This window comes from Manis pentadactyla, chromosome 7, assembly GCF_030020395.1.
Source record: "Manis pentadactyla isolate mManPen7 chromosome 7, mManPen7.hap1, whole genome shotgun sequence".
In the NCBI taxonomy this organism is placed as follows: Eukaryota; Metazoa; Chordata; class Mammalia; order Pholidota; family Manidae; genus Manis; species Manis pentadactyla.
In genome coordinates, this window is record NC_080025.1 from 10,017,254 (window position 1) to 10,161,432 (window position 144,179).

General features: G+C 44.2%; 1 protein-coding gene, 2 long non-coding RNA genes and 1 pseudogene across 8 annotated transcripts; 3 read left to right on the forward strand and 1 right to left on the reverse strand.

The window, feature by feature from the left end:
• Positions 1 to 3,701: 3,701 nt before the first annotated feature.
• IRF2 (interferon regulatory factor 2) lies at positions 3,702 to 78,002 on the reverse strand. Of its 4 annotated transcripts, none has more exons than XM_057505086.1 (10): positions 77,826 to 78,002; positions 49,192 to 49,267; positions 40,096 to 40,188; positions 31,824 to 31,923; positions 30,654 to 30,830; positions 30,297 to 30,343; positions 23,053 to 23,170; positions 13,050 to 13,214; positions 6,330 to 6,376; positions 3,702 to 5,043 (listed from the first exon to the last, which is right to left on the reverse strand). In XM_057505086.1, exons 3-10 carry the CDS (start codon positions 40,180 to 40,182, stop codon positions 4,735 to 4,737), a joined length of 1,050 nt encoding a protein of 349 aa, XP_057361069.1. In that variant the 5' UTR covers positions 40,183 to 40,188; positions 49,192 to 49,267; positions 77,826 to 78,002; the 3' UTR covers positions 3,702 to 4,734. The 4 variants fall into 4 exon arrangements, with proteins under 4 accessions (XP_057361069.1, XP_057361070.1, XP_036750016.1 ...); XM_057505087.1 differs by lacking the exon at positions 49,192 to 49,267 and adding an exon at positions 77,555 to 77,701; XM_036894121.2 differs by lacking the exon at positions 49,192 to 49,267 and having other exon boundaries at positions 77,826 to 78,001.
• Positions 41,478 to 51,486, forward strand: LOC118916847 (uncharacterized). The gene is made up of 3 exons (XR_005026562.2): positions 41,478 to 43,206; positions 49,181 to 49,252; positions 49,928 to 51,486. It is a non-coding gene; the product is annotated as an uncharacterized LOC118916847 (long non-coding RNA).
• A 166-nt stretch (positions 78,003 to 78,168) lies between the features above and the next one.
• LOC118916940 (uncharacterized) lies at positions 78,169 to 87,971 on the forward strand. Of its 3 annotated transcripts, XR_008998689.1 has the most exons (5): positions 78,169 to 78,296; positions 84,682 to 84,796; positions 86,061 to 86,103; positions 86,346 to 86,553; positions 87,276 to 87,971. It is a non-coding gene; the product is annotated as an uncharacterized LOC118916940 (long non-coding RNA). The 3 variants fall into 3 exon arrangements; XR_005026595.2 differs by lacking the exon at positions 86,061 to 86,103; XR_008998688.1 differs by lacking the exons at positions 78,169 to 78,296; positions 86,061 to 86,103 and adding an exon at positions 82,490 to 83,477.
• Positions 87,972 to 122,583: 34,612 nt separating this feature from the next.
• On the forward strand, positions 122,584 to 124,033 carry LOC118916817 (protein N-terminal asparagine amidohydrolase-like; annotated as a pseudogene).
• The last annotated feature ends 20,146 nt before the right edge of the window (positions 124,034 to 144,179 follow it).

The window sequence follows — 144,179 nt, forward strand, 5'->3', positions numbered from 1 at the left end:
TACGACCCAAGCTTCCAGCAGACGGAATGTCTTGGATTCTCTTTCCCTGAGGATTCATGTGGATGGATGCTTAGGTGTTTAGATTTTAAAAACATGCCTCTCAATCCAAACTGAAACTCAGAGATGCTATCATGCTGGAATTGTTTTGCACCTGCAAAAACAGTTGTGTTACTAAAGTCAACGCTTGAAGCACAGGCTGTAGTACGTAATGGTGGTGTTTCTCCAACCATGTGCCTAAGGGGTTAACAAGCGGTAGTTGCACAATTCCAGCACCATGCATTCCACAAAACCAGCCATTTCTGTTTGAACATGTTTATAAAGCAGATGCAGAGAAACTGACCAAGCCCCCAGAGGGCAGCTCACGTAGAGGAACAGAGGCACACATGCTGCTTTTCTTCTTAAGAAATTGGTCAAAGGGCTCCAGAAAAATCTTTCCAGATTGTGTGAGCTCTGAAACGTTCTACACTTTGATCTTTCCACAACATGACTCAGGTTCTTGGACAGACTTAACATTTTTACTAAAACTGGCTATTAGGCCTGGCCACTTCCTTCCTTCCAAGCACTATTTTCAGTAGCAGAGACACGGGGCCCCTGCACCTGTTGTTACGGTGGCCGCAGAAGGAAACCTCTACAAACCCTCGTTTGTCCACACCGCAGGGCCAGCGGTGCTCAAGCTGGGGCAGGGGATGGATGGTATCAGGGTCCAGAGGGGCCTTTGGGGCCCAGGTAGAGAGAGCATCTCACCCAGCATCGTCCTGGGACAACCGTGGTTGTCCCTCCAGGTCTGCGGCTGGCCACAGTCTAAGGGGTGCAGCCAATAGTGCCAGCCCCATTCTTTTAACGCAGGCTTGGGGGGTCCCAGGAGGAGGAGATCTGGGGGTGATTGCTTAATACGGAGTCAACCTTGTTTGGCATGTTGGGATGCAAATGTCACTGAGCCAGCCCTGGGACGCTTACAATCCTAGGTACTGCGATTCCCTGGGGAGGGGTCTGCCGCAGCGTGGGAACAGGTGGCGAGCAGGCTCGCAGGCCCCTCGGCCGGTCACGGTTAGGTGCCACTGGCTCTGACCATCCTGGCCCTGGGGGTGCCACAGGATGGACTTTCAGGATGAGCTAGCTGACCACCACCAGGTAAGAACCAGCTTCTGCCTCCATTCTCTTTCCACACCCAAACTGCTTCTGAGACATTAGATACCTGAAACCACATGCCAGGGACCTGTCTTGGCTACCTGCTTGCAAACCTCTTCCTAGCAGGCCTTTTGTCTTTCTTCAGTAGAAATTTGGCAGAGTAGTGGGTTCTTATTTTCTCCTTTTATCTGGGTCTGTGTGTCCATAGCTAGAATAACAGGGTGCTTTGCAAACCTAATGAATTTAATGTTCAAAGAATGGTTTCAAGCAAACAGAATGTCTAATGTTCTGTCTCTCTGGTTTAGGGCAGGAGGCCATTTGGAGCTTAACAGTCTTTTTCATTCACATGCAAAATACTTCCAAAAGCACAAGTTAGAAAATTCTGGACCCAGAAACCAAATCACTCATCTTCCTCGTTCCTAAAATTTTTATCTTGGTGGTGGTTAACTTGAGCAGTTGAGTGTATTTTGGATTTGGGGTGAAAAAAAAGGATGCTATTTTGGGGTTTTGATGTCCATTGCGTTTGTGTATATTTTTTTCCCAGGTATATTTCTTCTTTATAAATACATTTAAACAGACTAAACACCTCCTTTGGCAGTTACTTCATCAGAACATGGAAAAAATGCTATGGCTGAGCATGGCTTTATTTAGAGACTTGTAAATGGTGTTCTGGAAGCCCTTCACGGTTGAAGGATGTGCTGGGTTCTCTCAACCTTCTGACTGGGAGGAAGTGCCTGTCACTGCATCCACAGCTCACAGCTGCACGGTGCTCCTGCTTATCAAGGAGAGACCCAGGCGCCGGCTGCAGAGAATGGAGACTATTGTTCTGAAGGTCATTACACCGAACTTGCTACTTACACACACACACACACACACAACCAAGCCCACCATAAAAGCATATCAGTTCACGCAGATGCCAGCCAAGGAGAGCATATGCCCCCAGTTCTTCCTCTGACTGAGGAAAGCAAGGTCTGAGGTGGGAGTCCATAGATGCCCCATCTCAGCTGCATTTCTTCCTGTCGAACCCAGCTTGTGTTCCTACACTACTGGTCAGTAACCCTTAGAAGCAGTACAACTTTTTCCAGAAATAGTTTCAACCTGATTCTGGTGTTCATGGCCTTACTGGGTGATTACCTTGAAGGCGTCCATTGTACATTTCCAAATCTAAACTTCTTTCACCTGGTGAAGTCTGGCTACAACCACAGAGGTGGAGGGAGCAAGTGGGGGCAGTTTGGGACCTGGGGAACTGCTGAAAGAGGCAGGGGGCTGGGTGCCAGCCTGTGTTGGGAAGAGCGAAGGGGATGAGTCAGGAACTGCCCTTAACTCTTTGATCACCAGGCCAGGCGACTCAGGACTTGGGCTTAAACTTTTGTGATTGCTTTTTAAATTTATTTTAAAATGGGGTGACTAAACAAAAGGATTTAGATTTAGGTCATGAAGAACTGGGATGCATTTATTTAGGGCCTGGGAGAAGAGTCAGTCTTAAAGAAGAGCATAATGCGAAGGATGCTGGAGCATCCCTTCCTCTCCAGGGCAACCCCTCCCACTAGGAAGTCAGGCCTTCCCGGGAAACTGAGATAATCACAGGGCCACGCGTGCTCCTCACTGGAGCAGTGAACCATCAACAGGCGGTTAGCTGTGACACACGGACCAGTAAAATGCTGTAGTTAATTTTTGTTCAGGGCTGCATAATTTTATGACCACTAATTATATCTGCAGCCACACATGGAGAGGCATAAAAATAGCCCTTTGTCCTTTCATTGAAGGAACCTTTTCAAATATTAACTTAGCAATCTCACAACCCCCCAGAGGCAGCAGGTCAGCAGCTTGTCCCAGCATCCTGACTTGATAGACATCATGGAAGCCTGAGAGGGGAATGTAGTGCTTCCCCAAGGTTGGGGGTACTCCATGACATTCCCATGGGGGATGGCATCTGGGGCCTGGAATTCTCATTTCTCCCTCAAAAAGACAAGTCCTGAGTTCTGAGGGCAGAGCCTATCTCTGCCTAATGCCCCAGGTCCCAGGAAGCAGACAGACATAGACTTGGAACCAACAAATCATTCCCATTATTGACAATGTCTTACCCATGGGCCTGCTCGGTGGCATAAATACAAAATTTTAGTCGTACGTGTAAGTCTATACAGGAGAAGAGGAAAAGCACAGAGGTGGGTTGGGTTTCCTCACAGTGGAGGAGGAGAGTGGGTAAAAAGACCCCCTCCACAGTCATGCCTGACTTTGGGCTTAACTAGTGACCTTGACTCTTACCTGTGTGACCTTGAGAAAAGGCGTTTTTATTTTGAGTCTCCATTTCCTCCACGTGAAATGGAGATAAATCCCTTCCCGGTTCACAACCTTGACGACTGCAGAAGGCTTGCGGGTTAACACATTGAGCACAGCACCTGGCTCAGGGTAAGCATGCAGTAGAGGAGGCCATCGGATGACCAAAGCTGGACCCCGGTGGGGTTTCTTGTGGTCAAAAAAGGGAAAAAGTTCTGGACCCCAAGAAGAAACAGTCCTTTGTCAGTCTTGCCCCGTGACTGTGCTCTAAAGCAAACACAAAGCCAGGCGTGATGCTCATTACAAATTTAACTATATATCATATTCATTTATTATCAATCCACAGGATAATTAGATTGCTACATGAGCTCATAAAAGCTTTTTCACCTTTACAAAATTAAAAAAAAAAATGTGCCACAAGGATGTAGTAACAACTGCTGATAAACAAGGAAAGGAATCTTAAAATTATAAATTTGCTGTAGAAAAGATAAAAAACAATTATATTTTCTTTAGAATTTTACCTTGAATAAAATATTCCCCTGTATAAAAAATAAAAAAGCTTGCTCTGGTTAGAATTAGAGTATTTTCGTCTTCAGATCTGGGAATTTGCATAATATCTCCATGACAGTTTTCCTTTGTACCGCGTGGCATTCAAGCATAGCAGATTAGAAAGATTTTCTTTTCTTTTCTTTTCTTTTTTTTTTTTTAAAAGCAGTCTTAAAATGAGACATTTGTGGAGAAGTTCATTTTCTCCACCTCTTCCTCAGGGATGTGGGGCAGAGCCTTTTAGGGAGGAAAAGGAGGGAAGGAGCTGGGTGGGACGGAGGAGGGGTAAAGGGCAGGGTGGGGAGTGGCGAGTGTGCTGTGGAATAGAGCGAGATCACAAGAAGGTCTATCTGTAAGTGCTTTAAGATAAGGTGCAGAAGCAGACCGCAACATCGCTAGTGCTGCCCTATGTACATATTCACAAGAATAAAAAATTCCAGCTAGTTCACATTTTCTCCTCCGGTCTGAGGCATCCACTCCGCCATGCTGGCCTTGACCACAGGCGTCTCCCTGCCCGCGTGGGTGTTGGTCCTGTGTTGTCCTTGAACTTGAGGGAGCGGCCCTGGGAGACCCAGCAGGCTCTAGAGACACGCGTCTACCAAGGGGCTGGAGTCCTGAGTTAAAAAAGAAGCTCCAGTACTGGAGATGGACACAGCAATCAATGCTCTATTGTCTCGGCTTTTCCCTTAGATTTGTCTAAATGGGTGTCAGAGAGAAAAATAAAATATAAACAGACAACCAAACAAGGCCAAGGAATCCCAACTGCTAGGGGACGTCGAAGGCTTAGCAGCTCTTGACGCGGGCCTGGGTGATATCTGACGTTTTCTTGATGACGCTGGCTCGGGTCTCCCGGTCTGGCCGACTGCTGCTGGGCACGGGGGTCATGGCGGGAGTCAGGGGCAGGTCTGGGAAGGTGGGCCAGGAGCTGTTGTAAGGCATCGGGCAGCTCTCCTCTTTGATGGTGACCTGGAGATCGGGCTTGTTGGAAGTGACGAAGGTCGCCATGCTGGGCAGCAGGTACGTGCTTCGTGACCCCATGTTGCTGAGGTACTGTTTGCCTTCGATGTTCCTCTTCCGCCAGTGCGGTCGGCCCTTTCAAAGAAAATAATCAAGATACATATTTACTTTGTCTTCTCTTGAATGGCTTTTTTTTTTTTAATGCACCGCTGTTCTCACATGCTGGTGTTTTAACTAAATTTATCCTTCAGAGTTGTGGAAGGAAGAGAAGCTTAGCAACTCCACATATCTGTCAACTGAAATCCGTACCCAGCTATTCGTATCCCAAGCCCCACACAATGGTTTCTTTTCCCTTTTTCTCAATCCCCATGGGCTGCCTCCCAGAAAAATAGCCAAGACTGTTCTATGAAGGCAGGAGAAGGAGGCAGCAAGTGGTTTCTGGCTCCTCTCTGCTCTGGCTGCCCTGCCCCATCATTTGGTGGGTTTTAGGCCACGACGGCTGATCTGTCATGGCAATTTGGTTGCTCGCTGATGGCCCAACCTGATCTCTGAGTCCACCAGCATTTTCAGAGGGAGGGAAGCGAGGAATTCAGTAACGGACAGTGGTTGCCCTTTGATTGCATTCAAATGGGCGCAGCTTAGAGCTCCCGTGTGCCACGCAAAGAGCAGGCTCAAGGGTGGCTTCCTTCAGAGGAGCAGCTGGCATTCTGACCCTGAAGAAACAGGCTCGGAATGTGCACGACCATTGACACTTACTGCCTCTTCATAACTCCTGGACTGTACTGGAAAAGTATTCAGCACGCCAGGAAATCACTAATTCAGGCAGCCATTGGTCAGTCGGTCATTCTCCCTCCGTCCTTCCCTCCCTCCAACACAAAGCAGGCGCGTAGCAGATGCTTCCCATCCCCTTACCGCTATTTCCTGCCATTGTGGGAGCCCAGCCTGGACAAGGGGGAGAAGCAGGGCGACTCAGAATCAAAGCTGAGCCCCCGGCTGGCCCCCGGGCACAGATCACAGAGGCAGGGCACTCCAGGGATGTGGGGGGGGGCCCTTTGCGTAGCCCTGGCCGGGGCTGACTTCTGGACACTTGGACCTGCTATTTCTGCTTGTGCTCAGGATGTTTACAGTGGGGAGAATATCACCATTTCCTGGCCGCAAGTCAAGTTCCCTTTCCTGCTGTCACAGCCTCTTTCTAACGATAACAGGTAACAACTTACCCCCTTTCCTCCCATTCAGTTCCCAGAGCATAATTCTGTCATCCAAAATCCACAAGCACGGTCAGTTTTATTTTAAGTGTATTTTACCACCACACGGAAAACAATCCAATGTAAAACTCATTGACCAGAAGGGAAGAGGCTCGGGCGGCGGCACAGAAACCAGGCTTGGCAGGCGCACCGCCCCCCCCCAGGCGCCGTGCTTACCTCGGGGCTCTCTTCATCACTGGGCACGCTATCGGTCGTTTCGCTTTCTGTTCAGAGAGAAAACACAGGGCTGTCATTCCTGCCACTCCAGTGGTTTCGAGGCTCAGGCAGGGTTTACAAAAACAGACCGGCGCTTCTTTTTCCAAAAGAGAAGCAGGTGACTAAATTCATGCTCTCCGTCCCCTTTGTACGGTCAAAGCCTCGAGCTTGGGAGATGCGAGAGGGAGTTTTATTTCTCTAATTCTGGTCCCTCGGAGGAAAGTTTTAGGGTTGTGGGGAAGCTCACCTTCCAAAAGCTGGCTATGTCTACTCACAGCCACTGCGTCCCAGGATGAGTGAGGTGGGGGTCCCCAAGTCCCCCCTCCGCCTGTGCGCCCCATGGCCTCTGCTCACTCCTGCCTCCACGCCAAGCCCTGCGCCCAGGGACGCTCCACCCCAGTGCCCACCCTGGTCCTCTCTTCCAATCCATGTCAACCAGTCCAGCTAAGGCCTAACTCGTAGTCTTGCTGGGTCACCCCTGCTCTACTCAGATCCCTCCTGACACCTCATATCCCTTTATGACCCTCATCTCTCCCAGAAAAATGACTTAACCTTCCTGTGGGGTGTGGGTGGGACCTGTGACGAGCTTTGAACCAAGAGGATGCAGTGAAGGCACTGTGATGTGTGATTACCTTACGTGAGACTGAAGCCTGTCCTGTGAGAAGATTCCCTTGCTGGCTTTGAAGAAGTAAGGGCTACTTCTTGCCAACAGCCAGCAAGAAACTGAGACCCTCAGTTTAACAACCTGCAAGAAACTGCTTTCTGCCCCAAACCGTGTGAGCTTGGAAGTAACTCCTCCCCATTCAATCCTCAGAGGAGACAGCAGCCGTGTCCCAGACCTTGACTGCAGGTCTCTGCAGGGAATACCCTGAACAGAGGACGCAGCTAAGCCATTCCTGTACTCCTGACCCTCAGAAATTGTAGGAAAATACATGGATGTTGTTTTAAGCCACCAACTTTGTGGTTATATTGTTGTACAGCAATAGATACATCCAGTGTGCCAGCTGGGAGACATGGAGGAGGTTATTTGACTTCACTGAGCTGCAGTTCCCTCATCTGTAAAATGGGAGTATTAACACCTTCCAAGAGGATTATGTGGTGAGTGAGCAAGTGTGTAGCACAGGCCTGGCCACACAGAGGCCCCGAGGAAAGGTTACGTGTCCCTGTCCTGAGCTCATCAGGCTCTTCAACATTGGATTTGCATGACATGCTAGGTTAACGGTGTCAGAGTCAACAGCTCGCAATTACACATCACCTGCACATATAATACGAGGTTTTGTTTAAGTCAAAAAAAAATTTTTAAGAAAAACTTGTAATAATTTAATTTAATTAAAAATTTTCTTAAAACATTGATGGTGTGTGGTTTTCCAATGCTCACAACATTGAGAAATGGAAGCACAGAGGTAGAACTTCTGAAATACACAGAGCCTTAAAGATCCCTGAGCCTGGGTCATTTATTCTACAGACCGCAGAGAAAAACCACAATCACTTGTAGAGGGCCATGCACCCCCTTCCACCCTGCACCCACTAAGGGACTGGCCTCCAGCGTCACATCTTGCTGGTGGCACAGTTGCGACCAGGTGGCTCCAGCCCAGTCTTTTCGACTCTCCAGAGTACGAGGCACAGACCTGGCTCTCCATGAACAAAACGCTGGAGAAAAAATGGGCAAACAGAGCCACAGGTTCGTCCCGTAGAAAGCTGACAGCACCGGGCCCGCCTTGGAGTCTTTTTGCACATTTCCTGGCCACTGTTCTCCAGTGACTTCACCAGGGCATGAGTGATCTCCAAGGGCCAACCGTGAGCAAGCAGAGGAGAGGTCTGGCCTCTCAGACTGAGCTCACGCCCAGAGCACCCTTGGCAGGAGCAACAGTCACCCAGATGCCCTGTTTTGGCCTCGGCTTAGACTGACCCCAGCTATCAGGACAGACCAGCAATGCCAGGCACAGGACTGTTCCCACATGAAACAAAGAAGCAGCAACAGAAAGGGAAAATTCCCCTCTGCACATAACCCTCACACTAGCTCAGGATCCTGAGGAAGCAGGAATCGGCATTACCACTCCCAAGAAAAATGAGGAACAGAGATGTTGAGAAACCTGCCAAAGTTGTGGACTGAGTCAGCATCGAGGAAAGAAAATAAAACAGCACATCCGATTCCAGGGCCTTGTGCACAGATCGCAGCAATGCCGCTTCCCGAAGCACGCCTGCTGCTCCAGCCTCTGATGAAATTTCAAGATCCCCTTCCCATTTCTGTGCTTGGCTGTGTCTGGGCTCCAAAGCCAGGCTTCTCTTCCTTTCATGTATGTCCAGGCCCCCTCCACTCTTAATTACCCTCCATAAATACCACCATCTTCTGTTCCCTTTGCCTGCAAACAAAAACCAGCATGCCAACAAGCAGGCTTTGGGGGCTGGAGACAGGTGAGAAGGAGCGGCTGAGGTCCGAGATTCTGGGGTTCCACCGCAGCCCGGGTCGCAGTTCCAGGAGAGCTGGCAGACCCTGGGTAAACTTCCTGGGCCAGACCTTGCATAGACCAGGAACACAAGCAGAATGTTAACTGCCTGTAAGTATCTGGCTCTCGACTTCAGGGAAAGAGCTGGAGACTAGAAAAGACACACATGCTCTGAACTTATGTTTTCAGCAGACACAAATGTCAGTGGAGAGCACTGTCTGTTTCTAAATTAAGATCAACTGCTTCTGAAGTAGTTCTCAAGACTTTCCATACTGGCAAACCGAGATTTCTAATTTTTATTGTTTACATGAATGGCTTTGAGTGCCTTCAGCCCAGGAGCCAGGAGATGCCTGAAACTGCAGTCTGAGGACGCAGGACCCCTCTCTCTCGACTCACCGTGGTTCTCACAGCTAGCTACCCCAGAGTGACTGGCCCCACGGGCTTTGCTGGGTGGACCCATGTGCCTGTGTGCTTGGTTTCTGGTCACCAAGGCCGCTGCCAAGATCACGTCTTACATCTACCGTGGCTGCTGCCTGAAGATCAGTGTCACTGCCGAAATAATCAACATGTGCTGTTATTTCATGTTCCTCTTTGATTAGTTCAGATTTGGTGTTTTATTTGCTTTGAATACAATTGGATTAAAAAAGATTGGAGTTGCTTCACTGGGAAGTGTTTCCAGAGTAGTAACAGGTAGATGAGAAGCTCGTTTCGACTTTCTGCTCTCAGTTTCCCTGAAAGCACCCTGAGGAGGGCAAAAGGCCACGTTTGGATCCAATGGTCTCCAAGATCCTTCCAGAGCTGCGGTTCCACGATGGCCCTAGTCTTAGGTGCACACCCCATTCCCGTCCGCTTTTCACTGTCAGGCCATCTCGGGAACAGTATGGGGGAGGGAGACAGTGTTTTACGTTAAATCTTTTTTGCACTCTGATACCCTGGTACATTTTTCTGGAAGGCTCTGGTTCCAGTTTTATTAATAAAACTGACGAGGATTTCGTTCCTTCCCTGCTTTCATGAGAAACCTTGACTAAGCGACGCCAGAGTTGTCTTCATCGTAAAGCACCCTGTTCTTGGCTCCGCCCACAAAATGGAAGCCCGCTGTGGTCGCCAGTCAGAGATCCAGTCTTTACTGCTGGTTGCTGGTCAGTAAACAATCTCCGTTCTCTCCATTTTAACCAATTAATCCTGTGTTTAGAAGAAATTAATGCTTTCTTCTCCAGCTATTCTCCATCCTCTCATCCAGCCTTCCCCAAAATACCGCTGTGGCTTTCGCTTACTAAACTACATTTTAATAAAATCCTGATGCCATTCATCAGGCAAGAGGCCACTTTATGGAAGCCTTTTAATAATAAAATGACTCTCCTCTACAGCTCCCCAAGATTGGCCTCTGGGGTATCCCTTCCCTGGATGAACGTTCTACGAATCCCATGAAAATTTTACATTGTCTTAAAACATCCATGGCAAGTACTTGCACTCAAAGAAGCCATCTCTTTTCTTGCTTACCACAGTATTTAGGCCACAGAGACTACAGACTCAAAAACCTGCATGTGGTTTTGTAATACTCCGGGGATTATATTTCAATGATCTGGAAGGGGGAAAACATAACAAACAGCAGCCTTCAAATACCAGTTTCCTAAACAAGTGAATGACAGTGGTTAGAGGAGGTTGGAATTCAGTTGAATGGCCCAAAAAAAGAACCCTGTTATGAAAAATGGGCAAACAGCCCATCCCTATTGGGGAACATAAAGTAACAAAGGTAAACGCAATCAAAAGGCTGCCTTTGCTAGCTGAACGCTGTAAAATTCCTGACTAACAGAGGAAACTAGCAGCGGTCAGTGACAGGCTAACGTCCGACGTGCTCTAGAAAAACAGCAGTGACGAAACATTTTGCCTCCATCCAATGAGCCGCCCTCCAAAATGTTCTGGAGAATTCAGACAATAAAACGGTGGAAAGGACTGAAGGCCGGGCTGAGAAGCCAGGCTCCCGCGCACCCCTGCTGCCGTCTAGCCTGGCACTGAAATCTTTCTTTTCAAGTCTATGCAAATGTCCTGGAAGTGGTTATGAAATTTTCCTTTCTGCCTATGTGGCAGATCAGCTGTTCTAGGGATTCTTCTGCTAAAGCAAAATGCCACTGCTGGCAGAAAAGCAAGAGAGGGCTCTCCAGAATCCTCAGCAAGAGCTCAGAAAGTCTTACTCAACAGATAAACTGAAGTCTATTCTAAATCACCAACCTCCGGTGTAAAAAACCATGTAGGGCGCAAGAATGCCTACAGCGGCATGACGCAGGACGAAGCCACACTGGGAGCCGCTGCTGTGTAAATGTAGGGAAAGTAGCTTAGGCTTTAAAGCCTCAGTTACCACAGATGCAAAACGAAGGCCCCCGTTCTGCATCCTGTCTCTGAATTTGGCTGCTCTAGGGACCTCATATGGGTGGAATCACCCATATGCCTCCTTCGGTGGGTCCCTGAGATCATGGTGTGTGGATGTGTTCTCAATGGCAGAGCCCCGGGCTGCTGTCCAGGGCAGCACAGCAGAGGAAGCCATTAGGAATGGGCCTTTGGCACAGCAACACGTGGGGTTCTGTCTGTGCTACTAGTCATTCATTGCGGGACACACTGCTTTACCCACATCGGTCTTAGATTCCCAGGAGGCGATAAGGATGTTGCTCGGGCTGATGGGTTTAATCTCCTGATAATTAAATATGTTGCTTGATTTCAAGCACACAGCACAGTTCCCAGGGTGCATACCACATGTGACAAATAGCAGGTATGATTACTGGGCAGTGGCACACGGAGGAGTTGGAAATATGTCTGTTGACTCAGTCTCTGGGGACAAGTTCATCCTGATGACAGACTATAAGCTCCTGAGGCTGTATCTCACATTCCTTCCCTACTCCTAGCACAGAAGAAAATTAGGAACTGGAGGACATTATGCTAAGTAAAAGAAGCCAGCCACAAAAGGACAAATACTTTCTGATTCCACCCATATGAGGTCCCTGGAGCAGCCAGACTCAGAGACAAGATGCGAAACGGTGGCCTTCAGGGGTGGGACTGGTTGGTGGGGGTGGGAAGGGGCTACCGTTTAATGGGACGGAGTTTCAGTTTGCGATGAGAAAATGCTCTGGTGAGGGTTGCACAACAGTGTGAATGCGCTTAATGCTGCTGAGATGTACATTTAAGAACAGCAAAAGTGGTAAATTTTGTTATGTGTGTTCGTCAAGAAAAAAACAAAGTCAGGGTTCAGTATATACGAAGTGAGTTTAGTGACTAATAATTCACAAACAACCTGTCGCGTGAATCCACTGACTTCTAAGGCTGACTCTGGGCCCGTCCCCGGAGGGACACCCTCACTGGAGGACACCGTTCCGCAGTACAGAACGATCCTGGGAAGAATTCCTGAATCGCTTATTACAGCTGAGACCGCCTCTGCTTTGTATTTTTAATGTTTGCAAGCAGTCACACTGACTCAGAATTTATTTTCCCTAACTACAATTGAGCCCCTCTCCTCAGAAAGTAAATGGAGATCATCAAGAAGAGAGTATAAACTGATGTCATGGTGGTAGAAAAAAGGAGCCATCGCTTTTTTCTCTAAGGATGGAAGAACCAACTGAGTCTGGTTCTAATCCTGTGACTGTCTGGGCCAGTTCCTGCCATTACGTAGCTACCCCCCTAGGGTATTTAGGTATGGGCTCAGTTGCTTGGTCTGATTAGAAGCAGGACTAAATTTAAAAAGGGGAAAATATGTGGAAGTGACAATAAACTTGGTGGGATGGAATGGGGCTTGACAACTGAAGGTTTAGTTTAAGTCCTGACCCAAGTGCCTACTGGCCGTGTGACCTTGAGCAAGTCCCTTCACTTCCAGGAATGAAGGAATGGGAAGAGGTGATCCCCAAGGTCCTATCCAGCTTGGTCAAACCTAAAATTCCGTGAAAAACACCCTTCTAAATTTCTGAGAATTTGTGCAAATAAAAGAGACTCAGATGAACTACTTCCCCAAAGAAATCTTACTTGATAGTCATGCATAAAAATGGCGCGGGTGACCAGGTGAAGAAATGCTGTAGCCACGTCTGCTGAGAACGAAAGGGTCCAAGCAGATGTTGGCTGAGCAAATTAAAGCAAGAACCTTCCCAGGACAGAGGAGAGGTCCTTAGCTGCGTGGTGAAGCAGATGACCTCAGACTAACTGGCTGCCCCCGGGCTCCCTGCTCAGTTCCAAGGTTCCGGCCCCAGCGCCTCACCTGCATAGGAAGACACGGGGGAAATCTGCAGAGGGTAGAGCTCGCTCATGCTGACCGGCTGCTCGTCACTCTCAGTGGTCACCTCCACAACCTGGCAGATGTCTGGCGGATTAGTGACAATCTCTTGATCCTCGATGTTGCTGTCCAGATGCGACTGTCCTACAACTTCAAAGGAAAGGGAGCCGTCACGCACCTGACTTCGCGATTCCAGCACGTGCTCTCAAGAAAGAAAACCTTCCCCCAGAGAGCTGAAGAAGCCGGAGTCGGATTCTTAGTCACCACAGGTCATCTGCCATGAAACTGAAGCAGAAGCCTTAGCTTTGGGTTCACGGCTCCAGAGAAGCGGCTTGCTGGGAAGCCCGGCGCCCCGGGGCTGTTTCCAGCATGCCTGCCAGTGGTGCTCTGAAGTGGCCATGCTCCAAACCTAAGCCGGTCACAGCCAGGGCCGCAGGACCAGAGAGACGGCGCTTGGAACCGGACCCACTTCTCCTCTCTGCTCTTTCTCTGAAGGAAGCTACTGTGCCATTTCCTGGGGGCCTGGGGCCCACAGAGACATTCCCAGATCTTATCAAGGAGGAAGGACCACCGAAATCCACCTCACATGAGCAGTACCAGCTCCCCAGAACATAAGATGAATTCTGACCACTGTGGTGCTGAATCCTGCGGGTTTTTTTTTTTAATTTTTACTTTGAGATCATTGTAGATTCATATACAGTTTTCAGAAACAGTACAGAGAGATCCTGTGGGCCCTTTACCCAGTCCCCCAGTGGTAACACCTTACAAAACTATAGTACAGCGTCAGACCTTGACACTCATAACAATCTATACTATTTTGTTCGGATTCTTCGGTTTTACTTGTGCTCTTGAGGGTGTGTATTTAATCTATGCAACTTTGTCACATGTGTAATTTTATGTACACCACAGTCAAAACTGTATAGGTCCTCAGTACAAGAGTCTCGCATGTCACTTTTATAATCATATCCACCTTCCCCTTGTCTCTAAACCCTGACATCTGCTAATTTGTTCCTCATTTCTATAATTTTTGTCATTTCATGGATACTTCATAAATGGACTCACAAATTGGCTTTTCTCACTCAGCCTACTTCTCTGGAAGCTCATCCAAGCTGTGTGTATGAATAACTGGTTCCTTTTCATGGCTGAGTAGTATTTCATGGTATGGCTGTACCACTGTCTGTTTAACTATTCACCCACGGAAGGACTTCTGGGTTGTTTCCATTCTTTGGCTATTACAAATAAGGCTGCTAAGAGCATTTGTGCAGTGGTTTTATATTAACATAAGTTTTCATTTCTCTGGGATAAATGCCCAAGAGTGCGACTGTTGGATCGTGCAGTAGTTGCATGTTTCATTTTACAAGGAACTGCCAGACCGTTGTCCACAGTACCCTTCCCACCAGTGTCACCATTCCATTCCCATCGGCAATGTACGGATGATCTAATTAGGCACAATTCTCACCAGCTTTTGGTATTGTCACTATTTTTTTTACTTTAGTCATTCTGATAGGTGTATAGTGATAAACTTCATTGTGGTTTGAATTTGAATACCCCTAATGCACTGCCCTGCTTTTAAATAGAGCTGACCTTATACTTCCGTTGGCAACTGCAAGGGGACAAAATATCCCTGAAAACTGGTACCACAAAACAAATGGGACTAACAAGGAATAACACTGTTTTCTCAGGGCCTCAAAGTACTCTGCCCTCATAACCAATGTTTTACTTATGCCTAAACAAGTTACTTTAACATTTCCACTCAAGAGAAGCACCGGTAAAGTGTCATAATGCTATTACAAATGATGAAACTCAGGCACAGAGAGGTAGACAGACTTGTCCAAAGTCACACAGCTTGGATCACATGCAGTTGCTCTATGGCCCTGACATTTTCTCAGTCATTCGTCCAGTGTTCAAGTTAGGCAGGAAGACGGACATGTTCCAGTCTCCTTGAGAAGTTAGCCATTGTGGGCAAATTCCTGTTTTCACTGCTCAAAATATTTTAATTGCTCAAGCATTTTTATTTATAAGTGGGTTCCTATTTTAATTGCTTTCTGGGGAGTGATGAAATGACTAGCCTGGGGTAGGAGAACATTACCTGAGTTCCGTTCGGAGAAGCTGAGACAAGAGTGGGAAGCAGGAGAGGCACCAAACAGGCTGGGAAAGGAGATTTGGGGATGTGATAAAGAGTCCACAAAGCCACAGCATTCAGTAGGGAAGGGAAATTGGATGCTGTTTAGGTTTTCCTGGAGGGGATAAAATTAAAGAAAAGGAAGGCAAACTATATATGGCAGGCAGACTCCCAGATTCTTATTTTATCCTTGGATGGTCCTATTTGAGCATGAGAGCACCAATTATGCAGTTTGCCAGACACAGACAGACTGCTGACATTGACCTCTCTCAGGTTTCTTCTGCTGCTTCTCCCAGGTAAAATAAAATGGCAGGAAAATGAGATTTCCCATCCTAAGAAGCAATTGGTGGATGGAGAGGGAAACCAAATGGGGTGCACGTGTGTGTGTGTGTGTGTGTGTGTGTGTAGGGAGTGGGTACAAGCATTACCTTGCACACAAAGGCAATCAAGATCTTACATAAATCTGATTCAAACCAAAGCCATCTGAACTTCCAATACTCCCAAATTCATTTCTCTTTTGCACTGTTATTCCAAATAGACACCACACTGGCTAGGAGTATAAACCATAGCAGTGATTCAAGCATCTTTCTAACTTTATCCCCCTGTTCTGACCAGGAATTCTCTGTCTCGCCGTTCCTCCCCACTTCCCCCCAACTCCCCCCACAATGGCCAACTCAGTCATTCAACTAACAAAGACTGACTGAGCACGGACTTGTACAACACTGTTGTCAAGAACTAGGCCGGGCAGGGCAAGGGCAATCTAGTCAAGGATCTGGGTTAAGAGAACTCCAGTAGGGCCAGAGGCCAGGGACAGGATCATCTAGATCAATGGCTGCAGTGAGACAGGAGGCGGTGTGGGGGCAGTAACAGGCTTCTCCTGAGTGTCTCTCACTCACTGTTCCAACTGCTCTACCAAAACTATGATGTGTCACGACCTGTGACATTTCTTGACTTTCTGCCTCATGTTGCAAGTTGATTCTGAGCATCTTTATTTAACCTTTTATTTCTCTGTATCATCTCCCAATGACATGATGTCTCCTGAGAGAGCTGCGCACCTACCTGCATTTGACCTCTCGTATGGAGCCACAGCAGGCATTCCTGGCTTGCACCAGAGAGCAGCTCAATGAAACGTCTGCTGAAAACACACGCTAAATGGACAGACCGAGGCTCCCTGGCTGGAGCCGGAGTCCTGCAGGAGTTCACGACCACTTGCAAATAGTAGATGTCACAATGAATGCTTTCTAGAGAAGTTCAAGACTTCTGACAAGTGGGCTTTTCAGAAACCTTCAAAGCAATAAAAACAGCAGGCTACGATTGCCAGAAGTTGGGGCTAGGGGAAGGAATGTTTTGGGGTTGTGAAAATGTCCTATGTCTCGAATATAGTGGTGGTTACACAACTGATTGCCTATGCCAAAATTCACAGAATTCACCTGAGAGGGGTTCATTTTACTCTATTTCACTTAATATCTGAAAATCATTGGGTGCTTTAGAAACTCTCCATGTTCTCTGGGTGTGCTCTAGGCACCCTCCCTAATCTCTCTCTCTCTCAATGCCATGGGAACTGATTTCCCTGAACTGCCAACCTTTGCCCCAATTGACAATACAGCCAATGAAAAGACACAAGAAGAGCAAACTTCCAGCAATCTCCTAAAGCAAACAAGGTCAGAGGTGACGGACACATAGTAATAACAAAACCTGAAATTTCCAGAGCACTTATCTTTGTCTTTCCCCCTCACCCCTGACCTCCCACCTACGAGACTTCACAATCCCACAAGGAAGGTACAACGACCACCCTCACTGTAGACAGGAGGAACAATATCACGGAGAGTTAAATAACTAATTCAAGGTCAGGCAGCAACCAGGACTCAGCTCTGCTTTACCTGACCTTGAGACTCCACTCAAATACTTTGCAATGTCTCCCTAACAGAAAGAGTTCATGAAGTTCTCACCAAGCTGCTCTTAGATTTCTAAGCCCCTCCATGGACAAAAACTTCCGAATCTCACCTTAATGAGACTCTGGGCTCATAAACAACAGTGAGATTGCTTTTCAACAGTTCCACATTGGGTGCCAAGGAGCTAGAAATCCACCATGCTTCTCCTACACTCCGAGCAAGCACATCAGGAAAAGCAAGACCCACAGGAATGTAATTTTATCTGGACCTAGTTGCTGAGAATTACAACAGTATTATTCATGGCTGGTTACTGATGAACCAGTTCGATTCCTTAAAAGGTCACTCTTACTTTATTAACAGCTGGTGGTGACTTAATGTAGGGCCCCACCTGGGACAGCAGTTGCCCCCATGCCTCAGGGAGGGCTCTTAAGAGCAGAGACTTTTAGAAAAAGAAAGAAAGGCCTTTGAAGGTGGGTTGGTCCTACCACTTTATAGCCAAGCAAGCTGAAACCTAGGGAGGGCAGGTGGTACTTTGTCAAGGCCAATCGGGTGGCCGCAGGGTCAAGAATAGAGCTGATTAGCAGGGCATGTAAAATCAGGCCATCAGCGTGGTACCAGGGAGAGGAATTTCTTCTGGACTCCAGCAGACAGTCTGAGAACTGAAACCATTAGTGCCGGCCCTGGTGACACAGCAGATGGGGGCCGCTTTTCTTACTCAAATGTATTTTAACATGATTTTGATAATGTCATAATCATGCTCGTAATATTATTTTACCACCTGCTAACCACATTGACTTTTCCGTTAAGCTCATTCAACCCTCAGAACAGCCCTGGGAGGTAGGCAGGATCAGTGTTCTTCTTTCCATTTTATGCGTAAGGAAACTGAGTCTCAAGAGGGATCAGGGAGTTTGCCCAAGGTCACGTGGGCTCACGTGGGCAATACAAAACAGGTCTGGAACCTGAGTCTTTTAGCTTCTAACCTAATGTGTTTTTGTTTTTTTAAATACCATACAGCCACAATCTGGGTTAGGTGCACAAGAGTGATGGTGGGGAGTCAGTCACAAGGGGCTGTCATTCCAGAGAATGGAGGGCTGACCCTGCAGGGGTGCAGCCTGTACCCACCTCAACAGGGTGATGGAGATGCGGGTGAAGCAAGAGGGTAACAGGTGCAGAATACACTCCTCACTCCCCCCAGAAAAGAGCATCGCCTGCCGTCACGGAGAGGAACAGATAATGTGTCCCAGGGAAGGCTCAGCAGCGCTCCTCGATATGTCTGCAGGGTCAGTGGGGTGGGAGCAGAAATACAGGCAGGCCTGCTGGAGTTGGCAGCCTACATTTTACCCACGGATCCGCCGAACATCCATTTCTTTCTGGACTGTTCCACAGAGACAAGACCCACAATCAACCTCGCCTGTCTCTGGGTAGGCAGGTGGATGTCGAATTGTTTGGAACAATGCAAGTTCAAAAAACAAGTACAAGGTGGGCAGGGGCAGGGCACCAGGATCCGGGGATACTAGGGCAAGTAAGGCCTCTGTCTTGCGGGCAGTGGTGCCAGGGGGGCCGGTGTGTTTCAGGAGAATGCATGGGGAGGGGGCAGGATGGAGGCAGAGCTCAGACAGGAGCCGAGGGCACAGGGAGCAGCATCAGAAACAGGAAGGAGGCGAGGGCTGAGACAGGATGGAAGACAGGAGGCTTTGATAGTTAATAATTATAACCCAGGTGGGGCTGCCACGGGAGGTGGGGAGGGAGAGGAATATATACAGCCTCATAAAAAGATGGCAGGTTTCTGGGGTAAATAAAAGCTCCCTAAGGTGGAAAAGTCAGCAACCCAACCACCACCCAGGGCGCCCGGCTGCCCACTTGAGAAAAACAAGGTGCGTGGTTGGTTCTGTGCCTGGGTGTGTTGTGTGTTGGTTCACAACTCTGCACGGTTTTCCAGAACTCCTGATAAAATTGGGTGCCTTGTTTCTGGCCTGGCTCCTGAGGGGTGAAGAGCTCAGCCCTCCCAGGAGGAGGCACTTGGGGGGGTCGGGGGGGTGGCGGTGTGCAGCAGACGGCCCGCCAGGAATGACACAGTGCCTTCCATCTGAAGATCCACCCTAAGCTACTGTTTATCTTGTAGATGAGATTTTTCATATCTTAAGAACCAGGAAAAATAGCAAAAACAAAAACAAAAAAACCACAGTGAGCAAAGGGGCTGGAAAAAGCTGAAGACAGCTCTACAGCATCGAGCCACCTGTAGCCATCCTCCAATCTTTACCAATTCTGGTGCCGGAGGCTGCCCACCTTGAGTTCTAATGGTGAGGCCCTCGTGGGGCCTTAAGTGTGTGAGTTTGTTCTCCTGTGACTTCAGTCCTCCCTATTGATATTTGAGTTTCTAAGCTTGGCTAAAAAACCTACTCGAGGTTCACTTTAAAGTTAGCAAAATTTGGAAGCAATTACCAAAAATATGTACATCCAATAAGGTCCCTTTCAAAGTCCAAATTACATTATTTCCTAATTGCTACATGTCTAGTCACTAAGAATTGCTGGATTTGCTTGGAAGGAATGAATGGCCTCCTTTGTTTCCTAGCAATCTTTGCTTTATTGGAGGGTGGGTCCTCTTTTATCAAGAAAACACAATGGGGTTAGAAAGCACTGCCCAGGCAAGTCAGACAGAATGTTCACACCTGCAAACTTTTTGCACTGGCCTGCAGACAATTTCAATATGGCTCAGCAAATGTGCTGCTGACCTGGGCAAGAGGCCAGCAGGACACTGTCAGAACAATTCAATATGTTGCTGGCCTCTTCCGCTTCCTAAAAACAGGAGTCACCACACACAGAAAACAGTCCAAAACTGAAAAGAAGTAAAAATGAAAATAGGAGAGTTTTTTCTCCCTCCCCTTGAAAGGAAAGCAGGGACAGGTCTTTGGGGGTGCCCCCCCATCCCTCCCCCCTGTGCATTTAACCAGACAGGAGAGACCAGATGTTAATCCGACATGTCTCGGAAGTACTGAGACACCACACACCTTTTCAGTGTGCACAGCCTGCTACATCTGAAAGCACTTTCAAGCTGTCTGGACAAGAAGGCCAGTGCAGGACACTGAGTGTGCACATGTGTGTGTGGGGGGTGCCTGCCTGTGTGTATTTTCCTGTTATGATCTGTGGCCAGAATAAAAGTAACACACAGCAGCAATGAAGCAAGAGTTCATCTGTCAGGGCAACAGTACATTTCGCATTTGGCACACTTACGGGATTCCCTTACAAAACAGTCCCCCCACCCCACTCCCCCGGTCCAGAATAAAAATGTATACTGGGTAGCTGGCCTCCACTGGATTAAGTTATTGATTTTCAATCCATTTCCTTAGTTAAGAACCTACAGACAACGTGAAAAATATTATCACATGAAGTACTCACTCCGGCTCCCAGTTTTCATTGGATAAACATATGTTTATATAAACAGAATGAAAACACCTTGGAGGTTTCATGTTTGGTGCCTGGAATACAGAACTGGAATGCATGCTGGGTTTAGAAACAAATGAAGGCAAGAAATGGTGTCATTTTTAAATAAAGCGTGTTTTAAAGATTAGGCGAGATAGAAAGAGAATGTCTCAAATTCTACCATGGCCTGGAAATCAGAATCCCTGTTCCTCATCTCTATCCACACGTCACAGAGACTGGATCGGCAAATTAATGGTCGCCTGGAAGAGTGTAGACAGAAGCCTTGTGATGGGCTTAACATCTGATGTGGAGCTGTTGCTAGCAATGATCACAAATTACCCAAGTCTACAAAATACTTGTTTGGATCCACTTCATATATAATTATATGCCTTTCTGAAGGCGACCAACTAAGTAGAGATAAACTCATTTATGGCCACCCATTATTATTTTATTATTAAGCCGAGGATGTGAATCACTTCATCTGGGAGGTGATTCTCGAACCAACCTGGCATTGGTTTTTGTCCCAGAAGTAATGACCCCTTAAATCAGTACCATCCCCAAGAAGCCTCATTCACATCGCAGGGTAAAGAACCATCAGCCTGACACATAATTTACAAACTGAAGACTCAACCAAAACATTAAAAATAAAAAAGGAAGGGGAAGAAAACTGGAACAATTCTGGCTTTTGCCAGGCACTTTCCCAGAGGTTGAATTCACCTCCTAAAATGAAGGGGAACTCCCAACCAGCTGCCTCACCCAGAATAAACTGGATCTTAAGAAAAAAGTGCCTGAAGTCAGCAAACATCTTTCCTTAAGAGAGCTCAGTGGGTACAGGCTTCCTGAGGACTGTCTGCAGGGGAGGGACCCCGGGGTGCGGGCAGGCAGCTCAGCCTGAGGGAGGCGAGCCGGGCTCCTGGTCAGGGCCTCGCCTCACACCAGGGCGGGAGTGAGGAGGCTGGCTCCTTAGGACCTCTCCGGGCCCCAGTGACCGTGGCACAACCACCCCCATGCACCAGCGCCCAGCTGGACGGCAGCCCGGGTGAAGGCAAAGCTGTGCTGGCCCTGACACCAGTGTGCGCCCCACCCATGCTCCCTGCCCCCCTCACACTGCATTCTGCCGAAGACCTCCATGCTCAAGGGACTCCCTGCACACACGTGTCTGCTTCCAAAACCCCAAACGGAGGGGCAGGGGCAGGGACGGGCATCTGCAGTGGCTGCGGCCCCCTGTCCACACTCAGCAGCGAGCCTGGGAATGCAGGTCCCCAGGCGGGAGTCTTGCTCCTGGGGCTCTGGTTGGTTTCTCGGGCTCTCACCAGCATCAGAAGCCCCGATGGTTTACAAAACAGAGAAAAGCTTAATGGACCAAGAGGCATCCGTGGGTAAAGCCCCGGATCTGGATTCTGGGGCCAGAGAGGGAATGAAAGTCAGTGGGGGGTCCCTCTTCTCCCTGCAGCCCCCACCCAATCACCCCTGCAGCCCAGCCGTACTTTGTTGAGATGTCATCACACTTGTCACCATCCTGGCCTAAAAGCCTCCAAGGGGTGGTGTTTACCTTAAATCATTTGTGCACTTTACCGTCTGTTCTATTTCAGTTAAAATAATTTTTTTGGAGACACACCCTGCAGCGGTTTGGGAATAAAACCAGACTTCCATGCTTGGTGACCCCGCTGTGCCTCCTCTCTGATGTGCCTTGGGCCCCTGCCCCGGGGTCACTAGGCTTGGCCGAGCGCCTTCCTTCCAGTCCTGCGTGTGTCCCAGTCCCGGTCCTCCCCATGCGGCTCCTCCACACCTGGCTTCAGGGACACATCGCTCCCTCAAGAGGCCTGTGATCCGAATCCGGCTCCCTGTTCTCTCCCGGTCCTTTCCCTTGGCAGCCTCGATCACAAAGGGCCACAGTGAACTTTGCTGCCACTTTATTTGTGACCCAGCCGTCTCCTTCCAGGAAATGAGGATTTGGGCCTGCCCTGTTCCCCAACCCTGTCCTGCTCATGGTTCTAAGTCTGGTGTATATGAGTTGCTCAAAGATCTCAGTGGAATCCAAGCCTGCCCTTTGGCAACATGTCTCTGTGCCCCAGTTTCTCCGGTAAGACAAGTGCCACTTGCTGCAAGTCTGCCTGGGAGCAGGGGCTGCACTGGGTGGGTGGCTGATAATAGGCAAGCATCCCTCCCCCAGAATTCATGAGGGTAGCCTTCCCTCTCCTTCCTTTCAAGAGGGAAGTGTTAAATAAACAGCACTGTTGTCCATGTGACCAAATATTGAACGATGGAAAATCGCTTATCATCAGCCACCAGAGGAAAACACCATTTCACCTACTGGCCTCTCCTGGTGAGGGACTCGGCCTGTTTTCACGAGGCCGGCCCATCTGAGTTCCTTTACCTGCTCTTCGAAGGCCTTTGCTTTTCAGCCCTGCGATCTGGGGGCTGGGACTTGCACTTTGGGGTGGTCCCAAGACCTCCTCCCGCTGACTATGTTATTTCCAATCACAGCTTACGAATTTTAGGCCCTAGAGGGCTGCTCATGTGTACAGAAGAATGAGATGTCAAAAGAGTTTACCTATGATGTTCACCGTACTGTCCACTTCATTTTTTATAGCTGAAGTCAGGACCGCATACTCAGGAGGAAGATCACTTACTCCATTACTAAGCCCCAAAGATGACTCAACTGGTTCTTGCTAGGAAGAAGAAAAGAAAAAAGAATTGAGAACACTTTCTTATCCCTCCCTTTGCTTAGCTTAAGTTCTACCCTCAACTTTCTTTAATGCTAGGGCGAGGGTCATGTTCATCTCCCAGACGCACTTCCTACGTCTTTAAACCGGCCTGGAGCTAAGGAAGCATATTCTGTGTAGAGTGTGCTGCCTGGTATTCGCTGACTTTCATTTTCCTTCAAGGAAAGGGTACCAGGCACCTGGCCTGCCCGTGTGAAATGCTTACACCTGTCAACAGCGGCTATGGGGTTATAGGCAGAGCTGCATAGCCATCTATGCAACTCCTAGGTTACAGGTCTTCCTTCCCTGTGAACTCTGGCTTTCTCTTGAAGGGCGGGACCCTGCCACCTCTTTTACGATCATTTCTGAGGAAAAGCTCTGCCTCAGCCATTGGCTCAAGAACAGCACGTCACGGACGACTTCTCTTCAGATAAGTTTTGTCCTGGACTCTTGGCCACAGGCACGCCCTGCCCTGGGTGGGGGGCTGATAAGAGGCAAGCAGCCCTCCCCCAGGGAGTCCCTGGCAACCCCATGGACTTCTCATAATGAATGGCTTCACATAAATGCCTTTTGAGTGCCTGGATGCCCCATGTGGCCAAGAAGCCACCCGTTCATTCTAGGGAAACGATGAGAACAAATTATTTTTCTTGCGTACAGCCCTCAGTTCGGCTTTGCCAAGTGCACTAGAACCTTCCAACCTCAGAGAGTGCAAACCACCTCTGGGAGGGCCCTTCCAGCGGGACACAGTGACTGCCAGCATTTCAATAAAAGAGCATTTCCTCAGGGTAAGATTGCATTTGCATCTATGGTTGATCGAATCAGACAAAAAAAGCTGCACAGGACAACTGGTTTGGGAAACAAAATGGAGAGGAGGGTGGAAAGGCAGGAAGACCACAAGGTGGGTCAGAAGAGCATGTGGGGTAGGCATGCGTGTGCTTCCAAAAACCCGGAGTCGTGATCACACCTCTAAGGCACTTGCGGTCTCTTATCAATTCATGTATGTGCTACTTGGAGTCAATGAGGAAACCCCAAAAATCTTAGAGAAGTCCCGTAGGAAGCACGTGAGGTTACCTCCTCTTTCGTGATCCCACCTGGCAAGCTCCCACCATGACAACTTCAACTTAACTGCAAAGACGTCACTTTACCATACAGCCAGTGCTAAAAAAAAAGTCCCACGCTACATGGCTGACAAGATGCACAGAAAGGTGTAGCCAGGAGGTGCCCGGGACAGCCCTGCTGGGGCAGAATTTTGACCCCTTTCTCCAGCAGCATCTTGCATTTTCCCTGATTTTCCAAGTCCAAATAAGTAGTCTATCCTTTCAGGGAAAAACTCAACTTGCTTATGACTTGAGCCACCATCTTTTCTCTTCCATTATAGCCAAACTTGTGACAAAGACCTGCCTGGCCCACCTGCACCCCTCCGGTGCCGTCATTAGAGCCTGCGGTGTGCCCGTCCCTCCACATGCGGACTCAGGCACCCCTCCTGGGGATGTGGGCTGGCTTCTGAGTCACACAGGCCTGGGGGCAAAGCCTGGCTGCTGTACCTCTCATCAGGTGCCGGAGTTTACTGAACCTCTTTAAGCCTCTCTTAGGGCACCGGGGCCGCTGTACATTGAGGACAGTAACAGGACGCACATCACTGGGATGATGTGAAGATTAAATGAGATAAATATGCATCTGGCATCTTTTATTAAATAGATGCTTTCTATTATCAATGGTCGCCAATGGAACTCTGCTGCCCACATCCAGTGAACTTTCCTCAAGCCCCTTCTCCCAACCCCACGCTGACCAAGGACCGCGCTCACCCCACCGACAACACAAACTAGGTGAGGTTGCTGCAATCCCCCACCTTCCTGATAGCCTCCTCGCTGGGTCCTCAGTGGCCCCTCTCCGTCTCGCCCTCCAAACATGCCCCATGTTCCAATCCACTAGTCCACCTCCTCGTCCGTGATTACCCAAAACGAACTAAGCCCAGAAGATGTGAAGGAATTCCAAAAAGCACTGCTGATTTGGAAGGGTGTCTTTTGTTGTCTCAAGTTATTTTTCCCTCATTCTGTTTCTAGGTTTCTTACCAAAGAAACGAGGTGATCAGCCTTGCATATATACTCCAAGACCTAAATTATTCTGACTTCCTGATGAAGGCTTCTAAATGTTCCACATGATCTTCAGTTTAATTAGTGGCAAGTGATACTTTATCACTTTACACTTGAGAAAACTAGGACTCAGAGACTAAATTAATTTTCCAAGATCACACAACTGGTGGCGTGCAGAGATACAAGAACCGACTCGGTCTTTGGTTGGGGCACAGCCCTAGTCCCAGAGCTTTCTGTCTCCATAACCCTGCGCTGGTTCCAGTGGAGTCTGAGACAGACCCGTTCTCTGCACGGTTATCCTCCCCACCCCAATTCCTGCCTTGCTGCCCGGGCCACCTCTGTGAGGGAACAGTGTACCCCACCAGCGCGCACAGAGTCAGGCTGCTGGGACGTGGCTTTGCTCCTCCCTTCCCACCGCTGATGTCAGTCTTCACTGCAAACCGTCTCCTTGGCACTGTCCCTGTGGAGGGACGATACGGGAAACCGTACCCTGAGACGCAGCCAGCCCTCCCTGAAAGGCCTCCGCCCAAGGTGCGGATCAATAGGATCCTCATTATATGCAGGCAAATTCTTAAATTGATTAGAGTAGGAATATCTAAGCCTAAACTATATCCATTCTAAAGGCAAGGACCGCAGATGATGGAGAGGGTGCTGTTCTCTGTGGAGCATGTGCAGAGAGCTGCAGGTCAGGGGTGGCCTCTGTCCCCGTGCCCCTGGTCCTCCGCAGGCCCCCTCGCTGTGCCATACCCTGGCCCGGGTGCTCCTGGATCAACCCCCTCTTGCTGTGCCCTTTCTGACTTCACATACAGGCTCCCCACATCAAGTAGTTTTGGTTTCTAACCCTCTCACCTTGCCCCAGAGGAAACCAAAAAGAGACCGTGCTTGGGTTCAGACCGTCCACGGCACATTAACTCTGCCAAATATTTATGCCCAGAAGCCTTTTTTCTTATTTCAGAATCCAAGGTTTGGTCTACAGTTTAAGGGGTTTTAGGCAAAAGCGAACCGGCGCAGGACAGAGGGCAGGGGCAGGGGCAGCCTTCTGTGACCTCTGACCCAGTGTGCCTTTGGTAGGCCCCGAAGCTGGAGGGGCGTGGGGGTGGGCCTGCGTGAGAGGACAGCCAAGCGCCACCCATCCCCCTGCTCCAAGTCTGTTCTGTCTCATGCCTGTGACACTGCCCCTTGGCTAGAGGTCCCCTCCTTGAGACCAAATAGAACAGCCATAAGGCCATCTCCCAGCCCCAAATTATGATCCCACCCCTGAAATGCTTGATTCGCCCGTGCAAAGGCGGCCCCTCCAAGGCAACTTTAAGGACATCTCTAGGTCTCCACTAACACATAGGCTAACAACTGGGCTTCATGAACGTAGCCCAGGGAACGGCACCCCCGGTACCAGAGAGGCGCCGAGGCCTCTGGGAACTGGAGCTGCAGCGAAGCAGGCTGAGGCCTCCCACCTTGTTCTGAACCACCTTCCTGCCTTTCCTGCCTTCCCTGGAACAAGCCCGTCCCCCACCTCTGCCCCTCTACTCGCACTGAGACTTCCCTTTTTGACTTTTCTCCTTGGCTCACTTTTCTCGTCGTCCCCTTGGCCTGTCTTCATCTCACGTAGCTTCTCTCTCGGAGAAGCGCCTGCTTTCAAGGCCTCCGGGATCATCCCTGGGCGAATGAGCACATGGGCCCTCCAGCCCCGACCCCAGCTCGCCGGGAGATCCAGCTCTGTCCCCAGCGTCTGCTCTGGAGACCTGCCTGCCACATCCAAGCTCACGTGCTCACAGTCCCGCACGCCCGCACCCGTCTGCCACGCTCCGCCGCCAACAGGCCCCTCGGTGGGGCTGAAGCCTCCGGGCCTCCTCTTCGACCCCCTCCTGTCTCCATCCTCTGTGCCCTCTTCCCTCCCTGGAGAAATGGCTCCTCCTCTCCACCCCAGCTGCCTCGCCCTCCATTCCACCCAAACTACAGTGTCTCCTCCCGTCCATTCCTGCCTGTCGCCCTTCAGTGTCTTCCCCAAGGAGCTCCGCCGTGCCTTATTCTCCAAAATCATCCAAAGAGCCTGTTTCCCAGCCTGTATTCAGACCGCGCCCTTAGCAGTCCCCTAGGAGCCGCCGGGAGCGGCAGGGCAAGCTCTCTCTCCTGCTGCATCCCAGGCAGCCCTGATTTTTGTGTTTCTCAAGTGGGTTGCCAGCACATGTTGGAAGGTTTACGTCTTCCTTGCAATGAGGAGATCCGTCCAGCATCAGCCCTGGCCGGAGGTCATTCGGCTTGGCTTTGGCCAGTGGCAGGGGGCACGTTGTTTTTTAATCCAGCCCAAGTCACCGTTAGAGGCAAGGGCTCTATTAGAAAGTTCTCCTGAACCAGTACGTGCTTTCCTGTAACTTCTACCCAGAGGTGTGTATCCAGAACGAATACAGACCAGACCTGCTCTTTGCCGGGCGACTTCAGGGGTTACATTTTCCTGGACTATACCGTTATAGCACTGCTGCTTTGATCTGGGAGCACCTCAGTTTCAAAGCATGTATATTTCATTTGCAAGCAGCGCTAAGGAGAGCGGCAAGTATCCATCTCTAATCCCCCCCATCTACATGCCATTGTTTTCCACTGCTCCTCACACCAACTCCTGCTCTAACTGAGCCCATGTCCTGACTCACCTGGTGAAGATGAAACAGGAGCTCTAACCTCCAGGCCTTCATTCATGATGCTCCTGAGACTGGGAAGGACCACCCTCTCCCTCCCTCCATCCCCCAAGGCCTGGCTCAGGCCCCACAGCTCTCTGAAGGCTGAGAGGCACTGGGGGTGGCGAGGGTATGAGTTCTGGAGATGGAGTCACCTGGATTCAAATCCCAGCTCCAAATCCAATGCGACCTGGGAAAATGACTCAGCTTTTGTGCCTCTGTTTCCTTCCATGCCAAAGGGAGGTGAGCTGCCCATTATAGGGAGAGGTGAAGGAGACAACATATAGAGCTTAGCATTTGGTAGGGGCTCAAAAAGCCACAAACACCCCTCTGGTTACCCATGTCCATCCTTATTGGTCTTGGTCTGGGACATCTGTTGAAACACACAGATGCACTGATGACACACAATATAATATTGTTCACTATTTGTTCCTTATTCTTATTTCCTTAGATAGCCAGTTAGCTCCATGCAGACGAGGCTGAGTCTGAGGCGAATAGCGAGGTGGCGTTTCCCACCTACCACATGGCCAATGGGCCTTAGGTCTCTCGGTCTTAGAGAAGCTACTTGCTAAGGGAACGTAAAGCACGGAGGTACTGTCTGAATGACTCAAGAAAAATTCATTTGCCTCCCTGGGCCAATATGGCCACAGCTCACCCAGGGCTGTACCTTCCACAGCTCGCTCCTGTGGAGGACATGCCACTGCTCATCCAAACGAAGATGTCCTTTATTTACAAGAACAACCCAATGCCACCGATTTTAAGATGCATGTTTCTTCACATTTCCACATTCTTCAAATAGGACGTGCCTTATAATCAATTATGGGCCTTGGTTTCATTGCAAGCAATTTTTCTTGCTTAGAGATACATAAAAAAAAATGGTGTGTCTTATAATCACTAGCACCTGATATTTGATGGAGGGTGGTAGATATGTTTGCGCAAAGTTTGTGAGAAGTGAACATCGGTGAATCTAGTCTTATTTCTCACTAACTGAGGTTATGCAATTAAACATGCATTCCAATATAAAGCCCCTTCTCCCCCTGCACATAATATTTATTTATGCATTGACCACGTCAACAATTACTCATGCCCCTACTTAGCGACCAAATATGTGCTATCTGTTCTGTACCAGGCCCTGAGCTAGATGCTGTGAAATAGCAGTAGCCCTGATAGAGTCATACTTAAGATTGTAGCAAGTTCTTCATAATCATATATTTGTGGGGATGTTATACTTTTCTAACTAAACAACACTAATCAAAATATAGGACCTAACAAATTCCAAAATGTGGGGAACTTGATACAACCAATAACTAGTTCTTTTCAATTGCAAGGAACAATTAGACATTTTTTAAGGTGATACAGAGGAAACCTGCAGATTAAAAAAAAACTTAACAGACATCTCTAAAACTCAGTGTGTGGACCTTACATGGACCTTAATTCAAGTCAATAGACTATAACAATTTTAACATTTATGAGACAACTGGAAATCTGAACGCTGTTCATTTGTTCATATTGAGGAATGCCCATCAATTTTTTCAGATGCAATAATGATACTGTGTTATTTTTAAAGAGCGTCTGCCTTTCTAAGACATAAGCTTAAGTAGGTATGGAAGAAATGGTATGTTGTTTGGGGTTTGCTTCAAAATATTGTGCTGAATCATGTGAAATTGTTCTTCTATGTCGAAAATGGTTGAACATCTGCAAATGGAAAAAATATCTGCATGTGGGAAGCAGGAAGGTGGGTGGAGGTGCATTGAACCTCACACCGTACAGCCTGCTGAAGCTCACGTACCCAAGCCCATCCTGATGGAGAACCTTTGGGAGTTGGGAGAATTGGTGCTATAGTGGAGTGCAAAAAAGCTTCCAAGAACGGCACTAACTGAGAGCCTGGGCTGATCAGCCTGTCATGGAATATATATATAAAATATAGGGAATCCATTTTAATGTAAGCATGTAATATTTAATATGCTTCCAAATAGATTTAATAGTCTGAAAATGTACTTAATATTATCAGATAGGAGCTGGCTGCTGGAGCTTAGCTAGAACTAAGTGACCAATTGGCACCAGTTGTGGGGACCAGATGGAGGCTTGACATGGTCATGCTCGGTGTGAATCTGTAACTTCATTCATAAATTGCTCAGTGAAATTGGATAAAGCAGGGGATAGGTGTACCTGGGGGTACAGGCCAAAGAGGAGACATGAAAAGCCCAGGGAACACAACAGCAGAAGAAAGATGAAGTACTTCCCAGAGATCACATTACTTGTTTTTATGAGACAGAATATGAATCATTAATATGGTCAGGACTTCGGCCTTCTCTCTGAGCAACTGAAGATTACCTTGATGTGCTTAACTCTGTCTTCTTTTTCCGTCTTTGGTTTCTTTCCTGTGGCAACAAAAAGAGTTTGGGATTAACTCTTCAAGAAGATACAAAGAAACATTTCCTCTAAATTGCATTCTTTCTGAAAGCCTCAGTGAAACTGTACGTGCTTTAATCTGTGCGTGGTCAAAATCCAAATGTTTCTTTTACTGGTGACTGAGAGGCGTCTCCCTGCCAGATGAGAGCAGAAGTCTCACTCACAGCACGAACAGGTGTCCTGGCCTTGCAGCGACCAAAGCGGAAAGAAATCACAAAGGTACCGAGATGCGTGGGTGTAACGTGATCACTGTTTTAGTGACTAAGTATCTTTATCTACCTTTCTTGGAAGGCCGCTCAGACAGGGGCAGCATCCGGTAGACCCTGAAGGCGTTGTTTCCTTTCTTTATGCTTTTATCCTTGACTTCTTCAATGTCAGGCAAGGAGTTCATGGCACATCGAAAGTTCGCCTTCCATGTTTTTGGATCAGGCTTATCAACTCCTGGTTGATGCTTTCCTAACAGAAGAGTCAAAAGAATTAAGGTTGACAAAAAGAGGGAAAAAATTCGATGCGGAGGAAGAATTTCTGGAAACAGGATAGCTGGTCAGGTAGTGCAGAGGACCCTTTTAAATCCAGGCGATGCTGACAGCGACCGACTGTCCTGGTTTGCCTGGGACTCAGAAGATTCTTGGGATGTGGGAGTGTTTGTTTTAAAACCTGGACAGTTCTGGGTAAACTGGGACAAGCTGGACACCATGCTTTTCTGAACAGCTTGAGAGAAAATGAGTAATAGCAGAGGAAACAGCTTCAATGGAAGTAACACAGAAGGCCAGGAGGCCGACAAACACATGTAGAGTGTCTCTTTTTCATATGACTCTCAAGTACATATTAAGTAAAAAAGTCCATTCCTATATATAGCTCTCTGTTTAAATTTTGTTTTAAATAAATATATTCTTGACTACCTTGTGGAGATATAAATTCAACCCAAGTTTACAGCTTCAGAACAAGTAAGCTCTATATGCCTGGCACACCTGGAGAACTTCACCAAAATATCCCCTTTACAAGAAATGTAAAAACTAGGTTTCTATGGGGTGGGTAGAGCATCACTTTGGGGTGCCGACGTTTGCATCCCATGTGACCTGGGTGTGCCAGGGAACAAGTCAGTTCACCTGTCTTCTTGAGGCCATAAACCAGGAAATTTTATACGTGTAGAGAAATAAAAATAAACGATGGGTAACACTGTCTTACACAACTAAAATTTGCTAGGAGCATAGAACTTAAATGTTTGCACACACACACACACAAAAAGGTAAATATGTGAAATGATGGATGGTTTAATTAACTTGATGGGGAGAATCCTTTCACAGTGTGTATGTATATCGAATCATCACGTGCATGCTTTAACTGTCTTACAATTTTATTTGCCAGTTATACCCATTGCAAACAAGACAGACATGAAGACAATGAGCCACAGTGACTGCCTCTATCAACGTGCAGGGGGTTTGGTACCTGTATGGATTGCCCAGTTTCTAAACAGTGGTGCATCTTTTTCTACGTCCCACCCATGTCTAGCTGCATGCATCCAGGGGATCTGAAAAATCTTCTTTTCCTGAAAAAAAAATTAAAAGCAAATGAAAACTGCAGCCTTGGGTTTTGGGCCACCTCTGCAGGGAGTTCTTCTGTTCTTCTTTTTTTTTAATTGAAGTATAGTTGATATACGATATTATATTGGTTTCAAGTATACAGCATAGTGGTTTGACAGTTATATATGTTATAAAATCCTAACCCCACTTAGTATAGTTACTGTCAACAGAGGAAGATGTTACCCAACTATTGACTATATTCTCTATGCTGTACTTTCATCCCTGTGGTGAATTTATACTATGAGATTTTGTGATTCCTTATCCCCTTCACCTATTTCTCCCACCCCACCCCACCCCCCCAAACCCTCCCCCAGGGGAACCACCAGTCAATTCTCTGTGTCTGAGTCTATTGCTGTGTTGTTCATTCAGTTGTGTTTTGTTTTTAGATTCCACAAATAAGTGAGATCATATGATTCTGTTCTTGCTGGTAAGATTCTCCACCACGTATCCCTGGATTTGTTCACTATCTACAGTAAAATCTGCTGTAAACCTAACGCACTTCCCCACTGGGCCCCAGATCCCGACAGTCTACCCTGGAGAGACTGAGTCAGCCGAGTCTGGCAGAACAGGAACATATCCCAAGGCCGAAGGCGATGATCTGGGATATGCTAATGTGCTGTTATCTATGTCATTTTTCTTTAAAGGACTGCAGATAACAGGCCACTAGCTGAAACTCCTCAAGCTTCTTATTTATTTCCATCTTTTGGTTAAGAGGCACTCCAGTTGCCTTAGGTAAACTAAAAATTAGGCAACTTTCCAGAATAACACTCATTTGTGCTGCTCATGTGAAGTCAGGGCACCTGAGGCCACTGTCACAGAGACCAAATATTTCAATCTGCTTGTACCAACAGCAATGGAAGGTTTTGTCTAATGTTCTAACCCCTATATGTCTAAAGTGGCAAAGATGTGTCGGGTGTGCGGAGATGCTACTTTTCTGGAGAAAAGTTCCTCAGTACAGTTCCTGTATCAGAAACTGTCCGTTTCTTGCGGTCTGAAGAGCTCAAGTGGATCCCAGCAAATACGTGGTTAGAAACCAGTGCTTTGAAAACAAAGTCGCACTCATAGGTAAACCACTTACGTGAAACCTGGTTCAACTAGGCCTCCTGATCGCACCAGCAGTGACTAAGGCCATGTGGCACTTAACATTTGACTGCACTTTTTCTTAGAGTATCAGTTACATTTTTTGCAACAACCTAATGAGCTATGTATAGGTTATTATTACCACTTTACAGTTGAGAAAACTGAGGAAACAGCCTTCAATTATTTAGCCAAGGAACGCATGGAAGTAAGTGTATAAATGCAAAACCGAGGTCATATGACCCCATATTCAGTCACCGAATCACACCACACCTGGTCTCCCAGTGTTTAGATTTAGGTTTCCGTCACGACCACAGTTGGGTTGACTTGGATGCTGTGGAGATTAAAGCCCAGGAAAACTCTATATATTTTTTTAAGTTCTCGAGGTAGTTCTGATAATTTCTAGGCATGGGGATCTCTGCGCATACCCTGAGGAAGGAAAGAATCTGACAGTAGGGATTTCCCACCACTGTGGCCTCACACGAGGAGGGGAGAAGGGTCCCACCTGCCCCCAAAGGAACTCTGGGTGCCTGTCCGTATAAACAATTACTATCCTGAACCAAAAAATTTCAGAACACTTGAGAGTTCCCCAAAAACTGTTAAAAGGGAAGATTCTAGTGTATCTAAACCTCAGTTAATAAAGAACTGAAAGCAAGAGATTTTTCACAAATCCCCCTTGTGCGTTCCATATTATCCACTGAAACGGCAGGGGTTCAGGGTAGCCACTTTAAATGGACATTGATTAGAAAAGGGCTCAGTGAAATGTTATTTTTTAATGTAGATGAAAATCAGAGCACAAAGTTAAGTTTTTGATATCCACACGAAAATGAATTTCTGTTGGTGAAAGAACTTTTCCTGAAGTGTATTAACCCAAATCTAAAGGTTTAGGCTGAAAGATTTACACCCTTAAAGAATCTGCTGTCGTACTTTTTCCGAGGTCAGAGAAGTTCTGGGGTGGCACGATCTGAAATCTACCTCATGAAACACAAAGTTGATTCTGACAAGCAGATCTCTGCAAGCATTTGCATGTGTGTGGGCAGAGACACATACGCCGCCAAACCCAGTCTCACAGAAACCACGCAGAAATCATGAAATAACAACAGTAATGACTGAATCTACAATTTTCTAACATGGACCTTCTTGAAATGGACAAAGGACCTGAACAGACCTTTCTGCAAAGAAGATAAATAAATGGCCAAGAAGCACAAGAAAAGACGCTTAACATCAGTAACCATTAGCAAAACGCAAACAGAAACAACGAGATACCATTTCACACCGGCTGGGATGCCTAGCATCGAAAAAGCAGAAAATAATACGTGTTGTTAAGGATGTGGAGAAACTGGAGCCCTCATGCATTGCTGGTGGGAATATAAAATAATAAAGCCACTGTGGAAATTGGTTTGGCCATTCTGCAAAAAGTTAAACACAGGATGACCGCACAACCCGGTAATTTTACTCAAAGACTTACAAACAGGTGTTCAAACAAGTATTTATGCACGAATGTTCATAGCAACACTACCCACAACAGCCAAAGGGTAGAAACAACCCAAATGTCTGTCAATTCATCAACAGATAAGGCTGCACATGCATAAAATGGGGTGTTATTCAGCCACAGAAAGGAAGGCAGCGCTGACACGCTGCAACATGGATGAACCTTGAAACATGATGCTCAGCAAAGGAAGCCTTACACAAAAGGCTACAACTGAATGATTCCATTTATATCAAATATCCAGAGAAGGCAAATCTATAGACACGTAAATTAGATCAGTGGTTGCTGTGAACTAGGGAAAAATAAATGGGGAGTGACAGCTTAATGGGTACACTGTTTTCTTTTGGGGTGAGGAAAAGTTCCGGAATTCGATAGTGGTAATGGTTGCACAATACTGTAAATGTACTTGATGCCAGTGAATTGTATATTTTTTAATGATTAAAACAGTTTTTAAAAAAATACATGTAACGTTTGACTAGTTTTTCATATTACAAGAAGAAAAAAAAAGAAACCACTAATAATGCACATCACACATATCTTTTTTTTTAAAGACCATGTGGAAAGGTAAAGAAGGTAAGATGGTTTTAAAAGTGAGAGATTCTGACCAGTAAACACTGTGCCAATAGGTGGTGTTGTATGGGGCAGAGATGGCGAATTTCTGTGTCTGTGCAGACTCCATGACATCAGTACGAGCTGTCAGGAGCCCTGACTGTCCAGTGCACCCAGGCAGTGACTGTACACACTGCGCATGGAAGGACCACACCTACCAGAGTCCACGCGTGTCTACACGGAGATCTCGGCCCATCTGAGGGCCGGAGAGGTAAGCCTGAGTTGTGAAGGACACTTAAGATCATCTTGAGCAATGCAGGACAGACGTACCTTGGTCCCAAGTGGAAACCAGTTCTCTTATCTCCTTCTGCCTCTTCTCTCCCTCAATATTTATCTGATGTTTCAATTTAGCTTGCTATTTTTGTTTGGACTCCCTACCTTGTTTTAAGACGGCCTGATATTTACATAAGCACAACCCTACTTTCCAAGTGAAGAGCAGAAAAGGGCAGGAACTAACTGATGATCTCCCGTGCGTGGGGAGCAGCCGTGGCACTGAGTCCCGGCGGATGTTCAGTATGAAATAAGAACGTGGGTAACAGGAGTGGGAAGCAGTCAGAGCCACGAGAGAGACCATGGCCCTGGAGGTGGCTGCCTCCTCCCTTCCTCAAGAAATGGCCCAGGGAAACCACAAGCAAGCTTCTGGACAATTCCAGGGCTGACCCAGTCTCCTCAACAAGTCAGTGGCAAGAAAGAGGAGAGGACGCTGTTCACAGTCAGGAGACACTTTGAGGCAGAACAACCAAACACAACCTGTGGACCTTCTCTGGATTCTGATGGAACAAATAAATTATAAAAAAGATAACATAGGGACTACTTGAGGCATTCCGAATATGAACAGGGCAGTGATGGCATTAAAAAGTTCAGATGAATTATTATTAATTTGTTTATCCAGTTGGTAACGGTATTGTGAATACACAAGAAAATGTTCTTGCATCTTAGAGATGTACATGGCCAGGGAGCTGCTTTAAAATACCACACACACATACACAAATTTTTTTTTGAATGTTAGTAATTGTTAAGTTGAGGTATGAATTTAAAATCTAGGTGGGAATTTCCTGTACTATTCTTTCTAGTCATTAGACTATTCAAACAGACTATGTTTATTTCCAAATACTCCTAATAAAAAGTATGTGATGTGGGCCAAGGCCCCTGTCATGCACTAGTTACACTGCTGCTGTCAGAAGAATCCCAAGGTCACCTTCCATCTCCACCCTCCCCCCCACAAAGGTACTGAGAGTAAGGGACGGGAACAAATTGAAGGCCCCAGTTAGCCACCTATTTGTCTCTTACTAAGAATGTCCTGGGTGTGATGGGCTGTCCATTTGAGGAACGTGAAAATGGCCAACCCAGGGTTCTTCGGTCTAATTGTCTTAGCAGAGCAAAGACTCAGTTACCCAGGTTGCTCCCCAAGCACACATCACACATCCGGCGTTCACAGAACAGTATTTACCCAGTGCCTCCAAGCCCAGCGCGCAGGATAGCCGCGGCGCCTACCCTCAGGGACTTCCAGCCCGGAGCATGTCACTGTAAACACCAGCACATTCCCAACACAACGGAGGCTTCAGTGAGTGACAAGGCCCACGAGTGACAATAGTCTTCAGTGGGAGAAGAGATTTTGGAATGACCTCAAACCACTCAAAAACACAAGCAGGGAATTGTAGGTAGAATGCTATGGACGGGAAGGAAATCATAGTAGGGTCTCAGTTAGATATTTCTGTGGACACAAGAAGGCCAACAAGCCGCTTGGCAGGAACCTTTCTAAAAGACGCCCTGTGGAGGTGTAGGTACGGAGGAAAAATGTCCCGGTGCCATCACAGGGACAATGAGAGCACGAACGACCCCAGCCACACGAACCCAATTACACGCAGGCTCCGGCCAGGCCCCTGGGGCCCGCGGGCAGCCCCGCTCCTGTGCCTGTTATTGTCAGAGGGGCACCACAGCTGCAGCCAAGGGCAGGCCCTCCCTCCTGCCTGCCTCATGCCCAGAGCTAGCGGAGGAGCTGGGGATGGCACAGGCGTCTCCTTCCCCCGCTGCCTGGGAAGAAAGCAGTCCCGAGCCGAGAGCCAGTGAGCTGGGTGAAGCCCAGCAGTGAGAGCCACCTGAGAGGCGCTGAGCGCTCAGCTGCAGGCCGAGGGATCCACTTACTTGTGGGTCCTCTACCAGGAAAGCACGGTCAAGTGGATGCAAGGACAGGTGCCTCAGGGCAGAGTCCCGGGAAGGAAACAACGCTCGAGCGTGCCCGGATTTCCTAGCTCTGTCGTGACCAACTGCCACAACCCGGTGGCTGACAGACACAGATATTTCCTCTGTGACAGTTCCAGAAATCGAACATCAAGAGCTTAGCAGGGCTGCATTCCCTCAAAGGCTCCAAGGAGAACCTTTCCTGACTTCTTGCAGCTCCCTGGTGGTCCAGGCATTCCCTGCATGTGGCTGCGTCCCACCAGTCTCTGCCTCCTGCCTCAAGGGCCACCCCTCTGCGGGTGTGTCTTCTCCTCTTCTCTCTTATAAGGCCACTTGTCACTGGACAGGCCCAGCCAGATAGTCCAGGATGATCTCATACCAGGATCTTAATTCCATCTGAAAGACCATTTTCCTGGGAGTCCCCCTCGGTGCCTTCTCGCTGCTGAGCTGCACCCAACCGGCTCTTGGCTCATGGGTTCTTTTCCCAGGCAGAGAGGGAAAGGTCACATCCCCAGGTTCTGGGGGCTAGGATGTGGCTGTATCTTTGGAGGGGGGTACAATTCAACTACTCCAAAGGATGACGAACTGCAACTTGCCAAGGCTCTACTTGGTACAGGAGACACGGTGACATTGTAAGATCGCCTCTGCATCAAGCCAGCCAGGACTGGTGAAGGTGTTTTAAAAAAAGCAAAAGCGAACAACTCACTTCTCTTCAGAAATCAGGAACATTTGCTTTAATTGCACACTCTAAATTAATCTTGTTCTTCAAAATAGAATCCTACTTAACCTCTCTGTGCCTCAGTTTCCTTGTGTGTAAAATGGAAAAAATAACAGTATCTACCCCAGACTGGGTATTACATGAGTTAATGCATGTGACTTGTGTAGAGGAATACCTGGCACTTAATAAATGTCAGTTTTATCATTCCCTTTATCATTGTTATTCAGCAGCCTATGTCTTTCCACTCTCCTTGACTATCACCTCCCTTTTCCTTAGACCTCCATGTGGGCCCCTGCTCACCAAGCAGGCCACAGTGCCACCTGATTTCTTGTTTGTTTCTCTGAACAAGGCTAATTACGAAGCCCCTCCAGGATACAAATCTAAAACATGACAGAGAAAGCAAACTTGGAAAAGACCTCAAGACCTTAAGATATTGCCAGTCCAGGCATAAGACCTTAAGGTACAAGACAGATCACATGAAAGGAGCATATGATTTACTTAAGTTATTTCCTTTTTTGACATAAGACCTGTCAGGGAGTTTGCAATAAGAGCTTAAGGTATATGACAGGTCAAATGAAAAGAGGATATGGTTTACTTAAGTTACTTCTATTAACTTCATCTTGCACCTTCTTTCAGGAAGGACTCACTGAAACAGATACAGTGACCCTTGACAACATGGGAGTTAGGGCTGCTGATCCCCTGTGCAGTCAAAAATACACGTAGAACTTTTGACTCCTTCAAAACTTAACTACTAATAGCCTACAGTTAACCAGAAGCCTTACTAAGAGCATGAACAGGCAACATATATTCTGTGTGTGTCTTACATACTGTATTCTTACAATAAAGTAAGCTAGAGAAAAGGGAATGTTTTTTTCAAATTATCACAAATCTCCAAAAAATGTTCCAATATGTTTATTGGGAAAAACCCATGTATAAAAGTGGACCTGTGCAGTTCAAACCCATGTTGCTCAACGGTCAACTGTACATTTAAAACACAATGCCATTAATTTAAGATAATTGGAAAAACAACTGGCTGAGGGAAAAAAAGAACAAAAAGAAATGAGATCTGGGAGATATCTGAAAAGATCAGATAAATCCAGGAGTTGTATTCGTAAAAAAAAGAAAAAGTTACGCTGCAATATCCTGTACAGTTAACTCATTAGAAGCTGTCCACATTAGGCTCTAAGCTCTGAGCGCATGATACAAAGATACAGCCTGACCAACTCAATTATTCATCATTTCCTTGAGATTAAAAATGAGGGGGGAGGTCGAAGACAAAAAAATTTGCTCAGAAAAATTGTGATATTCCTGGTAGTGGGAGAGAAACCACTCCCATGGCCCCTCTTAAAGAAAGGTATGATTATAGTAGTTGCTTTTCTACATTGTAGCTATATATTTTCAGGGTTCTTTATTTTTACTTCAGGTAAGAACCAAATAAATTAAGAGTTTGAGATTGACAAAGTAAGGGAGTATTTATGTATACATGTGTGTGCGGGGAAAGAGTATTGTAAATGACAGACTACTTTTTAGGACAAGCTGGCACACAAAGAGGGCTTCATGATAAAGAGAAGATATTTTTTAAGACAAAAACAAAAAGTTTTCTTCACCAAGAGGATACTGAAAAGAAAATCAGTGTGTTCCATTCCAGTGTAAAAGCTCTAGAGCGTCCATGTCCTCTAATCCTAGGAAGTCAGGAAAGGAGGAAAGGAAGTTAGAGAAGGGAGAGGCCACGAGTCTTTAAGGAAAAATACAGCAAGAAGCTGCCCATCAACAGTCGTCCAAAATAAAATACCAAAGATGAGCTCAAGGTCAGACATCAGTCTGAGATGATGATTAAAGTCTTCTTTATGTAACTTGATGTTTTTATGACCTTTTTTGCTCTGGTTTTTGTAATTAATAGGCATAAGATTTTGAACACAAAGAGAAATTTTACTTTGAGCGGCACATGCTTTTAGTAAGAAGAGAGTGCACATCTTTGCTCTGTGTCTCTCTCTCTCTCTCTCTCTCTCTCACACACACACACACACACACACACACACACACACAGGCACCCATCTCGCTTACCTTGTTAAGCCACCTTAGCCCTGGTATTGTATTTGAGTTTATCTGCTCCTCCAGCCACGGGCGCATCCGCATCCTCTCCACCGGCATGGTGCCCTTTTGCAGAAGACAAACACAGTATGAGGCATTTCTGCTGCTGACTGTCACGTCTGCGCTGTGAACTTCTACACCCCTGCTGACCCTCCACTCTTGCCCCGTCCTCAAAACCCCACGACACATGTGTGCATGGGGGCGGAGGCTGGGGAGAGTCCTCAGGGAGCCCAGAGCCATCAGCCCCAGCGACTTTTCCGCTCATTTCCCAGGAGCCGTCTCGAACAGGACGGGCTAGCTCTTAACTGAGAGGTCCCAGGGACGTAAGAGCCCTGGCCTGACAGAAGCTCAGCTGGCTCCAGGGTCCAGCCGCCTGTGAGTGACCTGCCTAAAGCTAGGTCTCACCTACCCCTGCCCTGGCCAAGGGTGCCCACAGGCAGACGGTTCTGGGAAAGACTTATCACAGCCAATTCATTTCTTTGTGGTGTCTGCCCTGCAGAAATGCCTTGAACTCCTCGCGTTAGCACGTCCAAGCTCTGAAGGAACCAGTTCACTTGTCTGAGGTTCTCACCCTCAGCCATTCCCTGCTGATGGGACCTGTCCACGCTCAGGGCGCCCAGCATCTCGCTCTGGCTTCAACGCTGCTCTCATTGATGCGGCCTCTCATTCCTCTCTGCCGTCCTCCCCCGCTGCCCTGGCACTGTCCTCCCTTTGCCTGTAAGTTACTCTCCCTCTGAAAATCATTTCGTTGCCTAAAGCCCTTTCCTCTATCAGCCTGCTTAACACCTCTCCCACCTTTCCTGATACAGTTCTAGATTGTCTTGCTTTTGTCTGCCTAATACCCAGAGTGGGTATTTGCACGTAAATTTAAATTTAATGTGGGATTCAAAAGCGAAACGGATGCCGTTCTGAGCCTCCATTCGCCAGGACTTCATGGACGGTGGGGTGTGAGCCTCGGCTCTGTCTTCTTCTTCTCCTTTCCTCCTCCAAGGATGAGCTCTGGGAGTTCCATTCAGATAAACTTGGGCTGAGGCAGTCGAGACACTCTCTTCCTGCTTACAAAGGCCTGCCGGTCCCCTCGAGGCCCTGCCCCTGTTCACGCCAGGGTGCAAGCACTATTCTGTGAACCATGTGGAGCCGCACGCCCCACCCGGAGAGCCTGAGGCAATTCTAGAAGCAAACCCTGCAGCTCCTTCCCCCTGTGCGCCTCTCCCGGTTCTGCTCCACTCATAGCTGCAGGTGCTCCTGCGCCTCGCTCAGATCCCGCTCTCCGCTCCTGTGTTCTGGGCCTTGCCAATCCCGACCCAGCCTCCAAGGCTCTCAGACAACTCCAGCCTGAAGGAATCCCTCCTCCCTGCCTCCCACAAAACTCACAGATCTGACACGGCTCATTTGAACAGCAAACATTGCTGCAGGGCAGCTATACGTGCTGCCCTTTCTCTTGTCTAGCTCTTCCCTTAACTATAAACTTCCCAGCTACTACACCCTCTCTTCCTAACCAAACTGTAAGCTCTTTTAGAGTAGGGACCCCACCTCGGATAGCTTTTCTATAATCCTGCAAAGCCCACATGCTGCCTTCCACGCAGACGTTCAGTACAGGAACTGGGCGGTTCTGAAGCTCAGCCACCGTGGGCTGCCCCTACAGGCTCGCTCCGTCCGCTCGTGCAGTCTCAGGTCACCATTGTTTGGGGGAAAAGTAACAGGAACCTCAGGGACAGTCCCCAGAGAGCCCCCAGCACAACTGCTCTTAGTGGGTCTCCAGTCATTCTGCTCAACTCAGTCACTCATCCACCCACTTAAAGATCATTTATCGAGAACGATGCTCCAGCAACTGGGAAAGGTAAGGCGGTCCCTGCCGGGCAGGACGTCCCAGTCCAGCGGGAGCCAGGAAAGAAGAGCCCTGCATGCGGAACTAGAGGAGCTACAGGAGCGCTCCGGGGACCTCAGGAAAAGCTGTCGCCACTACACACAGTCGCTGATGGGAAGGCTCTGCTCAAGCCGGTACCCAAGCCCAGTCAGATCGCCCCTCCCAAGATCTCAGGACGCGGAGTGGAGCAGCGAGGTCTGAAGGAGTAAAGAGAGTGGAGAGAGGAGCAGAAGGCGGTGTCGCTACGGCAGCTGTAAGGTCTTCTGCAGGGACCTCCTGAGCGGCAGAACTGCTAGGGACATACTGTGGCCACTTGCTCTAAGCTTAGCAATATGGAAAAACGGTGGGGATGCATAAATGCCCCACTTCCAACTCATCATTATAATAACGTATTTTCTCCTGCTCGTTTTTCACCAAAAATTCATCTGGAAAAAATAGTCACTGGAAATATTTCAAAAAGCTTTCTGTTTTCAAAAGGAAAACCTATGTGAGGAGACAGAGAGGACCCTCATCATTTGTGGATGCTACATATGCAAATCCCCCGACTCACTGAAATGTGTTTGTAACGCCCACATCAGTCCTTAGGCCGCTGTCATGGTCATTCACAAAGAAGAGGAAATTTAAGTTGTCCAAGGCATGTGCTCCCGGCGCAGGAGACTTTCTGCCTTGTTTCATCTCTCACCCTCTAAACAAATGTCCTTTCCACGGTCTATTTGGGGCAACACTTCTCTGAGTCTTCTGTTTTTGTTGGTGGTTTTGCGGTTTAAAAAGGCCCCCAAAAGTGGCCTGTCGCAAGTGATGTCCACTGCTCCTGAGAGCAGGAAGGTGGCGACGGGCCTGATGGAGCCAGTATGTGCGTTGGTGACCCTCCTTCAGGCGTGAGATGTAGTGCTGGGGGCTAGGAGTTCAACAGGAGCAAATCAGTAACACGAATTAAAAAGGAGTCTTTAAACAGAAACACACACAATGTAAGAGTACAAATTGATCCCTTGACAAAAATGTTGTGACCAGAACTCACAGAAACTGAAAGTCCTCATAAGGAGAGGGAAATCTGGGCACACGCACCCACACAGAACACGTGAAGACAGAGGCTGGAGTGAGGCAGCCGCAAGCCAAGGGAGGCCTGGAGCCCCCGGAAGCTGGGAGAGGCGAGGACGGATCCACCCTAGAGGCCGCGGAGGGAGACTAGCCCTACGAATACTTTGGCCTCCAGAACTGTGAGTACATTTCTTTTGTTTTAAGCCACACAATCTGGCCCTAGAAAACTACTACAGAAGGTGATCTCAATCACGTTAACAGGGCTCAACCTGGTGGAGAGGTAAAGGAAGGTACCTTGAGGCAGTGGGAAGGAGAGGAGGTGCTGCAAAGGGCCTGGGGCAGGAGGGCCAGCTGCCAGTCAGCCACAAGGAGGGTGACAGAGGCAGGCAGACCGTGCAAAGCCAGGAAAACCATGCCTAGTACTTTGGTAATCATCCCAAGACTGAACAGAAAACTGGATGTTTATGAGAATGAATATGACCAATTTTGTTAATAGTAAAGGTAAGAGCTGATTACAAAATCTAGACCAGCTTTAACGTACATACCAATCTCAGTTCTGAATGTCCAGGTGAGCCCTGCGATTCTCTGTTTCTAAAAAGTCCTAAATCCTTGGACCACACTTTGAGGAACGAGGCTCTACATTACCTTCTGTTTTTAATTGAGTCACCTCGCTCTTCTGTGACTTCTTGCAAAGTCTGGTCATTCCAGCAGGCAGACCTCTGCCATCCGTCTCAGTGGGTCAGATCCCACTGTACCATCTATCAGCTGGTCCATCCTGTCTTCACACATTCTGTCTTTCTAGTACGGATGAATGAAGCCCAGCCGAACTTCAACGTTTATCGCATACGTAGCCAAAATGCGACAGAAATCACACATATAAAATTTTTTCTCAATTTTTTATCAGGACTGTCATTAATTATAAGCAGGTTTTTAGGAAAAGCAAATATAGCAAACACACCAGAATACAGCACACTCTGTTATAAAGGTCTTCACGTATTTGGATTCTCTGTTTATTTTTAAATAGCTAGGACATCCCCGATGATACACAATGAAAAGCTAACCCTTTTTCATATGAAGACACCTCCTTTTTTTTACTTGATTTTATAGCCTGGCCCCACCTCCTACACACCGAACAGGTCTTGAATTACCAGGGGTCTTGCCACATGACACAAATGAAAAAGGTTGCAGTTTGGCATAGATTTCTCACGACTCTCAGAGGATGAGTCTGCACCCCTGCTTCTGTGGATTCTACATTGAGCCTAGCACCAGAAATGCATCATATAGTTGACACTAAAAATAAATTACGTTTCCAGAGACTGAAAGGCTGGGGTGACAGCCACCATGGGTCAGAGGACAGAGTACTGAGAAAAGATGCTAACTCGGCATGTTTTTTCTAGCTTCTATCAGTGAAATTCAAGGTGATAAATGGGTCTTCCTTCTGTAAGGCAAGTTTCCCGTGAGCACCAATACCCAGGCCACATGAAATCTGAGCAGGGTTTAAGAAAGCAGGGAACTAGGTAAAGAAGACACAGAGGTCCTATTTTTGCCAAGAGAACCAAATACACCAGAAATTGGGGCATGTGTTTCATTCCTGATTTTGCCATTTCTCATGTGTGTCTTTGGGCCAGTCATTCAATCTCTCTGCTCCACACTTTGATCATCCAGGTAAATAAGAGGTTTCAAAGAGATAATTTCTGAGGTTACCTATGATTTTAAGAGTCCTTTTGTAACATGAAGGCTCATAATCTGATTTATCTTTTTTTGTAAATGTCTCCTCTGGTACCCTGGGTTGTTTTTAAGAACAAAATGCTAAAATTTTATGGTTCCATAAACCTACAATATGAATCATCTACCCTCGAGCCTGCCAAAGGCACTTTCTAAAATCACCTATCATTACACCTTTGAGATTTGGGGTTGGGATCATCTTCAAAACCATGACATTGGGCTATAAATCAATTCTGTACATGGCCGGTATTTAGAACATTGCTGGTGCCAGGCATGCTGCATAAAGACATGCAAGCTGTTCACTGTGATTCACAGAAAGTGAAGAGTCAGTCCTCCATGAAGCTGACAATGCCACAGGCCTGATCGGTGCCATTAACAGTGATCTTGAATTTTGACCTAAATAGCTGAAGTCTGGATCTTGGAACAGTAAGAACAATGGCTAAATGCTACACATAAAAACCAGCGTTTTGTATGAGTTTCTTATGTAACTCTTACAACCCTAGGAGGTAGGGGCTTTATTGCCCCATACTGTAGAAGGGGGGTAGACAGGGAATTGCTCAAAGGCAGCCTGCTGGTAAGCAGCGGAGGCAAGGCTCTCATTCAGGTCTGTCTGAAATGCCCAGGCTTAGAAATCCTAACGTCTGCTTTCGTCTTACTCTAGAAAGCACTTAGTTCGGTGCTCTTTTAACTGTTTTTCTTACTAAACCTTTCCCAACTCCTCTCTGTTTTGCATATCCCTGACATATCAATCTTTCTTAAATATCATTTAAATCATGTTAATGTTCTGTTCTAGAGATTTCTAAACATCCCTGCTAGATTTAAGGTAATAAAATCCTTGCCTGAGAAAGGGGGGGTGCTTCTGGTAATGATACAATAGGTAATTCAGAACCTAACTTCCATGGTGAATAACTAAGAAACCTGGAGAAAACATGCCTTTATAAAACTGTTTAAAAGCATCAGAAAGCTAAAAGGGTAGTAAAGAATTAGGAGGGCAAGATCTGAGGGAAGAAAGAAACCCAGGGAAGGAAGCCTGACAATGGGGCGTTCTCCCAGCCCAGGGACATCTGCTGACTCCAGAAGAGGAGGCTGCAGGCATAGAGGCTGAGGAGTGCTCTTGACACATTAAAGCTCTACAGAATTAAAAGATCAGGGCCCAACTAGGAAAAGGAGTCCTGGAAAACCCACATACTAGCACTATGGAAGTTAAAACTAAATGGAACAAAACAAATAAAACTTGGAATCATATCAATCCCTGACCAGATTAAAGTGATCTGGAACTATCAGAAGTAAATGTAAATCACATCTTGAGAAAGATCACACTATCCTAGAACTCATATTATTTCTGGAGTTTTTCATATACAATGGCCAGCATTCGATCAACATAGCTAGGAATACAAGGATAAAAGACAAAAAAAAAAAAAGAATGAAAGAAAACCAAGGGAAATAATGGACAACAGAAACAGACCCAAGGGATACAGACAAAAGTCTTCTACAGATATAATGGATGTACAGATACCACATGTTTTCAGATACAGTCTCTAAAATAACTGTGCCTAATATGTTCAAGGAAATAAAAGACAAGATGGAAAACTTTAGTACAGACCTGAAAACTATTAAAAGAAACCAGACCTTCTAAAACTAAAGGATAAATAATTAAAATTAAGAACTCAGTGGATAGATTTACCAATAGACTGGACATCACTGAAAAAACAAACAAATAAGTGAACTAGAAGACAAGTCAGAAAATAAACAGAATGAAGCACTTAGAAACAAAAGGGTGGAAAATGTAAGAAAAGAACATTAAATACACAGCAGATCTTATTTAGAACTTAAAAGGTCTAAAATATGGGTAGTTTGAAGTTCCCAAGAGACAAGAGAAAGAATGCGGCAGAAGCAATATTTGAAGAGATGATAGCAATTACCTTCCAATCACAGATTTAATAATTCCTACAAACTTCAAAAAGATAAATAAATAAAAATAAAACCATATATAGGCATAGTGTAGTACACTAAGCCACAAATATAGAGAAAACTCTTAAAAACAGCCAGAGGGAAAAAGACTCACCACTTAAAAAAAAAAAAACCACAAAACCCCAAAGCCTTACAGTGACTACTCAACAGAAACAATGGGAGACAGAAGACAATGGAAAGATATCTTAAAAGTACAGAAAGAAAAAATTTCTTAAATAAAAAAAAAACTTTTTTTGCATTTATCTAATTAAAAATTTTCTTTCAAAGTAATTCATGAATGGAATTAGTATGCACAAGTAAGCTAAAGTTACTTTAAATTTCAAATCATTTTCCTTGACATGGTTATTGTATAAAATTAAGAGCAGCAAAGCGAGACATTTGTGGAAGACAAAAAAAGAACTGTTAGCATTACCAGAAATGGCAAACTTCTTAATAAAAGGACATAATTTATTTCCTCCCCCAAAAAAAAGTACTGAAAGAAAATAACTGCTATTTTAAAATTTTATAAACAGTGAATATTTCCGTCAAGAACCAAGAGGAAATAAAGACATCTTCAAGAGAAAAACTTTGAGACTTTCCACCAGTGGTCCCACAGCTCGTCAGTTCCCTGTTCCAGGGTCACAGGAGAGAGGTCACAACTGGGGAAAGGGTGAAGACAAAGGCATGGGAACGGAGATGCTAACGACGAGGCTTACGTTTGAGCCTGTGCTGCGGAAGCTGACTGCAGAAGTATGCAGTCCCACTTCTTTTGCAGCTGCGTTTGTTTGAAACGTACGCCTAAGGGCACTTCTCATCTGCTGGCCCCCCTGACACAGCCATGTGCCCACCTCTCTTACCAACCTACGGAAATGCTACCCTCCCAACAAAAGCTAGCTCGGATCTATTTTCATCCATTCCACCTTTGCTCACAACTTGAACTGGACCCTCTTCTCCTACGGCACATACCGTTGGCCGTATCTAGTCATCCGGTGTTTCAACAAATATTTATCAAACACAGTTTATTGCGAGGAGCTGTGCTGAATAACCAGAGAGGCCTCAAGGATGTGTAAGACATGATCACTACCCTCAAGGAATTAATAAGTCAACTGGGGGAATGAGACATCAATCACAGAAAGCTAACTAATAATACTATAATTATGATAATGAAAGACTGCAAAAGAGATCAGAAGGCCATGCGATTAACTGCCAACTAAGTGACTAGTTCATAAGGAATCCATAAATCATTATCAGATGGGCTTGTAAGGGGAAGCGTCATGGTAAAGGAAGAGCTTATAGGATGGGGAGGAAATTTCCTAGGCAGAGAAAAAGGAGCAAGCAAGCCAGGCCAGGGAAAGGCTGGAATAAATGAGCAAAGCAGGACTGAGTTAGACTGTTTGCTCGAGTAGACAGAGCAACTGACTTACCCACCAGCACGCGGGAAGCTCCGGAAGACGCAGCTGGCTCGTGAGAGGCAAGGGCTGGGTACTTCACATGAACCATCTCCAACCCTCACAACTGCCCTAACTAGTTACCTATTATTATCCCCATTTTAGAGACGGGGAAAAGTATAACCTGAAAAGATAACTGAAAAATAACAAAAGCATGTCCAAGTCCCCCAGGCCCCTGGGTGAGGAAGCAAGATTTGAACCCAGGTCTTCTTGGAGGATCTCAAATGCCCGGCTAGACGGGCTTGTTTATGCAATCTGTCAAAATGTGCCGTGCCGGAAACACAGTGCTTCACCATCGTGAACCAAGCAGCCCTCTATACAGGGGCAAAGGGAAGCAAGAAGCAAGGCTAGAAGCTACTGCTCTGTCCAGAGGGGTGGCTATGGGAATGCGCAGGACAAAACACAAGTGGTGACACACTCGTAGGAAGATAATAGCAATTTCCAGTAGTAATGTTTTATGGATATACAGTAACTTCCCAAGATGCAAGCTCCTCTTACATGACATTCTACACTCCCCACACCGACTTGTATGTACCTTTCCAGCAAATGTAGAGTTTCAGCTAAAAATTACATGAATTGACAGGAAGTTGGAGGTGAAAATTGCAAATCATCATCAATGTCACATTCATACCAGTGCTTCTCAGGTATCAGACAGTAGGCCAAGTGCTTTGCGTGCATTATTTCATTTAATCTTCAAACAAGCTATTTGAGGTAGGGTATCTTACCTCCATTTCACAGAAGAGGAGATGAAGCACTTTTCCAAGCTGTAGAGCTTTTAAGTGGTAAAGCTAGGATTCAAACTGCAGATTGCCTGACTCCAAAGAATATGCCAAAAACCTCTACATCAGTGTTTTCCAAACAGTGTTTAGCAACCTATTCAGGGGTCATGAAACCAGTTTATTGGATGAAGATCAGCATTACTAGATCTTTAAGGTTAGCACTTTAATTTTAATATACAAGAATACAGGAAAGAAACTATGAGAATCTTCCAAATAAGAGTAAGCATTATCTTATTAACCTTCTGTTTCAGGTTTACATTACCTTATGTTGGTCCTGTGGTCAACAGTATCAAAAGCGTTGCAGTAGGCTAACTGCTGCCCAGGTGTGTATACAGATGCTGGAGCGTGTGGGTGGCGGGTGGCGGGGGACGTAATGGTGCAAAGCAGAAAGCAGAAGAGAAGGATATAGGCAGGCGAGAAGAAGCAAACCCTTAGAACTATACTGACTCCTGGAAGCCAGAAGTGAAATGCCTGAAAGAAGTGAAACAGCATGTGCTTGGCATCAGAATATCACACTCAGTGCTAAGATAATATGACTCTGTACATCAGGGCGGGGGCTTGGGGCCTACCCATTTGGCTGTATTTACTACTTCTCCACCTACAGTATTCAAATGCCTCTATAGACTCTGGTGGGACCCTGGAGAAGGAAGTCAACAATCACCAGTCATGAAGGCAGAAAGACATTAAACATTTGGATAGAGTGCTGGGCACAGCAGACACAGGTCTCTCAGTGTACATATCGTCCACACTAATGCAATACCAATTTTTTAAAGTTTTAGTAAACTTCAGGGGAGTTAATAAGCAATGGAAGTCAAGTGTGTGATACCCATTGCATCCCTGATGTAGTCCTCATAACATGTACTTATTGTTTTATTTTACTGAACTTTAAAAAGATGCATGTCATAGATTCACTAAAGAATTTTAGTCTCTAGCACAGTTTTCCTCAAAGTCTTAACTATTCAACTATGAGTTCCCCTAATATGTGGATTTTTTTTCAGGAACCCAACCTTGAGTGATGGAGCAGGATTGCTGTAAATGACCACCCTTGATATATCATCACCCATATTTATACTTTGCTGTATTTTTTCTATTCACTTTTACCAGCATCCCAAAACTGCCTGCACAGGGTTCTTACCTGGGGAATTAAAAGAAAAAGTCTCTGGCCGCACCCTAGTTCTACTGAATAAGAATCTCCAGGGCTTAGGAACCAGGAACCTGTTTTACTACCCTAGAGCAATTTTGATATGCAGCTAAATGTGGGCATCGCTGCCATTCCATACCCACTAGCCCAATGGCCCCAGATCCTGTATGTTTAATAAACACCTCCCATTGATCTTGGAAAAACGAGGAGCTCAGTGTGAAGAGATTTAGTCATAAATGGAATATAAGTACATGTGAAATTAGTGTTCTAAAATGCCCTTCAATTACCACGGAGCAAGTTTCCCATGCAGAGAGTCATCCAAATTAGAGTTTTGTATATTCACCATCCTACCCACAATTTTCTTACTAGGCATGTTTTCTATATCCTTCTAGAAGGTAGTACCGTAAGTTCTTTACAGAAATTTCCCTATCTCTGACCACAAACTACTGGGGTACCTGAAACAGTGTGATTTAGCCTCTGACAGCAACCTGCACTGTGTCATCAGACTCTAAGCAGACAGAGAAACTGGCTTAAGGCCTCCATGTGTGTGCTCGAAAGACACCAAGATATATTGCTGGGTTTCAATACTGCAGGTGACCCAACGGTCATTCTAGGAAACAGTTCTCCATGCAGCCTAAAGAGAACAGGAGTTCTCCATGCAGGCAGTTACCCCTGAAGGTATATGGATCGTGCTCTGTCTATGCCAATGTGCACTCTTCTGAGAGAGGGTCCGGGACCAGACAGTCCATCCCTGCGCAATGAGCTCCACCTCCCCACGCCATGTCCCTGCAGGGCCCAGCCTCTGCTCCGTTCTCCTCCCAACACAGCTGCCCTACCACTTCTCCATCCACATGGGTCTCACTGCCTCCCTCTTCTTTGCTCATGTGAAAAATTCATGAATGGGCTGAATGCCACCCACGTAACTGTGATGCCAGGGTGGGCTTACCTACCATCTCCCCTGGGCCCCCAAGTCTCTGCAGGTCATTTTTTGCCCCTCCCTCATCAGCTCCTGGTCCGCACAGGAGCAGTCAGATCTTTCCACCCTCACATTCCTTGTAATTCACCTCTGTGCTCATCGATCCCAGCAGGCGATCTGGCCTCCAAGATCAGAGAAACACAGAGGCCACCAGGCTCTTCTTTCTAAATTTCTGACCCCTTTCCCTCTCAAACTGATCTGAACTTTTGTGACCTCCTTTTGTCCTTCTTCAGGCCAGGCAGGTGGTAACGCCACTCTCTGCACCAGGGAATGTGGAGGGTTTAAGTGGAGAAATACTGAGATTGGTTTAGGGTCTGGTGAATTCACGATATCTTTGGAATATCCAAAAAAAGCTGTTGGGTGGGCAATTAGAAATAAAAGGCTAGAGCCAGAAGAAAGGTCTGGAAATAGCCAACGAGCCCTTTACGGATCGTTCAAATGCCATCTGTTCCTGGACTAATGTGACCAACTACAAATTTTCATTGATGCATGAAACACCCAGCCTGTAACATGTATTTTATGCAGCCTTAAAGTCTTTGTTTCATTTCTGTGTGCCTTACTCCCCTGAGACAAACACTCCCTTCTAGCTGGTCACTGTGTTCACATTGCTGCCTATGTTGACATGCACATCTATGTAGTCTTGCACTTCGCAGCCAGCAAGCACCCAGTAAATATAGACCAGCCTGTCCAGAAATACTGGACATGTTTTGTATCCACACAGACCAACAAGAAACAAAGCAGCCGCCAGCCACAGGTGGCTACCGAACACCTGAAGTGTGGCTAGTGTGAATGAGGAACCATCTGTCCCCAGCGGTGGACACATAGTTTCAAGGCCAGGTCTAGTCTTTCCAAATCACAGAGAGTCATCAGTGTCTGTTAAAACCAAAGAGCTGCACAAGACACCCTGTGGGATTCCTGAAGAGACAGGTTACCCACCTTCCTTGAAACTTCTATTTTGAGAAAAGCCTGACTCACTCTGAAAGGTTAATCACCTTTTAGACGGCAAATAGTTGGTGAATGGGTGGGGGGGGCTTCTGTACGAGTGATTCTTATCCCCGTCTACACCTGCGAGCCCTGGAAAACACCAGCAGTCGGCAGGCACAGAGCTACACCACGACGGCATTAACAACAGCTGGCAAGTGTTCGGTGCTGGACAGAGTTGGGCAAGTTCTAAGCTTGTCATGGGTATTAGTCACTGGATTCACAACGACCCTATAGGGTAGGTGCTCCTGAAATCCCCATTTTACAGACACGGAAACAGACATATACAGTTAAGTAAATTGCCCAAGGTCACAGAGCTACTGAGTGGTAGCACTGGGATATAAACAGAAGGAGTCTTCACACCTCACTTAGCCTTTGGACCATGAGGCCAAGCTGGGGTCCACATAATGAGGGTCCAATGCCTCCCAGTCTGACACAGCGTCTGCACTGGGGGCCTGTGCTAAAGGGGTCTCCAGCCAGGGCTGAGAGGGCACCACACCCCGCAAACACTGCACTAGCTGGGCCCCAAGAATGGAAAGCAGCTCCCCCTTCTCCTTTCCTCAGCCCCCCCCCCCCCACCATTAATTCACCCTTCCTGCCCTTTTTAGTACCTTCCTGGCTGGTGGAAATTAGCGAGACGTACAGCATATCCTGTCCGGCCAGAGCTTTATTTTTGTAATTTGTACTAAGGAAAACAATATTCCCCCACTCTCATACTTCAAACTGAAAATATTTTTCCACTCCCCACCCCTCCATCTCCATCCCCTCTAAAAAGCAATAGGAAAGAGCCGGAAGGTCGTCGTTTTTTTTTCTCCTTGAGTTACTGGGAGTATCCTCCAGTAGTTACATCTTAGTTTCTGCCTCTGCCATGAAGCAGGGTCACCTGGCCTGCAGCAGGGGCCACCTGGGGCCTGGAGGGCTCTTTTGAAAGCAAGGGAGGAAGAAAGTGTGCCCTGCCCGGCCTATTCCTGATTTACCTGGAGAACTATTCCAGGAGCACAAAAACACCCCATAGAAAGCAGATGCTCCACCTCCTGGTGTTAATTCCACAATACGTTTCGTAAAGTACTGAAAACCACTAAAATGTTTCAGTTTGGGTATGGGTCCGTTTCCACCCCCTCCAGTGTACATGCAGAGCAAACACTTGGCTCTGAGCTCATTTTGCTCCTCCCTTATTTTTAGATCAGAAACTCTAGGGTGCAAATCCCCATGCCTGCAAACCCCACGCCAGCCTGCTGAAATCTCTCCCCTAACTCACTGCTCTACTGGAATTAAGGAGCCAGTTTTAAATCTACCCTTTACGAAAAGCTTTCCCTGATTCATACTGATTTTAACTAGCCCTGCAACAATGAACTTACGCATAATGATAAGCCAGCCCGAAGAAATATCTGAATATTAATGATAATCCACCTTGTCTGACTCCCAGCTAATTCATTTGATTTGGAACCTCCTAATAAGTGGTTATCATCTCCACAGGGTTTAGCAGTGTCCTTATTTATCACCCGGTAGGGTGGTGGCCACGATGCAGAATGTCACTCACGGTCTGACTGCCACTATGACTCTGGGACAGCACGGCCACCCCTTGGCAGAGGTGAGACCAGGGCAGAAGACTTCAAGGCTCCTGCGTCCACTACAACTGGGCCGGGTGAGTGCCTGTGGCTAGTGCCCTTCTTTACCACCAGATCTTACGAGACTAGAATGCGGGAGTTGTGACCTTAAAGCAGAAACTATCCTGCCATTCTCCTAAAACTCAGAAATCCCTTAGTCTCTGCCATTTTTCTCCACGACTGTGGGGGCTGCTCAGGTCTGGCAGTGTCTCCACCCCAACCACGGCCAACCCCCAGGGCACTGTTTCACAAACCAAGTGCAAAGGGTAGCAGACCTCAGGACCCTCATGCCTCCGTCTTCTCATCTGTAAAATGGAGATAACTTCCAGATGCTTTGTGGTAAGGACTAACTAAGTGTGTCAACTACCTAGCCTCTGTCTGCTCTATAGTGGATATCTAATAATTAATAGTTTCCACAGACACATACTTATGGTCAAGGGTTATGCATAACATTATTTATTATTTAGAACAGAAAATTTAAATTGATCCAAATACTAGACAATAGGAAGATGGTTATATGTAGTATGCTCAGGTAACAGAATATTTTCACTATCAGAGAATATTTCATTTGTATGGGAAAATGCTCAGAACATATGTTAATATAGAGTCAATATATAAAGTTATATATTCCATGTGTGGATTTTTATACATTCTATAAAAGACATAAGTTACTACAGCTCATAATATAGTATCAGTTAGTAAGTTAGAAAGAGCAGGGCGTAGGGGTCGTTTTCCAACCATCAGGGCGATGCACTAGGGCACGCTGGGCCCTGGCTGGCTTCCCCAAGGCGGCTGAGTCTGGCGCTGACCCCCTGCTGTCTTCTTGGACAGCGCAGTTCCCAACCAGAGCTCCCCCGGCCGGGGGGCTGCAGCCAACACCCACAGACGGCCAGCACTGCCTCACACAGCTGGGCAGCTAGGGACCGTGAGGGGCTTGGGGAGAGTCCCCAGCCCAGGTGGCACCGAACAGGGGAGGGAGGTTCCTTATCAGAGTAAGAGGCTGCAACCCTTTACAGAACGGGGTGTCTTAAGGGGTGCAGTTCCCACAAGGAATCGCAGTCCTAGGACTGCACCATGAGGGCCATCCCGCGCTCACTCCGAGCCCTGAGTTTTCCAAGAGTCCATATGTCAGCAGAGGGCCCTAATTTTAGATTAGAAAATAGGAACTGTATGGCAATAGAGAACATTCTTCTCAAAGCAACTGGGAGAGTTTCTTTCTCTCTTCCCCCCTCCCTCCCTCCCTTTATGAACGACTTAGTCCAAAACCCCGTTAGGTGGAACTGAGCAAAGTAAATGTACTGGATTGAACCGTGTTACCCCCAAATTTCTATCTACCTGGAACCTGTGGCTAGGACCTCATTTGGAAATAACATCTTTTGCAGATGTAAGATGTAATCAAGTGAAAACAAGGTCCTACTGGGTTAGGATGGGCCCTAAACCTAATATGACCATGACCTCACAAGAATAGGGAAATTTGGACCCAGGCACAGACAGAGGCGGCCATATGAAGATGTAGGCACTGGAGTGGCGCATCTACAAGCAAGGAACGCCAGCGCTGGCCAGCAACCGCCAGAAGCGAGGAGAAATGCGTGGGACAGCTTCTCCCTGAGAGCCCTCAGAAGGAGCCCAGCCTGCCAACGACACCCTCATCTCAGACTGCCTGCCTCCGGATCTGGGAGACAATGAGTTTTTGTTGTTTAAGACCCCCCAGGGTGTGGTAGTTTGTTATGGCAGCCCTCACAGGGCAGAAGCGCCCCCGTGTGCAGAACTGGCATGAAGAGGGTGCCCATTTGGTGGGCCTAGGTGGTGGCTCCTGGCGTGTGGAGGGTCAAAGCCCACAGGAGGCAGTAAGGGTGGGTGCAGGAGGGCCACAGCAGCTGGCCTGGGGGCAGGGCTCTCGGGGAGCTGAATGGGCTCCTGTACAGGAGGGCACAAGTCCTGTCCGTGCAGGCGACCAGGGAGTGAGGTGAGGAGGATGGCAGTGGGGACGTGAGACCAGATACAGACAGGCAACTGAGGATACTAAGCAGTACATTAAGGGTAACAGGTGCCAAGTGTCTCATTATGGAAGAAGGAAGTCCACATACAGAAAAAAACTAGAATAACCCTGGGTGTTCCATTAGAAATGACTGAATTCATGGCTTTTCATGTATCTCAATAAATAAACTAAATATAGATATAAAAAGGCCTGTATATGTGTTAAGCATATGTATAGACAGCATGTATATTCCCTAACTGTCCATCAGAGGGGCCAGGGCAGCAATACACCACGGCGATGGGCAGATTGGGTGCCACATCTTAGTTCCTAAGCCTTCCACCAAAAGGAATCAGGGCTTCTTGGAAAGAGGGCTGATTCCAGGACTAGGGCAGGGAAAGCAAAAGATGAGCCTGAACCATTTTTTTTTTTTGAGCGAGAAAGTAAGAAGTGTTCAAAGGATGCTGGGAATGCATCAAGAGGAAACAGCAGCCGACTTGAAGGGGCCCCTACTGGCCAAATCAGAGACAATTTAAGCATTGAAATAATGATAAAAATATGTTACATCCCATTGAATGAAAGAAGCATCTATGAAAAAGCAAGCAGGGAGAAGAGAAAGTTTTCCCATCAAGTGAAAGCCAACTAATAAATGTGGAAAGATGATGCGACTAGATGACTGCCACTGGCGGCTGTCAAAAGTTGTAAGTATTCAGTCACAAAATATCAACGGATGCTAAGGCCAGTGAGTGGCAGGTTGATGAGAAGTGGGGACCCTTACAGATTTCAAAGCACCTCTCACAAAATATTTTTTATTACAAAGGGGAAAAAAAGTAACTTTACAATGAAGAAGACTGACAGATACCTGTTCAATCAGGTGATCAAATAAACATCCCCAGCAAAGATGACGCAGTAAGAACAGAGCATTACACGATGAGATTCTTACAGAAGGTGCAGAGCCTGAATCTGACCACCAGGAAACTACCAGCACACCCACACCGACGGACATTCTGTAAATGGCTTGTAATTGTTCAAAATGTCAGGTTCATGGAAATTAAGAAAAGATTAAGGAGGCGTGACACCTAAAAAAAGATTAAGGAGGTGTATTGCTGTCCATTGTAAGGGACATGATTGAGATGACTGGCAAACCTGAATGGTGCTACTAATGTTAACTGCCTGATTCTGACTGTCATGTGGTGCTCATGTTGGAGAGTGACCCTGTTTGCAGGAAAGACACACTCAAGTATTCCGAGTGATGGGACGTCACGTTGCCAAGTTACTTGCCAAAGGTTCAGAAAAAAAAAAAGTTCTTTGTACTATTTTTGCACTTCAGTGTAAGTCTGAAATTAGTTGCAAAGAAAAAGACTTGGTGAGAAAGACAAAAGCTAAGTACAGAAGTGATTCACAGTCCAGAGAGAGAAACAACAGCATTTCTGCAAATACAACAAACTCTAGAAAATTCCCTCTGTAGCGCCTGAACTGCTGGCAGGTTTTTCCTAATCCAGCCACCACACGACGGAACTAAATCCACGGATCAATCACCCTACCTGCCCATCCATAAGGGGCAGTGCAGTCAAACAACAATCATCTGAAGAAGGAGCCTTAAAGTGTCATTCCTGGGGAGGACAAGCAGTGATGGTCCATAATTCATTTAAACTTAGGTTCTGCAGAAAATGAAGTGAGACAACCAAAATGCCCATCAGCATATTTTAGAGAAAACTCTTGGAGTTAAGCAGGGAAGGGTTACCTCTTGTCAAGTTTCAGCACTAATCTTTAATTGAAGTTATTTACACTTGCAACACCAGGTTGGCTTCCAGGCGACAGCCTCACCCCACAGGTGAAGTTAGCTGCAAAGGAGAGAAGTCAGAAGCAACCCCCCAACCCCTGCACCACCACACACACACGCTGCCGGCCACCGATCGCCTGTTTTAGATACTCAGCCTTCAGAGGACCTGCATCACTGTAGTCTCTGCAGGACATGTCAAGCCAGCTCCAAGTTGTCACCAGCACCCCCAAAGCTGGCGCCCCAGCGTGGTTTCATTTCTTTACAACAGTAGTTCCTGCTCCCACAGCCTTCCTAGCACTCGGCTCATTAGAAAGGCCCGTGTAAGGGCTTTGCTCTGGGCTTCTCATTTACAACTTTTCTTCAACTTGCAGAATTCAGAAGCTCGAATAACCTTCGGCTGCACTTACTCTTAACTTAGCTGAAAATCTCAGTAATGATTTTGGCCTCAGAGCAACCAGTGGAGCACATACCTCCAGAGTCTAACTGTCACACCACAAGAATAGAAAAGTAAAACCAGTGGATCCAGAACAATTCCTTCCTTCTACCAAGTTGGTACCAAGCAGACATGCTGACATCTGTCTCCCTGCCGCCCCTCAAGCCCAGCAGTTACCTGCTATCTGCCCCACAGCCAGAACAGTCTTGTAAATGCTGATCTAATAGCCCATTGCTGCCCCCTGCATGGCTCCAGCTTCAGCTCCCTCTCTGCCCCAAGGCCTCTGCACCTACTGTCCTCACTCCCAAGACTGTCCCCCATCACTGGCTGACCCTCCTCAGGTCTTAGCTTCCATCTGCCCCACCTGGTGAGAAGCTCTGTGAGGCCAAAGACCACCACTGTTCCAGCGCCTTGAGTATGGCAAAGGATGAGGTCTAATAAATAAACTGTGCACTTAGTGTGTATGCTGGGCAGCTGAGACAATCAAAGGGGGAACAGAGAAGGGGGCCTTGCAGCCTAGCAAAAGGAGGCTGGAACACAAGCAATTACAGTGAGGAAAACGATGATCTGCCATTTTTAAAAAAAGTATTTATAAAGTGGTACTGGGAGCTCCACCTAAGAAAGCAGTGAAGTATACATTTTTAAATTACTTCTTATAAACAATGCTTTAAAGTACCTTAGGGTTTCAAGCTGTGACCTGGAATCTTATTGCAGAGCTGTATGGAGAAGTCACTAGAAACTTACTTATGCACATCAGTACTGTGTTGCCCATCACTGAGAACTCACAGATGGTCAGTATGGGGACCATTCACTTACCTTCCAGAATGGAACACTTCTGAGTGTGAATGGCGCCTTATTAATAATTATATCTTGCTTCTAAATAGATGTTAAAAGGGACCATCTCTGGGAAATCCAGGATACAGGAACACTCTGGTTGTAGGCGACAGTTGCTCTTTTATTCAAAACCCTTGGACCAGGCATGTTTCAGAATTCAGCAGTTTTGAATTTGAGAGAGATAATATGGTACATATAGAACCATACAGAACACAACACCCCCAGCAATATCTGGAGGAGAACCTCTAATCCAATCTACTAGTATTTCTGCAGTAAAACATGAACATTCACACTGACTGAGATTAGTAGAAACTACAAATAGCTGCTTGCCAATTCAGGGCAGAATAGACTGCCAAATGAGCCATGATAAAAACTTCCTTTTTTTCAGAGCTTTCTGGATTATAAATATGTGATTTGGGTTCTGTGATTAATTTTAAGTTATTTCTATCCTCGGACTATATTACTGTTCCCACGTTATACAAGAGAATCAGCATCTTCTTTCTTAAACTGTACTTATATTGTAAGTTAATCTGGCATGCACTATGCTTAAGTTAGTGAGTAACAGCATGTTTTTAGTCCTGAAATTTAAGTCTAAGGCAAACTGCTTCTGGGTATTAAAAAGTGGGGAAATACTTTCACTGAATATTTTTATAAAATTTGAAATTTGAAGTGGTCATTTAAAAATTATTATTGCCTTACATTAGGTCTACTTAAGCACAATCTAATACATAAAATATTTTATTATCAACAAAAGCCTTAAAGAAGATTAAAAATTCCCTTAAAATATCCTCCTTAGAGTTCTTTACAATGACATTGTTCCTTCTCCTATAATATTTAAAATAGTTTACACCAAATACTAATTATAAAGAATAGTTTCGTGAGTATCAGGCTAGGTCAAGCTTCTTTGTGTATTTGTTATTGCTTATACCGTTTGAGTGAGAACTGCCTGATCCATTGGAGATGGGTACATGAGCCACTACCCTATTACTATAAGCCCTACTGCTCTGTGGAAACTATCATATGAAACAAAAAGACTAAAACACTTACGGTGGCACAAATGCAAATTTACTCAAGGAAAATGTATGCTCTCCATTTTTTTTGTCACTTAAAATACTTTTGAATGAAAGGGCAGATCAATCACTGCAATGGGTGAAGCATAATATATCCTGAACTCTTTAGGTTCTGTGCGACTTGGGTAGAAATTGAGTTTAGAGATCCTTGGGCACATATTTCCTACAGAAGTGTGAAGAAAACATACTGAGGCTAAACGTCAAGGTGAGAGCCAACTCTCCCCAACCCCTACCGTAAGGGCGAAGGCACTTAACACGGCATTTATATTTAACACGCACTGAATCGAATTGTTTATAAACGTAGGCATTAAAAAGTCGAAACTTGCCTCCAAAATAATGCTGTCCTGACTCAAGAAGTAATGATGGCCGTGTCTATGTACAGAGCATCTAAGATGTACCTAGTAAACTCTGCTATGCCTACATTACCTCATTTAACTCTCTCAACGACCCCACGAGGTGGGTATTTTTATTCCCAGTTTAAGAAGAGGACGCTGTGGCTTGGTCCATGCCCAAGCTGAACCTCCATCACTGAGTTCCACTATCATGAGATCGGAGCTGCCAAATACAGACTTTGACCTGGGGTGGACAGTATCTCCATGAGCCTTTGGGTTCTCAAACATAAATGCCAGAAAACCAGGCTTTGCCCGGACACCACGAGTTCTGACAGATGCTTCCTCAGGTCAAGAACATTGCAGGAGCAGGAGCGCTCAAGTCCCCCAGGCCTGCAGATCAGAAAGGAAGCAGGGAGCCAGGGCGCTCGTGGCATTTTGCCACACTTTCTCTCTGGTTTTTTTTTTTTTTGGTCTTTGTTCTGTGGCAGGAGTGATTAGAACACAAACAGCCCACCAACAAGGATGGAACAAGAAGATTGAGCTGTCTGGGGCTTTTCCTAAAAGAGGAAGTCTTTTGCCCCGCATGACCCCAGGGCTGTACTGATGAAAACCCTCCTTGGTGTGTGAGCTCTCTCACCAGATCCCGCCCCAGAGATAAGCATGGGCTTAAAACCTGAAGTCCCTAAACAGAACTTTGTCAAACCGTTCTAACATTCCCCTCGGGGGCTGTGCTCACCTCCTGACGGAGAATGAGGTGAAAGAGGGTTCTAAGGTGAAAGATTCCACCCTGTCTCCTGCCTCTCTTAGCCTGCAGCCAGCAGAAAGGGGTGGGGAGAACTGAGGAAGGGGCCGGGTCTCCAGTGGCTGCTGCTTGCTGCTTAGAGAACACTCGCTGATTATTGCAGTTTCATAAGGAAGGTCGAGACCCAAGGTTTTGCCTCAGGAAAATCGTTCTGCACCTATCATTAACGGACCCATCAAGATTAAGGGTTAAACAAGAGATCATATCCATACCCAGGGACTCACATACGGAACAAAGAAATTCATAAACAGCATCCCTTTGTTAATTTTCTCATACCAGATGCCACGGAAGTAACAGAGCAGAAAAGGCAACAGTGTGGATGGACTATGGAGCTTGGCTGAGATGCCTCGTTCCAAATCCCAGCTCTGTCACTTACGAGCTGTGTGACCTTGGGCAGGTTACTGATCCTATCTGTTCTCACAGGGCTTTGCAAGGATTAGATAAGAAAATGGGTAAAACATCTGGAATAGTGCTTTATACCTCATATGTACCATGGGTTGGAGTAAAAAGAGGTATAAAATTTTTAGACACCACCGTGGCCATAAGTACCAAAAATTTTAAATGACATCCTTGGGCCTAGCGATGTCACTTCTAGGAATATGTACCGAGCAATTTAATGCATGAAACATATTTTCTAAAAAAAAAAAAAAAAATTCAATGATTGTCAAATCTGTTGCAGATACAAAGGCAAAAGTCTTTCTTGTTAAAAAATAATAAGATGGGAAAGTTGTGTGAGGTTGCAGAGATGAATTACTTTCCAGATACATCTAAAATTACAAAATTCTAAGAGCAATTTTTTAATCCATCACCTTTTTAGAGTATTTTCTAGAAGAATTCATAGAAGGCAACCAGGACCTAAAAGGGTAGACTGGCATTTCGAGGTAATTCATAAATTTGAAATCATGCTGGGTCTGTCGGTCTGTTTGGCCCCAAACCCAACTACCTGGATGGCATCACATTCTGCAATTCAGCGAAGCTCGAAATCATGGACAGATTTCAAAGCATATGGACTCAGGCTCCTACTGCATGTTCATATCGTCTCTCCATATGGAAAATGGGGAAAGAAGCAACCCTGTTTTTCCCTTATTCAGCACGTCCCCTGAGCACTGCCTTTGCAATACAGGAGAGGTAAAGCACTCGGAAAGCCAGAGCTTCCCCTTCGGGGAGTTAAGAAGAGTTCGTGTGCGACTGGTCCTCTTTTCATGAATAGGATGGAGCCCTGAGGCCATCCCTCTAAGTCAGCAGTAGGGAAGCCCACCAGGAAAGGACATCTCAGTCCTCAAGTTTACCAGAAAGTACAGAGAAGTTCATCACCACGGATCATGTGAGAAAAGCGTGGACAACAAGGTGGATAAATGGTGACTCGAGCGAAGTGTTTAACAAACTTTTGACCTACATTTATATAGTACTTCATTCCAAACATCTTATTGAGCCAAGGACTGTGGAAAGCACTATGGGAAACTGTGAGAGGCACAACGTCGAGGACCAGGTCTCTATCCTCAAGCAAGGAGTCTTCACGCAACAACAGGAGCAGGCACAGAAACAGCCAGCGCTGGACAAGGCCTCTTCTCCTGAAGGTGATGCTACAGAAACACGCTACGGGTGACACTGGGGATGACGCACCGACCACATGATGCACGGCAGCCCAAGGGCACTGCACATGGGCCTGCAACGCACTGGCTCTTGGCTCACGACGCTCTGCCTCGGCATCACCCAGTCACTTCACGAGCCTCATGGTACTATGACCCTGCATCTGATCTAGGTGAATTTTCTGGAAGGCATTTTGGGGGAGTTTTACTGTATTGTGTAAAAGCCCAGAAGAGAGGATCCTGGGAGGCTTCCAAGGGGAGAGGGCACCTGAACTGTGCCTGGAATGGTAAGAGAGCCTCAGATGGAAAGGAAGGAAAAACACCCCAAAAACAAAAGGAAGAGTAAGAGTAAGGCATGTCTGAGCCATTAGTGATACGGAGAAGCTGCGCCCCGCGGGAAACGGCAGATGTGGCAGAGAAACGGCTGGGAGGCTGGATCCTTCACAGAGAGCCATTTGTCCCTGGCCCTTAACACCCCTACCCACCCTGGGGCACATGCAAACGTGGGTGACTGTCCCTCCCACCTGCTCTGGGCCTGCTCCCCACTAGCAAACACAGCCCAGTCAGCTCCGAGGTACTACAGACGGGGTCTGTGTGTGGATGGAAAATAACAAATGGGCAGCTGGGTCAATCATTACCATTGAACTCAACCAACATTGAAAGAGTACTGGTGCTGAGGAACACATGTTGGCACCCCAACATTTCAGTCACGTCAAGAAGGCAGATAACAGACGCAGAATGTGATATATTGAAAGACAACTCAGAAATACCTAAGGCCTTTGCCTAAGACCTTCAAACCTTAGTCCTGCAAGGAAGCAGAGAATGCAGCAAATATCCATTACGAGCTATCACCGCAGCCAGTCAACCAAGTGGATAAGGTTTCCCAACCCGGTGGTGGTACCATTTTTCACTTTGGCCATGCAGACAGGAAGAAGCCTCAGTGTGGTGCAGCCAGTTCTGCTGGCTTCCTCCAGGCCTCCTGAGGCCCTGCAGTTTATGCTCCACACTCGGTTCCAAGAACCAGCCCTTCCATGGTCTTCCATGGCTGTCACTTAAACAGTGTGACCAAGCACCCCTCAGGCCAGGCAGGGAGGTGCCAGTCTCACTGCTCATGTGACCACAAGATGCCAATCACTCTAAGCCAATAGGACGTCACATCCTCCAAAGGCCTGCTCTGCTACGGGGTCGTTTGGGGGCATCTTGCCTCTCACTCTCTTGGTTCCCTAACTTGGGTTTCTCATGCATATTAAAGGCAAGCGTGGTGTATCTCCTGACTTGAGTATTGTAAACCTACTCATAATCATAATCACTTCACTCTCTTTATAAACCAAATCAAAACAAACAAAAGAGAGTACAAAAAACATTTTTGTACCTCTGCATCACTTCCTCTTAGAAACGCAAGAAAGCACCTCAAAGACAGGCCTGTTTATATCAAAAGTACAACCTGGTCCTTGACGAAATGCTCATCGCACCCGTGGGTCATGAACGCATGGCCCCTTGGGTCTCCTGATGGGGCAGGCTCACAGCCCTGCCACACCCGGGTGAGGACTGTCATTCTCTACCATTTTCTCTAAAATGTAAGGGGAGAAAATGTTCCAAATGCTCAGTGACCTGCCCCGCCTAAAAAAACTTGCTCTGTCCGCAGAATGAGGCCTTTCCTTACTGGGGAACAGAAGAACACGTGCCCTGAGGTAGTTGTGGCCCCCAGGATCTGACCCTGACACCCCCGGATCTAGCTGCTCCCCACTCCCTGCTCTCCATGCAGCAAGAGTGTCAGGAATTTTCAAGCTGTCATGTCTTTGCTCTTAAGGTTCTTTCAACCAAAGACAGCCTGCTCACCCACTTGCCTCCAGCTGACACTGCCCTTGGGGCCCAGGGAGGAGGTGCAGTGGTGCAGTGCACCCCAATTTCTCTGGTCGGAGGTACAGCTCCCTCCTGCCCCTCCCCTGTCCTTTGGCCTGCTATGCTTCCATTAAACACGTGTTTCATCCTTCTGGTTATGTACTTGCCCATCTCTCTAAATGATAACCTCTTTGAGAACAGGAAATTTTCAACTTGACATCTTCCCAGCACAAGGCTTCACACACACAGCAGTTCAAAAATATCTGTGTGGGGAATTGATTCTTCTGAGAGTTTTTACTTAAAATAGTTATTTGCAGAAAGGAGTCTTCAACTTAATTTCATCATTATCATATTGTTTTCATGGTACTTGAAGCTAATATTAAGGACTTTTTAAGAGCTTTGGACCCAAGCCTGAAGGGAATACAAATTTTTGAGACTCCTTACCACTCTGCTTTATGTCAAACACAGACATCACATATCTTCCTCCCAACTATTTAAAACTCACTCTCAGTTATAACCAGTATATTAGCCTGCCAAGCTATATTATTTAATAAAGACCAACTTTTCAAAGGGGTCGAGTAAAATGAAATAGTTGAACACAACATACAAGTAAACCAACAATAAATGTGCTACTGTACAGTTGTGATATTTCGCTGAATTTCTTCATCTGCTATAGCTCTTGTAATAACACATAAGTGGTTTCTCATCCTGTTGATAATTTACAATAAATGCACAGGTGTTTTTATTCATTTTACTTTTCTGATCTGTTATTACAGCAATATTTTTTCATCCACTCAAGCAGTAATATTGAACTGTTACTGAATGCATTATATTTAAATTCTGATGCCCCCAAATGTTATTCTCAAGCCACTTTTACCCACTCTCATCCTCAGGCCACAGAAGGCGTGAACCCTAAGGCCTTTTTCATGAGCCCCAAGTACTGAAGGTACAGGATGAGCAGCAGTGGCAATGAATTCACCACCATATTCAAACATGGCTATGTTTTTCCTCTTACCAGAAATTTTAGGCTTCAAAATACAACAGAAAAAAAAAAATCAGTTCTTTACTACAGACTTCAGCACAATACACCACGCATTTAATCTTGGCACAAGACCCTGGCAGGTCACTTGATTTCTCCAGCTGAGAAAAAAGGAAGGACTATAATCTCTGAGGAAATTTCCGATTCTAGTAATCTGTGATAAGGTTGAGTATTTTTATCTGATTCCCTGCTTACCAATCCAGTCTGATTTACCTCATTCAGTGCAATTTAATTCCTCAACAGGCGCTTTATCAGCTTGACAACATTGCAAACTTTTGAAAATGATTTTGTACAGTGTGCTACACACACGTACTGTAATGAGGCAGAATCTTCGTTGGCTTTTCAGACCACACTGGCATGTCATTTTGGAACCCACAGGAAGAAAGACTCAGTCCTACGACTCAACAGTAAAATAACAAATGACCAGTTCAAAAATGGACAAAGGACCTAAAAAGGTCTTTCTCCAAAGATACACAAATGGCCAAGAAGCACATGAACAGATGTCCAAAATCACGCTAAGGGAAATGCTAATCAAAACCAAAAACAGATCCAGTCTGACCTCACATACCCATTAGGATGGCTATTGTTAAAACACCAATAACAACCAGAAAATGACAAGTGTTGGTGAGGATGTGGAGAACATGGAACCCTCATGCACTGCTCAGGGCAATGTAAAATGGTGCAGCTGGCTGGGCAAAAGTTTGGTGGTTCCTCAAAATGTTAAACCTAGAACTACCGTATGACCCACTGGATTGAAGAATTGAAAGCAAGAACTCAAACCTACTTTTCCACCCACGATCATCAGAAGCATTATTCACAACAGCTAAATGGTGGTGACAGCTCAAGTGCCCATCACCAGATGAACGTAGATGAGCAAAACGTGGGAACATCATTCAGTCTTAAAAAAGGAATGAAGTCCTGATACAGGCCTGATACATGGATGGAAGATATTCTGCTAAGTGAAATAAGCTAGACACAAAGAACCCATATTGTATGATTCCACTTAGATGAGGCCCCTAGACTAGTCCAGTTCACTGATGGAAAGTAGAACCTTTGTGGCCAGGGCCTCAGGCAAGTGGGGTCATTGTTTAATGGGAATACGGTGTCTGTTTGAAGTGATGAGAAGATCCTGGAGATGGATGGGGGGATGGCTGCACAGCATTGTACAAGTACTTAATGCCACTGGATCCTACACTTCAAGAGGATTATAATGGTGAATTTTATGTTACGTAACTTTCACCTCTATTTAAAAACAGAGTAGCCACACATGCACGTCTGAAGTTACTGCTTGCTACCACTGTTTCTCTCCATTCTGTCACAGGTGGTCATTATTCTTTAATTCCAGACAACTTGAAGTATACACTGGCCAAACACCCACAGAGGGGCAGGGGGAGGGAGAGAGAATGATGGATCTCCTAGTCACATAAGGGCCAGTTTCCCCCTCACGGCCATGTCATCTCAAGCCACGTGAGGAGAAAGCCGGTCCTAGGCAGGCAAAGGGCTTGACCCTCCAGGACCTCCCCCAGGGAGGGCTTTAGAGCAATATGGTTTATTAGCAACACTGCTAGTTCCTGGGTCCACCTTGAAGGAAAGGGAAGTAGAAAGTGCAGGTAACTATCAGGACTTACAGGGTTTTCCTGAATGACAAAAGACACCAGCCAACAGCTGTACATGCCAAACAAACTCAATGGGGAAGAATCATAAAAAAACAGCCATACAACCAAACAGTAAGTTGTTTTATGCCTTTTAGATTCATGATCGATTAAGAATCTGTCTTTTAGAAAATAAAATGTATACACTTAGCCAAAAAGATGTGTCAGATTAGCACAGTACCTTTCCCTACAATCTGAGACAACCCCATGTGGCCCATGGGAGAACTCTAGGAGGGGTTCCCACATACCTAGCACTGCTTCCGGAGCAGTGGGATTGCTCAACTGTTCTTTCTGCGTGATCTTGCTGTATATATTAAGCTCCTAAGCATAACGAATGTAGATCCTCTACCTAGCTAACTCAGATCTAAGCTGATCACTTTTTTCTTTTTTTTACCTTTTTCTTGTACCTGCCTCTACAGATAGTTGGCATGGAGTAAATACCTGATAACAAGAGACCGACTGAATGGTCAAAATAGTCCATTGTTTCAGGTGAGTGACTCATCTCAACCCAAACTGAAACCTGACTTCGGAGGAGAAAGAAAAGAAAAAAAGTCTTGATGCACTAAAAGCAGGAGTAAAATCCCTCCTATAATATTTTAAATTCACCCCAATTTCTCGAATCACCAGTATGACCACACCCAAAGTAGGAATAGCAGTTGAGCTACATTCCCTACTGGGACTCCCCATGTAGGCTCCCCAGGGTTTCACCTTCATCCTGTAACAGAGGGAAGAAAGGGGAGCAGGACTGTCTGTGCTGGTGCTTGGTTAGACCTAGGACGCCCCACATGCCCACAGGGTCCTCCTGGGGCAACAGCCCGTGTGACTTCTCAGGCCTCATTCCACCCTGCAGACCTTCACTGTAGGGAGTGCCCAGGAGTTCAGTTTTCCCATACAAACAAAATTCAAACATCCCCAAAGAGAGTCAATAAAGATTTACCTTCAGGATTACTATTCTAAAGTGAGATTATACTTTTCCTGGTCTTCTGTCAGTTGCAAATCCCCAAACCTACTAGAATTCACTTAAAACTAATCTACTGTGTTTTTATTGGAAGCAAGCAATCAGGAAAGCTCTGACCCACTGAGCAGCTGGGAATTTCTCCACGGCAGGTTGGGTTTAGTCTTTATTTTTCTAGCTGTTGGCCCTGCTAACATGATTCAGTGAAGGTCATATTTAATCTCGCAGGGAAAAGCTACCTAAGCAGTTCTCAGGTAGGTTTCAGAAAAAATAAATTGCCTTGGATAAGTCTGTTGCTTTCCACCCAAGAGTTACAGTCAAAGAGAACAAATGAAGGCAACAGGTTCTTTTAATTTCAAAAGAATTTCACTGCATATATGTTATGGCCTGAGGGTTTTTTAATAACAAAGTTATTAATAACTACCTTACCATAAAGTGGCAGCTCCCAAATGTTTATCTCCAGTTTATTAGCAAATACAGCTTATTCATATGTACAAGAAGTTACTAGTATCATCACTGGAACTCAATTGTCAAAGGCATGGACTGGTGAGATTTTTTATTTTTAAAGGTCTAGGTACAAAGGAGAAAACCGAACAATTCTTCACCTTCTGGATGTTGAACCCCTAATACAAAGTGACAAATGCCAGTGTTCATGTGTTCAACACATATACCATTAGATGCAAACGCAAAACAGATCTGGCCATCCACCCCGAGCTGGAATTCAGCCTTCTGAACTAACCTTTGCTTTGGGGCTGAAAATCAAATCGACAAATATTTATCTAGTTCTTACTGCGTATCAAGTCCTGCTGGGGAATGCAAAGAACTACGACACGATCCTAGCTCCCAAATAACTTGCCCTGTAGGTGTTACAAATGGAAAAATCCAAGGAACCAGCGACTTCCGTAACAGTTCAAGAGGCTTGAAAAGATTCAAGATGTTCACGACGAATCGCCAAAGGAACGGCACATAACCGTGTGTTGCTTCTGAAGAATTTCAGAACATTTTATTATTTTAGGCTGGAGAGATCAGGTAAGGTTTGCAGTGGCAGGGGAGGCGCAGCGAGATGCAGTTATGAACACGACGACCACTACAAACTGCTTTCCTTCGTTCTTTTTAGGTTTGTCCCTGTGTTTCTCTTTACACTGTGCTTCCTGTCCTTACCCTCTATTAATATGGCAGCCACCAGCTATATGAGGCTATTGCACACTTGAAACGTGACCAGACTGAATTCAGATGTGCTATAGACACATTGGATCAGGAAGATTAGTATGAAAAAAAGAACATAAACGACCTCATTAATATTTTTGTTGTATTACATGTTGAAATGAGAATATTTTGGACACAGTGGGTTAAACATAAATCATTAAAATTAGCTTCACTTACTTCTTTTTTACTTTTCTAACATGGCTACTGGAAAATTCAAAAATCATACGAGTGGCTCACATTATACTTGTATTGCACAGTGTTGTCCTAATTAATATTTTTTGGTGGGGTAAGGGCTATGCTTTGGCATTCTGTCTTGGAATTCCTGACAGTTACGCCCAACACTAGTCTCGTACCAATCCAAAAATGTCTCCAGTATCTATAAAGGGATCAAAACTATTCAAAATTTTTTTCAGACACAAATTAGGGATTTGGAGGCTTCTTCAGTTATGAAGAGTCAGGAGTCACACCCTAATTGAGTCATACTAAGCCATTCTGCAATAGGGGTCTTGTAATGGTTGGTGTCCAGGGAAAAATAAAATTTCCCTGGAGCCCTTAGGGCTCCTGTCAAACACCTTAGCCACTGAGACCCTGGAACGTATAGGGTATAAAGGGAACGTGTATGACATGAAGAGAGTGACACTGGCATTCACTTCCCCTCAAGACACCCCACTATGCGTGTACCATGAACATTGGGTCTGCAGCCAGCTGTCTAAATTAACTGTTCTGAAACCAAAGGATAATTAAACTTCTCTGACATCCTCAAGATGGTGAAATGATTACAGCCTGGACTACATGCCTAAGTGAAGTTCCGAAGGTGCCAGGAAGACCTACCTTTCTGTACATTTCAAAAGGGATGAACCCCAGACGTTGGAGACTTTATATTCCAAAAGGTTAGGATGAGAACCCTGGTTCTCTCTCTCTCATTTTCTGTTTGGCTGTCTTTCTCCTTCTCTCTCTCTCTCTCTCTCTGCTTTGGGAGAGAAGAGGGGTGGTTGCTCTGACTGATGTCTGCAGAGTGTAACCCACTCCCATGTTCCACCCGTTTTCATAGCATCGTTTAAAGGCCTAGGTATCGGGGAGCAAAGCATCACCACCGTGGCTGGAAAACTGCTTACAGAGATCAATTAAATGTCAATTACTAGTAATAAGCTACCAATGATGAACTCTTTCCTCCTGTCCCAGTGTCTTCTGTTTCTGCAGGGTTCACATACATAAAGGACTTATCTGAGAAGCAGGGTGACATCTCAGACCCTCCACAGTTCTTGACAAAAGAGCATGTCCCAGCCTCACCAAGGAGCCATGAATCTAAGTGTCTTCCAGTAGCAAGAGATCAATCTGGACAATGGCATCTCCTGGCACTACATGGCAAACCCCTGATTTTAAAGCCTGGTTCCACATATCAAGGCAGAAAGAGCTCAAGCGTGGCCAAGTTCATACACAACAGCCTCATTAACATTGCCCTATTTACTTCCCTAGTCTAACATTTACCGGAGGTGAGGTCAGAGAGGACACTTTAGCATTGTCTTGAGAATATTTTTCTCATTATAAGAGCAATTGCACTGTTGTATTAAATTTCAGAGCTAACAAGTGTTTCGGTGGGTGGGGGGGGGGGAGCCAAACACCCACAATCCCACCATCCAAATGTTTTCTTCCAGGTTTTTCTTTTTTCTAATGAAATATATACAAATGCACACACTTCTAAAATAAAATTAGCTGAATAGCCTCTTTTTCTCCACTCAAACATACATCACATTTTTCCATCATTAAATGCAAGAACATGACTTTTAAAGGTATCTGTACGCATTGTCTGGATGTGCCGTAATTCATCTAAATGTGTTCCTATTGTTGGGTATTTAGGTTGTTTCCAAGCTTTCACTATAACAAAAGCTAATTCAATAAACATCCTTGTACATAAATCTTTGTCCCATCTCTGGTTACTTCAAAGGAGTGGGTTCCTACAAGCGGAATTACTGGAACAGAGAGCTTAACATTTTTAAGACTTGAAGTATATAAGACCAAACTGAATTCCAGGAAGTTTTTTTTCAGTGTACAATCCCAACTACAAGATGGGCTCAAAATCAGTGACCTGCAGAACCCAGTGATGACGTTCCCAGTGTAATCTTAATTTGCACCATCAGTTTTTTTCAGGGAGCACAGTGTTGGCCTATTCTGTTGTCCTGATTCCTTATTTACCTCCGGCAACCCGACAAAAATAAGCAGCAAGGAAGACCAGCATAAGGAGGGGAGAAGCCCGCAGAGGGCTTTTACAGTACTTTTACAGGCAATTTTGGATTGAGTCTGAAGCCTCAAGTCAGCTATCAATTCCTCCATCACTGTTCCAGTTCCCACACTACCACCTCGACAGCGGATGCGACCATTCCCCAGCACCAGCCACTCACAACCTCAAGTCGGCTGATGCCTGAAAACTTTCCGATCAGACGTTAGCTTCCCCAGGATAAAAAGGCCCAACCGTAAAGTCAGAAGCAGAGGGTCCTCCAAGTATTTCAACTTGCCCTTGAGTTCCTGAGTTAATTACCAACTTGTGTCCCTCCCCGCCTCCAAACTGCCTCCAGTGACATTTGTGGCGAGACTGAAAGTCTATCTCCTTGTGACCCCTTCTCTCTCCTACTCAAGATTCAGGAGGCACTATCCCCCTCTCCACCTTATTCTCACTTTCATTTAATCACCTCCCCCTCTCATTAACCCCTTCCAACACCGTCTCTGCTCCTACTCCCCATCCCACACACCCACCAACACCCCACCTAGGTGTCACGACACTCTCTTTTCACCACTGTAGGAAGGGGCAGAGAAAATGCTCTTCAAAAATAACATGTTAGATATAACTTGAAATAAAGCAATTTGTATGCAATTCTTTCTTACTCAAAATGTCAACTGTGCAAATTGGGAAAGTCAGAAGGACTCTAAGCTTCTGGCGCCAGGAGGGCATATATTCTATCTCTAAAGTATTTCTTAGGATCCTACAAATGCCTGACATTCGTAAGCTCCATAAGAACAAAGTAAACTGGAATCTCATCTTTCCTTTGGTCACATTAGGTGTGTGCCTATCACATGCTGTTAACACAGATAGCAACGGATTGCTAAGTACGCCTGAAAGAAATTACTTAGGAAAATTACATAACAAGCAGTTAACGCTCAAAAATGTTTGTGCAATGAAAACTAGACAGGGTTTTATCACACAAAATCCTAAATTAAGGTATCTTGTTGCACCAAATTGGTCATGCCCTTGAGATAAAAATGCTCAGACTCCATCGTCAGAAAGAAACGCACAAGTCTTCTGTTTCTCATAAAAACAGCGACTGCGAGGCATGCACGCAGGGCGTGAGACACAGGAGAGATTTTTTTTGCAAGACTCCAGTTCTTTCTTGTTACTGAAGCTGAGTACTAACCTGATAAAAGGGAATATACGCCAAAACATAAACAAGAAAACTATACCTCTTTATGGCCTTCCTACACAAAGAGACATATCCATTAAAAAATCTTTCTTGCCTCTTCAGAATGGAAAAGTCTTCGAGTGTCGCAACCATAACACTAACACTAATAACCATCTTTGTATGACAAACAAGGTCAACATGGGCAGAGCCAACAGAGTGACCACAGATTCCCTGCTCTATGCACTGTTTAAAATGTGGGTAAAAGGTTCCATCTGCTTGCTTTCCTGAATAGTGACCTCTGAGCCAATGAAAAATGAAGATTTGGCCCTGAGAAGAGATCCTAGATTCAACGGTTCTCCATCTTTGCTCTGGCCACACATCTGAGGGACAGGGATCCAGGACACACTGAGTATCAGAGGCTTACTATGGGGGGGTGCGGGGAGGGGAGGTTCTTGGGGTGGGAGAGGCAAGGAGAGGAAGGGGCTAGTGACAGCTTCAAACCTAAGGTTCCCGTGTGGTTGTTGAAAGACCCTGCCTCCCAGGTGATTGTGGTACACACCTAAGTCCCATATCTCAAAGTCCCATATCTCACCTCTTTTACAGATGTGAAAATGAAGGTCCAGAAAAGGGAAGTGACTGATGAGTTAGTAAAAGGGCTGAGAATCAACTCCAGGCTCCAGACTCAAGTTAATGCACCTTCCACCACACAGAGCCTTGTACATAGCTGGCTGTCAACAAATATTTACCAAATAAATGAAATAAGGGCACAGTGTTGGTGTTCACTTAACAAAATAATTGCCTGGGATACTGCAATGGTTCATATCCTGGGGTTCCCTCCAGCAGAACTCAAAAGCCGCTAATGGGAAAGTCACAAACTCCAAGGTAATGGGTTTCAGAACCTCAGGAAGTTTAACAGGACTGTGAGTTTAAAACAACTACCCAGGATCTAAAACATCACGTTTTTCCACTTCTGGCTGGAATGCCATCGACTAGATTTGATGATGTAGTTCTCCCACGTCAATCAGGAGCTCTGATGGCAAGTCCTTCCAACTTAACACAGTCTGTTTCAGAGGCAGTTTGTCAAAAGCTGGAGCTGGTGAGGGGGAAATCATTTTAAAGGGATCCTTGAAGGTTAAATACTGGTGACTACAGGCCAGCTGTATGCATCCCAAGAGGCTCAGGCGGAGTCCAGGTGCCTATGGGCTGGATTTTCTGCCTGTGCATTTCCCTTGGTATTTTATATAAAATACTGATCTTGGATTTAAATCTGGACCTGTAGATAATTTATCATTCTTTGATGAAAAATTGAGATTTAATCAAACCAACTCACTCCCATTCCCATCAGCCACCCACACCACCAAAGCCCACCCCTCCACTCTGCCTTGGGCAGACATTACACACCAAATATTGATCATACTCAGACCAAAAATATGGCAAACAGGTGCAGAAAGCCCTGACCTCCTACATCTGTGTGGGAAGGGACATGTGTCCCATGGGGATGAAAAGAAATGATTTTATTAGTAGTAATAATAGACATGTCACAGCAATTTATAGTATTTTGTAAGTAACTTTATATATTTTATGTCATAAATATATACTATGTTATATTTATTTTCACATATGTAGTGTTAAGCACACAGTAAGCATTCAATAAACACAAGTTAACCAAGCCCCATTAAAGATGTTACAGCAAAATACTAAAATCAACTAAGAGCATACCTATCATAACAGATAATGAATTAAAGAGTCTGAAGCAATGGTGAAGAAAATTCAGACTAAAGCACAGTGAGCTTAGGGAGATTTTTTTTCTGATATAAAGAAGGAAGAAAATACACTGGTCCAATCACTGTAATTTCCATCATTAGGTCTCCATGGATACCATCTAACTTTTCTTCTGACAGGAAAACATTCCCTGACAATATCAAATCTCATTATTAAATACTTTGATGCTTTACATAAAATCATTATACTGTGTTTAGTTCCTTACCATTATCTACACACTTTCAGAGGTAAAATCCCTTCTTGCTGAAAATTCTATAAAAGAAAGGCACCGTTCAATCTAGTCATGATTCCCTAGCTTTTTATGTTAATAATAATCCAAAAGAATTTTGGAAGCTAATGCCCTCCCCATTGGTAAACTGCTGTAACTCACCCAACCTTTTTTCATACACAGTATCTCATTTGTTCCCAGGAGCAACTCTATAAAGTATACAGATAAGTATTATTATCATCTTCCATAACACTAACCTCAAAAGGTTATTATTGTATTTATTTTTTAATTGTGTGCTACCAGCTCACTAACTAGGATGAAATCTATCTCCCTAGAGGGTAAAGAGGTTGCCTTCCTGTTCCGAGTTAAATCCACAGAGCCTAGCATGGTGTCTGGAACACAGTGAATGTTCTAGGAATATTTACTGAATGAATAAAGTTCCTTGTCTGCCTTAAGCCCCTTCTGATATAAAGCATATAACAGAACCAGGTCCCAGATGCCCCATTTAGAGTTCAGTGGTCTGTTCTCTATCAAAAGGAAATTGTGTGAAAATGTTAAAAACAACAGAACTTATGTTTGATAACACTAAGAATAAAAATACAATGTCCTTGAAAACATGAGAGATCAATGCACATCAAATGTTAAATGTCTGAAGTTTGAAATTTTCCACTTCTAAGTTTAAACATATTTAACTAGCTTTGGCATATCGAATATTTACCTGATCAAGTAATTCAGAAAGCAGAGTAAAAGAACAGTGGAGCCACAGATCACAGAGCTGTTGGGACTTTAGGGCAACCATCTGCCGTAACTTGCTTCCAATTTAACTACAAAGCCGTACTTTTGATTATGATAACATTTTTACAGGAAAAAAAGTCTGAAATATGTAGAATTATCTCTGACTTTTGAAGGTCAAAAGAAAAAAGTCAACTCATTGAGAATGAAATATGCAAATGCTTTCATATTAAGAAGCAGTTACAGATCAGAACAGACAAGAACTCTAGGATCTAAAGACCAAAACCTAACTTTATACACAACAGGCTGTTATAAATTATAATCATTCACTAATTTCAGTGAAATTCCAGACTTTGCCACATCAATCAATAGATGTTCCAAGGTTATCCCTTAGAAAGGCCAGTTTAAGTCCTAAATATTTTACCTCCTTAAGTTCCCTTAGAAAAAACAAGTTTTTGCAGAATTTTTTAGGTTTCGTTTTTCACCCCTTTCCCATTCAAAAAAAAGGAATGATGGTGCTGGGAGTGGGGGTGGGGGTGAGAAAACTAGAGAACCCTGAATCCGTGCTCATGATCAAGTTAAACAGAGGTCACCCTCCTGGCCCTGGTAAGGGAGCGCTATCTATCTGTCTGATATCCAGACCCTCCACCCTTCCTATTCAGTCTGTCACAGACCCCTGTCTGCACCTGCCCTTAAGCATCAAAATGTGCAGGCCCAATATTACCTGCAATAGGGCTGAAAACTAATAAATGCCTGCAGGTTTGACATCAACCTTGGTGATCCTGAAAGTCCACAACAGGAAATGTAACGATCCTCCCCACCTTCCCTAGCCATTCATCAAAGGCAGACCGACTCACGGCAACAGGGAAGCCAGTGGCAGAAAGCAAAAGACAACACTTTTCCTCATTTTAAGAAAGGCTGCATTTTCTTACTCCGTAATCAGGGACAAGGAGCACTTCCCACTGCCCACACTGGAGGAAGGAGGCAGAAGAGGGAGGCAGCGGGTAAAGGAACCTAAGTTCCAGACACTGTACCACGGGGTTAAAACGAACGAAAGCCACCCCGCTGATGTGTGGCGACCTCGGGAGCACTGCCAGTCCCAGGGGCACGTTTACAGCTGAGGACCAAGGGTCCTGCCACAGGGGCTGGTCCGGGCGCCCCACCTGGTGCCCGGGGTAGTCTGGGCGCCGGGCTCGGGCTGCCCGCCTCCTTCCCTGCTCCCCCTCTACGGGAACAGGGGCGAGGGCGGCAAACTCACCGAGACCGGGGCCAAAGGGACGGGACGAGGTAACATCCCGAAGCCCTTCGAACTTGCAGAGCCCCTGCCGAGCCCCTCCCGGCCGCCCCAGGCCGAGGCACCGCGAGCGGCGGCGCGCGGAGGGCGAGCCGGGCCGGCGGGGCGGAAAGGAAGTGGCGGCCGCGGCCGCGCACCCGCCACGCTCTGCCGGCGGGGGAACACGCCGCTCGGCGCCCAGAGCGGGGTCGGAGGGCGCGGGGCGGGCACTCACGTCCCCCCGCCGCCGCCCGCGCCCGGGCCCCGGAGGCTCCCCGCCCCCACCTCGCCCGCTCCGTAGCCGAGGCCCAGCGCGCGCGGCCGGCCTGGGGGCGCCGGCGGGACCCGGAGGCGCACGGCGCTAGGCCGCGGCCGGGGCGGATGACCCCTCGGCGCGGCGCCCTCCTGGGACGCGCCGCCCGGGCCCCCCGCGCGCCGGGACAAGGGCAGTGACAAAGCCCCGGGGCCGGGCCCAGCGCTGGCCGGCGGGAAGGAAGACCCGGCGTCCCTCCCGGGCGGCGGCGGCCCAGCGCCCAGGAAGCCGGGCGTGCCGGCCAAGCCCGGCGCCCAGCCCGCCCGCTGGCACCCGACGCCCGCCACCTCTCCCCCAGCCCCGCGGGCCGGCGAGCCCCAGGACCGCCGCGGGGCGCCCCATCAAGTTTCCTCCCGCCGCCCGGCCGGGGCGCAGGCAGCCGGCGGCGGCGGTTCCTGCTTATTTACACCGGAGGCTGCCTGGGGAGAGGCGCCGCCGCCGCCGGGCACCGAGAAGGACCCGCTCCCGTCCTTCGGCTCTGGAGGCGACGACGTCTGTAAACACACACACGCACACGCGTGCACACAATTCTGTTCTAAAAGGAGGCCCGACTCCAGCGGACCTGCACCCTCACACACAACACCTGGGGCGCAGAACCGCACAGGGCAGGTCTGCGTCCATGGAGCCACCTCTCCGCATCTGCAAATCCAAAAGTGAAATTAAACCTCCACCAACCTCCTCCTCCTCCTCCTCCTCCTCCCTCTCTACCTCCTCCTCCTCCTCCTTGCAGCCTCAGCAGCCCGAGGAGCAGCAGCCAGAGCAGAGCCTGCTTCCCCCAAAACCAGACGATCCATAATAGCGCCGACCGTTCCTCCAAAGATCAGTATTAATATTTATGAACCCAGCATTTTCCGTCTGCAAAACACCGTGTCAAAGCATCAGAACGCGCGCACACACACATATCCCCTCCAGTCCTCATAAACATGCCCTCGAGAAAAACACACACGCACAGTCACAACTATTATTTGAAAAATGTTACCTCTCAGTGTGTTTTTTCACGCTACCAATACAATTCCGCAAGGTTTAAGTGTTGCTAGGGTGTGTGAAATGGAAATGAAAGCCCGTCAGTTGAATAATTGCAGGAGCAAAACTAAAAGTTACTCCCCGGCTTGCCTGAGAACAGTCCAGATCGAAAGCAAAACAAGGAGAGGAAACTGCGAAGAGCCGAGGCTGGAAATCCCCCCCACCCCCCGCGCTCCTCCCGCCGCCCGCTCCCCCCTCCTCGCCAGCCCGCCCCTCGTCCCTCCGCCCTTCCTCCCCCGTGTTTGTTTCAAGCTTGTGCAACCGGGAGGTGGAGGCGGGGGGAGGGCGCCAGCCGCCCGGCCCGGAGGTGCGCAAGTTCGCCGCGGCTGCTCATTGGCGGCCAGCGCCGCTTTCATCATTTCTCGGAAAAGTCCATTTCATTTTCACTTCCCCACGTCGCGGCGGCGGGAGCAACAAGCGGCTGCTCGTGAGTGGGCTGCGGGCGCTCCGGGCGCTCACACTCGCCGCGCTCACCCCGGGGGGCGAGGGGGCGGGTCGAGGGGGCGGGGGGCGCAAGCTGCAGTTCAGGCAGAAGCTGGTGGCGCCGGGACTCCCCACTCCCGCAGTTACCTGAAGGTTGGGAAGGAGGGAGGAGGAAGCAAAGGGGTTCTTGCCATCCACATGGCGGGGCAGGTGTAAGTGGTGTTAAAAACCGCCATTTTCAGGGTGAATTAAAAAAAAAAATCACTTTGTAGCACTGCCCCGCCTCAAAGGAATAAAAAGGAACATTTAAGTGACGAGACAGCATGACTTAGATATTAATGGAAGAACTAGGCCAAGTGACTTGCGCCCTTAACCTTATTTGAAGCCTTGTCCGTATTGAGCATGTCATCATTTGAGGGGCCGCTGGCATCTCTGACAGCAGCTTTTTTGGGGGCTAGGGTGATAAGGCAGGTCTTCCTCTAGTAAGTCTACCCCAGCACATGCCAAGACTGAGATATCGCCAGTGTAGCAGAAGTTATCTTAACTGAAGAATGAGATGGGCAAGGGAGTGAGTTACTTTTACTTAAAAGATGTCTCAGTCTGGCTGGTCCAGGAGAGAGGCTCTTAACTTCCGGCCAGGTTCAAATGTGGCCTCTGACTAGCTGTTTAACCTAAGGCCTCAGTGTTCAATGCTGTGAAATGGGGATAAATGAGAGAATACAAGACTAAAGGTACTGCACCTGCCACCTTCCAGGGGCGTTAGCTCTAACAAATAACAATTCACTCAGGACCTACCGCTTTTTGGTCTCTTGCTTTGCAAGTATAGATGCTCATCTAATTGCACCTGTTTCTTCTCCTACCTGCAGTTTAGTCAGCTTTCTCCCAAACTTCTCCACTCACCAGAAAAAGTCCTTTCTGGGAGGCCATAGCTATTTATTTACATGTAAACCCCTTTATGAAACCATGACCCCCACAGCCCTCTGTGCCCCAGAACTATTGACTTGTCTGGACTGAAGAAGGAAAAGTATCCAAAAATGCATGGCCGGTGAGGACATAGCTGAGGGTTTAGGGTTCTGGTTTGTGGCTGTGGTCTCAGAAATAGATCCCACATACACACATTAGTTCCTATCCCCTCTCAAATAATACTGACACAGCCACACACTTCCGGCAGTTAGGACCACTGTGTACCAACTCTGTAGAGAGCTGTCACGCTTTACCCACTAGTGGATGGAACTTAAAAACCCCGGAAGCATTAGTGATGTTCCCCATCGTACATCCAATTGGTAGTATCCTGTTGGCTTGTTGATGTGCCTCCCAAATACGTGGACTTGGCTCTCCATCCCCACCACGTTGCCTTCATTCAGTTACTGCCTGGCCTTGGGGCCATGTCCCTATCCTGGACTCCTCCAGGCTGGCAGCCACACTAGAGTCCAGGCTAAGAAGCACAGTAGCTTCAAGCAAAGCACAATTCCAGTCTTCACTCTGCCCTCAGCAATCTCTCTGCAGCCTTGAGAATAAAGTCCATGTTACTGGATGAGACATACAACGTGTGTGACAATCTGGCACCATACTTTTCCAGCCTCATCTCCTGCAACTGTGCCCCACAAACCCCCCACCCCTCCCTTGTCTAACCAGCTGCTTTTGTAAAACAACAGAGCCATCCTCTTGTTTGTTGTTTTATTCTTAGCATGGTGCCTGGCACATAGGCACTCAAGTACCTGTGATTAATAATTACTTGCCCTTGGTTCTTATAAAATATTAAAACTTTATCAGAGTATTTTATTTAATACAAATGCGATCATCGATATTGTATAGGACGTGGAAAATACAGAAGAGCCGAAAGAAGAAAATAAGCTACCTGGTATCCTACCAGTCAGTAACAGACTGGTTGGTATTTTTTATGTATTTCCTTCTAGCAAATTTTCTCAAGGGCCATTTCTATTCCTCATCTACTCAGTCTCTCTGTTCCATTTAATATTTCCCATCATGCTTCCCATTTTCCATGATGCCTATGTGACATCCCTTTGTCCTGTCCTATTTCTTGGCTAGCTCCTCTTCTGCTGCGAGCCCCCTAAATTGTGGTATTTCCAGACATTCTGTCCTAACACTGCTATTTTCTCATTCTATATACCTTCTCTTTGAGTCCTCTCACCCAGGCCCAAAGCTCAGATACCACTATTTGATGACAATTCCAAGATCTGTAACTTCTGAGGTCAGTTCCTCCTAGATGTTCCTCAGGTGCAACAAATTATTCATGTCTAAAACTAAACTCACAACATCTTTCCTATGACTTCGTATTTGTCACTTCATTGACCAGCCAGGAATCTGGGAGGCATCACCAACTCCCACCTTTCCTGAATCCCTGGAGCTCCCTGAGGCCTGGGTATTGTTTCCAATTCTCCAGGCCCCTAGACACACAAAATGGAATGATTTCCCTCTGTTCTTAATGCCGTCAATGACAAGTCACTGCAGATCAAAAGTGTAAATATGACTCCAAAATCCAGGTGGTCTTGATAGACACAGTCAAGAAATATTTCTTAGCCCTTTGATGAAATGCATATAGTCATAAATCTCTGTGGAAAGTGGATTAATATAGCAAAGTATAACCTTTTTGAAAGTCTCTGGGAAAAGCAACCTTTGCCATACCAAGGTAATCTGAGCAGACACCTTGGTCTATTACAAAGTTATTGCTTGAGCAGTCCTGTGTAATGAAACTAGAGTGATCTCCCAAGTGAGGTATGTTCGTGTTCTGTTCATGGAATGGAACGTCATACAAGATCTACCTGGATGTGTCAGGACTGATTTCTTGTCAAGGGAGTCGAGGAATAACTGTGGTTACTTGGACAAGTAAGTGACTGATTGCTACATGAACGGATTTCAGCTAAGAAGGAAATGTAAAGACACATTTAAGGTTAATAACCCTTTGAAAATGGGTCTTTATTTTTCTTTTCTTTTTTTTTTTTTAGATAATGCTATACATTACATCCTGGTTACTTATTTATTTTACCATTGTAAGTCTGTCCTCTTTTTTTTTTTTTTTTTTTTTTTTTTGTGAGGGCATCTCTCATATTTATTGATCAAATGGTTCTTAACGACAATAAAATTCTGTATAGGGGAGTCAATGCTCAATGCACAATCATTAGTCCACCCCAAGCCTAATTTTCGTCAGTCTCCAATCTTCTGAGGCATAACAAACAAGTTCTTACATGGAGAACAAATTCTTACATAATGAATAAGTTATATTTTTCTAATAAATGAGAAATACTTCCATAAAGTCGTTCAAGAAACAAATATTAAGCGCCCAAGAACTTTTCTTGGCACTGGAATACAGCGATGAGCAAAACAAATGAAAAAATCTATTGCCTTCTAAGACGTTTTCTTACAGCTTGGAAATTGGCGTGTTAATTTTCATTACATCATCAGTGGCACCTCCACCTGCAATCACACCCTTTAGAACTGTACACGAAAGTTAAGGATGTAGAATAGGATAGCCTACTAGCTAAAGTGTTACATATGAACAGCTCTGATTAAATCAGTGCCCCTGCAGGCTGTCCGTCATGTGATGCTCCAGTTTTCTCTGCAGTGTCACTGCCACCACTTCTGTCCTGGCCATGGAAGCTCTCCTCCATGGTGCTATAATTCAGGGGGTTATAAAATCATGGAAAATGAGTGTTCCATACTTGCCAGAGCATCTGGCCAACACAGAGCCATGGATTATAGTTCTGCATTATAAAGAATATTACTATGAAATCCATGTAAAATAAACATACAGTCAAGTTAGATTTTAGTTGAGATAATAGAACTGTGAAGACATTGAAAAAGGTTTTCAATCAAAGTTCAAGAATCGGCATCAAGTCAGAGTTCTTGACTATTACCTCAATTTCTTCCATTTTACTCGAAACACATGACATTCATTTTGTTGCAATTATTCTCTGAAAATCGTGAATTTGAATTGGGTACTATACTGTCCAATCCTTAGTTGTAAATGTTAATTTTGTCCTGCTCTGATGAAGTAAGGGAAAAAGTACTCTTTAAAATTGCCAGGGTGTTTGTGTGTGTGTGCGTGTGGGGGAGAGAGAGAGTTTTTCTTGTCTACAAGGAAAGGTTTCAACTTGGAAAACTTCATAAATTGTTTTTTACTACAATTTCTGTTCCATCTCAAATGGCTTTGAAATATTATTTCTCTAAGGTGATAAAGTCCGAAGTAGTACTTTTAAAGTCAGAGGAGAAGGTCTCTGTAGCTTTGTCTTGAGGTTCTTTTGAAAGAATTACTAAAATAGTTTTGAGTATTAAAAATATTTTAAACAAGAGACAAATTTCAAATGTGTAACGTAACTTCAGCAAACCACGTGATTGCCTGGCTCTGAATAGTTGAAGGATTTTCTATACCAGCTTGAACTCTTTCTCTGTAAGCTCCTCACTCACCACATATGAAGCCTGATGACATTGAGTGTGTTCACGTCCTCCCCAAACTTCCTAGTGTTTTGATTGATACACCTTTATTCTATTTGAACATGTTTGGAAATTTGCCAATCAGAAAGACAGAACAGTGTCTTGAAACCAAAGATTGGGAGTAGTTTTAAATTCTCTCACTTCCTCGAGAAACTTCATCTCAGCTGAATCCAAAAGGTGCCTGACAATTCCTATGGTGCACAGCTCTTGACACTTCCCCCTCAACCTCTGCTGCAACTCGGAGCATTTCCCACCGTGCTTGCAGAGCTCTGCGAAGCTCCGGACCCTCGCTGCACTGCTGTGGACGCAGTTAGACAGGCACCTGCTGACATCCTAATGGGGGTGATGTCAACAGGCATGCAAGTATACCAATAAAAGAGTTACAGGTCATGTAATGATTCATAGGAAATGAGAGCTTACACAGAAAAAAGCAGGGGAGGCAGGGGGGCAGAGCTAGATGGTCATGGTTCTTCTGAGAAAATGACATTTAAAGCAAGACTTGAAGAATGAGAAGATACTGTATTACCGACAGCGCTCCTTTCCTAGGGCTGCCATACCAAAGCCAGACAGGGAGGCTGGAAGTCCCAGATCAAGGCTGGGTCCCGGTCCACAGGGCTGGTTCCTGTTCCGTGCTTCCCTAGGTTCTGGTGGTCTGCCAGCAATCTTGGGCATCCTTTGGCTTGTGGACATGCCACTCCAATCTCTGCCTTCATCTTCACAGGATTCTCACTGAGTATGCATCTGTGTCCAGATCTCCTCTTTTCAAAAGGACACAACCTAGTCATATTGGATTAGGGGCCACCATACTCCAACATGATCTTAACAAGTTACATCTGCAAAGACCTACTGCCACATGAGGTCACATTCTGAGGTTCTGGGGGTTAGACTTCAACATACGAATTTGCAAGGAGGGACACTATTCAACCCATGACAGGTACCAATTGTGCAATGAAGGCCCTGAGCAGAGGAAAGAGTGAGGACCAAGGCCCTAAATGGCATATTTTGGGCACTGAAGGAAATGAGTTGGACATGGGCAGATGTCCAGTCAGGGAGTTTGGATTTATTCTAAGCTCAATGGGAAGATTTTAAAGGATTCTGCGATTTTAAATGGTCACACTATAAATCACCCAGTTGTTCCCTCATCATCAATGAAATGCAAGGATTTCTCAATTTGTTGATTCCTTAGAGGAATTAGCAACTTTCATTGCGGTTTCACTTCATTACATGATGAGTTAGCTGAGGAAATACATCACATTTATGACATTCTGAAAGTTTAGTCTTTTTATATTCCATTTTTGAATTCCTAAAATATTTATTTCCCTGTAACTTTCTCTGATTCTCATCTCCACAAATGAATTTTTTACTTCATTCTTTTTAACCCCCAAAGAAACTTTCCTTAAAAAATAAATAACTGAATAAAAATAAAGAAGTTACATTCAGCTGTGGGTTCCAGGCACACAAACTATTTCCCTCAAGACTGTTTTGAGGGAACAGTGATAATTTTCAGAGATTATGTCACCACAAGATCAGTATTCATTCCAAAATGTAATGGTCTCAAATGTATTTCACCTCTTTAATTCTAAATATTTTCAGGCTTTTTTCCAAGAGAATTTCCTTGGGTAATAGTTTTCACAAAGCTGAATTTCTGTTGCCAGGACAATCAGTATAAGTAAAACTTCATGGTTTGCCTTGAATGTTTTGTAATTTGACAGCAAATATTAGTCTAAAGAGCCCATTTCATATTTTCTCAGCCTCAAAGTGTGAATCCCGGATTTCGGCACTGCCCCTCTCAACCACCAGGAAGTCTGCTTTTTTCTGTTTTACATACTGAGGTTCTGAGGAGGATTTCATTTGGAGAAAAGGTTCTGTTGCTTTAAAAAACTTTTTTTAAACATGAGAGCAATAAAAACTGGCTGTTGGTTTTACTTCATTTTCAGATAACTAGAGATAAGGAAGAAAACACAGCTAACCATGAGTGAAAAGCCGTCAGACTGAAGGAGGGAAAGAAATACGGGCACCAAGCAACAGAGGGCTGTGTGAGTGTGGACGTAGGTGGGTGAGTAAGTTCACACTGGGTAGCCAGGCAGAACCAGCCACCTCAGAGGTACCCCAGTGTTACGGGTTTCTCATCACTTGAGTTGCTCAAGGTGTCCCCATTTTTCTTTGTTTTTATTTCCCATCTTGATGAGGACCTTTCACCTTGTCAGTGATGCAGAAGCGTGACCCCTTGTTTCTAAGGTATATGACTGAGGTCATGCTTTTATGACACCGAGGGACAAGCCATTTTCCCTCCCTGAGAAACTGGAAACAGGAAACCTCCCGAACCCTGTCATCTTTCACGATACTTATAAATATTTTACCACATGTACTTTTGTTGGCATTTTTGCTGTTGATGAACTTAAGTATGATTGTGGGGAATATTTATGCTACATTCAGGGTATAAGGAAAATAAAGGTTTTATATGTACAGTATGGCCGACCCAAGGATGTTTGCATAAATTAGACCAAAGGGAACAACATCAAAATCTTTATAGTTGTTGTCTCTGAGGGACGGGACTATGGATGGTTGTTTTCCCATTGCAAAATTAACACTTTTAAGAATAGAGTTCATGATGACTCATGTAAAATTTTAAATAATATTTTTGGGTGATTTAAGGAGATTATTTCTGGATATGCTTGAGATTTTTATATAAAATAAATGTAAGTTGTAGCTAGTTTCTTCCACAGTACTTCAAATAAGAAAGCACTGATATGATTACATTTTATATCTTACATGATATTCTTTTAAGAATTTTAAAATCTACATCTCTAAGTTATATGGGAAATATTTTTTTCTTACAAATGCTTGTTTCTCTCTCCTAGACTTTTATTTTTAATATCCATTTTTAAAATGTACTTATGTTTTTATCTTAGCAGTTCAAATATGGACTCTAAAGGCACACAGAACAAACTTATAAATTAATGTGTGTCCAGGTCAACAGCTATTAATAAACAATACATCCAATGATCATTAATATTTTTTTGCTTTGATTAACATCATCTTAAATATGCTATTTGAAAAAGATTGAGAATTAAGAGGAATCTATAATTTAGGAAACTCTTCTTATTACAAATTTTAATTTCACTTACATGCAAATTTATTTACTGTATTCTTAGCAATCAAATTCAGATTCTTAGATCGCAAACATGAATGAGGACTCTAAGAAAAAAATAGCAAACTTTTATGTTATATTTGTTCTTTTTGCCTTTCTTCTTTCTGGCACTTTCATATTTAGTCATCATATTTCTTATTCTGCTTGCTTGATTTCCACCTACAGCCAGATCAGCAGAAGGAGAGAGAAAACATCTCATCTGAGGTCAGTAATGAAAGGCTCTCTCTCCTCTCTCACACACACATACACACAGTAGAGGAGGGGTCTTTGCATGCAGATGCTCATTTGGGAGTCAGGACATTTTTTTTCCCACAGAAATAAAAAACTATAAAAGCATAAGTGTATAGTTTACTTTCATATGGGTTAAAAATAAATTTGCAGGCTGGCCTGAGAATATACCACTTAACAATACTGTACACATGAGAAAATCTCATTCTGATATCTGAACAGCTGTTTTCAAAAGAAACTTAGAACACAGTGGTTTACGTGGGTCGGGGCCTGCTTGCCCTACAAAGAGCTACTACACTCAGCAGTCTGGAGGAGACAAGGAAGAAAGAGGCCTGGTTCCTGATGTCAAGAAATCTGCAGTCTGCGTTGGCAGACAGGACCCACCGTGAACAGATGATTATCTCAAGACAGAAATGGTATGTGGCCCCATGTTGCCTCAGGTAACATTGTAATCCATTCATGTATCTGTTCATTCACAGTATCTTTTTCTTGACTTTATAGTAATTGCTTCTCTTTTTTATACTTTAACTGATATTTTCTAATAGAATAATATATTATTATAGTAGGATATTAGAGCAATACAGACTTAATTGCAGTAACAAAATCAGAGAGATTTTGAATGTCAGTAACTAAATAATTGAATAAACTGTGGTTGAGCCGTTCTGGAAGATGCTATGCACCAATAAAAAAGAACAAATTAAGAATTTGTCTGTTGATCTGGAGAGGGGACCACGATGTATTATAAAGAATGAAAATAGCAAGAAGCAAAAAAAATTTCATATCTTGAACCCCTTTTTGCAAAGATAACAGTGACCCCTTCCCCCAAAAAAAATTGAATTAAAAAGGATACAGGTATATATATATACAAAGCTATTAATATTTTGGTTACCTGAGGACTGGTGGGTCACTAATTTTTTTTCTTTACTTATCTCTTTATGGAGGAAAAATAATTTTAAAGTGAAAACTTGGAAACATAGGGCAGATTAAAGAGAAAAATTTAAATCACGTTGATTTCTGGTTTCTGTTTTGTTAGGTATTGTGTGTGTGAATGGGTGTGACCCTCCCTGGGTAATTATTTATAAATAGATTTTTCTTGATTGTGCCCTGTTTATGTCACCTCAGGTACTTTCTGGCAAGAGTACTTTAATCCAGAGCCACCCGACAAACCCACGATGGAGACACGGGTAAGCAGACAGGCATTTTGATTCCCTGTGGGATCTGCCTGCTCTCCGTGGGGCCCTTCTGGGTCTACCATCCCAGTGTAGACTGCAGATGCCTGGAGAGCAGGAACCAAGCAGTCCTCTGCCCTGTCTGTATAACTCTGCTGCCTAAATGGTAACGAGGACTTGCCTGGAGTATGAAGCTGGGGGGAAGGGGGAGTGACGCCTGCCCTCCCTAAGGTTCTCTGCTGTATGTGGATGAATCCTCCTACACCGTCTTAAAGAACCAGCAGGGCTTCCTTCCAGGCCGGCTGGATGTGCTCACAGGAGTGAAGCGAGCAACTGGCAGAGTCTAGCCCACTGAGTACACTTGAAGAAAGAGCTGTGTACATTTCTCTTCAACCCTCCTCACAAGTCCATACCACCTGTTCAGTGGCCTCGGCAAATGTGGGTACAGTTTTCTCTGGACCTCTTCTTGAAGAATTATTTACCAGGAGATAGATGTTGGTCCATTATATCAATCTGACACTTTCATTAGTCAAGCACAAAAGTAAACAATTCCAGGTAGTGAACAATAAAGCCTAGCGAGGACTCCAAAGAGGAGGCTCAGAAGGCTTCCCCCAGGAAGTGGGACTGGAGCTTTACCTTAAAGAATAGGTTAAAAATAAATAGAATAATTAAAAATAGATTGTGTGTGTGTATGTGTTTGTGCATGTGTAGTTAATAGCCAGCTTTAAAAAGCCTTAACAGAAGCTTTCAGACTTAAAGATGCCCTCTCATCCTACAAAGAACACCCATCTAACAAACCCCTCTGGCCCTATAGTCCAAGTCAGTTCTGTGTTTAGGCCAAAAGGATTTTGTTCAATTATATATTAAATACAATTGGTTGAGTTAGGAAACTAATTTTTTCCATGAAAAACTGGAGACAGGGTGAAGGGGGAAACACCTAGGTCTAACATGTGGAAGAAATTTGTGCATTTAATAAGATCTCTATGGCATATCTTTATTCTCTAAAACTATAGATTGAAAATTATTTCCTTGTGGTACTTGAACTGTTTTCTTAGGAGTGAGAGAGAAGAGTAACAGACACCAGATCAGGGCCTGCAGATGTGGAGGCCCACATCGGTGTACACAGGCTGATGCAATGGCCATGGTGGACTCTTCATGGTCACATTCAGATTGTGCAGAAGAGTAGTCTCAAGTTATTTGTCAATTCATCATTCCACTCACAAGTCACTTTAATTACAAGGCATGTCTATTCCATGATACCAAACAGCTGGTGAAAACTAAAGAAGAAAATATCTAAGATCCAGATGTTTAGTTTGTGGTCATGTAGGCAAAACACCTGTGCACTAAACTAGCATCTTATCCAGATGTTTGACATTATGTGCCTATAATCCTTTCAATATACAGTTTATTTCTCCCTGTCATTATAATGCCTACATTAAATAAAAATTCAGTTTATCTCTTAAATTTAGCCTTTAATTTAACAAAAATAAAGGAATTCCAAGAATCCAATGTACAGTGAGTCAAGTTTTTTCTGCTGTAAAAATGTGAGAGACTTGGGATTCAGAACGGCAGAGTACAGACATACCCACCCAATGACCTTCTCTAAAAGTCACCACGAAACGTCAGGAAGAAGAGGTAACAGACATGTATGTCCATCATTAGGAAACTAAGATGTCTGAACCCACAGCACAGGGAGACAGATTTTAGGAAGAGGAATAGCAAAGAGCAGGGAAAAAAGACTGAGCAAACATAAGGCAGGTCAACCCTTAGTGCCAGCAAAGAGGCTTTGAGGGATCATCGTGAGAAGTGAGCTAAATTTCCACATAGGACCCAGGAAATCAGAAAAACTGGGCAGGCGGCAGCAGGATTAGATTACAAGTCTGTGTAAGGGGCCTGTATCTCCCTCCAGTTCTCCACCGCATCTAGTCCCCAAGCAGTTTCTTGACTTCTCTTCTCCCTCCAGTTTCTGAGGAAGGCAAAGGTGGAGTTCCTTCCAGAGGAAGAGAATTGAGGAAGTCTGTATGTCCAACAGTGAGATCTCCATCACCTTCCGCTGCTGAGACCCAGAACATGAACATTCAGAGCAAAATCCCCAGAAAGGAGATTGGAGGATGCTACCCGAGAGAAAATGCCTGCGAACAAGTCGTATCAGCTGGCCCCCCATTTGCCTCAGTGAAGGTCACCAACGGATAAGCCCAGTACACGTACACAGACCTTCAGGTCAGATCTGCTTTTTGGTGTCTTACTCTTAAGACACTCCAACACAACCATGGTGAAGATAAACAACATAAAGAATTCACAGGAAACAAAGGTGCTGCAGGAAAGAAAAACCTCGAAACAAAACAAAAAAGAAATGCTTTAATATCATTAGAGATGTGAGAGCAGGTATACCTATGAAATAAAAACAAAATAATATGAAAAGGTACCATTAGAGAATAAGAAAAAGCTCCTAGAAACCAAAAATATGACATTTTTTGATTCCATAAAATAATTAGAGGATATTAGTAAATCACACATAAAGCATAATAGAATAATAGAAAAATGGACAATAAGAACAATGGATGCTCAATCCAAAAGACTCAATATCAAGTAGAAATTCCAGAAAATGAAAACTGAGATAAAAAGTGGACAGGAAATTAGTAAAGGCAGAAGAAAACTCCTCAGGGAATTTTGAGGAATGTGGTTTTTCCAAATTTAAAAGGCACCCCAGTGTCTAATACAATGTGTGTATGAAGATAACGATGTGAAGATTATATCAAGACTGTTTTCGCAACTAGGAAATAAAGGGCCAGTTGGGCCATAACAAGGACTGGACCGGACTACCTGCAAGAAACAACTAGAAAACTGGACAAAACATATGAAAGAGCTTTTGGGGGACATTGAGCAATAGGCAGTATAGGAGGGCCATCCTTGAGAAAAGGAAACAAGCCTGTGAGCCCCACCCTTTCTGCTGGAGGCAGTTTCCATACTGCAGTCACTGATGGGCACCCAAAGGGAAGTGGGAAGGGAGCAAGGAAATACAGATCAGAGACCAGAGGGGCTGGAGCAGCTGGAAGCTGTGAGACAGAGTTCTCAAAAAGAGGCAGTTACAGAGAGAAGAGCCTCAGAAATCTGTATGTTCCCCTTAGTGGTCACTGAGTACCGGACCAGGCATGGGGAAACCACTACTCCAAACTGCTGGACAAAGAATGGCTGGGGCATGGGAAACTAATTTCCATAAAATAAAAAATAAATAAGATTTCCACCAAAGTCTGCTTGTTTAAAGACCAAAACTCTTATAAAAACAATGGGCAAGTGCCTAAACAGATATTTCACAGGAAAAAAAAATCTGGGTAATAGATACTGAAAAATACATTCAACTGCAGCTGTAACTACATAAATGATAATTAAAATAAGAATTTTTAAATAAATGATTTTGGCAAAGACCAAACGGGTTGATAAGAAATGATTTTTGCAAGTTCAAGGGAAACCAATATTACTGTATACCTGTCGTAGGAAAGAAAACTGATGCACCCTCTTTGGAGTGCCACTTGGCAGCCATATCCTAATGTAAAATGACCATGCCCTTTGAGCCACTGCACCTGAGTATTTATTGTTTTACTATATTAGTAGATATAAACTAAGGTACCTGGTACTCATTGCAACACTGTTAATAGTATAAAAATGTCCAAATCATCTAAAACTTAAAAAGTCAAAATCAAAAGCCCTGTATTGGACATAAAACCTAGAACTCAGTTAAAAAGATAAGGTTTGCACAATGGAAAAAGTAGGCAATAATTCTAGGGCAATGTATCAGCTTGCATGTTATCTGTAGGCAACTTATGCTGCCAATTCCCGAAAGTAGCCTTTTGATAAAGACAAAGTCTGCTGTTGTTGAGGGTTGAAAAGTGGCCCCTAAAAAGGTATGTCTATGTCCTAATACCCAGGACCTGTGAATCGGACTTCACTGGAAATTGGGTCTTTGTAGACATAATTAAGGATCTCGAAATGGATCCTTCTGAATTATCCTGGCAGGCCCTAAGTCCAAAGAAAAGTCCTAATAAGAGACAGAAGAGGAGAAGACGTGCCACAGAGGAGAAGGCCATGTGCTTGCAGTGAGGTTGCCACAAGCCACAGAGTGCTTGGAGCCGCAAGAAACAGGAGGAGGCGAGGAAGGCCGACAACTCCGGGCGCGTGTATGCTCTTGCTGTATATATACCACTAGTAATTGTTGATTAACACCCGTACCTCTCAAAGTGTACAAACCCAAACAGGTATAAAATCATTCACATTACAACTGTCTATGTTATTTCATTTAACACCCAGATCCTGGGTTTGGGAGATTTTTCTCATACCTCATCTCAACCTCATGGTCCTGGTAGGGTTCCAGACAGTCTCCCCTTTGCCAAGTTGGTAATTTATCAATATCAGGCAAAGTCTTCACTTTGATGTTTCTTCTGTCTTTATTCCCATTCAATGCCAGGAGAGATGGAGAAATTGGGAGGAAATGGAATGGCACAGGAAGACTAGCTATTTGTTAATTCTGGGAAAAGGATCAAGGAGGTTTGTTTCTGCTCTACAGACCTAAGAATAATTTTTCAAAACCTTGTTTATGTTGGCAAAACTGCACAGCTACATGCAAGAGAATGAAACTGGATTATTGTCTAACCCCATACACAAAAGTAAACACAAAATGGATCAAAGACCTGAATGTAAGTCATAAAACAATAAAACTCTTAGAAGAAAACATAGGCAAAAATCTCTTGAATATAAACATGAGCAACTTTTTCCTGAACGCATCTCCTCAGGCAAGGGAAACAAAATAAAAAATGAACAAATGGGACTACATCATGATAAAAAGCTTCTGTACAGCAAAGGACACCATCAGCAGAACAAAAAGGCATCCTACAGCAATGGAAAAAATATTTTTAAATGACAATCCGACAAGGGGTTAACATCCAAAATATATAAAGAATTCACATGCCTCAACACCCAAAAAGCAAGTTATCCTATTAAAAAATAGGTGAAAGATATGAACAGACACTTCTCCAAAGAAGAAATTCAGATGGCCAATAGGCACATGAAAAGATGCTCCACATCGCTAAGTATCAGGGAAATGCAAAATAAAACCACAATGAGATATCACCTCACACCAGTTAGGATGGCCAACATCCAAAAGACAAACAACAACAAATGCTGGCGAGGATACAGAGAAAGGGGAACCCTCCTACACTGCTGGTGGGAATGTAAATTAGTTCAGCCATTGTGGAAAGTGATATGGAGGTTCCTCAAAAAACTCAAAATAGAAATACCATTTGACCCAGGAATTCCACTCCTAGGAATTTACCCTAAGAATGCAGGATCCCAGTTTCAAAAAGACATATGCACCCCTATGTTTATCTCAGCACTATTTACAATAGCCGAGATATGGAAGCAACCTAAGTGTCCATCAGTAGATGAATGGATAAAGAAGACGTGGTTCATATACACAATGGAATATTATTCAGACATAAGAAGAAAACAAATCCTACCATTTGCAACAACATGGATGGAGCTAGAGGGTATTATGCTCAGTGAAATAAGCCAGACGGAGAAAGACAAGCACCAAATGATTTCACTCATCTGTGGAGCATAAGAACAAAGCAAAAACTGAAGGAACAAAATGGCAGCAGAATCACAGAACCCCAGAATGGACTAACAGTTGCCAAAGGGAAAGGGACTGGGGAGGGTGGGTAGAAAGGGAGGGAGAAGGGGAATAAGGGGCATTACGATTAGCACACATAATGTAGGGGGGAGCACAGGGAAGGCAGTATAGCACAGAGAAGACAAGTAGTGACTCTATAGCATCTTACTATGCTGATGGACAGTGACTGTAATGGGGTATGTGGGGGGGACTTGATAATGGGGGGAATCTAGTAACCATGTTGCTCATGTGATTTTATATTAATGATACCAAAATAAAAAATATGAAAAAAAACTCCTGTTCATATATTAATACTTCACGTGAAGATAAACAAAATAGATTAAAACTATGTTTTCAGAGTAACAGATAAGGCCAGTGATCTTGATAAACCTTACAGTAGAAAATGTTAGCTATTTCACATGGTTCAACAAAAATAGGAATACACACACATCCTTTCACAGTTATTAGCAAGGCTTATGTCCCTCACTTTAATATTAACTGACCTATTTTTAGCAGAATGACCCATTTTCCTGAAAGTGGTGAGAGATTTGGACCAAACCAATATTCCCAGTCTTCCAAAGAAGGAAGGCAAGTATGCGGAACTGAACACTTACTGAATATATATATACTATGTACCAGGCATTTTGCAGGATGAAACACCCCATCATCCTAATAGGTCATTCCCTCTGAGGTTGGGGATGGAATTCCCATTTCGGTATTTTGCCATCTCTGCTGGGTCCGCTGGAGCAGGCTCCTTATTGTTATATCTGCACCTACTTTTGTTCCCTGACAGTCCATTCTGGACTCTGATACACCAGAGTGTTATTAAAATAGATCATGTCACTTTCCTGCCTGAAGCCCATCAGGCATTTCCCACAGCAATTAGAATACAACCCGCACTCCCCTCAGTGGCCTACAAAACCTGCGTGCCGTCTGGCCCATGCCCAGTAGCTCTCTCTCGCTTCATCTGGGACTACTTCCACTCGCTATGCTTTGGCCCAGGGGTCAGCCAACTCCAGCCCACAGCAGAATCCAGCTGATTGCCTGTTTTTGTACAATCAGCTAAGAATGATTTTTACATTTTTGAATATTTGGAGAAATATCAAAAGAAGAACCATGTGTTACACGTGAAAATGATATGCAATTCAAATATCAGTGTCTATAAATAAAGTTTTATTGGAACACAGACACACTTATTCATGTATGTGTTGTCCAGGGCAGGTTTTGCGCTACAATAGCTGAGTACTGTAACCAAGGCTGAATAGCGAACAAAAGCTTAAAATATTTACTAGCTAGCCCTTTGCAAGAGAAGCGTGCTGAGCCCTGCTTTAGTCATATGGGTCTCCTTTCTGTTTCTGCAGCTCGCCCTGTTCATTCTCTCCTCAGGGCTCTTCCCATTCCCTCTTTCTAGAATGTTCATCTCCAGCTCTCTGCATGGCTGGTTGTTAACATGAACAAAACCAGTAGAAGGTCACATACTATCCGACTGTCTCTCTTGTCTGTAACAGGATCTCTCTCTGATCCCTGGATAGAGACCGGATTTAAGATTCTTTCTTACCTGATGGCAGCAAGGAAATGAGAAGCTTTCTGGAAGCCAGGGTAGGCTCTGAACTACACTGACCTGCTGATGCCATCTGCAGCCGGTGTAAATGGAGACACAGAAGCTGGATGAAGAAACTGTGTTCCATCTCCAAAGCTCAGGGGACCACAGGGGGCTTCAGAGACTCTCTCAGTCATTCAGTCACATCTCCATCACATTATAGCCATAATAATTTTTGGTGCAATTTGTGGATGTGGGACTACAGAGGAAGATTAGGTTTCCTTTCATTATACGGCACCCCACAGATAAGAGGTAGTATGTGGTACAAAGTGCACAGATCTTAGATCAGAAGACTGCCCTTCTGCACATGGGCTGCAAGCCTACACAAGCCCTTTGCCTGCGCTGAACCAGTTTCCTCTTCTGTAGAACACCAACTTGCCTAGGCCTCCATGCGATTCTTAAGGAGCACATGAAAAAGCATATTGTAAAACTGCTTTGTGCATTAAGTCTTAATATACAGTATTTCCCACGCCTTCTCTTAATACCATGAAGCAGAAACGCCGTATTCTGCTCAAAAAATACCACAGTTGCAACAAGCCCCACAGAAGTGCGTGTTTTAAGACTATTTCATTCAATTGGTTTGTCCTTAAATGAGTTATTTTCTTCTTCAAGTATATAAAGAGAAGATACGTATAAGGTTTTAAGGACTGTCAGCCTAAAATGCAAGTACAGTCTGTGAGATGCACTGGGCCGTGTGTCTGAGGCTGAGACCGAGAAAAGGAAATGCTGAAAAAGAAGGCTGCCGAGAGAACAGGTCAAAGCCAAGGGGAGAGAAACACAGCTGCACCCCCTCTCACGTTTCTGTGGTAGTTTTATTTTAGAAACCATATTTTCTCCAGGCAATTCCGTGAATGGGGTTCACAGTAGGGATGGCTCTAGTGTAACTGAGTGTACGGATACTGAGGGGAGCATTCTGACAGAGGCAACCGGTGGGGGGATCACTTTGGAGCCGGGATTTGGAGGAAAATGCAGTAAACCCAGAGGAAGCGGGGACGATGCTGGGCCAAGGGTTGGTTTTATCACGCACTGCTATCTCTGTGCAGGCCTGTGCGAGGGCCCTGACCCAGGGTCCCATCGATGCTCTGCCCTGTGCTGGCTGTGAACCTGCTCTCAGGGAGCCAGCTTTCTCAGCCATGGAATTGGGGCAATATGCTCTGCCTTTCAGAGTTGTGAGGAGTAGCGAGAAGCGTGTAAAGCAATGTGCACTGTGCCTGTTCAAAGGACGGCTGGTGCTACTGTCCTAATGTGCTGGCCCTGGAACTACAGAGGCGGATCCGTCATTAAAATAATACAGTTCTTACTAGGCTGCAGATACCAGTTGGAGAGCAGAGCTGATAGGAGAGGCTGACAGAGCCTATCTGGGTACCTGGAGATGCTTCCCACAAGAGCACTACAAGAATGGGCACCTGCTTCCTCAGCTGCCCGAGCAGCAGTGAGGAGCTTCCCTTGGCTGAAGAGTCTGGGGTCCGACTCAGCTGCTTTGTGCAAGGCCGGAGCCCTGGGACTGACTCAGAATGGGGCCCGGGAACCAGGGAATGGATCCCAAGTGCGGTCAAGAAGGAAAGCCACCCGCTGAGCCAGGAAAGCTGAAGTGAGCACTGGGTGGAGAGAGAAGAGCAGGAAGCAGAAGCAGGGAGCGGTACACTCGGAGCCGCCGGAGCAGGTGGTAAAGCCCGAGGGCTGGGCGGATGTTTGGAGCTGGGGCAGTGGGGCCGTGCCCTCCAGAGCCGCTACAGGAGTGGCAGACAACGCAAGGCTGGCGGGCCCATCCCCCCAAGCCCACCCCCTCCTACCTGCCCAAGCCTTCCTGGGGGACCCTCACCCATCTGCCTCCCACTCCCCAGTGGTGTCCACACCTCTGCTCCTTTCCTCACTTGCAAAGAATAAGAGAACAAGTAGGAGCAGCAGTGGGGCCAGGAGAGAGGCCACTACCCTGGCCAGCAGCTTCTGGTGAGAAAGGAAACTCCGGGCCTCTCACAATCTGGAAGGTCCCCTTGGCCCAGATGAAAGGGGCAATTCCAGGTGGCAGGGGCCAGCCCTCCACCCACTCACAAACCCAGTTCTCTTGGCGCAGATCTCTACAGCAACTCATCAACTCACCAAGCATCTTCAGAGTGTGAAGCTGGTGAGGCCTCCCTGGGTTCCGATGAGAGGTGGGCCCGGATCCAGGGGGCACTGGCTGTCCACCCACGTCCATTGTCCCTTCTGCCTGTTGCACCAGCCCGCAGAGAGGCTTACCATGAGATGGTTCAATACTACCTGCCAGTGTATGAAAGACAAAAGGCAGTTTAGGATTATCAGTAATGTATAAAACACTGGGGGGTGCGGGGTGGGAGATCAATACTGGATTGTTTTCAAGATTTTGTGTAATCTTTTGTATACATGTACTTGGTCAATTTCCAAGAAGAAAATAACAGCATGCAGCATTTCTCAAACTTTGTTATACTATAGAAAATGTTAGGGGTTGAATTGTGTCCCCCTCCAAATGCATACTTTGAAGTCCTGACACCCAATACTTCAGATTGTGACTGTATTTGGAGAGAGGTCCTTCCAAGAGGTAAATAAGTCACAGTGGAGTCCTCTGAGTGGGCTTTAATCCAGTGACCAGAGGGTTTATGAGAAGAGATCAGGACAAGACAGAGATACCAAACACGTGCACACACAGAGCGCTCACCATGTGAACACCGAGAAAGAAGGGGGGCCGTCTGCAAGCCAAGAAGAGAGGCCTTGGACGACACCAACGCTACCCACAGCTTTATCTCAGATTTCCAGCCTCCAGAGCTGGAAAATAATACATTTCTGTCGTTCAGGGCACCCAGTCTGTGGTACTTGGTTACGGCAGCCCTAGCAAAGCAATGCAGAAAACCTATTAACATCTTAATGATCAGCCTGGGACATGCTGGAACAGCATCAACGATCATCAAAATACCATTTAATTAAAATTTGTTCTGGACAGTTATTCATTTTTATTTGTTAGGCATCTACTATCACTGATTTATGAGCACCAACTTTCTCTGCCTTTGCATGAGTTCTTCGTATCTAATTCACATGAATCCTCAAATGGCTGTTCTCTGCCATCACAAACACTTCCCACATGTTCTAGGCAGTAGGCCTCATCCTTGGCTGGGGGCTTTGGGACTCTGGTGGCTTTATAGCTTGGCTGGAACTATGTTTCCCAGAAACCTGACCAACACTGGAAGGCAGAGAAGTAAGATGGTCGTGGAAGATTGGCGTAGGGCCAGGGGTCAGCTGCTGGCGCAGGTCACACTCAATGCCGTGCATCTGCTGTCTCACCTGTGGATACAGGGACGCAGCTCGGCCTACGTTTCCTCCATCTGCTTCTTCAGCTTCTCTGAATCCCGGTTAGGTGTGTGAGTAACTCTGGGGTGAAGTGCACCAGCCTTCATCACCGCTGTTGGAGGACTGGAGGCCAACAGACCAGCCTGGCACCCATGGGTCCCAGCTCCCCCACACAGGTTCCGGTTCCCGTTTGTTCTCTTCGGGGCTCCACTTTGCATCTCTCTGCCTCTCCTGAAGCCTGCCCTTCCTGTGGACTTCAGGCCCAAGGCTTGACAAGTCTTGTTTAACCATAATCACGGGCATTCTAATCCCTATGATAAATTCCGTGTTCCACTCAAAGTGGTTTCACTTCTCTGATCAAGCTTTAACTGATACAGGTTTTGGAACCAGAGTGGGTGCTGCTGTCATAAGAACCTAGACATTGTACACTGGCTCTGGGGCTGGCGTAGAAAAGTCCTTCAGTGACGGCTTGAATAAACACAAGGAAAATATTATTGGAATCTGAAAGAAAGGAGTCATTTTTATGTAGTGGTGAGACATTTAGTGACATTGACACCCGTGGTAACTTGGAAAAGAGAAAATGGACCAAAGAACTGTATAATCTAGGTAAGGAAATTTCCAGGCGGTGTTGAGTGCCACATGACCTCTTCCAGCTGTCTGGCAATAAAAGGTGAGAGTATAAAGATAAGCTAAAGAACAAACAGGTAGATATAAAGGTGGTAACACTTGCTGACTTTGAAAATAAAACAGTTTCTCATTTCCAGATGGGAAACAAATCTAAAATAAAGAAACGGAAAAAAAAATTAACTTTATATGGTAACAGATGGAACTAGACTTCCTGTGGTGATTATTTCACAATGTATACAGATATCGAGTCAATATGTTATACACCTGAAACCAATATAATGTTAGATTGCAATTATATGTCAATTAAAAAAGGAAGGAAATGGCTTCTGGATATGGGTCCAGTAAGCAGTGAGGGAGTGAGTAGAGTCCATGGTCTCTGTCCCACAGATGACTTCTGAAAAGCCTGGACAGAATACACAAAGCAACTAAGGAGGGCTCTGAAGGGAAATCCTAGCAGGTGGGCTGGGAGGGAAATCAAAACTCCATGGAAGACCAATAAATGGTCAGTATCCTGGGTGTTTTCCTTCCACATCTCTTGGTATAGACCAAGGACAACCTGAGACTCAATTGCTTAAGCTGCACAGACAGAAAAAGGCCCAAGAGAAACCCCCTCTTTCTGATAAAAAGAATAGGGACGCGAGTCCCAGAACCCCCAGAATTGGTTGTCTCATGGGAGGACAGACTCACATCGGCTATCCCCAAGGACCTGAACTATCAGAATGCCACCTTATGCGTTATGAGGGGGAAGGGGTCCTTCCGTCGGCCTTTCCCCACTCCTCCACAGTCCCTTCCAGTTCTCCATGAGCCTTGGAGGATGCCTGATGAGCATGAAATCAGTGTGGTGATACTCACGAAGCATCCTTCCCCCCAGTAAGATGGGGGACTGTGTGACTCCCTCTGACCCCTGCCTTCATTGGTAAATTCCTGCTGTCTAGCTCCTTGCTTGAGAGGGTGGTGGTCAGCCATCCGCCTCCTGGTAACAGTCATCCTTCCCAAGATACAGCAAACACAGTTGATTCCTATCCCTCCAGGGTAATAACGCTTCCTATGTCCAGTCTCAGATGAGTTCACCTACATGTCCTGATATAACACAATGATCAGTTCAGGATACCATTGTCTCCTTAGTCAGTAATTTATTGACTGTCCTTTGGTCTGACTTCACTCATTACCTTTTGATACTTCCTCATTTAGTCCAGAGGTTAACTTAATCTCAAACTTGTGAGTGTCCTATTATTACCCCATGTACTGGCTACAGTGTCTGCTCAAAGCAATGCCTAGTGACTAACTGAGGGGCCAACCAAAGGATTCTCTCATACCCTATTTTGAGAAATCCCAAAGACGAGCACATATTATAGTTACTCATTGGAGAGCTTCATCCTATGGCGCACGGGGCTGATTTTGCTACACTGAAACACACTTAGTGTAACTTCTCCCGTTGTTCTCACCACCTCCAAATCCATTTTCCATTTCTTTTTCTTGTTTTTCACTCTTCCGTCTACCCTTCCCTCCATACTTACACCACGGCGCTCACACACAAGCTCTAGTCGCACTGACGGATCATCTTGTTCCTTCTGACAAACACCACACCCTCACACTGGGGCAGAGCTCCACCGGCTGTTCTCAGCCCTGAGCCTCTTGGACTCACAGTTTCCTCACCTGCAAAATGATGACAGCCACTTTTGTCATCTGTTTTCTTCACAAGATTGCTGTGAAATTCAAATAAGGTGATGTAGGTAAGAACACTGGGAAAGGCTTGGCCAGCCACACAAATGGAAGGAAAACGTGCGGATAATTTGCAACAAAAATAATTAGGCATTCACGTTCATTCATGTAAATGTGGCTTTGTTCCTTTCTTGCATCTAATTAAATCAAGAGAAATGTCAGGTATAAGATTCTTAGAGACCAGGATTATGCTTTTGTGGGGCAAGAGAAATATGCCTTAGGGATATAATTAATTTGCTTTTTCTTGAGGATTAAAACCCAATCTGGAATTCTTAGGGCATTTCCTCCTTCCCACCATTTTGATGCAAATGTAGGAAGGTTCAGCAGGGATGAATATTCTAAATATATATTACTTTGTTTAATGAGTATCTGCATGAATACTTAGCGCTCATCACATGACCAGCCCTTTCTAAAGCAAGAGTTGGTGGATGGCAAGCAAAACCTTGAGCTTGCTTGGAGAGGAAAATGTGGAGAACCAAATAAGTAAATTTAATTAGAGATTTCACGTGGAATGATTTTGCGATGCAGGCAAATTCCACCCTGCCTTGCATACAGCAGGGGGGCTCTGTCTCGGCGTGTAACACTTCCAAGGCCCGTGTGCATGGGAACCGTTCTTCCCTGCTGCACAGAGGCTTTTGCAGCTGCTGTAAGGTACAGAAGCTTCCTTTTCAATACAGAATGTTCTCCGGCTCCTGTAATCACCTGCAGCTGTTTGACCACTCAGTACAAGAGGCTGAATGTTGTGCATTGTCCCTGGGGCTGCTTCAGACCAAAGCATACTATTTTCTGCTTCCAAGAGTCAGTGAAGGGGCACCTATCAGTGGAATTTAAAATATTTCTCCAATTAAGCTCCAGACCTACAGAGTTGGTTTTGAATGTGAGAAGAAAGGGACGGCAAGTTGGCAGAGTTGCTCTAAAAAAAGCCGTTCTTGAGATGACAAAGCTCTCTGTTTGGAGCAGCTTTCAGCCCTCTTTCTGAATAAGGAAACACCTGCCTGTGGGGGAGGGGGGGCAAAGCCTTGTTCCCTCCAGGCAAAAAGGGAAGAACCGTTTTTGGATTTCTCGGTGCTTCATCTAATGTCTAGAAGCGAATGCCTAACAAACATGTAGGGTACGTGGTGGAGCTACCATAAACGTTAGCTTTGAAGGCATTCATTAAGGAACACCAGAATTTTAACGAAGGTTTTTGACTTTAGGGAGGACTTCCTTTATAAAACGCTGTCAGTCAGAGTTCAAGTTTTTCCTTAAAATTCTAAAAAGACATGGTTGTAAGGTTGTAGCACCACTGCAGGAGGGGCACCCATGGATGGGTGAAGGGAGAATGGGGTGAATCCACCTGGCAAGCCTGATTCGTTAAATCAAACCCAGCTTGGCACTTAATGGGATGAGGGAGGTCCTGGCATACTTCCCTTAGACCCCATAACCCTTCCGATCCACACATTTTAGGGGCAGCCATTAGCCCCTGGTTTGTCACCAGCCTGTCACTTTATTTTTCTTTACACATTGTTGACAACTGACCACACTAGAGTTGGCTACATCCCAAATACTTGCACCAAATATCTAACACGAAGTGTAAAACGATGGTATTTAGTTGTATTCTGGAAAAACGCTTGGGTAATGGTTGTGGATTCTATAATTAGAAAAAAGAAATAATACATAGGATTTCATTGCCTTCTATTATCCATTCAACCACCGTGTCTTGCTTTTATTCCTGTCATGAAGACAAAATAGAAACAAAATGTCAAGGTCTTGTTTTTGCCCCTCAGTTGTCATAGGTACCCACAGAATTTTTCTCCTCCAAATGGGACCCAGGTGGCAGGGAGGCAACTTTCAGAAAAAGAACCAAGTACTTCCACAGGACCAAGACGTCCTTGGCTGAGGTGACCTTCAGGGCCCAAGATACAAGGTCACACAAGAAGGCACTGCATGTAACCCCTTCTTTCTCCCTGTCCCAAGTGTGAGGACCTTCCTCAGAAGAAGACACCAGGGATTTGTCAGGTCCTCAGGAAACAAGCTGTGGGCCTGATAAAGCCAACCTTGCTGGGGTTTCTCGTGTGAGGGCTCATAGTATCCATGTTCCTCTAGTGCTGAGCAGCACAGGGACATGGTGGTGCCAGATGGTGTCAGAGCATGCAGTCTCCCGAGGCGGAGAGCAGGATCTCCAGAGCAAATGTCTGACTCAGAGCTGGGACCCAGAGGCAGGGGGAGCGTGTCTTCACCTCTCTGTGTCTGCCCAGGAGCCCTTTACAGTAGAATCCTCCAACCAGGAAGGGACTGACAGTTTGGGATCCCCATCAGGTAAACCAGGAGGACAGAGGAGACAAAGAGAGCAAAGCAGAGGGAAAGGGAACGTTCCTCCATCTGCTCCCCTGCCTTGGACCTCGGCTAAGAGCTTCACCGAGATCACGGAGCCCAGTGTCCTTCGGGGGGTAGGAGACCCTGGAGCCTCTTGGGACAGCTCCTGCTTTAAGGGGCCCTTGTTGTGCTGAATGGTTGATCCGACCTGGAAGTGCCTGCCTTTTCTTCTCTCTGCATGTCTGACATCACCGAGCTTCCTTCCAGTGAGCTCGCTAGGCTTAAGGTGGTACAAATGCAACCAAACCACATCGCTATGCCTCTTTTTCTCAGCTTCTTTTTATTACAAACATTTTCCTCCTAACACGTTTAAGGGTGTGGTACCTAAATGTACACGTGACCTTCTTTTCTGTCGGAACTGAGAAAAGCGATGCAGAATTCAGGATGTCCTAGTTCTGAATATGCATCCTTCAGTTTAACTCTGCCAAAGAAAGTGAGATTTTGTGTATCCAGCCTCCGTCATCTTGCCTTCTTCAGGTATTGGTCCTGGGGGCTCAGACTGAAGACCAGTGCTCAGAGACCATCCCTGAGTGGAACTGAGATACTAGGTATGGTTTTCAAATGTGGAATTTCCTATTCAGGGCTTCCCAACTCATTCCTGTCCCACCCCACGGGGGGGAGTACGAATAGACTCACTTGCTAAAACAGTGCGGTGAGGGCCCACAGCTGGTCAGGCTGAGCTGTTTCTGAAGCTCAGAGCAGCTCTGACTCATCCCTCTACAGTCCGTTAGCTTCCCACTCCTCTTGCTAGACCAGCTACGCCTCTCGCTCTGACTCCTGCAAACCCACTTATTTTCAAATTTGCTCAATAACCATGACATTCAAACCCAACCCGCTCCAGACACAGGATGCCGAGAAAACACACAGTGGGGTGAGGACTGAGGGTCCCCAGAAGAAATAATGACCACAGATGAGGACTACTTCCTGGGAGATGGGTGGCAAGAAAGAGCTGCTAGTAAGAGATGACAGCAAGGTGTAGGACATGTGCCATCCTGCCCAACTGAGTTCAGGGAATGTAGTCATCCTAACTGGCAATGTAAAGGAAGTCACACCAGATTTTAATTGAATTCACAGGCTCATGCATGATTGGGAACATAATACTTTGGTGCCCAAGCCAGCTTGAGTTGGTAGCAATGAGCCCAAGTGCTTTTCTACCACAATGTAGTGGTGCTCAACTTATTTTCCCCACCACGCTTCCAGGCCCTGTGGCCAAAGTTGCAGAAGGAAAGTAAAAAACAGTTTCCAGAGAAGGGTCACGTCTTTCTTGCATGGTTTCAACTGCCAGTGCAATAAAAGAGGCAATGAATGTGTAAAGGAGGACTGCAGTTGGATTTAAGAGAAACTTCTGTGAGCAAAGACAGAAAGAAACCACCAGTTGGTGCAGTCACCGAAACCGAGTAGCAAGGAGCACCACTTCCTCTCATCCTTCCACCAGAAACCATGAATTAAAGACGTTTTCAGTTACATACCCATTTCTGAATTTGCATCCTAAGCCCACCTATATCCAGTCAGAGTCCACGCACTCCAGAAACCTCCAGTACTTTGCAAAGAAGAAATATTCAAGATTGATTCAACAAATATTAGTTGAGTACCTACCACGTTTCAGCACTAAGACACAGGGAGTTAGGATGACAATTAGTTGGCTTGGATATCAGCACAGTGAAATTAACCATTAGACTATCAGTGGAAATCCCAGAGATATATATTCTATGAGCCTGAATTAAAAACAAAATTTATTTTCTATCCTGTGAATTTTTTTAAAAACTTTTGTGCTTTAAAAGTTAGACCAATATGGGGTATAGGCTAAACTGTATACATCTGTATGGGGCTCTCAGGGGAAGGTTCAATGACATGTCGGAGAGAACAGCTCTTTAATCTCATATTTAAACCTGAAGTCATTGTCTTTCCTCCAAGCCTGTAGGCCAGCTGGTGTCAATCACCCAAACGTGAACCTGTGATTCATCCTTACCTCCTTCTACTCCCTTACTTCCAAGTTTCAATCAGTCACCAGATCATATCACTTTGACCTTTTAAACACTACTCAGACAGTCCGACAGTGATCTCCTCTGCTTATATCACACTAAGTATTCATACATGGATAATGTTATCACCACCCCTATTTTACAGATGAAAAAACAGAACTACAGAGGTTAAATGACTTGCCCAAGTTCCCACAACTAGTATATGGCAAAGCCCAGTATTCAGGCTGGAGTCTGTCTGATTCCAAAGACCAGTGTTCTTAAACCCTGTGCCTCTAATTTAGCAATAACTGCACTAGTTTAAGCCTCACCCTTTCTTCTGTCTTCTTATTGGTCTCTCTGCTTTCATGTTTTACTTCCCAGTTCCTTTTTTACCTTTATTATACTTTTTAAAGTCAAGTGTGTAAAGATTTAATATACAAAAATAAAACTCACCCCTTTTAAGTACCATCTGAGAAGTTTTGACAAATGTATATCGTTGTGTAACCACCACCATAATCAAGCTATAGAACATCTCCATCATCCCAAAAAGTTCTTCTGGACCCTTTACAGTCAATCTCCTTCCCTAGTTCCAGACCATAGCAATTACTGATCTGATTTTTTCCCTCTGTAGTTTTGCATTTTAAAGAATGTAATACAGATGGAATAATACAGTATGTAACTTTTGGTATCTGGCTACTTTCACTTAACAGAAAGCTTTTGGTTTTCTCCATGTTGTTGTGGATATCAATACTGCTATTTTTATAGCTGTGTAGTATTCCTCTGCGTGGATGTTATCACTGTTGGTTTATCCATTCACTAGATGAGGGATATTTGAGTTTTTTTTTCCAGTTTGGGGTACTATGAATAAAGCTTTTATAAACATTCACATATAGCTCTTTGTATGAACACGTCTTCTTTCTCTTGATTAAACCAATACATAGGAATGGTTTTGTGGGTCATATAGAAAATGTATATGTATGGTTGACTTTACAACGATCTCTCAAACTGTTTTCCAAAGTGACCATATATAATTCTGCATACCAACCATCAGTTAATGAGAGTTTCAGTTAATCTACACCTTTATCAGCACTTAGTATTGTCAGTCTTTTACATTTTAGCTATGCTAATATGTATATAGTGATATCTCATTATGGATTCTAAGGCCTAGTGATGTTAGGCATCTATTTCACGTACTTATTTGCTATCCATTTGTCTTCTTTAGTGAAATATCTATTCAAATCTTTTACTCATCTTTGGTAGTTTACCTTTTGATTATTGAATTTTGAGAGTTTTATATTCTACATACAAGTTCTTTATCAGATGTGTTTTGTAAATATTTTCTCCAAATCTATGGCTTGAGTTTTCATTTTCTTCACAGTGTCTTTCAAAGAGCAGAAGTTCTCATTATTAGTTCAGTTTATTGATTTCTTTTCTTTTATGATTCCTGCTTTTTCTTTCTTATCTAAGAAATCTTTGTCTAATCCAAGGTCATAAAATTTTTCTTCTACATTTCCTTCTGGATGTTTTGTAGTTTTAGCTCTTGTATTTAGGCCTATGATATATTCTGAGTTAACTTACATATGGTGCAGGGAAAGACCAAGATTCATTCTTTTAGCTATGGCGGTCCAGTTGTTTGAACACCATTTACTGAAAAGATTATCCTTTCCCAATTAAATTATGTTGGTGCCCTTATTTTGGTACCCTTATCAAAATTAATTGACCATACGTATAGGTCTACTTCAGGTCTCTATAATATGCTCTATTGATCTATGTATCTTATCTTTATACCAATACCACATTGTCTTAAATACTGGAGCTTTATAATAAGTCTTGAATTAGGTAACATAAGTTCCCAAACTATTCCTTCTTTTCAAAATCATTTTGTCTATTCTAGGTCTTTTGCATTTGATATAAAATCAGCTTGCTGATTTTGACAAAAGACTTCCTAGGATTTTGATTGGGATTGTATTGAATCTACTGATCAATTTGGAGAAAACTGGTATCTTAACAATACTGAGTTTTCTAATCCATGAATATTGTTATTCTTTAATTTCAGCAATGTTTTGTAGTTTTCCATGTATGTCTTACATTTCTGTTGTTAAATTTATTCCTAAGTGTTTCATTTTTTGATGATATTATAAATGATTCTTCTATTTAAATAGCCAATTTATAACTTTATAACCTGTGATCTTGATAAACTCACTTATGTGCTCTAGAAGTTTTTTTTGTAGATTACTTGGAATTTTTAATGCAAATGATTGCATAACCTAAACACATTATTATTTCATTCTTTCAAATTGACATGCATTTTATATAATTTTCTTGCTTTAGGATACTGGGCAGGACTTCTAATACAATATTAAATAAACAGTGGTGAAAACCGACACCTTTGCTTTGCCTTCATCCTAGGGATAAAGCATTTAGACTTTGACCATTTAGTATGATATGACCTGTAAATTTTTCAAAGGTGCCCCTTTTCAGATTAAGGAGGCTATAATCTATTCCTTCTTTTACCAAGAATTTTTTTTATCATGAATTGATGCTAAATTTTGTAAAATGTCTTTTCTGCATCTACTGATATTATCATATGGTTTATCTTTTAGCATGTATCAGTATGATGAATTACATTGATTGATTTTCAATCATTTAAAGAGCCTTGCATTCCTTGGATAAACCCTACTTAATCACGAATATTAGTGCTTTTAATGTTGCTGGATTCTGTTTCCTAATTTTTTGTTAAGGATCTTTGCATCTGTGTTGATGAGGAATATAATCTCATATATATAATCTCCATATAATCTGTAGTTATTTTTTTCTTCTATGTGTCATTTTCTTGTTTCGGCACAAAGTTAGACTGTTTTCTGGAAGAGTTTGTGTAGGATTGATACTGTTTATATCTTAAACAATTGGTAAAATTTGCCACTGAAGTCATCTGGTCTGGAATTTCTTTGGGAAGAGTTTTCAAATCCAAATCCAATTTCTTTAACTCAATTCATTTAATAGAAGGTTATTCAGGTTATCTATTTCTTCTTAAGTGAGGTTTGGTAGTTTGGGTTTTCCAAGGAATGCATCTATTAATCTAAACTATCAAACTTATGTTATAAAATTGACCACAATGGTCCCTTGTTATTCTTTTAATATCTGTAGGATTTGTAGTGATGTCCCTCTTTCAGTCCTAATATTGCTCAGTTATGTCTTTTTTATTGTTGTTGTTCTCCTGCTTTATCAGTTTTGGTAGAGATTTATCAATTTTAATTATCTTTTCAAAGAAACAGCTTTTTATCTTTTTTAATTCTCTATTTTCCCCATTTCTAGTGCGTTGATTTCTGCTTTTGCTTTTATTATTCATTTCCTTCTGCTTGCTTAGGGTTTAATTTGTCCTTATTTTAGGGTTTTTTTAAGGTGAAAGTTTAGGTTAACAATTTGAGAATTTCCTCCCTTTTCAATATAAGCTTTTAATGCTATAAATTTCCCTATACATCCTGCTTTAGCTGTATTCTAGAAATTAGAGGTGTCATCAATTTGTTTCAAATTATATTTCCTCATTTTTTTGTGATTTCTTCTTTAACAGTGGTTATTTAGAAAGGTGTTGATTAATATTCAAATACTTGAAGTATTTCCCATATATTTTTCTGTTATTGATTTATGGTTTCATTTCAAGGGATCTAGAAACTTACAGTATATGAATTTCTGCATTCCATACTTTTGTCCTCAAAATAACACTTGAAATGCAGAGTATCTCTATATATTGCTATGTGAATAAAGCAAGGTAGAAATACATCTTATAAACGTTTTCAGATGGAAGCACAAACCACAAAATAAATAAACAAAAGTATTCCCTGTAGGATGGACGGAGGGAACCAAGTAGAGGTGAAGGGGAGAAACTAGATTCCTCTGAATATATTTTGTTTTGTAGATTTTTCTTTGTAAGCATGATTATAAACAAAACTGAATAAAATTAAGAGAAAAGGAAAAAACTCTTACAATAAAAACCACTTACGATCACAAAATCAGAAAGGCTAGCAACATGGTTTATCCACAATGCTTTGTTTTTGTTTGTAAAAATAAATAAATGCTTCATTTGGACTTTCTTAAAAGAAGTATTGTGGCTTAACTTGGCAAACCGGTTCTTGTCTGGGATCCAGAGACTAGAGGGGGGATATAAACCCTAAATCTTAGGACATTTTGTAATGAAAAATGCCTACTTGATTATTCTTCTCCTAAGTAAAATTTCTGAGTTCCTATTTTTTGTAAAGAAAGTAAAACTAGCTGTATTATTTCTCTGCTGAAAACCCTTCAAGGACTCCCCACTGCTTACCTGACAAGTGTGATACATGTACCCTTGGTGGTATCGGAAATGATTTTAAGCGATTCATGGATAAATATTTTCCACATTTTTAACTGTAATTCATTTATTGTAAAGTGTAGTAGAAAAATGCAACTAGCATAACAAAACTGTATTTCAGGGATATTATTGCTTAGGCCCAGATCAAGTAAAAAGTGAGCTGATTTTAATATTAACTAATATTTCAGAGACAACAGATATGGCAAAAATGTGAAGAGTGTGGGGAAAAAGGTGTTTTGGAAACAGTGACTGACAAGACGAAGTTCAAGTTTTTCCACATGGCACACAGGATGCTTACCTCTCCAACTTCACTGCTTGCCACTTCTTGCCCAGCATTTTATGCCTCAGTGACAAGACACCGAATGCCAGTGGTTTTCCACTCCCCAAACTGTGTCTTGCCTTTGTATGCCCACCCTTTTCTTCTCACCTGCCCTCTGGACTCCAAATAATCCTTAAAATGGCTTTCAGGCAGACTGTATAGCTGTACTTTTTCTACAACCGGACTTAACCATAATATATGGGAATGGTGTCTTTGTGTGTTTTTAACCCACAGAAGTATGAGCTCCGTAGGGCAAAGATTGTTTCATTCATCTTTGTATCTCCAGTCATGGCACAGTGATTATTAACTCAAACTTGTCTTGCATAAAACCTAGAGTCAGCATGGAATATGCTTAATCATAAAATGACGGTGCTCTTACTGAATCTCTTCTTTGTGCAAGCACGGTAATAGACAAAAGACAATAAAAATAAAGCCCTTCATTAGTTTACAATGATTTTATTTAATCATCAGAATGACTTTATGAGTTAGGAACTACTCTCTGTCTTGCAAGTGAGAAATTTGAGGCTCAGAGTGGCAGCAATGTAACGTAATAGTTAGAAGAGTAGATTCTGCCATGAAAAACCTATGTACAAATTCATTCAAGAGCTCTGAGTACGTTACCCACCCTCTCTGAATTATAGTTTTCTCTTCTGTAAAATGGAATAGTAATAACACTACTAACCTCTTATCTTGGATTTGTCTTCAGGATTAAGTGAAATAATGTTGATAAGGCAACTTGCACAGTGCCTGGTACATAGCATTTATTAAACCCGTGTATTTATAGCACATTTATTAAACCTGTACATATATATCACAATAATCATAACATACTAACGTAAAAAAAGACTGTTGTGTTGCTTCATGGTCTGCCTTAAAAAGAGAAGTCATAAGTAATAGATACTACTTATTATAAAGCAATATACATTTGTTACATTGCTGCCACTCTGAGCCTCTAATTTCTCACCCGCAAGACGGAGAATAATATAAACATAAAGATATTATAGCCAAAAATAATTTAAAACCACCTTAAATCTTTATCATCTTTTGAAAATGATGGATGATTTCATTCATAACACACGACAAAAGGTCTGTAATATCCTCCACACCCAGCATGTATCTGCCCAAAGCACTATTGATGACAGCATGTAACCACCTCCAATCTTTTTCTGCCTGTGTGTCAACCACCCCGACCAAGACAAAACAACAAAATTCTCTCTTCAAACACAGCCTTTGCTGGCCCTCTCTCCCTCTTTTTTTTTTTTTTTTGCTTCTCCCATTTCACCTGCCAAATCTGGTGTCTTCTTTCCCTGAGTAACTTTCTGCCCTTGCCACTGTAAATCAGTTTTTCTGTGAAACTAAAACTGTTCTGAAACATAAATTCTATAGTTTTTAAAAGCCTTTAGAGCCTTCTCAGTATATACGCTGCATCATAATTCTTTGGCATAGTCTGGGCAAAACTGACAATATTAGTCAGGAGAGTAATAAAAAAATAATAACGGCTAGTATTTTTTGAACATTTATCATATGACAAGCTCTCTTCTACGTGTTTCGTATGTATTATCTCATTTAATTCTCTAAAAATCCTAAGAGGTAGATACTATTATTATCTCAATTTGACAGGTGAGGAAATCAAAGCAGAAGAGCTTAAAGCCACCTGCTGTGGCAGACATGGAGAGGTGCCACCCAGATGCCTGCTCAGGTTGCCCACCTGTGGGGAGCAGAGGAGAGTGGCCAAACTTCCATTGTCAGCTCCCTCAGGGTCGGCCACAGACACCGAGCACCCCGGCTGGAGGTCCTGCCCTCCCGGGCTACGCAGTCAGGTTTCTGTGCGGGGTGGGGGGGTCTGAAGGCCTGGCCATTCAGCCAGTGCAGGACACTGCCAGTTCAGAGCTCCCTACAGGGTGGGCTGAGCTGTATCAGTTCCACTTCCTCCACCCAGTCTTACTTCTGCCCTGCCTTCATAAGTGCTGATCCTTAATAAACATACTGCACCCCGAACTCTGTCTCCGTGTCAGCCTCCAGAGGGCCCGACCTACAGCACTGGCCAGGAGTCACATGGCGGCTACGCGGCAATGCCACGAACCAAGCCCGGGCAGTCTGATGCTCTTCAGCACTATGCTATGCAGCTTCCAAATATAAGAATAAGTATAAAACACTCCGATAGCAATGGTTGAACCTATTACCTGGAATAAATAGCTTAAACTTTGTCTTTAAATTTTTGTAACAGCTTTTGGGAGAGAGAATTCACTTACCATAAAATCCACTCTTTTCAAGTATACATTTGATTCAGTGTCTTTTAGTCTATTTACAAAACTGTGCAACCATCACTACTGTCTAATTCCAGAACTTTTCATCGCCCATTGCCCTAAAAAGGAACCTTGTACCCATGAGCAATCACTCCCTATTTGTCTTTAATTTCCATCCTCTTAAACAGTAATTAATGCAGCTATTCTGTTCTTGCCAGTTATGAAATTTACCTACCATCATCAAAGGTACAAAGTTTCCTGGTTTCACTCTCTTTTAAAATATCAAAGCCATCAACATGTCCAAAATTCTTGTTTGGTAATCTCACTCCTGGGAACTTATTCTTTAGAAAAAATTACAAAAGGTGTGTGGGGCGGGATCAAACTATTTGCTATAGCAGAGTTTGCAAAACTCAAAAACTGGAAACAACTTTGTCCATTGTGGGGGCTGGTTAACGAAATCATGGCACTTCAACAAAATGGAATATTATGTATCCATCAAGGACCAAAAAGCAACAGGAAAATGTCAAGTATAACATTAGCCATAAAAGCAGAGTACAAAATGGCATCTACAGCTATGTAAAACATGTACATATGGATAAGGATCAAAAGGAAATGGAGCAAAATGAAAACAGTTGCTGCAACAGGATGTTGGAACTGTGACTTGTTTTCGTTCTTCTCAGTTCTTTTATTATTGTCAAAAGTCCTGACAATAAATTAGAATCAAGGGAAATATGCATATATCTGCTCTTGCCAGTAAAACATCTCATTCATAATCAGGGTGGGGGGCTAGTGACATGCAATTCTTGTTAAGAGCAAAGACTTTGGAGTTCTATGGACTTGGACTTTAATTCTGGTTCTGATACTTATGAGATGTGACACTGGGCAATTACCTAACCTTTGTAAGCCTCATTCCACAACTATTAACTGGGGCTAATAGCACACCTACCCCAGAGGGCTGTTGGGAAGACAGAGTCTAGCACCGCTTCATAAAGGGTGGCCACTGCTATTTTTTGATACATAAGTAATGATGGTGGAGGTGTTGCTGGTCCTGACAAGGGGACAGGGGACAATGGAAGGAGAGAGGTTTGTGTCTATGAAAACACTACTAACACTGAAAACCTTGAATGGCAATGTAATTTTACACGGAATACATAGGCAGAGGGCTTTCCATCATCTCTATCAACTGATTACTCCAATGCAGACTATGTGAGCATTGCTTCAAAGGAGAGTTGGGATTGCAGGCGTGACTCTTTCTTAGCTGGAGATGCTTAGAAATCTGTAACTACAAGATACTCATTGGTGTCCTGGCTGTAAACTTCATCAAAGACAATCAAGTACTGCTGAGTCTGGGTGACTCATTTTCTTAATGAATACAAAGGCCTACTAACTATTCTCACTGCTCTAATTGTTGATGCTATCATCATCGCTAACAAAGAGCCAGTGAGGCATATTAAGCAAATCCTGTCCCTGTCTTTGTCTTCCCTCCTGTTACGGATGAGCTGTGCTCTTCTCCAAAGCCCACGCCTCCCTTTTACACAGACGCCAGCCCAGACTTTCCTGCCCACTCAAGAGTCTGTTGGTTCCTTCTACTTTTACCTCCGTTTGTCCTCACCTCTCATCAGCATATAAACGTGCTTAGCATATCCCATCTTATGCTTGAACCTTGCCTGAGTCCTTATGTCCTACATACAGCCTGTTTCTCTGCCCCCTTTACAGCAAAACTCCTTGAGAGAGAATAGCAGAATGCTGAAAATGACTGAATCTGAGTGATGAGCATGTATGTATGTTACATTATTCTTGCTACTTTTTAAATTTAAAAAGTTTATTGAGCTATATTTGAACTGTATGTATTTCATACAATTTGATATTATACAATTATTTTATACAGTACAACTATTATATAGTTCATATGTATGATTTAATAATAAATAGGCATATACCCATGAAACCATCACCACATTCAAGATAATGAACATATCCATCATCTTCGAAAGTTGTCTCATTCCCCTTTGAATTCCCTCCTTCCTACCCCTCCTTCCAGGGATCACTGAATTGCTTTCTGTCACTATATATTCATTTGCATTTTCCAGAAATTTTTTTTTTTTTGGTTGGGCTTCTTTTACACAACGCAATAATTTTGAGATTTATCCATGCTGCAGCATGCATGAATAGTTCATTCCCTTTTATTGCTGAGAATTATTTATACCACAGTTTGTTTATCTACTCACCTGTTGATGGACACTTGGGTTATTTCCAATTTGGGACTATTACAAATAAAGCTGTTATAAACATTCATGTACAAGTCTTTATATAGACATATGCTCTCATTTACTCTGGGTAAGTACCTAGAATGGAATGGCTTGATCATATGGCAGGTGTACATTTACATTTTTAAGAAACCACAGAATTGTTTCCCAGGGTGTGTTGTATGAGTTTACACTCCCACCAGCAGTGTAGGAGAGTTCCAGATCTTCCACATCCTAACCAACACTTGGAATAACATCAAATTTTACACTTCTGCCATTTCAATAGTGGTGGGTTTTCGCTGTGGTTTTAATTGGCATTTTCCCACTGGCTAACGAAGTTGAGCATCTTTTCATGTGCTTATTGGCCATACGCAAACTCTTCTGGTGAAGCATCTGTTCATGTCTTTTGCCCATTTTTTTATTGGGTTGTTTGCATCTTTCAAAGAATTGTCCATTTCATCTAACTTGTTGGATTTACTAACATAAAATTGTTCACAATGTTCCTTACACTCCTTTCAATATTGGTAGGGGTACCACCACTCTTGTTGCTGATGTTGGTAATTTATGTTATCTCTTTTTTTTTTTTGGTCAGCCTAGCTAAAAATATATCGATTTTATTGCTTTGAATTGGGAAGTGAAAACGCACATCTACACAAAAACTTGCCCACAAGTGCTCATAGTAGCTTCCTTCATAATAGCCAAAAAAGTGGACACAACCCAGATAACCATCAACAGATGGATGGAAAGATAAAGTGTGGTATATTCATATAATGTAATTCAGCTATAAAAAGGAATAAAATACTGACGCATGCTGCAACATGAATGTACCTTGAAAATGTTATGTTAAGTGAAAAAGCCAGACACAAAGGCCACTGATTGTATGATGGCAGGAATCTAGGGTTTACTCAAAAGTGACCACAACTGTCATATCTCAGGAATGAAAAGAGCAATGTATAAAAACAACCTCAATTATTCTCCTTTCCATCTTTAAAGAAACTGATGGGAATAAATAATCATGGCCCCCTCATGCGAAAAACCACAGAATGATGTGAATGGCACCCCCTATGGTTGTACAGTGAAAGATTTGGGGCTGCAAAATACTGTTAATAATGGGAGGTGAGGCTTTCATCTGTGCCAGATGCTTTGATTACCAGAAAGAATATAGATTTGGACATACCACCACTAAAATAAAACAAAGTCAAGTGTGAAGTCATATTCAATTTTATCATAGGCTATTCCTATGAGGGAAGGATTTTTTAAGATATTCTAAAGTTTTGGACAGGACATCAATTTGTCTCAATTTAGCACTAATCAAACTGGCATTCAATTATCCTTAATTTGAAAATAATATTTGAAAGTACTGCTTTAATTGCTTATTATGAACGTGTCTAAAACAAAATGCACAAGAGAACAAGGAATAATTCAGTTTAAATGAGTGTTTTTCCCACTTTGGAAACAGCACAGAACAGTGTTTCTTTTATGAGCCATCCCTAGCATTTAGACAAGAAATTATCTTGTAATCTTAAAGGAAGGTCGAGGTGACCACTGTTCCCAACTGAAGTCCAACCACCCTGAATTGAATGACACTCAAAAAAAAGGTTACTCCAAATTCCACAGTCCTCTCTATGTGTGAAATGACCTGGCATCAGAAAAAGAATGGCTGAAAGAACATATTATGCTTAAACATAGCTCTCCCTGCCCTTTCTTTCTCATCACAGGGCAAAGCAGACATCAAGAAGCAAAAATGGAGCTCAGAAAGCTGTAGCCAACTGTCTATTTTTTCACAATCTGCCCACACCTTAAATAAACATGAAACATTATAACTGGCTGTAGTCAGACACTACAGGAAGCAGAAAGACCCGAAAGAAAAACCTCAAACATCCGACCTTCATCTTTTTTCTATATGAAATCTACTTTGCTTCGTGACTATAAATGTTTCCTCAAAAGATGCTAAACCCAGACATGATGTCATAGAATGACCAGATCCACAATCTATTTCAAAATTAGTGCTTTTCTGAAAAACACACATAGCAAGAAAATGATGACGGTTTATCAGAGAGGATCAGAACGTGGTAATGCTTATGGTGCAGTGGGGACAGGGGGTTTACAAAGCTTTGCTGGAATCTAACATCTCTCTTGTTATCCAAAGCAACAACCTCAGGAGAAAATAAAAGAATCCTGGTGAGTAGACCATCAGCGCAAAGGGTGTACATTTGCTCTCCGCTATCGGAAGCGAATGAATGGGGCCTCTGACCTGGAACCAACTAGCCCAGAACTTAAAATGGCAGCCTGGAAAAACTGAGGGATTTGGTGTCAATTCATGTTTTCTGGGCTGAATATACTGAAAGATTTTCATTCGGTTTTGAAACTAAATAAAAGGATCCAGAATTAAAGTGAGCTATGCTCGACCCCTCCATAAAGCCCAAACATCACTTCCCATGTTAGCATCCTAAACTGACAAGAGTTTCATCTTTTACATTCCAATAATTTTACTTTTAGTCTACTTCAGTGATCAACACGCACCTCTTAATAAATGCTCACTACATGCCAGGCCCTATGCTAAACCTATTTTATTCGTCAATTCTTCATTATTGGAACAACCCCATGTACTAGGTATTGATATTCCCAGTTTACAGATGAAGAAACTGAGGCTCAGAGAGATTAGATAACCTGTCCAAAGCCACACAGTTAAGTAAGGGTATACAGGGAATACACACCCGGGTCTGTCTCTGCTGTGTCTTCACTTCTTCTTCCACTTCCTAGATATCAAACTGAAATTCCCCCCTTTTCCCCCCCTCTATAATTTGCTATTCTTTCGTTCTTCTTTCTGTCTCCTACTGAGGCTGTTCAGAAATACCACAGGATGAAGCTCTAAATTCATTCAACAAATACGCATCGAGTGCCCACCTTAACACTTCATTCAGTCATTCACCAAGATTTACTGAGCCTGCCATGTACTGGGTACTGTTCTAGATGCTGAGGATACAACAGTGAGCAAAACAGACAAAAATCCCTGCCCTTGGGGAGTATACATTCAAGAAGGCGCTGGAAGTCAATCATCGTAAGAAGACACAGAGCGGTGGTTTAAAGATCCGTGCTATGGGAAAAATGAGAGGAGAAGCCAGAGAGGACCGTAAGTCTGTGTGTATGTGTAGGACTGCAATTTTAAATATTAAGGAAACATAACATTTGAGCAAAGACTTTCTGAGGTGCGATAGTTAATTTTATATGTCAACTTAGCTAGGCTCTAAAGCGCAGATATTTAATCAAACACTCATCTAGGTGTTACCATGAAAGCATTTTGTAGATGTGGTTAACTTGTACAGTCTGTAAAGGAAATCACCCTGGATAATGTGGGTGGGACTCATCAATCAACTGGAAGACCTTAAAAACAAACCTGAGGTTTCCCTGGGGAAGAAGAAACTCTGCCTTGAGACGGCAACGTCAGCTCCTGCCGGAGTTTCCAGCCTACTGTACAGATTTCAGGTTTGCCATCTCCCACAACTGCACAAGCCAGTTCCTTGAGATAAAACTCGTAATTTATCTCATATATATATTATGTGTGTGTTCTACTCTATATTCACATACATATGGTATATGTACATGCATGTATACTAATATATACATGTATGGTTATGTATATATGTACATATACATGTGTGTATATACACTAATATATATGTGTACACACACACACTTCCTACTGTCTATGTTTTCTCTGGAGAATCCTGACACATGGAGTGAGAGTGTTCTGGGCAGAGGAGACATGTGAGCCAAGGCACCCAGGGCTGGACACTGTGCTGGACGTCAGGCAGACAACTGTGAATTGTTTGGGTGTGTTTCCTTTCATCCTCACGCTTAGAGAGGGAGTCAGATATACTGCCCCTGACCCACCCGTCTCCTCCCAGATTCTCAGGTCTCTCCACATTCACTTGCTTTACTCCCCAGCCTTGACCCGCCATGGTTATCAGTTTCAACTCTTCTGTAACTGGCTTTTCTAGTTGCCCTGGCCTTTCATTACACTTGTCCCATTATTATCAGTACCAACTCATTTTTGTGTGACGGTGGAGTTTAAGAACTATGTTCACACACTTTGTTTTGAATTGCCCTCACAAAAACTGTCATGTGGGGAGGAAAGTTAAAATTTTCCTTATTTTATAGATGAGGAAACTGAGTCTCAGAGGTGAATCAACCTGAGTGAGATTACAGAATTAGTGAACAGCAGAGCTGGGTCCCAACCTGCCATTCACTCTTCAATCCATTTCAGTCTGACATTCCCCTCATTTCTGAACTAGAACATTTTGCTTTCTAGGGGTTGGGGTGGAGATTGTAGATTCCCATTAATTACATATATTAAGGATATCCTGTCACATATATTACATATATTAATGACATATATTAAGGGTGTCAGTCAAGCGGTGGGTTAGGAGAATTCTCATTTCCTTTTTAAGTCCAGGCATTCTTCCAGGGGTCTGTCTTCAGAACACATTAATAATCAGCAGTTGGAAGATCGTAAAAAAAGGGATCCGAGGCCCAAATGAAACCAAATACAAAACGGTAACTAGGAACAACCTTTCAAGGAAGCATGTGACTTTTCGAGGGTGAAATAACCAACATACAGCCTACTCTACAGTCTTCCGATTTCCCACTAAATGCTTGTATAGACTTAAACAGAAAAAAAATCCACCACTCCAACAAAACCCACGATTGTCACTCTGTCTCACAACTGCCTGATTTTGGACAACTGCCAAGGGCGAGCTGACTTGGACAAGGGCATGGACGGGAGCGAGCCGCGGACACCGGGCGGGGCTTGCCTAGAGCGAGGGCACGCACCGCTTCCGCGGCCCAAAGAAGCATTCCGGGCAACACCAGAAAACGAGGCAGCCGTACCTCTGCTGTAGGACTGCTGCTTTTTGCGACAAAAAAAAAATAAGTTGCTCCCGAACGGCCCACAAGCCCCTCCCACCTTAAACTTTTTCTAGCCTAGGCAAGCCAGTTACCTAGGAAACGCCCCGGCCGGAAGTCGGGCTGCGCGGGCAGCCGCACGATGCATCCTGGAAGTTGTAGTCTGCGCTTAGAATGCGCAGGCGCGGAGGCGGGGTTGCCCAGGAACCCATCCCTGTGGGAATTGTAGTTTCTCACGAAGTACATATATTAAGGGTGTCAGAAAGTCGGACGATTTAGGAGAGCTATCATTTCAGAGAGCAAGGGTGCTCTCTATGAATGCCAGTTGGACAGGGACACCGTTTGGGCAGTGTGTCGTCCTCCATGCGACTATAGATCTGAGATGGACTGAGATAGCCCCCAAGTGGACAGAGTGGGACGAAGGACAAACCACGCGATCTGTTTGCAAGCACGACTATGGAACTATGAGAAAATAGTGTAGAATCAGGGAAAGAAAGCCGTCCCAAAGACTCAGAGAAAGAACAGACTTCAGTAGAACATGAGAACAGAACCTCCCAGAACATTTTTGAGAAATTTTGGCCTCTTCTAAAAGGATACCAAAAAAGTTACGTATATGACAGGCAGTCTACTGATAGAATGGCACAGTCGGCAATAATTTGATACAAAATGTTAAACATACTTGTTTTTTAAATGAGGGATTCCTTTTTTGCACGTTAGCGTATTTTCTGAATTGTTTGCAAGGGCTAAATATTCCCTTTTGGTATAAAATACTTATGTATGAACAACACTGTAGGATAAAATACATAGTATGATATGGTTTCTGTTTACACAAAAAACTATATCACTTATATGAACAAAAATATGTTTGAATAAAAATTCATTTTAAAAAGGCTGGAAGAATCCACTTAAGACAGGGGACAGTGCCTAACTCCAGATGGAAGATTGGGATTCAGGGTGGTGGTCAAGACAGATTTAGCTTAGTCTTACTGTGTAATTTTATAACTGGAATGTCATCTTCATGTATTGTTACTCATGCATTTTTTTAAATACATAAAATAAAAAGCATGAGGGAAGGAGAACAAAGCATTCAAACAGGTGAAGCACAGAGGAAAAACAGTTTTAAAAAAGTTCCAAAAATATTTTGAAGGAAATTTATCAAGATTAATGATAACTCTTTTTGGATGATAAAGCTATGAATGATTTAAACTTCGTACAGTTCTATAATTTTCAGTTTTTTTTTGAGAGGGCATCTCTCATATTTATTGATCATATGGTTGTTAACAATAAAATTCTATATAGGGGACTCAATGCACAATCATTAATCAACCCCAAGCCTAATTCTCAACAGTCTCCAATCTTCTGAAGCATAACGAACAAGTTCTTATATGGTGAACAAGTTCTTACATAGTGAATAAGTTCTTACATGGTGAACAGTGCAAGGGTAGTCATCACAGAAACTTTCGGTTTTGATCACGCATCATGAACTATGAACAATCAGGTCAAATGTGATTATTCATTTGATTTTTATACTTGATTTATATGTGAATCCCACATTTCTCCCTTATTATTATTATTTTTTTTTGAGAGGGCATCTCTCATATTTATTGATCAAATGGTTGTTAACTCAATTTTTTATAATGGAAATGCATATAAGAAAATTTTAAAAGTTTAAGGAATGGCTGGCAAATCCCAGCTAGGCTGTTGCCACTATTAACTCTGATCTGCCAGGCCGGGTACAGTCCATTTGGAGTATAAGGAAATTTCTGAAGGAAAAGTCCCATGGAAAAGTGGTATTTGACATAAGTGGCCCTCTCCTGATATCAAGTGGCAGACTAAACACACTGATATGCTAGCAATGAACTCTTAAAAAAAAGCCATGATTTGTAGCACTGGCTGATTTCCATGGTGTTATAGGTTGAATTGTATCCCCCAGAAATATATGTTGAGGTCCTAACCCTCGTTACCTCAGAATATTTCATTATCTGGAAATAGGATCATTATTGATGTAATTAAGGTTAGATCATAGTGTGGTGGGTGACCACTTAATCCAATATTACTGATGTTCTTACAAGAAGAGACACCTGGGAGAGTGCTAGTGAACACAGAAGCTTAATTGGGGTGATACATCTACAAGCCAAGGAATGCCAAGGATTGATGGCCACCACCAGAAGACAGAAAAAGGTAAGGAAGAATTCTACCCAGAATTTCAGAGGGAATATAGCTCTATTGACACCTTGACTTCTGACCTCCGGAACTGTATAGGATAATTCAGTACATTTATATCATGGATATTATGTTGATAATATCAATCAGTTGCATTATTACATTGGTTAAGAAAATAAACAACTAATAAATACATAAAACAGTAATAGTTAACTCTCAATTATGTACTTTGAGGTTATTTGTTAAGGCAGCCCTAGGAAACTAATACACATGGGTTAACTCTCAATTATGTACTTTGAGGTTATTTGTTAAGGCAGCCCTAGGAAACTAATACACATGGTATAAATATTTCTGTAACGGCCAATCGACATGACTTCACTGATTCTGAGTTGGGAAGGGGTCTACGCAGCTAGTTTTTATGAGCCAGCGTAAGCTGGCTACTGCACTCCACTGAACAGCAGACTTGAGACTCATCTAAGCTACAGAGAATTCTAAGTTTTTTCAGAAAAGAATGTGATATAGATTTGACTGAGACCTTTCAACGTAGACGTATTACCAGTGGACATTGTCTTATGTTGTATGCACTTTACCTTTTCAAAGCTCCATGTTGTGTTTAAGAGGGACATGAACTTATTGCAGTTCCAAAGAAACAAATGAGAAGGGAAGGTGGCTGATAACCATCCAAATATCAGCGAAGACATTAATCTCAGTTGACACCAATCCCTATGTATAATCGGTTTCATTTAGTTTTAAAACCAGCCAGCACTAACATATCAAGAAAGACAAACACACATACAGTGATATTAGACATATACAAGAGTGTCAGGACACTGGGGTCTTCCTGAAGAACCCTCTTCTTGCTCCTATTACTCCAGTGAGGAACTGGGGCTTTGGAGTCAGCGAGACCTGAGTTCAAATTCCAGCTCTGCCAGTTACGTCCTATATGACTTGGGAGAATCTATTTAGCTTCCACCAGCCTCAGCCGTTGTCTGTAAAATGGTGGTAATAGGGGAACTTAATTCAAAGGTGGTAATGATGGAACTTAAAGCAAAGGGTGGTTGTGAGGATTAACATATTTAATGCAATACCTGGTATATAATAATAAGTACTGAACAAATAATAATTAAGCATGGTACCAACTCCCTGATCTAGGAGTTTTGAGTCCAAGAGAGGGAGCCACCCAGTACCCAGAGCCCAGCTGCAGAAGTCTGTTCATCAGGTCTGACTGCAGCGAAGAAGGGAGTGAGGTGCCATACAGCCCAGGTGCTCTGCTGTCCGGTGCCCTGAAATGGGGGATCACTTGCCACCTCTCTGTCCTGTTTGAACCCTGCTTCCTCCCAGGGTTTAACTTTAACTCACCCATGATTTATTCAGCCCTGACCAAAGCAAACGGCAATATTGAAAGGAAGCGACAAATAGGAGAGATGAAGGCCGAAAACAAGAGAGCACCTCTTTCGAAAGACGGCGGAGCCCTCTGTCTTGACAGGCGTTGCCCGGCTCAGCGAGAAGTACACGAGCTCCCCCTTATCCTCAGGGTCTGCATTCCAAAGCCCCCAGTGGGTGCCTGAAACCAAGGACAGTACTGACCCCTACATACACTAGGCTTTTTCCCTGCGCTAATAATATACCCATGATAAAGTCTAATTTGTAAATGAGGCACAGCAAGACATTAACAGCAACAGTAACAAAATGAAAGTATTATAACAATATATTGTAGCAAGAGTTATGTGAATGTGATCTCTCAAAATATTTTATGACAGGGTGGATACTCACCCTTCTTGTACTGGTAAGAGATGATAAAATGCTGACGTGATGACGTGAGGCGGATGGTGCAGGCGTTATGACGTAACGGTAGGCGACCGCTGACGCATCGGAAGGAGAACCATCTGCTTCAGGTTGACCCTGGGCAACTACAACCAGAGAAAGGAAACCCTGGGTTGGGGGACTAAGGTATAGGATTAGAGGACAGAGTGCTGGTTGGCTGCAGAAACTGCCTAAGACTTTGTCTTTCCTGAATCTAGAGAATTGCTGAGGAGACCTTATGGTTTTCAGAGTAAAGACCGAATGACGCCACTATTTGGGAAGGGGGAGGGGCAAATTTTGCCTAATTTTATATGCACTCGAAATTCTCCATAATAAAAACCATAATCTAAAATAAAACAAAGAAAGCAAGTGTCTTGCCAATGGGTTTCAGCCGTGGCAAGTTCGCTATGGATTCAATGTGATAAAAGAAATGACAGTAAAACATTCTTGGGGTGAAAGGATTATAGCCAACTTGGTTTCCACAGTGGTAGGTCAGTCACTAACATCCTGTTCACTCAGAGCGAGTGTGCCTGCAGCAAGCCGGTCTCTGCCTCTGGGCCTCTCTACCCGCACAGCTGTCCTCTGGGCCTCTGTCCTCGGCACTGCCACCACTCCAGCCTCTGCTCTGCCCTCCTGCAGCCTGCAGCCGTGCCACCATGTCTCCCAGAGTGCTGGGCAGGGCTCCTTATATAGAGTCAGTAACAACATATTGCCCACACCTGTGCAGTGAGCCAGCCAGCCAGGGCCAGGTGAGAATCCTAGCCACAGGAACCTTCACTTTATCCACAGCAAGTAATGACCACAGGAATATTTCACGCTTTTATTTGTTTTAGGCTTCCCACTACTGCTGGAGTTGGGGGTGAGGCAGCTTCCAGAGTCCCCCAGGACCTCGTCCAAACCCACCCACTTCTGGAGGAAAGGGCTGGACTCCTCCGAGGTCAGTTTGTTTAACAATGGGACCCCAGAGCCTCTCTATGGTCAGCAGAGATTGCTTGCAGAGACCTCCCCAAAGGATGGCTCCGTCTCCATTCTGGGTTCTCGCAGTGCCACTGCTTGTCACATGCTGGTCCTGAGGCACACAGGTGACGGGGGCTACCTGCTTGACATTGTGCTAGAACTGACACCAGAGCTGAGTTCCCCTTAATCGCGAACCCCATCAAATCCTTTTCCCACCACGCTCAGTGCACCTGGTGGGAGGCTGTGACATGGACGTTGTTGCCAAAACTTAATAACTTCGGAGTGAACTTGACCGACAAGAAGATGACATTCACTTAGTGACATTAGTAACAGAATTAAGTAGCCAAGAAAAAAATGAAAACCACTTTCCAATAACTTGTGGCACTGCTGTCCACATTAAAACTGCTCAGATTTACAGAGCCTCCTTCCGAGATCTTGGTGGGGAAGAGGGGCTACGTGCTGCGCAAGTTTTCAAGGGGAACAGCCACTCCTTTGAAAGGAATACCAGGCCCTCAGTGACCAGGATCTAACACACATACCCAGTCTCCTGCCTCTAATGTTCTATCTCCTGTTTCCCCTCCGCCCTCCAGCCACAGGGCATGACATGCGCTGCCTTGAAGGCACGCGTTCTGTCATCCCTCCTTGTACAGACTGTTCCCACCCCTTGGGCTGCTCTTCCTCCCCCTCCTATCACCTCCTCGCCCTCAGGCACACCTGGAGCCCTGCCCCCTTTGCAGGGACTTCTGCCCTGAGAAGGACTTTCTTCTCTGCCCACACTGTACTTGGTCACTACCTCTTTATAATATTTACCAATTTTTATTGTAGTTGTTTCTATTTCTCCCCTCCAGGAGATAAAAGCCTCTTAAACGCAGAGGTGATTTTGTTTTTCTTGTTGGCCCTCCAGTGCTTGGCACATAGTAGATGTTTAAATACTATTTAATGAAACCCAGTAATTTATAAAGTGCTTGGCAGTTTACAAGGCTTTTTCAAGTGCATGATTTCTACTGATTCTAGAAGGGACTCCGTTTTTACCTATTATTAGCATACCAGTTATTTTCAAAATGGGGAAGCTAAGGCTCATGGAAGGCAAGGAACTTAGCTTAAGCTACTCAGCTGGTATAGGGTCTTACTGGGGCCCCAAAGCTTGGATCTACTCGACAAGAAAGCCGAGAGGCAGAAAGGAGAAGCCTCAGAATGGCAGCTCCAGCCCACTGTCAAGTTCATCAGATCTTTTTACTTAGAGCCCTGCAATGAAGGGAGGAGGCTGGGTATTTAAGCCTCGCTAGTTTTAAGATTTCAGCCATCCTGGACCTCAGTTTTCACACCTAAAAAATGACAGGGTTACACTAAATAAATAATTCTCAGTTATATTTCATGCCCACTAATCTTTCTATTCCAGAGATCCCCAAACTTTCTTGGTTCCTGGTGCCCTCAAGCCAAAAGAAATACCTAACAATTCTCTTCATTGAGTAGTAGATCTAAACAACTTCACAGTAGTAATTCATGTGGTGTCCACCAGATGTGTGTCCCTCAAAAACTTAAAATAACCCACAGTGCCTGTGTAAGTTTGAACGTGCTAATTGGTGTTCCATGCTGCATGTAAGTTTATGATTCACTCATCTTTGAGATTTTCTTACTCAGTTGGTTTCCCTGAAATATTGTATTGCTGTCTAGTAGTCAACAGTTTAGCATCATTCTTTTTTGCTTCAAGAAATAGAGAAAATGATTTTAGCATTTTAAGTGGCTTTTATTTGCCCATGTATATTGTTTGGTAGAAAAATGTATTAATGCAAGTAAAGATAAGAGACGTCTTTTTAAATATCTACTTCATCTTGACTAATTTTAAATTGAGAAGTACCAACAAATTGCAATTCTGCTTATTTCTATTATATCATATGAGGTTAACCTTCAAGAACCTAATAGCATTCATTCTATTTAGACTAGAATATCACAAATCTCTAGACTGAGTAGTATAGTGCCCACTACTCAAACAGAAGCATATTATTGTAATGACAACTCCAAACACTAAGAGCAGACCCACGGATATTAAGTTGAGGTGTAGAGACCAGTATTCCCACTTGTTAATTTAGGGCAGAAATTGTCTAGTTATGGTGACTGCAAAGTGAAATGGAAACTATATGGTGAACTGGGACTTGGGAATCCCATAGACTGGATGATCATTCCAGCCCTTACACATGCAAACTGCATGACCTTGGGTAGAATTTGAATCTCTTCACTTGCAAAATGGAGATTGACGTCTACATGTCCTGGTTGACGGAAGATAAAAGTCAACCAACGCAAATGGCATGGTCCATGCCTGGTCCTTAGAGCACCAAGGTCCTAACAAACGTTAGCTCCTTTCCTGTCTTTGCTTTGCTTGCTCTACAACATTGGAAAAACTGTATTGGAGGCTCTCGTTATGAAAAGAGGGATCAGAAGGGTGTCAGTCTTGTGTCATGAGGGCTTGTTGGCATGTTTGGAGCTTCATGCCTGCAAGATATTCATAGGACTTTCATAAAGAACAGATTGGATATCATCTTTTTCCTCTGCCATAGAACTTCCTTCCCTTTGCTGAGATTTGTGGGCAGTGCCTTCTATGGCTCTCAATGCAACTCCTGCCCTACTGTCTGGGCGGCTGTCATAGTTACAAACCAGTATTTCACCCACAGATGCTACTACAGTATATATGAGACCACAAACTGGAAATGCCTCCAAGATTATGCAATGGGTTTTTGGGAAAGAGGGATGAAATGCTTTAAGGTTAAATTTCTACAAAATAGAGCAGAAAATGATCACTTGTTGCATATGTCTGTCACGCTTTATTATATTTATGTACATATTTGTGACCTATTTTTGAGTGTAAGTTACATGAGAGCAGAGACTCTGTCATACATTCTCTGTACATCTGGTGCCTACCTAAGCATAGAGTACACCATAGGTGCTCCATAAATACTTTTAACATGTACTGAGACTGAATCTTGGTAGACATAACAATGCATGTGAGTACAGTCTGTTGACATGGAGTCTGTTGACTTCAAAATTCATTGTCCAACTGTCAAAACCTTACCCATCTTTGAAGGCCCAGCCCAGGAGTAAAGTGACTTCTTCCCAGACACTCCCTAAGCCTCAACCAAGAGAGATAATCTTCCTCACTTCTGCATTTGAACATTGGCCACTTTCTGCCTTATGTTATAATCTGTTCAGTGGCAGGTATAAATTATTATTAACTCTTGCCTATTCATTGTTGCATTATCCTCAAGTGTCTCACAGTGCCAACAGACAGTGGGTCCCCACAAATGCTTGTCAGCTTCACTCCATATTAACAGCTAAGCTCTGAAGTTAAAAGCTTTAAAGTAGCTTTAAAACGCTTTTGGAAATAGGTGTATTCATAACACAGTAAATATAGAAAAATAGTGACCTTCATATAATAGAAGGATACTATGTGGATTCGCCTCTGGGCTTCATCCCTTACTTGCTATTGGATATGGTCAAGTTACTTAGCCTCCTGTGCCTCCATTCCTTCATTTATAAAACAGAGGTAATAATAAAAATCCCTAACACTTAAGGTCGGAGACAACAGATGTAAAGGTCTTTGATGAGAGCTTGTCCCATAGTGAGCACTCAATAATTGTCATCTACTAATGAAATAATAATAATAATAGACTCAAAGAAAGATTTCTACTTCACATCCAGCTTCTCAAAATACCAGACATTGGAGATGTGGAAGGAAATGACATTGGTATGGTTTTTTTTGTATTATATTGTGGTGAGAACACTTACCATGCAATGTACCCTCTTAACAGATTTTTAATATAATACAGTGTTTAAAACAGTATTGTAATCTGTAGACACTATGTTGTCCAGCAGCTCTCTAGTATTTTATTCATCCTGCGTAATTGAAACTTTGTATCTTTTGCTTAGCAACTCCTCATTTCCTCCTCCCTTTAGCCCCTGGCAACCAGCATTTTACTCTGCTTCTATGAGTTTGGCTATTTTAAATACCTCCTATGAGTGGAATCATGCGGTATTTGTCCATTTGTGACTGGCTTATTTCACCTAGCGTAATGTCTTCAAGTTCATGCATGTTGTCACATATTATACAGGATTTCTTTCTTTTTAAAGGTAGAATAATATTCCATTATATGGTTATACCACATTTTCTTTATCCACTCATCTGTCTATGGGTATTTAGGTTGTGTCCTCATCTTACCTATTGTGAATAGTGCTGCAAGGAAGATGAGTGTGCTAATAATATCTTTAAGACCCTATTTCAATCCTTTGGCTAAATTCCCAGAAGTGGCATTGCTAGATCATGCAGTAGTTCTATTTTAAATTTTTTGAACAATCTCCATACTGTTTTCCATATTGCATTCCCACCAACAGTGTACAAGGGTTCCTATTTCTCCACATCCTCACCGACTAACATTGCTCTCTCTCCTTTCTCCTTCCCTCCCTCCCTCCCTCCCTTTCAGAATGACCATCTTAACAGCTGTGAGGTGATAGCTCATTGTGGCTTTGACTTTCATTTCCCTGACAACTAGTGATGCTGAACATCTTTCATATACCTGTTGATCATTCATATGTCTTGTTTGGAGACATGTCTGTTCAAGTCTTTAGCCCATTTTTTAGTTGGATTACTCATTTTCTTGCTATTGAGTTGTTTGACTTCCTTATATATTTTGGAAATTAACTCCGTCCCTGACGTATGGTGTCCAAATTTTTTCTCCCATTCCGTAGGCTGCATTTTCACTCTGTTGTTGTTTTGCTCCCTGTGCAGAAACTTTTTAGTTTGATGTAGTCCCATTTGTCTATTTTTTGCATTTGTTGCCTATTCTTTTGGGGTCACAGCCAAGAAATCATTGCCAAGACCAATGTCATGAAGGTTTTTGCCTACATTTTCTCCTAGGAGTTTTACAGTCTCAGGTTTTATGTTAAGTCTTTAATTTGCTTTGAGTTGATTTTTTATAGGTGGGACAAGATATGGGTCCAAGTTCCAATACATTTTTTTACATTGCTAGATTGGTTCTTTCTCTTTGCCATTGTTTCTGTGATCCCCACTTCAACTGCATGTCTGTCTTTTTCTCTTCTAAAATTCCTTCTCTTCTTGTAAGATTCATCCTGTAAGAGGACCCATTTCCCTGCTCCGCTTCCCACATCCTTTACTGCCCAGATGGCATTGCTTCTGGTGCTTTCCTGCCCCGTGTTTGGCCACCAAGTCAACAGGAAAAATTTCACATGTGATAGTCTGAGATTCAACCCTCAGGTAATAATTCCTCTGCTGTTAGTCATTCATATCCTTTGGTTCACAGAACTGTTGAGTCTAGTGCCTTCTAATTGCTGACCTAAATAGCATCCCTCAATTTTAAAGGATAATATAAAGTTTATTTTAGTAAAAACCATGAATCATCAAAGTTAATGAACTTGGGAATTCTATGAAATCATCTAAGCACACAAAGCCTATTTTCCCAGGTTTTTTTCTTAGTTCAAGGCCACAAAAATTGGAACACAATGGGACTTGACTTCTAGCTCACATTTGCCTTATGTCTAAATAATTATGAGTCACAAATCAGGTTAACAAATTGTTAAATAAAACATGCTGTAGTTACCTACCGTGGCATATACAGCATGGTGATACCTACAAGGCCGAGGGTGAAGTTGGGATTCTCAGGCTCCTTGGTGTTCTGTACAGGAATGTGGTGACAGAGGGAAAGCTGGCCCCCAGGCCTGGACCAATCCCCCTCCCTTTCATCCCAGCCCTGTCCGTCACAAAAGGGGCCTCGTATCCCCTTTGCAGACTCCCTAAGCCCCAGGCAAGCTCCGTCCACACATCCTCACCCCCCACAGACAGAAGCACCTGGAGTGTCCTTTGGGCAAGCACTGTCTGCCCTTTGAAGATGGATTCACGGAAGAAGCCATGCGGGCTCAGGGCCGGTTGGACAAGGTCCTGAGTGCCCAGAGTGTGGTCCAGAAGAGAGGGTGCACGCTCCAGGCAGGAGAAGGTGCAGCCAGGGGAAGGCCAGAGAGGCACCTTCTAAAGCACAGGGTTTAGGCAGGGGCCTTTTTGCCTGAGTCAGCTGTCAACCCAGTGGCCCATCATGTCCTCCCAGCCCACCTTGCATTTCATTCTCAGCCACGGTGGATAGTTCCATGGAAGTGTAGACTGCTTGTGCTGTCAGCATCCTACCTGAGGCTCAAGCTGAACTCTGTGCCCACGGCTGTCTCCAGTATTGTAGGAGTTTGCCTGCACGCCAGTGCAACCCAGAAACACCTAAACGTTAACAGCCTCAGGCAGGCAAATGCTCAAGCCTTCCATCTTTTTCGGGTAGACAGTTCTGGACAGTTTTCTGTGAGCTTCCTTTAAGGTGCTCGTAGGAACAAGCCCGCTGCTTACAGCAGCAACCTCAGTAGCACATCCTTGTCCCGGCTGTTTCTCCTTCCCTGTCCCACTCTCCCCACTCTTTACTCTTGCTTCCTGGAATCATTCCCAAATAAACCACCCAACCCAAGTCCTCACCTCAGGCTCTTCTCTAAAGGTTACTCAAAAGAATAAAGGGGATAAATCCAGGAAATAGAAGGAGCAGCTCCTCCCCAGCACAACCACATTGTCAGCACAACCTCCCGGGAATCCATCAACAGTCAGTTAAGAGCTTTTCCTTATCTTTTCTTAAACTCCTATTAAAGAAGCTTTTTTTTTTTTCTTTGAGGGGGTGATCCCTTTCCTCTAATCTAAATTCCTTTCGTGAAGCCTCGCTTCCATGGTTAAAATTTCCCAGATTGACTTTGGGATACAGGATGGACAAGCTGCTTATGGAAAACGAACAAGGGAAGCTGACCAGAAGCAAATAGCTGTTCCTGTTTGACATCAAAGATACAATGAGCAAGAGAAGTGCAACTGGTCCCTTTTTACGGCTGACCGCTGAGGACTGCATATACCAGATTTTCCTGAATAGATGATTTCAAATTTTTGATGTGGGATTTATAAACACATTCCTCTAGTTAGACCACTGTCCAGATTTAAGATTTAGGAAACAGGTCACACATAGCTGTGGGCAGACCAGGAGCTGTTTTCTGTGCCTGGGGCCCGGGCCTTGGGCTTGGCGTCCTCTGGGATGCATAGCACCCCACTCCTGGATGCCTACAGGAGGGAGCTCTTTGACAAAGCCAAGAAATCCTTACACAGCCTGGCCCTGTTAGGGGTGCCCCTACGCAGAAAGCCTTCTGGGCCAGGTTACCACTAGCTGCTGTAACCACCTTATTTGGCACCAGCTTTCACCACCGGGCTCGGAGCAGAGAGCCCAGTGCCCAGACTGGGGCCCCTGTGGGAAGTAGTCTACTACTCCTGGGCTGGCGTGCCCTGGCTCTTTGAGTGCCCTTGTGTTTAATTTCTGGGTAGTTTTTTGAGAGTTGGAGTAGAGAAAAGATTAAAAGAAAAAGGTAATTTTTTTTTTAAAGAAGGAAGATAGGGTTACCATGCAAAAGACCATGGGACTCTCTTCCTCATACCCAGATTCTTCCGACCTGGCCATTTACTATTTCACCTCCATACTTTAAAAACCAAAATCGGGATGGGTGGCAGAGAGAGTATCAACCTGGGAAACCATCAATCTTAGAGTTGGAAAGACCCTTAGACTTGCCCCTCACTTAACAGATGAAAGTCTGCTGTAAGATTATAGCCTAAGGTAATGTACTGGGTTTTCCTATGAATTTGGGAAAATTAATCCTAAAACCTAAAAGTCAACCGTTTGTTAGTTGATGTTTTCTACAAGCAAGAAAGGGGCTATTTTGTACCGTAAACTGGTGTGGAAGGATCCTGCAAGATGTAACCTAATGGAGTTGATTTCATTATCTGTGCTGCCCCCCAGTGCTGGAGGTGAGAAGGTACACCCAGGAGAAGACACTGGCATTACTGCACCCAGGAAACATGTTTACATACAGGAGAGTAGCCATTACCCACCATTATAATCAATGCTACGGTAACCTCGTAGGTTTGGAATATCATCCCTACAGTCATGAATAAATACCTTTTCCAAGCACTGGAAAATCCAGTTTTAACCTCCAGATACAAGGCCATGGCAAAGTTTTAAATATTTCAAGTATTATTCAGCAAATGTTTATTGCAATGAAGCACAGGCCAGGCACTGTTTAGAAGATGAGGAATACAGGGTCTTTGGCTGTGTGAACTCATGATTCTTGCCCTGGAATGCACAGTCAACAAAACATGGCATTCAGTGTAACATGCACGATAATAGACAGTATAATAATAATCTTTTCTTTTTCATATTTTTCTCCTAGAAACAGTGGCTCAACAAATTGTAAATGGAGGAGTACAGAGATATTCTCTACTCTCCTCTAACATCTAAAACAAACCATCCATAGCTGCCTCTCCAGGCTCCTCTTTTAAGATGCAAGCACTCCGTGGAAGATGATGTCTTTTTCAAATCCACTCTCCCTTCAGAGAGGTCAGCTAGAGATTACAGGATGTAACAGTGCCCAGATAGTTTTTGCCCACCTTCCATGAACCTTTAAATCTAGTCTGTGAAAGGCTTTGAAGACAAAGTAAAAACAACAACAACAAAACACTTTCCTATTGTTCAGTTTTAAAAGCCCCTGTTAATTTCATCTCTTTACTATTTTTCCAGTATTAGTGTAAAAACAGAATATTGGCTTTTTAGTAGTAGTATTGTCAACATCAACCATCAGAGCTATCAGAGAAAAATATAACTTGGTAACTGTAGGGTTGTCAGTTCAAAACAATAGAAAGGGAAAAACCTTAAAATAAGCCTAATTATGAATAAAATAGAAAATGGTTGGAAGTATGGTAGTGAAGCAAACAGAAAAAAACTTAGCAAGCAGTATTGTGAAAAGAAAATAAAAGTAGTGACCTGAACTTTGGGTGTCATTTTCATGCAAAATAGAAGATAGAAAAGAAGAAATGTGCATTGACTTGAATGTAGTAGTAAAAAGTAAACTAAAATATATTCATCCTTAGTAGATGAACAACAGGAATATGTTTTAGACTTGGGCAACTTTGGTTAAAATGATGGGAGCAATTTTGAGCCATTTAAAAAGAAAGCAATTGAGAGACCAAAATTTAAGATTGATTTAATTTAATTAGGATTTAATTAGTGATTTAGGGGGAAATGTTACCTAAATAAGTGACAACCAAGGGATGACAGACATTCTAAGATAGCAGAAGTTCACAGTGTCTTGGATTAGACAGATACCACCAAGAAGGGACTAAAAATGATAGCTCTTACTCTTCAAGAAAATGTTAGGCTTTTGGGTAAAGATGACTGAGTGAAACTGGATCACAGATCTATCTCCCTCGATAATGATATAAACTACCTGAGGAGAAAAGCACAATTCCCCTTAAGTACCCAAACATGGAAAAGGGTATAGTCAAGCTATAAACTGCAGAAGCACATTATGGCTAACCGAAGAGAAAGAAAACTTTGGCAAGGTTCTGCCAGGAGTCAAACCCACTCTCATCAACAGAGTGAGTCCACTAGGCAGTACAGATGCAGGATCTAGGACCACAAACCATAAAGACTTCCGAAAATGTTTTGTACTATCTCGAAATGAAAAAAGAATAAATTTTAAAAAGTCTCAATGCTATTTTATTAAAATTCCTTCAAATATTTTTATAGGATAAGTTATATTTAACATGAAATATGTGATCGCTTTAATATATTTGATATGATAAAGCACAAGAGTGTCTCCAAAAATGAGTGTTCAAGACCTACCATATTTCTTACTGGCCTTCCTAATATACCTCATGTTGAAGAAAAGGGGGCAAAGGACAAGTTTTACCTTGTCATGGACAAAAAAAAAAAATTATTCTAAAGGTCACCATTGATCTCACTTTCATTTCAGTTTTTTTTTTTCGGTAAAATTCAAGCAAAATATGACAACTAAAATACAAAATTTGCTGTATGTGCTCAATAGTAGAATGGAAGTGACAGATGATAAAAGGAGTGAGCTTACGAACTGTGAATAGAAATTATTCAACCTGAACACAGAGAGAAAATAGACTAGGAAAAAAAATGAACAGAGCCTTGGGATCTGTGGAACAATAACAAAAGTTATAATATTTGTATTATGGGAGTCCCAGAAGAAGAGAAGAAAGAGCAGGGAGCCAAAAATTCATTTGAAGAAATAATGGTTGAAAACTTCCCAAATTTAGTGAAGGACATAAATCTGTAGATTCATGAAACTGAATGAATCCCAAATCCAAGAAACCCATGCCAAGACCTATTGTAATCAAACTTTTGAAAACTAAAGGCAAAGAAAAACAACTGAAAGAATCAGAAAGAAGTGATGCATTACTTACAGGGGAAAACCAGTTCTAATAACAGCAGATAACTCATCTGAAACCATAGAAGTCAGCAGGAAGTGGCACCACATTTTTCAAGGGCTGAAAGAAAAGAATAGGCAACTGTAAATTCCGTGTCCACAGAAACTATCTTCAGGAAGGAAGGGGGAAATAAAAACATCCTCAGATGGAAGAAAACTAAGAGAATTTGTCACTAGCAGACAGACACTTAAAGAATGGCAAAAGGAAGTTTTCCAGATTGAAAAAATGATCACAAAAGAAGGGCTGGAACTTCAGAAAGAAAAGAACAGTGGGATGAATAAAAATAGGGATAAATATAATAAACCATCCTTCTTTCCATGAGTTTCTGAAACTGTATTTAATGGTTGAAGCTATAATTATAATAGCATGTTTGATGCTCCATATATGTATTGGGAATGCCTGAAACAATATATTTTAAAGTAGGGAGGGTAAAAGGACCCCAATGGAAGTAAGCTTTTAATACTTCACCTGAAGTAATTAAACATCAATACCAGTAGGCCATGATAAGTTATATATGTATATTGGAATATCTAGAGTAACACAAAGAAAACTGTACAAAGCAATATACTCAAGAACCATATCTTAAACAAGATGGATCCTAAAAGAATGATCTAGCATCTCACAAGAAGGAAGAAAAGAGAAACAAAGGAGACAAACAGAAAACAGATGATCTCTGTTACCTATATGTGTTACCCACTTGGGGAGCTTTGTTTTTTTAACTTTTTGCTGCTTAACTGTCACACTTCACATCTCAAGTGAAAGTCACTCTTATAGGGGACTTTTCCCTTAGTACCTTGTGACACTTGAGAGCAGAAACTCAATTTAGAAGAATTTAAGTGTTTTGTATGTCAGTATGACAATTAAAGGAGCACATTGTTATTGTTAACTTTTAGTTCCTGAAGACAAGACCACAGTAACTGTAACTGGGTCAAGGCATGGTATCCAGAGATACCTGGATTCTGGGTCTTAGAGTGAAGCTGTTTTACTTCCCTGTCATGACTCATTGAGCAGCCCACAAAGTTCAGATGGAGCAATGCAGCAGAATGGCAGACATCATGGTGTGTGATCACTGTCATGTCCTGCTGACACTTGTGATGGGCCTTAGACCTGTCTTCTTGTTGACAACAGGTAGGTTGAAAAATGTCTCCTTGGAAATGTTCTTGAGTCTTTCCAATTGTATTGGGATAAACTTGCTTAGAGTTCAGGAAGATTGTTGAACAACATAGGAACACAGGTTGAGTTAGAGTGGCAGGACTGTCTTTTGTCCTTGTAGCCTCAAGTCACTCTTGGGACACATCATGATGCCACTACTGATTGGAACTTGGTGGAGAGTGGGTTGCTAACCCCTGTGTTTAGGGAGAAAAAGACATAACAGAAGTGTATAAAATGAGTGGACTGACATTTGCTTATTGTGGCAGGTAGGGGTTGAAGACATAAGAACCTAGCACTTGACAGACATATTAGTTATGTCTTGATGAAACCCCTTCCAGTGAGGTTTAAGCAACATGAAAACTGACGGCCCCAAATGTGAAACCACTGTTATTTTGTGCTCATCCAGATAGTTGGTTAGAGCCTTTCTTACTTGTGAATGAAATGTTGCATCTCACATGCATTGTTGTTATCAAACACAACACCTTTTAACCCATGTATATCCTGCCAGTCGTGCCTGGAAGACTCAAAGTCCTCCAAGTTAATATTTCATATGGGGAGAGTGCCAGTCTTTTATAAGCTTTAAATTTCATGTTCATTAAAGCCATGGGCAGGGCCCGTTTGTTTTGGAGGGGTAGTAGAGTTAACACAAGATTAGTTCCAGGTATACAACACAGGGACTTGACATTTATATACACTACAAATGCTCACGGCAGTAAGCATAGCTGCCATCTGTCGCCATACAAAATTACCACGATATCATTGACTCTGTTCCCCCTGCTGCCCCTTTCATCCCTGTGACTTATCTGTTTTATAACTGGCAGTTTGTACCTCCTAATCACTTTCATCTATTTCACCCCTCTCCCCAGCCCCCTCCGCTCTGGCAACCATCAGTTTGTTCTCTCTTTATGAGTCTGTTCTGGGTGTTCATTTGTATTGTTTTTTTAGATTCCATGTATAAGTGAAATCATATGGTATTTGTCATCCTCTGACTCACTTTGAGCAGGGCTGGCTTTGACACATACCACGGCAAGTTTGTTCTTCAAAATGCAGTTTTGCCCTGTCGCTCTTCCTGTGGGTCTGGGTGGTGCGGGCAGTGGCGGCACTGTCGGTGTTGTAGGGCCTTACGGACTGTTCACACCGCCCTGTGAAAGGCCCACTCACTCTTAATGGACTAGGCACTTCAACCATTAGAATAAAGCCTTTACAACCTTTGCCGACAGGTATTTGTATGAGTTGCTTCTACCCATCCTGAGAATATACAGTGACTAAAGCACACGTTTATAAGGATAACAGTTTGTTTATCAGAGTAGATTGTCTGAATAATCATACAGCCTTCAGGGAGAAGGGTGTGCCGCCTTGTCCTTCAAGTCTTTCTCATCCTGGGGGCCTAAAAACCAGGGCGGTCCTCACAGTGGCCACACTGGCAAATTGTGGAGCATGTTACTGACTCTAATTATAATTAAAATTCCAAAGGAAATCATTTGACAACACCAAGCGGCCATATAGGGAGTGCCAAAAGTAATTTGGGTATGAAGTCCCCCTGGCAGGTTGCTAAGCATTTCCCTTCTGCATTTAGGGTTGTCAAAGAAGACTGGCTATTTTTTAAAAATCAAGGGTCCAATCTGAGAATGAGGAACAGAAAAGATCTGTGTTTGAGATCTGGCACTAAAAGAGCCACAGAAGACAGTAGCATAAGGATCATTTGGATAAGACAGTAGCATAAGGATCATTTGGTTATGTTAGCTCCTCCAGCAGTGAAGCACCCTTAAGGTTTTATGACCGTCATTAGCCATGAATTACCCTGACACATAGCCAGCACTGTTGAAAGTGTTAACTTTTTTTAAAAGAAGAAACGGTAGTCACTTGAGGAAGAGCAAGTCCCGATGACTAAGCGGAGGGTGGGGGTGAGGGACTCAGTTTTTTCTGTGGTATTTGTCTTAAGTGGGGTGGATATTGCCTAAAAGTCTTCTGTCTTGCTAGTCCTTGTTTTTTAGTCTGTGCCCGTTGGCATTTCTGGTTGTCAGCCTCTTTTGTATTTGATCCAGGATTCATGAGACAAAAAGAAAACTCGGAACTGCCTGCCGGATGGTTAGCTGGGTTCTGAGGTCACTCCCCAGCCTTCCTTCTTCTATCACCCTTAGAGTCACGTTTGCTCTGAAATGTCCAGGCTGTGCAGCCGTACTAGCAGGAGAAGTGTGCCTACTCCATCGGGGTCCCTATGGTATGTGTATGTCAATTACGCAGGAATTCCCCTGGAACTGAGAAACAGCATAAATTTCAGATGTCTCTAGAGACACACAGAGTGATCTAGACGAGTTTTCTTTAGTTGAACCCTGCACCTGGGTTGTAAAAAATCAGTGTTATTTGTATAAAAATGAATATTTTGCATATAATTGAATGTGCTTCTTTTAAGACTGCAGTTGATGAGTTTTGACCAATGTATATACCTGTGTAGTCCTTACCACCACCAAGATACTGAATATTTTTGTTACCTACCAAATCTTCCTTGCGTCCCTGTGCGGTTGATAGAGCCCCTGTCCCTGGCCAGGCAGGTACTAATATAACTTAGTTTTTGCCTGTCCTAATGCTTTTTTAAATGGAATTGTATAGTATGTACTCTCTGCCTGGCTTCTTTCACTCAGCAGAATGCTTCTAAGATTCATCCATATCGTGTATATGGTGGTTTGTTTCTTTTTATTGGGGACTGCAGTCCCACTGTATGTATACCTTGGTTTGTGTATCCATTCACCTCTTGATGGACATTAGTGCTGTTACTATTTTAGGCCATTATAAATAAAGGTGCTTTGAACATTGATGTGCAAGTCTCGAATGGACATTTTATTCTAGTTCTCTTGAATAAACATCCAGGAGTAGAAGGAGTGGCTCATATGGTAAGTGTATATTTAACTTTATACGAAACTGCCAAACTGATTTCACAAGTGGCTGCCTGATTTTGCATTACCAGCGACAGTGCACGAGAAGTCTGATTACTTCACTTCCTCGGGCTCGGGCTCTGGTGCCTGCCACCAACACCGGCGAGGACCCCACCAAAGCCAGCGTGTTTTCAGTGCTAGGCTGAGCCAGCACTGAAATTTTAGTACTTTGTACTAGAATTTGCCCGCGCTTTCCCCATGTAGCTCTTTAAATTCCCTTGCCTTGGAGGGCTGAGTTGGGACAGACTCTGAGGTCTTCCCTCATACATCCAAAACCTCTCTTCCCATTTGACTGAATTCTGGATTTTGAATCCACAAGTCTTTCTCAAGGCTAGCCATACTTTTTGTCAGCATAGAAGTCCCTTTTTGAAGTAAAAACTAACACTGTCAGGTGTCACTAAGAAGCTGAGCCTGAAAGAGATGTAAAAATCATCTGTAGGGGCGAGGGTAGTAAAGACCACGAGACTAGTCAGGTATAGAATCTGAGTAGAAGGTAATTAACAAGATTATTTTGTAGCTATTTTACCTTGAAAGATTTATAAGTTATGTACTTGTAAAATGTAGTTTTTCTCATGGAACTTATTAATATTACAAGACTGTTTTTTCATTGCAAATGAGACAAAAGGCTATATGTAAAAGAAACATTCCTCAATTCCACTAATTCAATTTCAATTAATTTGAAAATAATTTTTACCCATCTCTTTATCTTTACAGTAATACTGATGCAGGAAACTAAAATGTATTTAGAAAATGCCTCAACTCACCCAACACTGGTAGTATTTTTTCTAATTTCTACGTGTCACCTACTCATTATACCACTTGCTAAGAATCGAGTTAACTGACATTTCTCTCTTTTGACAGCCAGAGTCACCCAGTCTGTGGGAATTTGAGGACATCACTGCAGGGGGCCCAGAACAGGGACCCTGATGAGTTTGGGCCTATCTGGGCCTTAGTTTCCCCATATTCAGATTGAGAGTATTTCTAAAATTAGATCTCGGGCCCCATGAGCTGTGTTTCCCTGGATGCACATTACAACCTCAAGATGTCTGTAGTAGGACAGGCAGAATGGAACATGTGTGAGATGGTAAGAGGTGCTTCCTCCAGAGCAAAACATTTCCAAGAAGGACAATATTCTTTGAGGGTGTGCTCTCTGGAATTTTTTCCTGTGATTCAATAGAACATATTAATCTAGCAAGAAGAAAAAGCACAGTGTGAATTTCCAAGTGAATCAAGAGCTGACTCACAAGGCACCTGCCAAGTGTTCTTCCCCTTGTGTAAGGGTGGCCCTCCACCCTCACTTAGATGTGGGTGTGATCAAGTAGGTATGGTTGACAGAGGTCTCATACGGCCCCCAAATTCCTGCCCCCTGGGCTACATGCCTTGTATGATTCTCTCCCCTTAAGCATAAGATGAGGCCTGAGAATACAATGGGCTCTCACTCTAGTGATGGACATAGGTTAGGTGGCAAAAGTGAAGAGATTCTGCAGATGTAACCAAGGTTTCTAATCAGTTGTCTTTGAATTAATTGAAAGGCAGATTATCTGGGGTGAATGTGACCTGAGCAGGTGAATACCTCAAAAGGCAGTCCGAGCCTTCTCTGAAGGAAGGAGATACTTGAAAGAGAGAGATCCTCCTGCCGGCCTCGCGAAAGCAAATGGGATGTTACGAACTGCCTGTGGAGGGGGCCACGTGACCAGGACCCAAGGGTGGACCTCAGTGGCTGAGAGTGGTTCCTGGCTGACAACTGGCAAGAAAACAGGAACTTTAGACCTATAGCCATAAGGAACTGAATTCAGCCAACAACTTTTATGACTAGTCAGACCTTCAGATAAGAAAACAGCCTGGCTAGCACTTTTATTTCAGCCTGTTAAGACCCTGAACAAAAAACCTAAAACTGTGCCTGGTCTGCAGACCACAGAAACTGAAAAAACAAATGTGTTGTTGCCAGGTGCTCAGTGTGTGGTAAATTGCTCTGCATTAGGAAAATGCACATAGCAGGGAGCATTTGATACGAACACTCCCCCCAGCTTCTGCAGGAGCTGCTTGCTCCTTGACCGCAAGCATGAGCTCGGTGCCTTGCGCATAGTAGGGCAGCAAATCCAGCCTATTATGAGCTCTAAGAATCTGATGGAAACCATGCAGGCAGGATGCCTTCGCAAATACACAGGTCTCAAGGGAGAACAGAACCGATTGCCTGTTCAGTCCTAAGCTGTGTGCTTTAGACACATCATCTCTAATCTTCACAACCACTCTGCCAGGATGAGGTTATTTATTATAATCATTTTATAAGTACAAAAACTGAGGTTCACAGAGGTTTACTCAAATGCCCCAGATCATGTAGTTAATGAGCAGAGATGTTAGCCTTCATGGCAGGATTCATGGCCTGATCTTGCTGACTCCTAAGCCGGTGAACTTTCCATGTTACAATGCTGCTTCCTGATTCTTACCTCTGGTTTGCTTTTGCGTTCTAAGGGCCACACTATCACCCCGCTTCCCACATGCCCAGCTCTTAGGCAGGCTCATGCCCTTTCCCCTGCTCCCTCAGCTATAGCAGCTGTTTTGCTTTCTGGATACTAGGGTAACAGATACGTGAGAGAAGAATGGAGTTGGGTAGAAAATCAAGAAGAAAAATAAAAAGGAAGGAAGTTATAGTGTTTAAAATGTACTGCCAAGAGATTTAGAAACTGAGTTAAGAAAACCAGTGTGTGCATCAAAGGATAAGGATCTGTCGATTTTCAACCAAAGTTGACCCTCTAACTCTGTAGCATTCCAACTCTAGCCTGGGCCTTGTTCGCCTTCCTTTAAGTTGGCTTCTTTAAATGAGGCAATGAAGTATGGCCCCTGACCATCTCGAGGGCACATTCTGGAAAAGTGAGTCTCTGCCATTTGTTCAGATTGTTTTTAAGAATCTGAGATTTTTCTCCTGCTCTTTCCTTCAACTACTTCTGAGGAAAAGCCATGCCATGGCCCATTCCCTTCTGATCTTCTCTCAGTCTGATCGACTCCCTACATGTGCTGCTTCAGGTCTCACAGGGCCAGAGCTCTAACAATCAGGGGTAAAGTGTTTCCCAACTGGTTTTACAGTTGCACGCTCTCTGCTGGATTCTGGTACATGCTTTGCCTTGTGTTTTTAATTTGGTATCCTTTGGGGAAATAAGTCATGGGGGAGTAGTTGAAAGGGCAAAGAATTGGGAGTCAGAAATACCTGGGTTCATGCTCAGGGACTATCACCTACAGGCTGTGTGACTTGTGGCAAGTTGTTTAATGTCTGAGCTTTCATTTCCTCAGTTGCACAGCTGAGCTAATCATACCTACTTCAGAAGATCCTTGTGAGAGTTAAGGGAGATGATGTTTGTAAAACGCTTGGAATAGAAAAGTTGCATAACAGGAGTAACTACTATTATACTCAAGTGTGACAAGGTGATGTTAGGAAATATTAACCGATGTGTTCTCATCACCTACATCACCACTTCCTCTTGTTCTGTTCCTATTCACTGCTCCCACTCTGTTCACTCGGCCTGTTCGGAGGCCTTCTTGGCCCCAAGGAGAACTGCTGAGCAGAACTAAGGACTCAGGGTATTGAGCTGAGTTTGATGTTTGACAGCCCAAGACCAGGTGTGAAACAGAAAGAGGCTAGTCTTCTGCTTCCCTCCCTGTCCCCGCTGCCACCAGTCAAAGTGCCCTGAGCTGGGGAAGGGAGGAGATCTGGTGGGAAGAGTGAGTCAGGTCAGAGTGTGGGCCCCAGAAAGGGGGCCCGAGGCAGCCTCACAGACACCCTGCTTGTCCCACCAGGGTCCAGGAAACAGCAAATAGTCCTCCTCTGCGGTCTGAGGTGCAGCTGACTTTGAGGGGTGAAGGGTGGCAGAATGTGCTACCTCAAAATACGCCTCTTTGAAATAGGTTTATTTGGGGCTGATTAAGAAACTGCAGACACAGGAGAAGTTCAGAAAGCAGAGTAGAAGGGACTCTCTTGGAAGAGAAACTTACATAAAGGAAATCTCCACTTGTACGGCTGTTTCCTTTTCTTCCAAGAAGAGAAGGATGACTCTTAATCACAGAGACTTACCAATGGAGGAGGAGGCATATACTTAAGTCCGTATAACAAATGTTACCCTTGTTTACTTTGTTTTTCCCAAAAAGGAACTTAGCCATAAGGAGCCCTCCAAATGGAGGAATTTTGGGTAGGAATACAGATACGTGTAAGAGCATAGCCAGCCAGAAGGGCCTGAGTATCCCCCTAGAAACTCAGTACAATGCCCACAGACACAGTGTGTTGGCTTTGCGTGAAGTGTGGGGTGGTCAGCTTTGCCCCATGAGGTCTACCAGGTAAAACCCTTGAAATTACCTAAGGTCAGACCTGAGAGATCATACAGGTTTGTGGCCTGGAGTCAGACTCCTGGCTTCTCATTTTGAATTTCTTACCTATAATCCAAGACCTAATTAATTGGATGTCAGTAGAAAGAGATTTATGACATCACACAAAGGAATTTCAGGTGCACATATCTTAGAAGGTCTTACTTATCAGTATGTATTCTAAACATACATTTGTTCATTCACTTATTTTTTCCATGTCTACTTCCTGAGAATGGATACACCATAAATGTTTCCTGTATGGATCTTTATTATTATTTTTCTTAGAAAGCACAACAACATAAAGATGGTACCATACTTCTTTTCCCTACTTCTGAGGCACTAAATCCGACTTGTGGTGTTAAGAATGGGAATAAATGGCCTGTTTTCACCACTTTGCACCGCTTACTCTGACACTGTGATCTTCACTCCTTTCCGGACTCGTTCATCACGTAAAACCCAGTGAGGAAAACAACACTCCCTCCAGAGCAGCCATGCCGACCAAGTGTACCTCACAGCGGCTTGAGGGGTCCTAAAAAGCTGAGCTATTCTGACTTAGTTTGGCCTTGTCTCTTTGTATTCTGGGAAAGTAGGCTTTTCCAAGACCCATCAGTTGACCTGCATTACGATTGGCCAGTCACCTCTGTTTTCTGAAGTGATTGCATCATCCAGATTTCCTTTGTTTTCTTTTTTGACAGGTAAATAGGTAGACAGGAAGCTAGCCAAAGGCTCTCTAGGATAAGGCAGAATTCTCATTTCTGGAATTTTCTTTGACTTAGCTTACTCTTACTGACTTAAAGGGAAAGGAAATAGCCTCTTGTCATCAGCTGTTCCCTGTTTACCTCACCAACCATTTGACAAACTCCATGACAAACTCCACAGGGCATGAAATACGTCTACCTTTGTAGTGTTAGTACTTAACACAGTGACTGGCAAAGAAATTGTAAACAATAAATATTTGTTGAATGAAAGATTTAAATTCCCCAGGGATTGTCTGTATATTTAGGGCAGAACCTACTGGCACAGCTCCCATCGTCATACAGGCTATCTCTCAAGGCAGCTTAGCATGATGGGCGGGTGGGTAGACTCCAGAACTAGACTCACGTGTTTTATGTTTCTGTCCTTTCCATCTGAAGTTGTATCAGCAGCAATGGCTCTGGATGCAAATGTTCAAAACAGAGACCTAGCAGCACTGGCTCGAAACAGGGAACTGCTATTTCTTCATGTGCCCTTAACTATATTATATTCTGGTTAAAAATTAGAAACAAAAAATAATATATGTGTATTTTCAGATTTTGAGCAGAATCATCTTTTTTTAAGCTTTAAAAATAGGGAAGGCTTGATATGTTTATGGGAGGGGGAAAAAACCACATATAACACAAAAATACAGTAAATACAACTAATCCTAAAAGAACTACCTGAAGACTGCAGATGAGACTGCCTACATCTGGGGAAAAAGAGAAGAACTCACAGAAAAGGGTAAAGTAGCAAAGCCATGATCCAGTAGGGCCCAAGCCCTCCCCTGACTCCAGCTCACCAGCAGGAGGAAGAGAAATGGCAGGAGCTAAACACCCACCCCTGGAGGTCTGCTCCAGGAGCACGAACCCTCATTACATGGTGCTTTGGAGATTAGAGGGGATGGAAAGCAAAGACAGGCAGAATACTCAGAGAGACTGAGATTCCAGCTGCTTGTGGAGAACTGGTAGGCACAACCAGCTGCTCTGAGACAAAAGAAAGGCAAGCACTTTGAAAGACTTCCCAACAGTGAGAGGGCTCCTGAAGGGGCAAGGATTCCATCGAGCTTGCTGCTCAGGAGAAAGGACATGTGGACAAAATTGTCCTGGCACACACAGCCCAGCAGGTTGGGAACTTTCAGGAGCTTCAGAT

Coding starts and splice junctions, on each gene's coding strand:
- IRF2 (XM_057505086.1), bottom strand. CDS start 40,182: ATGCCGGTGGAGAGGATGCGGATGCGCCCGTGGCTGGAGGAGCAGATA. Junction 30,831..31,823: donor AAACTGGGCAATCCATACAG/GTACCAAACCCC, acceptor CTCTTCTGTTAG/GAAAGCATCAACCAGGAGTT. Junction 30,344..30,653: donor TGAGCGGCCTTCCAAGAAAG/GTAGATAAAGAT, acceptor TTGTTGCCACAG/GAAAGAAACCAAAGACGGAA.